Below are 144,179 nucleotides of genomic sequence, written 5' to 3' on the forward strand. Positions count from 1 at the left end.
AGGACATCCAGACCGGCAGAAGTCTTCATCCAAGCAGCATCTTCTATCTTCTTCCATCCGGAGCGGAGCGGGTCCATCTTGAAGACATCCGACGCAAAGCATCCTCTTCCATCCGACGGTGACTGAAGAATGAAAGTTCCTTTAAGTGACGTCATCCAAGATGGCGTCCCTTCAATTCCGATTGGCTGATAGAATCAAATCAGTCAATCAGAATTAAGGTAGGAAAAATCCTATTGGCTGATGCAATCAGCCAATAGAATTGAAGTTCAATCCTATTGGCTGATCCAATCAGCCAATAGGATTGAGTTTGCATTCTATTGGCTGTTCCAATCAGCCAATAGAATGCAAGCTCAATTCTATTGGCTGATTGCATCAGCCAATAGGATTTTTCCTACCTTAATTCCGATTGGCTGATAGGATTCTATTAGCCAATCGGAATTGAAGGGACGCCATCTTGGATGACGTCACTTAAAGGAACCTTCATTCTTCAGTCGCCGTCTGATGGAAGAGGATGCTCCGCGTCGGATGCTCTTTAACAGTTTCTCAACATTTTTGTAGCAGGTATCCCTATAGACTTTAGAGATGTGCATTTGTTTTGTCACAAATACACATTCATTTAGTAAGAAGACTTCGTTGGTAGAGGATGCTCAGCGCCGGATATCTTGAAGATGGACCCGCTCCGGGCCGGATGGATAAGGATAGAAGATGCCGTCTGGATGAAGACTTCGCCCGGCTTGGATGAAGACTTCTCCCAGCTTCATTGAGGACTTCGGCCCGGCTTGGATGAAGACTTCTCCCGGTAAGTCGATCTTCAGGGGGTTAGTGTTAGGTTTTTTAAAGGGTGTATTCGGTGGATTTTATTTTTAGGTTAGGGGCTTTGGGCTTGCAAAAGAGCTAACTGCCCTTTTAAGGGCAATGCCCATCCAAATGCCCTTTTTTAGGGCAATGGGGAGCTTAGGTTTTTTTAGTTAGTATTTTATTTGGGGCGTTGGTTGTGTGGGTGGTGGGTTTTACTGTTGTGGGAGTTGTTTGTATTTTTTTTTTCAGGTAAAAGAGCTGATTAATTTGGGGCAATGCCCCGCAAAAGGCCCTTTTAAGGGCTATTGGTAGTTTAGTTTAGATTAGGCTAGGGGTTTTTTTTTATTTTGGGGGGGCTTTTTTAATTTTGATAGGGCTATTAGATTAGGTGTAATTAGTTTAAATGTCTTGTAATTTGTTTATTATTTTCTGTAATTTAGTGGGGGTTTTTTTTTACTTTAGCTAATTTAATTGATTTAAGTGTTGTTAATTTAGTTAATTTATTTAATTATAGTGTAGTGTTAGGTGTTAGTGGAACTTAGGTTAGGTTTTATTTTACAGCTACTTTTGTGAGCTAGGTAGTTATTAAATAGTTAATAACTATTTAATAACTATTGTACCTAGTTAAAATAAATACAAACTTGCCTGTAAAATAAAAATAAACCCTAACCTAGCTACAATGTAACTATTAGTTATATTGTAGCTAGCTTAGGGTTTATTTTATAGTTAAGTATTTAGTTTTAAATAGGAATAATTTAGTTAATGATAGGAATTTTATTTAGACTTATTTAAATTATATTTAAGTTAGGGGCTGTTAGGGTTAGGGTTAGACTTAGATTTAGGGGTTAATAACTTTAATATAGTGGCGGCGACGTTGTGGGCGGCAGATTAGGGGTTAATAAATGTAGGTAGGTGTCGGCGACATTGGGGGCGGCAGATTAGGGGTTAATAAATATAATGTAGGTGTCGGCGATGTTGGGGGCAGCAGATTAGGGGTTCATAAATATAATGTAGGTGGCGGCGGTGTCCGGAGCAGCAGATTAGGGGTTAATAAATATAATGCAGGTGACGGTGATGTCAGGGGTGGCAGATTAGGGTTAATAAGTGTAAGACTAGGGGTGTTTAGACTCAGGGTTCATGTTAGGGTGTTAGGTGTAGACATAACTTTTGTTTCCCCATAGGAATCAATGGGGCTGCGTTACTGAGTTTTAAGCTGCTTTTTTGCAGGTGTTAGACTTTTTCTCAGCCGGCTCTCCCCGTTGATTCCTATGGGAAAATCGTGCACGAGCACGTACGACCAGCTCACCGCTGACTTAAGCAGCGCTGGTATTGGAGTGAGGTAAGGTGCACAATTTTGCTCAATGCTCACTTCTTGCCTTTTAACAACGGGTTTCTGAAAACCAATTAGTAATTTAATAAATATATTAATTGAGAAGACCCATCAGTATCATATATTTTTCTTTCTTAAAGCTTTTGTTACAAATTGTCACAACTGTGCCCTGAAGATTAGCAAAAGCTAATCTTATCTGTTCCTGTGGGCCCTTAAAGGACAGTACAAAAAATACAGTACAATTGCATAATCAATAAGTACATAATAAAAAGACAATGCAATAGCACTTACTCTGACAAATGTATTTCAGTTTGCTTGCCCCCGGTATCATGTGACAGCCATCAGTCAATCACTGACTCATATGTGAACTTTTGCACATGCTCAGAAGGTGCTGGTGTCTCAATAAACTGTATGCTATTTGCAATCTCTGAAGGTACAGTATTGGGTAAATTGGTATAAAATCCTTCCTAAACTATATTGTGTCAGCAGTGTCGCTATTAGTTTTAAGATAAGGGAAATATACTCTACATACTTCTATTAATCTGGGGACTTTCTTTGCAAAAGCAACTGCAGTTAATTGTACACACTTTTATACATATATTATTTCCCTAATATAGTTTAAGTTATTGTTATTTAACATCTTGTTTGAGAATGTTCACTTCATACATATGTGCTGTGCTTTTGTTTCTCTATATACTGACTGCTGGACACATTAGTTTAATTTGTTATCATTTTACTAGATTATAACCTAGTTAATAATATGTTATAGATTCTTATCAGAAATGAGAGTGTCCTATAATGACATATATCATACTGTAGAAAAAATGTATCCCCCAGTTATTTGTTTTTCCAAGTTCCCTTCATGTCACTGTTAATCTATTATCACACTTGAAGCTAGCATCACAATAAGCATATTTATATTATCTTAACACTCTGCAGGGTACTATTTCTTTCATGTAATTAGCAAGAGTCCATGAGCTAGTGACATATGGGATATACATTCCTACCAGGAGGGGCAAAGTTTCCCAAACCTCAAAATGCCTATAAATACACCCCTCACCACACCCACAAATCAGTTTTACAAACTTTGCCTCCCGTGGAGGTGGTGAAGTAAGTTTGTGCTAGATTCTTCGTTGATATGCGCTCCGCAGCAAGTTGGAGCCCGGTTTTCCTCTCAGCGTGCAGTAAATGTCACAGGGATGTGAAGAGAGTATTGCCTGTTTGAATTCAATTATCTCCTTCTACGGGGTCTATTTCATAGGTTCTCTGTTATCGGTCGTAGAGATTCATCTCTTACCTCCCTTTTCAGATCGACGATATACTCTTATATATACCATTACCTCTACTGATTTTCGTTTCAGTACTGGTTTGGCTTTCTACAAACATGTAGATGAGTGTCCTGGGGTAAGTAAGTCTTATTTTCTGTGACACTCTAAAGCTATGGTTGGGCACTTTTTTATAACGTTCTAAATATATGTATTCAAACATTTATTTGCCTTGACTCAGGATGTTCAACATTCCTTTTTTCAGACAGTCAGTTTCATATTTGGGATAATGCATTTGAATCAATCATTTTTTCTTACCTTAAAATTTGACTTTTTCCCTGTGGGCTGTTAGGCTCGCGGGGGCTGAAAATGCTTCATTTTATTGCGTCATTCTTGGCGAGGAATTTTTTGGCGCAAAAAATCTCTTCCGTTTCCGGCATCATATGTGTCGCCGGAAGTTGCGTCATTTTTTGACGTTCTTTTGCGCCAAAAATGTCGGCGTTCCGGATGTGGCATCATTTTTGGCGCCAAAAGCATTTAGGCGCCAAATAATGTGGGCGTCTTATTTGGCGCTAAAAAAATTTGGGCGTCGCTTTTGTCTCCACATTATTTAAGTCTAATTTTTCATTGCTTCTGGTTGCTAGAAGCTTGTTCTTTGGCATTTTTTCCCATTCCTGAAACTGTCATTTAAGGAATTTGATCAATTTTGCTTTATATGATGTTTTTTCTCTTACATATTGCAAGATGTCTCACGTTGCATCTGAGTCAGAAGAAACTTCAGGAAAATCGCTGCCTGGTGCTGGAACTACCAAAGCTAAGTGTATCTGCTGTAAACTTTTGGTAGTTGTTCCTCCAGCTGTTGTTTGTATTAAATGTCATGACAAACTTGTTAATGCAGAAAATATTTCCTTTAGTAAAGTACCATTACCTGTTGCAGTTCCCTCAACATCTAATGTTCAGAGTGTTCCTGATAACATAAGAGATTTTGTTTCTGAATCCATTAAGAAGGCTATGTCTGTTATTCCTCCTTCTAGTAAATATAAAAAATCTTTTAAAACTTCTCTTTATCCAGTTGAATTTTTAAATGAACATCATCATTCTGATTCTAACGATTCTTCTGGTTCAGAGGACTCTGTCTCAGAGGTTGATGCTGATAAATCTTCATATTTATTTAAAATGGAATTTATTCGTTCTTTACTTAAAGAAGTCCTAATTGCATTAGAAATTGAGGATTCTGGTCCTCTTGATACTAAATCTAAACGTTTAGACAAGGTCTTTAAATCTCCTGTAGTTATTCCAGAAGTTTTTCCTGTTCCAGGTGCTATTTCTGAAGTAATTTCCAGAGAATGGAATAATTTGGGTAATTCATTTACTCCTTCTAAACGTTTTAAGCAATTATATCCTGTGCCGTCCGACAGATTAGAGTTTTGGGACAAAATCCCTAAAGTTGATGGGGCTATTTCTACCCTTGCTAAACGTACTACTATTCCTACGGCAGATGGTACTTCCTTTAAGGATCCTCTAGATAGGAAAATTGAATCCTTTCTAAGAAAAGCTTATTTGTGTTCAGGTAATCTTCTTAGATCTGCTATATCTTTGGCGGATGTTGCTGCAGCTTCAACTTTTTGGTTGGAAACTTTAGCGCAACAAGTAACAGATCATGATTCTCATAACATTATTATTCTGCTTCAACATGCTAATAATTTTATCTGTGATGCCATTTTTGATATTATCAGTGTTGATGTCAGGTTTATGTCTCTAGCTATTTTAGCTAGAAGAGCTTTATGGCTTAAAACTTGGAATGCTGATATGTCTTCTAAATCGACTCTACTTTCCCTTTCTTTCCAGGGTAATAAATTATTTGGTTCTCAGTTGGATTCTATTATCTCAACTGTTACTGGTGGGAAAAGAACTTTTTTACCGCAGGATAAAAAATCTAAGGGTAAAAACAGGGCTAATAATCGTTTTCGTTCCTTTCGTTTCAACAAAGAACAAAAGCCTGATCCTTCATCCTCAGGAGCAGTTTCAGTTTGGAAACCATCTCCAGTCTGGAATAAATCCAAGCCTTCTAGAAAAGCAAAGCCAGCTTCTAAGTCCACATGAAGGTGCGGCCCTCATTCCAGCTCAGCTGGTAGGGGGCAGATTACGTTTTTTCAAAGAAATTTGGATCGATTCTGTTCACAATCTTTGGATTCAGAACATTGTTTCAGAAGGGTACAGAATTGGTTTCAAGATAAGACCTCCTGCAAAGAGATTTTTTCTTTCCCGTGTCCCAGTAAACCCAGCGAAAGCTCAAGCATTTCTGAAATGTGTTTCAGATCTAGAGTTGGCTGGAGTAATTATGCCAGTTCCAGTTCTGGAACAGGGGCTGGGGGTTTTATTCGAATCTCTTCATTGTACCAAAGAAGGAGAATTCCTTCAGACCAGTTCTGGATCTAAAAATATTGAATCGTTATGTAAGGATACCAACATTCAAAATGGTAACTATAAGGACTATCCTGCCTTTTGTTCAGCAAGGGCATTATATGTCTACAATAGATTTACAGGATGCATATCTGCATATTCCGATTCATCCAGCTCACTATCAGTTTCTGAGATTCTCTTTCCTGGACAAGCATTACCAGTTTGTGGATCTGCCGTTTGGCCTAGCAACAGCTCCAAGAATTTTTACAAAGGTTCTCGGTGCCCTTCTGTCTGTAATCAGAGAACAGGGTATTGTGGTTTTTCCTTATTTGGACGATATCTTGGTACTTGCTCAGTCTTCACATTTAGCAGAATCTCATACGAATCGACTTGTGTTGTTTCTTCAAGATCATGGTTGGAGGATCAATTCACTAAAAAGTTCATTGATTCCTCAGACAAGGGTAACCTTTTTGGGTTTCCAGATAGATTCAGTGTCCATGACTCTGTCTTTGACAGACAAGAGACGTCTAAAATTGATTTCAGCTTGTCGAAACCTTCAGTCACAATCATTCCCTTCGGTAGCCTTTTGCATGGAAATTTTAGGTCTTATGACTGCTGCATCGGACGCGATCCCCTTTGCTCGTTTTCACATGTGACCTCTTCAGCTCTGTATGCTGAACCAATGGTGCAGGGATTACACAAAGATATCTCAATTAATATCTTTAAAACCGATTGTACGACACTCTCTAACGTGGTGGACAGATCACCATCGTTTAGTTCAGTGGGCTTCTTTTGTTCTTCCGACCTGGACTGTAATTTCAACAGATGCAAGTCTTACAGGTTGGGGAGCTGTGTGGGGGTCTCTGGCGGCACAAGGGGTTTGGGAATCTCAGGAGGTGAGATTACCGATCAATATTTTGGAACAATTTTCAGAGCTCTTCAGTCTTGGCCTCTTCTGAAGAGAGAATCGTTCATTTGTTTTCAGACAGACAATGTCACAACTGTGGCATACATCAATCATCAGGGGGGGACTCACAGTCCTCTGGCTATGAAAGAAGTATCTCGAATTCTGGTTTGGGCGGAATCCAGTTCCTGTCTAATCTCTGCGGTTCATATCCCAGGTATAGACAATTGGGAAGCGGATTATCTCAGTCGCCAAACGTTGCATCCGGGCGAATGATCTCTTCACCCAGAGGTATTTCTTCAGATTGTTCAAATGTGGGAACTTCCAGAAATAGATCTGATGGCTTCTCATCTAAACAAGAAACTTCCCAGGTATCTGTCCAGATCCCGGGATCCTCAGGCGGAGGCAGTGGATGCATTATCACTTCCTTGGAAGTATCATCCTGCCTATATCTTTCCGCCTCTAGTTCTTCTTCCAAGAGTAATCTCCAAGATTCTGAAGGAATGCTCGTTTGTCCTGCTGGTAGCTCCAGCATGGCCTCACAGGTTTTGGTATGCGGATCTTGTCCGGATGGCCTCTTGCCAACCGTGGACTCTTCCGTTAAGACCAGACCTTCTGTCGCAAGGTCCTTTTTTTCCATCAGGATCTCAATTCCTTAAATTTAAAGGTATGGAGATTGAACGCTTGATTCTTGGTCAAAGAGGTTTCTCTGACTCTGTGATTAATACTATGTTACAGGCTCGTAAATCTGTATCTAGAGAGATATATTATAGAGTCTGGAAGACTTATATTTCTTGGTGTCTTTCTCATCATTTTTCCTGGCATTCTTTTAGAATTCCAAGAATTTTACAGTTTCTTCAGGATGGTTTAGATAAAGGTTTGTCCGCAAGTTCCTTGAAAGGACAAATCTCTGCTCTTTCTGTTCTTTTTCACAGAAAGATTGCTAATATTCCTGATATTCATTGTTTTGTACAAGCTTTGGTTCGTATAAAACCTGTCATTAAGTCAATTTCTCCTCCTTGGAGTTTGAATTTGGTTCTAGAGGCTCTTCAAGCTCCTCCTTTTGAACCCATGCATTCATTGGACATTAAATTACTTTCTTGGAAAGTTTTGTTCCTTTTGGCGATCTCTTCTGCCAGAAGAGTCTCTGAATTATCTGCTCTTTCTTGTGAGTCTCCTTTTCTGATTTTTCATCAGGATAAAGCGGTGTTGCGAACTTCTTTTGAATTTTTACCTAAGGTTGTGAATTCCAACAACATTAGTAGAGAAATTGTGGTTCCTTCATTATGTCCTAATCCTAAGAATTCTAAGGAGAAATCGTTGCATTCTTTGGATGTTGTTAGAGCTTTGAAATATTATGTTGAAGCTACTAAGTCTTTCCGAAAGACTTCTAGTCTATTTGTTATCTTTTCCGGTTCTAGAAAAGGCCAGAAAGCTTCTGCAATTTCTTTGGCATCTTGGTTGAAATCTTTAATTCATCATGCCTATGTTGAGTCGGGTAAAACTCCGCCTCAAAGGATTACAGCTCATTCTACTAGGTCAGTTTCTACTTCCTGGGTGTTTAAGAATGAAGCTTCGGTTGATCAGATTTGCAAAGCAGCAACTTGGTCCTCTTTGCATACTTTTACTAAATTCTACCATTTTGATGTGTTTTCTTCTTCTGGGGCAGTTTTTGGTAGAAAAGTACTTCAGGCAGTGGTTTCAGTTTGAATCTTCTGCTTATGTTTTCATTAAACTTTATTTTGGGTGTGGATTATTTTCAGCAGGAATTGGCTGTCTTTATTTTATCCCTCCCTCTCTAGTGACTCTTGCGTGGAAAGATCCACATCTTGGGTAGTCATTATCCCATACGTCACTAGCTCATGGACTCTTGCTAATTACATGAAAGAAAACATAATTTATGTAAGAACTTACCTGATAAATTCATTTCTTTCATATTAGCAAGAGTCCATGAGGCCCACCCTTTTTTGTGGTGGTTATGATTTTTTTGTATAAAGCACAATTATTCCAATTCCTTATTTTATATACTTTCGCACTTTTTTTCTTATCACCCCACTTCTTGGCTATTTGTTAAACTGATTTGTGGGTGTGGTGAGGGGTGTATTTATAGGCATTTTGAGGTTTGGGAAACTTTGCCCCTCCTGGTAGGAATGTATATCCCATACGTCACTAGCTCATGGACTCTTGCTAATATGAAAGAAATGAATTTATCAGGTAAGTTCTTACATAAATTATGTTTTTACTGTGTGCAAATTGTATTATATTCCAGAGTCCAAAAGTAACTTTTAGACCTGCTCCAAGATCTCCATAGCTTTGATTTACTATGGGCTTGATTTATCAATCATTTGGGGAATTCTTATTTCTGTTCTCCTTTCAGTTCTCTGCAGCTCTCCTTTTGAGAGGCGGACAAGGATCTAATTTAACCCTTTTTTTGGAGAACATGTTCTCCAAGGAGAGTGAGAACAGAGTAGGAGAATTTTACAGTCAAACTTGCCCAATTTTAGTTTGAATGATAAATAGGGGCATTATTTCTCAAGAAAACTTTTAGGAGAAAATAAAGGAGAATTTAAATTATAAATTGAGCCCTATATACTATAGGTCCAAGTGTGGCCTCTCATTTTCAGGAGGTAAATTAGCATCTTTTAAGCATTTTTACCCAACTCCTTCCCAAATCTTTTGTTTAATTGTCTACAAGTGACCCTATGTCTTTTAGGAGGACAATATTAATGAACAAAAAGAAAAAAGCGGTCCCAAAAACATATGCTTAATATAAAAAGCATATACTTTATTTCATGATTTAAAACAGCATAGAATTCAAAGATAAAAGTGTAAGAGAAGACTGAAGAAAAAGTTCTAAGTTATGGGCTTAATTTTTGTCCATCTAAAGATTTCGGTCTCTTTCAGATGATCTTGGATATAAACAAATTTGTACGATCTTTGACTCTAAGAAAACACTTTTCTCCAACATTGGTGTGTCCGGTCCATGGCGTCATCCTTACTTGTGGGATATTCTCTTCCCCAACAGGAAATGGCAAAGAGTCCCAGCAAAGCTGGCCATATAGTCCCTCCTAGGCTCCGCCCACCCCAGTCATTCTCTTTGCCGTTGCACAGGCAACATCTCCACGGAGATGGTTAAGAGTTTTTTGGTGTTTTAATGTAGTTTTTATTCTTCTATCAAGTGTTTGTTATTTTAAAATAGTGCTGGTATGTATTATTTACTCTGAAACAGAAAAGTAAGAGGAAGATGATTTTAGCAGACAGTAACTAAAATCGATTGCTGTTTCCACATAGGACTGTTGAGATGAAGTAACTTCAGTTGGGGGAAACAGTTAGCAGAATTTTCTGCTTAAGGTATGAGTATTTTAAGTCCATAACAGGTTAATATTACTAATCTCGCTGTTAGTCTTTCTCTGTGATAAATGTGCCGTATAGTTGCTTTCCAGCCACTTTTCTCATTCTTTTTCACCATTTTTTCACAAACTTTCTTTATACACCTTTACACCCCGCATCCCTTCGATTTCTTCATCATCTAATAACTCTTGCTTTAATATATTTTGGCATACATAGGGTTAACTTCTATGTGCATGCTAGATGTGTTTAAATGGGCGTACATTTTTAATCCTTGTAGTGTTTTAGCCAATCACATCGTTTTTTACCTTTCTTAAAGATCACACAGGTTTAGCACCTTAGGCTATGATTACGGCATTTAGCCGAAACATGTAAGCCATTGGTGCTACGCTCATTTCTCCACACTTTTTTGGCTGATTTTGTGACCGCGTGAGCTGCGTCTCACTTGAACTTAACTTTTAAAGAAATTAATAAAGAATTGGTTTTATTTCATCAACCTGGGACTCCATCCTTTGTTTCTTTAAGGTATGACTAGCCATATTTCTAACAAGACTGAGTAATGCTGGAAGGCTGTCATTTCCCCTCATGGGGACCGGTAAGCCATTTTCTTAGTCAAACATAAAAGAATAAAGGGCTTAAAAAGGGCTAAAAAACTGGTAGACATTTTTATGGGCTAAATCGATTGCTTTATTGGGGCATATTATTCAGATTCTAGCTAACAATTGGCATTTATAATCTTGGGGAACGTTTAAAAAACGGCAGGCACTGTGTTGGACACCTTTTTTAGTCTGGGGGCCTTTCTAGTTATAGACTGAGCCTCATTTTCGCGCCATTACTGCGCAGTTGTTTTTGGAGATCAGGGCATGCAGATGCATGTGTGAGGATCTAAGAATCACTAAAAAAGCTTCTAGAAGGCATCATTTGGTATCGTATTCCCCTCTGGGCTTGGTTGGGTCTCAGCAAAGACTATAGCTGGGACTGTATAGGGGTTAAATTTAAAAACGGCTCCGGTTCCGTTATTTTAAGGGTTAAAGCTCTGAAATTTGGTGTGCAATACTTTTAATGCTTTAAGACACTGTGGTGAAATTTTGGTAATTTTTGAACAATTCCTTCATATTTTTTCACATATTCAGTAATAAAGTGTTTTCAGTTTGAAATTTAAAGAGACAGTAACGGTTTTATTTTAAAACGTTTTTTGTGCTTTGTTGACAAGTTTAAGCCTGTTTAACATGTCTGTACCTTCAGATAAGCTATGTTCTATATGTATGAAAGCCAATGTGTCTCCCCATTTAAATTTATGTGATAATTGTGCCATAGCGTCCAAACAAAGTAAGGACAGTAATGCCACAGATAATGATATTGCCCAAGATGATTCCTCAAATGAGGGGAGTAAACATGATACTACATCATCCCCTACTGTGTCTACACCAGTTTTGCCCATGCAGGAGGCCCCTAGTACATCTAGTGCGCCAATACTTATTACCATGCAACAATTAACGGCTGTAATGGATAACTCCATAGCAAATCTTTTATCCAAAATGCCTACTTATCAGAGAAAGCGCGATTGCTCTGTTTTAAACACTGAAGAGCAAGAGGGCGCTGATGATAATTGTTCTGACATACCCTCACACCAATCTGAAGGGGCCATGAGGGAGGTTTTGTCTGATAGAGAAATCTCAGATTCAGGAAAAATTTCTCATCAAGCTGAACCTGATGTTGTGACATTTAAATTTAAATTAGAACATCTCCGCGCACTGCTTAAGGAGGTGTTATCTACTCTGGATGATTGTGACAACTTGGTCATTCCAGAGAAATTATGTAAGATGGACAAGTTCCTAGAGGTTCCGGTTCCCCCCTACGCTTTTCCTATACCCAAGCGGGTGGCGGACATAGTAAATAAAGAGTGGGAAAAGCCCGGCATACCTTTTGTTCCCCCCCCTATATTTAAGAAATTATTTCCTATAGTCGACCCCAGAAAGGACTTATGGCAGACAGTCCCCAAGGTCGAGGGGGCAGTTTCTACTCTAAACAAACGCACTACTATTCCTATCGAAGATAGTTGTGCTTTCAAAGATCCTATGGATAAAAAATTAGAAGGTTTGCTTAAAAAGATTTTTGTACAGCAGGGTTACCTTCTACAACCAATTTCATGCATTGTTCCTGTCACTACGGCAGCGTGTTTCTGGTTCGAGGAACTAGAAAAGTCGCTCAGTAGAGAAACTCCATATGAGGAGGTTATGGACAGAGTTCACGCACTTAAATTGGCTAACTCTTTTGTTTTAGATGCCGCTTTGCAATTAGCTAGATTAGCGGCGAAAAATTTCAGGGTTTGCTATCGTGGCGCGCAGAGCGCTTTGGCTAAAGTCTTGGTCAGCGGATGTGTCTTCCAAGACAAAATTGCTTAACATCCCTTTCAAAGGTAAAACATTATTTGGACCAGAATTGAAAGAGATTATTTCAGACATCACTGGGGGAAAGGGCCACGCCCTCCCACAGGATAGGTCTTTTAAGGCTAAAAATAAGCCTAATTTTCGTCCCTTTCGCAGAAACGGACCAGCCTCTAATTCTGCATCCTCTAAGCAAGAGGGTAATGCCTCACAACCCAAACCAGCCTGGAAACCAATGCAAGGCTGGAACAAGGGTAAGCAGGCCAAGAAGCCTACCACTGCTACCAAAACAGCATGAAGGGATAGCCCCCGATCCGGGACCGGATCTAGTGGGGGGCAGACTCTCTCTCTTTGCTCAGGCTTGGGCAAGAGATGTTCAGGATCCTTGGGCGTTAGAAATAGTTTCTCAAGGTTATCTCCTGGAATTCAAGGAACTACCCCCAAGGGGAAGGTTCCACAGGTCTCACTTATCCTCAAACCAAATAAAGAGACAGGCTTTCTTACATTGTGTAGAAGACCTGTTAAAGATGGGAGTGATACATCCTGTTCCAATAAGAGAACAAGGAATGGGATTTTATTCCAATCTGTTCGTAGTTCCCAAAAAAGAGGGAACTTTCAGACCAATTTTGGATTTGAAGATCCTAAACAAATTTCTCAGGGTACCATCGTTCAAAATGGAAGCTATTCGAACGATTCTACCCACCATCCAGGAAGGTCAATTTATGACTACCGTGGATTTAAAGGATGCGTACCTACATATTCCTATCCACAAGGAACATCATCAGTTCCTAAGGTTCGCTTTTCTGGACAAGCATTACCAGTTTGTGGCACTTCCATTCGGATTAGCCACTGCTCCAAGGATTTTCACAAAGGTACTAGGGTCCCTTCTAGCGGTTCTAAGACCAAGGGGCATTGCAGTAGTACCTTACTTGGACGACATCCTAATACAAGCGTCGTCCCTGTCAAAAGCAAAGGCTCATACGGACATCGTCCTAGGCTTTCTCAAATCTCACGGATGGAAGGTGAACAAAGAAAAAAGTTCTCTGTCCCCGTCGACAAGAGTTCCCTTCTTTGGGAACAATAATAGATTCCTTAGAAATGAGGATTTTTCTGACAGAGGTCAGGAAATCAAAACTCCTAAGCTCTTGTCAAGTACTTCATTCTGTTCCTCGTCCTTCCATAGCACAGTGCATGGAAGTAATAGGATTGATGGTTGCAACAATGGACATAGTTCCTTTTGCACGAATTCATCTAAGACCATTACAACTGTGCATGCTCAAACAGTGGAATGGGGATTATACAGACTTGTCTCCGATGATTCAAGTAGATCAAAAGACCAGAGATTCACTCCGTTGGTGGCTGACCCTGGACAATCTGTCCCAGGGAATGAGCTTCCGCAGACCAGAGTGGGTCATTGTCACGACCGACGCCAGTCTAGTGGGCTGGGGCGCGGTCTGGGAATCCCTGAAAGCTCAGGGTCTATGGTCTCGGGAAGAGTCTCTTCTCCCGATAAACATTCTGGAACTGAGAGCGATATTCAATGCTCTCAGAGCTTGGCCTCAACTAGCAAAGGCCAAATTCATAAGGTTCCAATCAGACAACATGACGACCGTTGCATATATCAATCATCAGGGGGGAACAAGGAGTTCCCTGGCGATGAAAGAAGTGACCAAAATAATTCAATGGGCGGAGGATCACTCCTGCCACTTGTCTGCGATCCACATCCCAGGAGTGGAAAATTGGGAAGCGGATTTTCTGAGTGGTCAGACATTCCATCCGGGGGAGTGGGAACTCCATCCGGAAATCTTTGCCCAAATAACTCAATTATGGGGCATTCCAGACATGGATCTGATGGCGTCTCGTCAGAACTTCAAGGTTCCTTGCTACGGGTCCAGATCCAGGGATCCCAAGGCAACTCTAGTAGATGCACTAGTAGCACCTTGGACCTTCAACCTAGCTTATGTATTCCCACCGTTTCCTCTCATTCCCAGGCTGGTAGCCAGGATCAATCAGGAGAGGGCCTCGGTGATCTTGATAGCTCCTGCGTGGCCACGCAGGACTTGGTATGCAGACCTGGTGAATATGTCATCGGCTCCACCATGGAAGCTACCTTTGAGACAGGACCTTCTTGTTCAGGGTCCATTCGAACATCCGAATCTGGTCTCCCTCCAACTGACGGCTTGGAGATTGAACGCTTGATTTTATCAAAGCGTGGGTTTTCAGATTCTGTAATAGATACTCTGATTCAGGCTAGAAAGCCTGTAACTAGAAAAATTTACCATAAAATATGGAAAAAATATATCTGTTGGTGTGAATCCAAAGGATTCCCATGGAACAAGATAAAAATTCCTAAGATTCTATCCTTTCTACAAGAAGGTTTGGAGAAAGGATTATCTGCAAGTTCTCTAAAGGGACAGATCTCTGCTTTATCTGTCTTACTGCACAAAAGACTGGCAGCTGTGCCAGATGTTCAAGCATTTGTTCAGGCTCTGGTTAGGATCAAGCCTGTTTACAGACCTTTGACTCCTCCCTGGAGTCTAAATCTAGTTCTTTCAGTTCTTCAAGGGGTTCCGTTTGAACCTTTACATTCCATAGATATTAAGTTACTATCTTGGAAAGTTTTGTTTTTGGTTGCTATTTCTTCTGCTAGAAGAATTTCAGAGTTATCTGCTCTGCAGTGTTCTCCGCCCTATCTGGTGTTCCATGCAGATAAGGTGGTTTTGCGTACTAAGCCTGGTTTTCTTCCGAAAGTTGTTTCTAACAAAAATATTAACCAGGAGATAGTTGTACCTTCTTTGTGTCCGAATCCAGTTTCAAAGAAGGAACGTTTGTTACACAATTTGGACGTTGTCCGTGCTCTAAAGTTCTATTTAGAGGCTACTAAAGATTTCAGACAAACATCTTCCTTGTTTGTTGTTTATTCTGGTAAAAGGAAAGGTCAAAAAGCGACTGCTACCTCTCTTTCCTTTTGGCTTAAAAGAATTATCCGATTGGCTTATGAGACTGCCGGACGGCAGCCTCCTGAAAGAATCACAGCTCACTCCACTAGAGCTGTGGCTTCCACATGGGCATTCAAGAACGAGGCTTCTGTTGACCAGATATGTAAGGCAGTGACTTGGTCTTCACTGCACACTTTTGCCAAATTTTACAAATTTGATACTTTTGCTTCTTCGGAGGCTATTTTTGGGAGAAAGGTTTTGCAAGCTGTGGTGCCTTCCGTTTAGGTAACCTGATTTGCTCCCTCCCTTCATCCGTGTCCTAAAGCTTTGGTATTGGTTCCCACAAGTAAGGATGACGCCGTGGACCGGACACACCAATGTTGGAGAAAACAGAATTTATGCTTACCTGATAAATTACTTTCTCCAACGGTGTGTCCGGTCCACGGCCCGCCCTGGTTTTTTAATCAGGTCTGATGAATTATTTTCTCTAACTACAGTCACCACGGTACCATATGGTTTCTCCTATATATATTTCCTCCTGTCTGTCGGTCGAATGACTGGGGTGGGCGGAGCCTAGGAGGGACTATATGCCATTTCCTGTTGGGGAAGAGAATATCCCACAAGTAAGGATGACGCCGTGGACCGGACACACCGTTGGAGAAAGTAATTTATCAGGTAAGCATAAATTCTGTTTTTTTCAGGAGAATGAGTGTATAGGAACTAATGAGACTCAAATCAACAGTAGAGTTAGTGACACAATTAACAATATGAATTTTCAGGATGTGTGTGCACACAAAGATTTAGAACAGCTATTAACAGAAGGGGAATGTCATATAGAGGATGAGAACCAAATAAACAAGCATGATGGTTATAAATGTAGATCCAGTTTTTACCCCCTGCAATTTAGGGGAAAGCAACTGGAGCTATTCCAGAAGAGAGTGGTCAAGGATCTAACTATACTTAATAAAACCAAGAAAAGTACAACTAATAATCTAACTAAAAAAGAAAGGGATGCCCTTAGAGCTCTACAACTAAATGAGAACATTGTAATCAAGAGAGCCGATAAGGGCAGTAGTGTAGTTGTTTGTGATAAGTCATGGTATATAGGAGAAGCTAAGAGGCAATTGGAAGACACTAATGTCTATAAAAAAGTCTCCTCTAACCCACGCTTTGACTTTTAGAAACAACTACTTAAACTCCCTAATGAAGGTAAAAGATATGGTTTTATTGATAAACCCACTTTTGACTATCTGTATGTAGAGTACCCTAGAACGGCTGTATTTTATCATCTACCCAAGACACATAAAGGATTTAATGACATAAAGGGAAGACCAATTGTATCAGGTAATGGTTCCCTATTGGAACATTTGTCAGAATGGGTGGATGATATCTTACAGCCGTATGTTCTTGGCCTAAGTAGCTATATAAGAGATACTACTCATGTCTTGAATATTTTTCGAGATCAAAGATGGAATGAAAAGTATAGTTGGTTAACTATAGATGCCATCTCATTGTATTCATGAATTCCTCACACTACAGGCCTGCAGGCTGTACAGTACTATATGGATGGTGACACTAAATTGAATGATGATTTCAAACTATATGTGTTGAAAGTAATTGAGTTTCTTCTTCAACATAATAGTTTTATTTTTGAGAATGATCACTATTTTCAACAGCAAGGGACTGCTATGGGGGCGTGCTTTGCGCCCTCATATGCAAACCTTGTAATGGGATGGTTTGAGGAAACATACATTTATAATGACAAGAATCCCTTCAAAAACCATATTATTCAATATAAAAGATTTATTGACAATCTTATATTGGTATGGGAAGGTGATGAAAATAGAGCTGACAAATTTGTAGACTTCCTTAATACCAACAATATGGGTCTGAAATTCACCAAAGAGTGGCATAGAGAACAGATAAACTTCCTGGATATTATATTAAGTGGGGAAATAGTTAACAACTGTGTTAATACTACCTTATATCGCAAACCCATTGCAGGAAATGCTTTATTATATGCCACCAGTAGCCACCCTAAACACGTATTTAAGGGCATCATTAAAGGTCAAATGATGCGTGTAAAAAGAAATTGCTCAAGGGAAGTAGACTATCTAAAGGAAAGTGAGAATCTAGCTGAGCGCCTGATGGAAAGGTGCTACCAGAAAAGTGAAGTTCTAAGAATTAAAAAAGAGGTTGATAACTATAAGACAGAGGATTTGTTACAATCAAAAAAGTAAAAAGTATAGATACTAGACCTTTATTCATCACTAAATATTCAAATCAATATAATGAAATCTGCATTATTGTGAAAAAATATCTCCCTATTTTATATAGGGATGAAATACTGAAAGATATAATAAGTGATGGCTGTAAATTTGTTTATTCTAAAAATAATACATTGGCTAATGTTTTATCACCTAGCATGTTAAGAAGCAAAAGACACAAAGTAGAAATGACAGTTCATGGTTGAAACACAGTGGCAGCTTTAAATGCGTCAGTAGTCGCTGTAAAGCATGCGAGTATCACAATGTAACTAGTACCTTTACATCACATGTAACAGGGGAGACATTTGATATACAGGGGTGTGTTAATTGCAGTTCATGCTTTGTAATTTACCTAGCTGAATGCAAACTTTGCAAAGGTCAATACGTGGGTCTCACGACACGTGATGTGAGAACCCGTATAAGAGAGCATTTGGGTGATATTAGAAATAAAGTCCCCTGCTCAGAGTTAAAGGGACACTGAACCCAAATTTTTTTCTTTTGTGATTCATATAGAGCATGAAATTTTAAGCAACTTTCTAATTTACTTCTATTATCAAATGTTCTTTATTCTCTTGGTATCTTTATTTGAAATGCAAGAATGTAAGTTTAGATGCCGGCCCATTTTTGGTGAACAACCTAGGTTGTCCTTGCTGATTGGTGGATAAATTCATCCACCAAAGACTGCTGTCCAGAGTGCTGAACCAAGAAAAAAAGCTTAGATGCCTTCTTTTTCATATAAAGATAGCAAGAGAACGAAGAAAAATTGATAATAGGAGTAAAGTAGAAAGTTGCTTAAAATTGCATGCTCTATCTGAATCACAAAATATTTTTTTTGGGTTCAGTGTCCCTTTAAGCAGACATTTTATTTATGAGCATAATCAATCGGTTAAATGCTTTAGTTGGAATATAATAGAAGCTGTTAAGACCCCCAACAGAGGTGGAGATAAATCCCAGATTTTAGGTAGACAGGAGGTCTATTGGATATTTAAATTGAGAACACAGGTCCCTATGGGGTATAATTCTGAATATGACCTTGTTAATTTTTGGGAATAACTGAATTGTATTATTTATAGATATCTGCCAGGCTATGTGTACATTGGTGATACTAATAATATTGCTTAAAGGGCCATGATACCCACATTTTTTCTTTCATGATTTAGAAAGAGAATGCATTTTTAAACATCTTTCTAATTTACTTCTATTATCTAATTTGTTTTATTCTCTTGATATTCATTGCTGAAAAGCATATCTAGATATGCTCAGTAGCTGCTGATTGGTTGCTGCACATAGAAGCCTCATGTGATTGGCTCACCCATGTATATTGCTTTTTCTTCAAATAAGGATATCTAAAAAATGAAGCAAAATAAATAATAGAGGTAAATTGTAATGTTGTTTAAATTTGTATGTTCTATCTGAATCATGAAAGAAAGATTTTGGGTTTAGTGGCCCTTTAAGTGTCACTGTATCTACAAGGAGAAGTATGCAAATAATCGTTAATATAGTATATTGTACTAGATATTTTTGTATTTTTACTATTGAAGGAAGTTTTCACAAAGTGTAAAAATCATAAAGCTACCTGAATTATCTGTATCATTTGATGAAATTAGAGATCAAGCTAAATAGTAGCACTATGTTAGTGTTACTTAGATTACGTTTGGGGTTTTCCCTACACTGTATATATGAGATTTGTTTGTATATGTATTTGTGGATAGGAAAGGCTTTTACATACTATGCTGTACATTTGTATATGTTTTTCATCTATTATTTATTTGTATTCATGCAATATGTATTAAGATGGTTTCACATTATGTAGGAGTTAAATAGTCTGTGCATTTGAATCCTATAACTCATAAAGTGAAAAGTAGTTTCAGCTAAGCAAACCTCAGTGTTATTTCTGATGTCAGGAGTTAACAGGTTAAATCTAACAGGTAGAGATAATTAACAGGTTGATTAAAGATCTATATAAAGCAGACAGAGTGGTCATAAGTTATGGTCTATGAATACGGCAACAGCTAGCCAAAATGCGTTAGACCTTTTCTTACACTTTTATCTTTGAATTCTACGCTATTTTAAATTATGAAATAAAGTATATGCTTTTTATATTAAGCATACGTTTTTGGGACCGCTTTTTTCTTTTTGTTCATTACTATTATCGGGGGTTGTGAGAAGCCACTGCTCTTTGGTCCCAGTATGCAAGTTTGAGCATTTTCATTATACTCACCTACATAGCCCGGATCGGATATCCAGGAGAGAGCGGAGCTGTAACGGAGACCAGAGACACCTACATCACTTCCGGAAGTAAGTCCTGCACCCGCTATTGGCAACGCCGGTGAATGGAAAGAGGTTGATGATCTCGCTTGCATCGTGGTCACCATCTCTGCTAAACCGAAGGAAGCCGCCCCAGAAGAGAGAATACGGTGATTCACTGTTGAAATCAGGTAACACTGTGAGGGTGTTTTCTAGCAGTGTGGCAGGTGAAGAGAGAAGTTTGTGCTTGGAGTACACCGATGTCTCTGTCTGCCAATAACTGAAGTGCTGTGTGTCACTCCATCTAACTGCAAGTGTGACTTTGCTTATTAGGAGGACAATATCCCATACTTTTCTTTGCTCCATTTTCCTTTTTTACTTGCATGACAGATGGAAATATACTTGCATGATGGAAATATGCCTTTACGGAGATGCCAAGTTCCAAGATTGTTTCTGCCCCGTTGTGGACTTGAAGCATTATCTGATAAAGAAATTAAGCGCAAATTTTGGCTTAATCGTCGTAGCATACTCAATCTTTATTCTTTGATTAAAAATGACATTGATCCCAGAACTAGAAGAACAAGGGCAATACCAGGACTTTTAAAATTACTGGCAGTTTTGCATTTTTTGGCAACCGGTCCTTTTCAGGCTGTATCTAGTGATGTTGTGGGCATGAGTCAGCCTTCATTTTGCCGCCATTTAAGGATTGCTTTGAAATCTTTTCTCAAGCATCTATCAAAGTTTATTTATGTTCCCAGGAATGTGCATGAATGGCATACAGTAAAGTCATCATTTTACCAAGTAGCTGGTATGCCCAATGTTCTAGGTGCTATAGATTGCACCCATATTGCTCTTAGACCCCCATCCTTAAGGGAGGAGCAATATAGGGACAGGAAAAGCTTTCATTCACTAAATGTACAGGCTGTGTGTGATGCTAACCTTTAGATTTAAATATATTTGGTATTAAAAATCTGGATTTAACAGGGCAAAGGTTAATAGACACAATAATATTTAAATGTAATAAACATTAATTGAATCGAAATAGTCGTAATTCAAAGCTGTTTGAATGATAAATAAGGCGCTTTCTAAAAAATTATGGCGAGATTTATCATTAATCCGCCGCATCTCGCTAATGGAAATCGGCATTAAAATGCTACCGGTTTAATGATAAATATTGGCGCACCTGTGCGCCTCTCCAAGGGCGGGCTGAGGAGAACTGATAGGAGAATTGAAAGTCGTATTTCATAATTATAAATAGAGCCCATTGAGTGTGCATCTTATTTACCTCTGTATTTATTATATCAAGAAACCTTTTGCACATTATACATTTAAAATGAGAGGAAGTAGCATAGATATGCACAGCTTTGTTCTTTTTGACTATTGTTAATATTTCTCTGTCTCTTGTCATTGGAATTCCATGTCACTTGAATAATGTAATTTCTAGCAAATTCTTCTTGCTTGTATGCAATGTGAATCTCATGTTTGTACTTTTGTCTGTTTGACCTCAATAAAAATATAATAAAAAAGCCAAAAATAACTAAAACAAATCTGCAGTCCCTTCAGCCAGTGTTTTTTTCTGTGAGCCACTAGAGGGCTTTTTCCTTCCAGATCTTTCACCCCTTAGAACTGCATGTTTCCTTTATGGTGTCTGGCTGCATACCTGGTTACTCAAGTTTGTTTAATCAGTAATTATCACGAATGTATTTTCTTGCTTATTAAAAAAAACAAACAAGGCCAAATATGCTACCTGATATTCTTGAGAATGGCAGAGAGATTTCAGGCCATGCCTGAAAAAGACAAGAAGCGTTATGTTTGGAAACCAGGATCAGCAGTGGCCGTGGAATATTGAGGTGTTTTTTATCAACAGTTTTTTAAAAAAATGTTACTGCTTATAAGCTGTAGGCATGTGCATTCGGCTATTTCGGGCTGACCCAGTTACCAAAAATGGTGCCCGCAAGCCGCATTCAGCAATTTTCATATCCAGATTTAATGTAATGAAAACGCAACACACTAACATCTAGATTTGTGCAAATCTTAGCATGTTGCACTTTCACAAGTATAAATTCAGCTTCAAAAAATTGCCAAATGCGTCTAGCGGCCGCCATCTTTAACATTTGCATTATCCCAAAATAGCCGAATGTACATGTCTAATAAGCATATATACTTTTGAGCCCTTCCAAGTTACATACCTTGAAACATGTAACATAATTTTGTAATGCTCGTGGGATATTTCCCTATCAGACCAAACTTGGTCAGTAGTCTTCTTATTCCGGCGTCAAGTGGAAAGATAAGGAAATATCCCAGAACAAGAGAACAGGTAAATAAATGAGGAAAGCAGTTGCAACATATCTCAGCCTAATGTCACTATCCCTTTAAGACTTCCTTCTCTGACTGTTGCATTTGGGCAGTATTTACATTCAGCTTGCTTGCCTGCCTGATTAATAATTCATGCACCTGATTACCTCAGCCTCTTTTTAAGCATTCTCAGGTCTAATGTGCTTTGCATTAACTTTGAAGTTGTGATCCTGAACAACTGAGATCTATGACTGTTTCCTGCATGAATTTACCAACTATTCCAAGATACAGCATTTTCTATTACCTATGCTAAATATCATCAAACCGCAAGTATCAAAAATAATCCCATTCTGTTTCCTGGACACAGCTACTTAAGAAACTCTGAACGTTATTATAAATCAAGTATGCTTTTGCTTATCATCACTCTCTAATTACAATAACATCATCTTACTCAAAACTTTATAACTATTTCTCTGCTTCTAGTTGTCATTGCTGAAATAACCTGCAACAAACCTACGGCTAGATTTAGAGTTTGGCGTTAGCCATCAAAACCAGCGTTAGAGGCTCCTAACGCTGGTTTTGGGCTACCGCTGGTATTTAGAGTCAGTCAGGAAAGGGTCTAACGCTCACTTTGCAGCCGCGACTTTTCAATACTGCAGATCCCCCTACGCCATTTGCGTATCCTATATTTTCAATGGGATCTTTCTAACGCCGGTATTTAGAGTCTTGGCTGAAGTGAGCGTTAGAAATCTAAAGACAAAACTCCAGCCGCAGAAAAAAGGCAGGAGTTAAGAGCTTTTTGGGCTAACGCTGGTTCATAAAGCTCTTAACTACTGTGCTCTAAAGTACACTAACACCCATAAACTACCTATGTACCCCTAAACCGAGGCCCCCCCACATCGCCGCCACCCTAATAAAAATGTTTAACCCCTAATCTGCCGACCGCACACCACCGCCAGCTACGTTATCCCTATGTACCCCTAATCTGCTGCCCCTAACACCGCCGACCCCTATATTATATTTATTAACCCCTAATCTGCCGCCCCAACGTCGCCTCCAGCTACCTACAATTATTAACCCCTAATCTGCCGACCGGACCTCACCGCCACTATAATAAATGTATTAACCCCTAATCCGCCTCACTCCTGCCTCAATAACCCTATAATAAATAGTATTAACCCCTAATCTCCCCTCCCTAACATCGCCGACAGCTAACTTCAAGTATTAATCCATAATCTGCCGACCGGACCTCACCGCTACTCTAATAAAATTTTTAACCCCTAAAGCTAAGTCTAACCCTAACACTAACACCCCCCTAAATTAAATATAATTTAAATCTAACTAAATAAATTAACTCTTATTAAATAAATTATTCCTATTTAAAGCTAAAAACTTACCTGTAAAATAAACCCTAATATAGCTACAATATAAATTATAATTATATTGTAGCTATTTTAGGATTAATATTTATTTTACAGGCAACTTTGTAATTATTTTAACCAGGTACAATAGCTATTAAATAGTTAATAACTATTTAATAGCTACCTAGTTAAAATAATTACAAAATTACCTGTAAAATAAATCCTAACCTAAGTTACAATTAAACCTAACACTACACTATTAATACATTAATTAAATAAAATACCTACAATTATCTACAATTAAACCTAACACTACACTATCAATAAATTAATTAAATACAATACCTACAAATAAATACAATTAAATAAACTAACTAAAGTACAAAAAATAAAAAAAGAACTAAGTTACAAAAAACATAATTTATGCTTACCTGATAAATTTATTTCTCTTGTAGTGTATCCAGTCCACGGATCATCCATTACTTATGGGATATTAACTCCTCCCCAACAGGAAGTGCAAGAGGATTCACCCAGCAGAGCTGCTATATAGCTCCTCCCCTAACTGCCATTACCAGTCATTCGACCGAAAACATGCAGAGAAAGGAAAACCATAGGGTACAGTGGTGACTGTAGTTTAATGGAAAAATTACCTGCCTTAAAGTGACAGGGCGGGCCGTGGACTGGATACACTACAAGAGAAATAAATTTATCAGGTAAGCATAAATTATGTTTTCTCTTGTTAAGTGTATCCAGTCCACGAATCATCCATTACTTATGGGATACCAATACCAAAGCTAAAGTACACGGATGACGGGAGGGACAGGCAGGCTCTTTATACGGAAGGAACCACTGCCTGAAGAACCTTTCTCCCAAAAACAGCCTCCGAAGAAGCAAAAGTGTCAAATTTGTAAAATTTGGAAAAAGTATGAAGAGAAGACCAAGTTGCAGCCTTGCAAATCTGTTCAACAGAAGCCTCATTCTTAAAGGCCCAAGTGGAAGCCACAGCTCTAGTAGAATGTGCTGTAATTCTTTCAGGAGGCTGCTGTCCAGCAGTCTCATAGGCTAACCGTATTATGCTACGAAGCCAAAAGGAGAGAGAGGTAGCCGAAGCTTTTTGACCTCTCCTCTGACCAGAATAAACGACAAACAGGGAAGACATTTGTCGAAAATCCTTAGTTGCCTGTAGATAAAATTTCAGGGCACGGACTACATCTAGATTGTGTAGCAGACGTTCCTTTTTCGAAGAAGGATTAGGACACAAAGATGTAACCACAATCTCTTGATTGATATTCCTGTTAGTGACCACCTTAGGTAGGAACCCAGGTTTAGTACGCAGAACTACCTTGTCTGAATGAAAAATCAGATAAGGAGAATCACAATGTAAGGCAGATAACTCAGAGACTCTTCGAGCCGAGGAAAACGCCATTAAAAACAGAACTTTCCAAGATAACAACTTGATATCAATGGAATGAAGGGGTTCAAACGGAACCCCCTGTAAAACATTAAGAACTAAGTTCAAACTCCATGGTGGAGCAACAGTTTTAAACACAGGCTTGATCCTAGCTAAAGCCTGACAAAAAGCTTGAACGTCCGGAACTTCTGACAGACGTTTGTGTAAAAGAATGGACAGAGCTGAAATCTGTCCCTTTAAGGAACTAGCGGATAAACCCTTTTCTAAACCTTCTTGTAGAAAAGACAATATCCTCGGAATCCTAACCTTACTCCATGAGTAACTCTTGGATTCGCACCAATATAAGTATTTGCGCCATATCTTATGGTAAATCTTTCTGGTAACAGGCTTCCTAGCCTGTATTAAGGTATCAATAACTGACTCAGAAAAAACACGTTTTGATAAAATCAAGCATTCAATTTCCAAGCAGTCAGCTTCAGAGAAATTAGATTTTGATGTTTGAAGGGACCCTGGATCAGAAGGTCCTGTTTCAGAGGTAGCGACCAAGGTGGACAGGATGACATGTCCACTAGATCTGCATACCAAGTCCTGCGTGGCCATGCAGGCGTTATTAGAATCACTGATGCTCTCTCCTGTTTGATTCTGGCAATCAATCGAGGAAGCATCGGGAAGGGTGGAAACACATAAGCCATCCCGAAGGTCCAAGGTGCTGTCAAAGCATCTATCAGAACTGCTCCCGGATCCCTGGATCTGGACCCGTAACGAGGAAGCTTGGCGTTCTGTCGAGACGCCATGAGATCTATCTCTGGTTTGCCCCAACGTCGAAGTATTTGGGCAAAGACCTCCGGATGAAGTTCCCACTCCCCCGGATGAAAAGTCTGACGACTTAAGAAATCCGCCTCCCAGTTCTCCACTCCCAGGATGTGGATTGCTGACAGGTGGCAAGAGTGAGACTCTGCCCAGCGAATTATCTTTGATACTTCCATCATTGCTAGGGAGCTTCTTGTCCCTCCCTGATGGTTGATGTAAGCTACAGTCGTGATGTTGTCCGACTGAAACCTGATGAACCCCCGAGTTGTTAACTGGGGCCAAGCCAGAAGGGCATTGAGAACTGCTCTCAATTCCAGAATGTTTATTGGTAGGAGACTCTCCTCCTGATTCCATTGTCCCTGAGCCTTCAGAGAATTCCAGACAGCGCCCCAACCTAGTAGGCTGGCGTCTGTTGTTACAATTGTCCAGTCCGGCCTGCTGAATGGCATCCCCCTGGACAGATGTGGCCGAGAAAGCCACCATAGAAGAGAATTTCTGGTCTCTTGATCCAGATTCAGAGTAGGGGACAAGTCTGAGTAATCCCCATTCCACTGACTTAGCATGCACAATTGCAGCGGTCTGAGATGTAGACGTGCAAAGGGTACTATGTCCATTGCTGCTACCATTAAGCCGATCACCTCCATGCATTGAGCTACTGACGGGTGTTGAATGGAATGAAGGACACGGCATGCATTTTGAAGCTTTGTTAACCTGTCTTCTGTCAGGTAAATCTTCATTTCTACAGAATCTATAAGAGTCCCCAAGAAGGGAACTCTTGTGAGTGGAAAGAGAGAACTCTTCTTTTCGTTCACCTTCCATCCATGCGACCTTAGAAATGCCAGTACTAACTCTGTATGAGACTTGGCAGTTTGAAAGCTTGAAGCTTGTATCAGAATGTCGTCTAGGTACGGAGCTACCGCAATTCCTCGCGGTCTTAGTACCGCCAGAAGAGCACCCAGAACCTTTGTGAAGATTCTCGGAGCCGTAGCCAATCCGAATGGAAGAGCTACAAACTGGTAATGCCTGTCTAGAAAGGCAAACCTTAGATACCGGTAATGATCTTTGTGAATCGGTATGTGAAGGTAAGCATCCTTTAAATCCACTGTGGTCATGTACTGACCCTTTTGGATCATGGGTAAAATTGTCCGAATAGTTTCCATTTTGAACGATGGAACTCTTAGGAATTTGTTTAGGATCTTTAAATCCAAGATTGGCCTGAAAGTTCCCTCTTTTTTAGGAACCACAAACAGATTTGAGTAAAACCCTTGTCCTTGTTCCGACCGCGGAACCGGATGGATCACTCCCATTAATAAAAGATCTTGTACGCAGCGTAGAAACGCCTCTTTCTTTATTTGGTTTGTTGACAACCTTGACAGATGAAATCTCCCTCTTGGGGGAGAGAATTTGAAGTCTAGAAGGTATCCCTGAGATATGATCTCTAAAGCCCAGGGATCCTGGACATCTCTTGCCCAAGCCTGGGCGAAGAGAGAAAGTCTGCCCCCCACTAGATCCGTTCCCGGATCGGGGGCCCTCGATTCATGCTGTCTTAGGGGCAGCAGCAGGTTTCCTGGCCTGCTTGCCCTTGTTCCAGGACTGGTTAGGTCTCCAGCCTTGTCTGTAGCGAGCAACAGCTCCTTCCTGTTTTGGTGCAGAGGAAGTTGATGCTGCTCCTGCTTTGAAATTACGAAAGGAACGAAAATTAGACTGTCTAGCCTTAGGTTTGGCTCTGTCTTGAGGCAGGGCATGGCCTTTACCTCCTGTAATGTCAGCGATAATTTCTTTCAACCCGGGCCCGAATAAGGTCTGCCCTTTGAAAGGTATATTAAGCAATTTAGATTTAGAAGTAAAGTCAGCTGACCAGGATTTTAGCCACAGTGCTCTGCGTGCCTGAATGGCGAATCCGGAATTCTTAGCCGTAAGTTTAGTTAAATGTACTACGGCATCTGAAATAAATGAGTTAGCTAACTTAAGGGCTTTAAGCTTGTGTGTAATCTCATCTAATGGAGCTGATTCAAGTGTCTCTTCCAGAGACTCAAACCAAAATGCTGCTGCAGCCGTGACAGGCGCAATGCATGCAAGAGGTTGCAATATAAAACCTTGTTGAACAAACATTTTCTTAAGGTAACCCTCTAACTTTTTATCCATTGGATCTGAAAAGGCACAGCTATCCTCCACCGGGATAGTGGTACGCTTAGCTAAAGTAGAAACTGCTCCCTCCACCTTAGGGACCGTTTGCCATAAGTCCCGTGTGGTGGCGTCTATTGGAAACATCTTTCTAAATATCGGAGGGGGTGAGAACGGCACACCGGGTCTATCCCACTCCTTAGTAACAATTTCAGTAAGTCTCTTAGGTATAGGAAAAACGTCAGTACTCGCCGGTACCGCAAAATATTTATCCAACCTACACATTTTCTCTGGTATTGCAACTGTGTTACAATCATTCAGAGCCGCTAACACCTCCCCTAGTAATACACTGAGGTTTTCCAGCTTAAATTTAAAATTTGAAATATCTGAATCCAGTTTGTTTGGATCAGAACCGTCACCCGCAGAATGAAGCTCTCCGTCCTCATGTTCTGCAAATTGTGACGCAGTGTCTGACATGGCCCTAATATTATCAGCGCACTCTGTTCTCACCCCAGAGTGATCACGCTTACCTCTTAGTTCTGGTAATTTAGCCAAAACTTCAGTCATAACAGTAGCCATATCCTGTAATGTGATTTGTAATGGCCGCCCAGATGTACTCGGCGCTACAATATCACGCACCTCCCGAGCGGGAGATGCAGGTACTGACACGTGAGGCGAGTTAGTCGGCATAACTCTCCCCTCGTTGTTTGGTGAAATATGTTCAATTTGTACAGATTGACTTTTATTTAAAGTAGCATCAATACAGTTAGTACATAAATTTCTATTGGGCTCCACTTTGGCTTTAGCACATATAGCACAGATATCTTCCTCTGAATCAGACATGTTTAACACACTAGCAAATAAACTAGCAACTTGGAAATACTTTTCAAGTAATTTACTATAATATGAAAACGTACTGTGCCTATAAGAAGCACAGAAAAAGTTATGACAGTTGAAAATTAATAAACTGAAAAGTTATAGCATCAAATCTTTGTAAAAAACACAATTTTAGCAAAGGATTGCTCCCATTAGCAAAGGATAACTAACCCTGATAGCAGAAAAAAAATAAAAATAAAAAAAAAATACAGAAATAAACGTTTTTTTTATCACAGTCAACTACAATCTCACAGCTCTGCTGTGAGTGATTACCTCCCTCAAAACAAGTTTTGAAGACCCCTGAGTTCTGTAGAGATGAACCGGATCATGCAGGGAAGACAATAAACTTCTGACTGAATTTTTTGATGCGTAGCAAAAGCACCAAAAAAGGTCCCTCCCCCTCACACATAACAGTGAGAGAGATCAGTAAACTGTCATAAATTAAATAAAACGACTGCCAAGTGGAAAAAAATAGTGCCCAAAACATTTTTTCACCCAGTACCTCAGAAAATTAAACGATTTTACATGCCAGCAAAAAACGTTTAACATTAATAAATTGAGTGTTATTAAAAAGCCTGTTGCTAGTCCCTGCAAATTAGGCTAAAGTTTTATGCATACAGTATAATAGCAGTGAAGTGCCATTCCCCAGAATACTGAAGTGTAAAATATACATACATGACAGCCTGATACCAGTTGCTGCTACTGCATTTAAGGCTGAGTTTACATTATATCGGTATGGCAGAATTTTCTCATCAATTCCATTGTCAGAAAATAATAAGCTGCTACATACCTCTTTGCAGATTAATCTGCCCGCTGTCCCCTGATCTGAAGTTTACCTCTCCTCAGATGGCCGAGAAACAGCAATATGATCTTAACTACTCCGGCTAAAATCATAGAAAAACTCAGGTAGATTCTTCTTCAAATTCTACCAGAGAAGGAATAACACACTCCGGTGCTATTATAAAATAACAAACTTTTGATTGAAGGTATGAAACTAAGTATAATCACCACAGTCCTCTCACACATCCTATCTATTCGTTGGGTGCAAGAGAATGACTGGTAATGGCAGTTAGGGGAGGAGCTATATAGCAGCTCTGCTGGGTGAATCCTCTTGCACTTCCTGTTGGGGAGGAGTTAATATCCCATAAGTAATGGATGATCCGTGGACTGGATACACTTAACAAGAGAAAATAAAAAAGAACAAAAAATAAACAAAAAATCAGCCAATCAGATTCAAGTTCAATCCGAACAGCCAATAGAATGCGAGCTCAATCTGATTGGATCAGCCAATCGGATTGAACTTGAATCTGATTGGCTGATTCCATCAGCCAATCAGAATCTTCCTACCTTAATTCCGATTGGCTGATAGAATCCTATCAGCCAATCGGAATTCGAGGGACGCCATCTTGGATGACGTCCCTTAAAGGAGCCTTCATTCGTCGGTAGTCCGTCGGGCCAGCAGGATGTTTCGCGTCGGAGGTCTGCAAGATGGATCCTGAAGAAAGAAGATTGAAGACCCCGCTTGGAAGATGACATCGCCGGGATGGAAGACTTCTTCAGCGCTGCTTGGAGGATCACTTCATCGGATGGAAGACTTCTTCAGCGCCCCTTGGAGGATCACTTCTGCCGCTCCGGATGTCCTCTTCAGTTCCATCGGTGGCTCGGCTGAGTGAAGACGACTCAAGGTAGGATGATCTTCAGGGGGGTAGTGTTAGGTTTTTTTTAAGGGGGTTTGGGTTAGATTAGGGGTATGTGGGTGGTGGGTTTTAATGTTGGGGAGGGGTTGTATTTTTCGTTTACAGGCAAAAGAGCAGTTTTCTTTGGGGCATACCCCGCAAAAGGCCCTTTTGAGGGCTGGTAAGGTAAAAGAGCTTTGAACTTTTTTAATTTAGAATAGGGTAGGGCATTTTTTTATTTTGGGGGTCTTTGTTATTTTATTAGGGGGCTTAGAGTAGGTGTAATTAGTTTAAAATTGTTGTAATATTTTTCTAATGTTTGTAAATATTTTTTTATTTTTTGTAACAGTTCTTTTTTATTTTTTGTAGTTTAGTTAGTTTATTTAATTGTATTTTATTGTAGGTATTGTATTTAATTAATTTATTGATAGTGTAGTGTTAGGTTTAATTGTAACTTAGGTTAGGATTTATTTTACAGGTAATTTTGTAATTATTTTAACTAGGTAGCTATTAAATAGTTATTAACTATTTAATAGCTATTGTACCTGGTTAAAATAAATACAAAGTTGCCTGTAAAATAAATATTAATCCTAAAATAGCTACAATATAATTATAATTTATATTGTAGCTATATTAGGGTTTATTTTACAGGTAAGTATTTAGCTTTAAATAGGAATAATTTATTTAATAAGAGTTAATTTATTTCGTTAGATTTAAATTATATTTAACTTGTGGGGGTGTTAGTGTTAGACTTAGCTTTAGGGGTTAATATATTTATTAGAGTAGCGGTGAGGTCCGGTCGGCAGATTAGGGGTTAATAATTGTAGGTAGCTGGCGGCGACGTTAATGGGGGCAGATTAGGGGTTAATAAATATAATATAGGGGTCGGAGGTGTTAGGGGCAGCAGATTAGGGGTACATAGGGATAACGTCGGTTGCGGTGGTGTACGGAGCGGCAGATTAGGGGTTAAAAAAAATATGCAGGTGTCAGGGATAGCGGGTGCGGCAGATTAGGGGTTAATAAGTGTAAGGTTAGGGGTGTTTAGACTCGGGGTTCATGTTAGGGTGTTAGGTGCAGACATAGGAAGTGTTTCCCCATAGGAAACAATGGGGCTGCGTTAGGAGCTGAACGCTGCTTTTTTGCAGGTGTTAGGTTTTTTTTCAGCTCAAACGGCCCCATTGTTTCCTATGGGGGAATCGTGCACGAGCACGTTTTTGAAGCTGGCCGCGTCCGTAAGCACCGCTGGTATTGAGAGTTGCAGTGGCGGTAAATTGAGTGTGCATCTTATTTCCCTCTGTATTTATTATATCAAGAAACCTTTTGCACATTATACATTTAAAATGAGAGGAAGTAGCATAGATATGCACAGCTTTGTTCTTTTTGACAATTGTTAATATTTCTCTGTCTCTTGTCATTGGAATTCCATGTCACTTGAATAATGTAATTTCTAGCAAATTCTTCTTGCTTGTATGCAATGTGAATCTCATGTTTGTACTTTTGTCTGTTTGACCTCAATAAAAATATAATAAAAAAGCCAAAAATAACTAAAACAAACCTGCAGTCCCTTCAGCCAGTGTTTTTTTCTGTGAGCCACTAGAGGGCTTTTTCCTTCCAGATCTTTCACCCCTCAGAACTGCATGTTTCCTTTATGGTGTCTGGCTGCATATCTGGTTACTCAAGTTTGTTTAATCAGTAATTATCACGAATGTATTTTCTTGCTTATTAAAAAAAACAAACAAGGCCAAATATGCTACCTGATATTCGTGAGAATGGCAGAGAGATTTCAGGCCATGCCTGAAAAAGACAAGAAGCGTTATGTTTGGAAACCAGGATCAGCAGTGGCCGTGGAATATTGAGGTGTTTTTTATCAACAGTTTTTAAAAAAAATGTTACTGCTTATAAGCTGTAGGCATGTGCATTCTGCTATTTCAGGCTGACCCAGTTACCAAAAATGGTGCCCGCAAGCCGCATTCAGCAATTTTCATATCCAGATTTAATGTATTGAAAACGCAACACACTAACATCTAGATTTGTGCAAATCTTAGCATGTTGCACTTTCACAAGTATAAATTCAGCTTCAAAAAATTGCCAAATGCGCCTAGCGGCCGCCATCTTTAACATTTGCATTATCCCAAAATAGCCGAATGTACATGTCTAATAAGCATATATACTTTTGAGCCCTTCCAAGTTACATACCTTGAAACATGTAACATCATTTTGTAATGCTCGTGGGATATTTCCCTATCAGACCAAACTTGGTCAGTAGTCTTCTTATCCCGGAGTCAAGTGGAAAGATAAGGAAATATCCCAGAACAAGAGAACAGGTAAATAAATGAGGAAAGCAGTTGTAACATATCTCAGCCTAATGTCACTATCCCTTTAAGACTTCCTTCTCTGACTGTTGCATTTGGGCAGTATTTACATTCAGCTTGCTTGCCTGCCTGATTAATAATTCATGCACCTGATTACCTCAGCCTCTTTTTAAGCATTCTCAGGTCTAATGTGCTTTGCATTAACTTTGAAGTTGTGATCCTGAACAAATGAGATCTGTGACTGTTTCCTGCATGAATTTACCAACTATTCCAAGATACAGCATTTTCTATTACCTATGCTAAATATCATCAAACCGCAAGTATCAAAAATAATCCCATTCTGTTTCCTGGACACAGCTACTTAAGAAACTCTCAACTTTATTATAAATCAAGTATGCTTTTGCTTATCATCACTCTCTAATTACAATAACATCATCTTACTCAAAACTTTATAACTATTTCTCTGCTTCTAGTTGTCATTGCTGAAATAACCTGCAACAAACCTACGGCTAGATTTAGAGTTTGGCGTTAGCCGTCAAAACCAGCGTTAGAGGCTCCTAACGCTGGTTTTGGGCTACCGCTGGTATTTAGAGTCAGTCAAGAAAGGGTCTAACGCTCACTTTGCAGCCGCGACTTTTCAATACCGCAGATCCCCCTACGCCATTTGCGTATCCTATCTTTTCAATGGGATCTTTCTAACGCCGGTATTTAGAGTCTTGGCTGAAGTGAGCGTTAGAAATCTAAAGACAAAACTCCAGCCGCAGAAAAAAGTCAGGAGTTAAGAGCTTTTTGGGCTAACGCTGGTTCATAAAGCTCTTAACTACTGTGCTCTAAAGTACACTAACACCCATAAACTACCTATGTACCCCTAAACCGAGGCCCCCCCACATCGCCGCCACCCTAATAAAATTTTTTAACCCCTAATCTGCCGACCGCACACCGCCGCCAGCTACTTTATCCCTATGTACCCCTAATCTGCTGCCCCTAACACCGCCGACCCCTATATTATATTTATTAACCCCTAATCTGCCGCCCCAACGTCGCCTCCACCTACCTACAATTATTAACCCCTAATCTGCCGACCGGACCTCACCGCCACTATAATAAATGTATTAACCCCTAATCCGCCTCACTCCCGCCTCAATAACCCTATAATAAATAGTATTAACCCCTAATCTGCCCTCCGTAACATCGCCGACAGCTAACTTCAAGTATTAACCCATAATCTGCCGACCGGACCTCACCGCTACTCTAATAAAAATTTTAACCCCTAAAGCTAAGTCTAACCCTAACACTAACACCCCCCTAAATTAAATATAATTTAAATCTAACAAAATAAATTAACTCTTATTAAATAAATTATTCCTATTTAAAGCTAAAAACTTACCTGTAAAATAAACCCTAATATAGCTACAATATAAATTATAATTATATTGTAGCTATTTTAGGATTAATATTTATTTTACAGGCAACTTTGTAATTATTTTAACCAGGTACAATAGCTATTACATAGTTAATAGGATGATCTTCGGAGGGGTAGTGTTAGTTTTTTTTAAGGGGGTTTGGGTTAGATTAAGGGTATGTGGGTGGTGGGTTTTAATGTTGGGGAGGGGTTGTATTTTTCTTTTACAGGCAAAAGAGCAGTTTTCTTTGGGGCATACCCCGCAAAAGGCCCTTTTGAGGGCTGGTAAGGTAAAAGAGCTTTGAACTTTTTTAATTTAGAATAGGGTAGGGCATTTTTTTATTTTGGGGGGCTTTGTTATTTTATTAGGGGGCTTAGAGTAGGTGTAATTAGTTTAAAATTGTTGTAATATTTTTCTAATGTTTGTAAATATTTTTTTATTTTTTGTAACAGTTCTTTTTTATTTTTTGTACTTTAGTTAGTTTATTTAATTGTATTTAATTGTAGGTATTGTATTTAATTAATTTATTGATAGTGTAGTATTAGGTTTAATTGTAACTTAGGTTAGGATTTATTTTACAGGTAATTTTGTAATTATTTTAACTAGGTAGCTATTAAATAGTTATTAACTATTTAATAGCTATTGTACCTGGTTAAAATAAATACAAAGTTGCCTGTAAAATAAATATTAATCCTAAAATAGCTACAATATAATTATAATTTATATTGTAGCTATATTAGGGTTTATTTTACAGGTAAGTATTTAGCTTTAAATAGGAATAATTTATTTAATAAGAGTTAATTTATTTCGTTAGATTTAAATTATATTTAACTTATGGGGGTGTTAGTGTTAGACTTAGCTTTAGGGGTTAATACATTTATTAGAGTAGCGGTGAGGTCCGGTCGGCAGATTAGGGGTTAATAATTGTAGGTAGCTGGCGGCGACGTTGTGGGGGGCAGATTAGGGGTTAATAAATATAATATAGGGGTCGGAGGTGTTAGGGGCAGCAGATTAGGGGTACATAGGGATAACGTCGGTTGCGGCGGTGTACGGAGCGGCAGATTAGGGGTTAAAAAAAATATGCAGGTGTCAGCGATAGCGGGTGCGGCAGATTAGGGGTTAATAAGTGTAAGGTTAGGTGTGTTTAGACTTGGGGTTCATGTTAGGGTGTTAGGTGCAGACATAGGAAGTGTTTCCCCATAGGAAACAATGGGGCTGCGTTAGGAGCTGAACGCTGCTTTTTTGCAGGTGTTAGGTTTTTTTTCAGCTCAAACGGCCCCATTGTTTCCTATGGGGGAATCGTGCACGAGCACGTTTTTGAAGCTGGCCGCGTCCGTAAGCACCGCTGGTATTGAGAGTTGCAGTGGCGGTAAATTATGCTCTACGCTCCATTTTTGGAGCCTAACGCAGCCATTCTGTGAACTCTAAATACCAGAGGTACAGGGGAAAAAAAGCCAGCGTTAGCTACGCGGGTCGTTACCGACAAAACTTTAAATCTTGGCGCTAGTTTGCATATATATGCTCAAACAGTAATTAATTCCTGAGACTTGTAACTTGTCTATCACTTGTGCTACTCTGATTATACTGATATACAGCTCTACATAATATTATGAACTGTGAACCTGCAACAAACCTTGGTTTGCACATATATGCACAAAACAGTAATTAATGCATAAGACTTGCAACTTGTTTATCACTTGTGCTGCTGTGCTTAACTCTGACATACAACCTTATATAATATTATATACTGTGAACCTGCAACAAACCTTAGTTCGCATCTAAGTGTCAAACTTCTACCTGTTTACTCTGAAGCCTGTACATTCCACATTGCTATATATTTCTCTCATTGAATCCTGCAGCTACTCCTGTTAACTAATTATAACTTACAGTGAAGCCAGAATATATTGTATACAAATATTGCACTCTCCATTAATTCTTCAATAACTTCTATCAATTATGAATCACAGAATATCATCTATCCACGTCCAGAATACTCCCCCCCCGGGTCAGGGGTCGGTGTCTTCAAATCCCTACCACTGCCCCGAGGGTCTGTTTCCTGAGCGCATGTACACCGGATCATGACAGAAAGTTAATGCCCAAAAAAGGGATTCGCAGTGGTAGTGGATGCACCGACCCTCAAAGGAAAATAAAAAATTACAACATAACTCAGACCCAAGCAATCCCCAAAGGAAAAACAGAAGATTTTCAAACTTTTAAAAATTTAAAGACACAGTACTCCAATTCTAGACAATCCTCTACGCATGTTCGTGATTACCATGTTGGTGACACAGATTCTGAGTCTGACTATGTAACTGAAGAGGATGCATTCATAGATTCAGCAGAAAAAATTCAGACCTTTAAAGATTTAAAGAGACAGGACTACTGTTCCGGATTACCATCTAATCCTCCTGTTTGTGATTCCTATCCTGGTGATACTGATTCTGAATATGTCAATAGGGAGGATGACTTCACGGATCCAGCTGAACTAGCATTAGACTGGTATGAGCGCAAGTGTAATTTGCCACAAACTCAGACAAAACCTCAATCTATTGTTTATAATGACATGCTTGGTTGTTATATTTATGAAACAGACAGCTATACTGATCTTCCTATTTCTGATACTCCCATGGATTCGTTAGATTGGACAGATTCAGAGCCGGAAGAAAAGACATCTGGTTTACAGACTGCTGTTTGGAGAAAAGGTCCCCTCAACTACTATGCTGATTTATTACATCAGAATTATGCATCCAGTGATGAAGATGAGTTCTGTTCTCAACCTTACTACAAGCCACAATGGCAGCAACCTAAGAAGCCTCATATTGGGAAGAAATATCAGTTATCTAAGCTCTCTAAGAAAAAAAAGAAGAAAGTATTTCTGCCTACAGAAAATCAGAAGTGCAAAGAGGAAACTCAGCCTGAATCTCCTGTCTCAGTTTCTGTTGTGCCTGACCCTCTCTTGCCTCATGACACTGTCAACACTAAGCTGGATGTTGTCTCTAGTCACCTTCAGTCTGTTCTTAAAGCATCTAATGGTATCTCTTCTCAGACTCTACAACAACTACAAAAACTGTTTCCAACTATTGATTTCTTGCATCCCACTCATGCTGTCTCAATGTCTATAAATCCTGTGCTAGAAACAAAAGATAATTTTGTTCCAGATATACAATCTAACAGTTTACCAGAGATAGTCCCTGGAGAATTTAGCTCTGATATTCAAACTCAAATAAGTATGCCTGCTGAACCCCAGACAACTTCTCAGTCAGAATCTTGTGTCACAATTCCTCCGCATCTACCTGAGTGTGGCATATTTCAGTACACTTCACCTTCTCAAAATTCTTCTGTTACTGCATCTAAGAAATTGTTTCTCTTGGGAGATACTTTGCACCAACCTTCATTTTCTACTACATCAGTTTCCTGTACAGGAATTCTTGATACTGAATCCTGTGAGGACAACATTGAGCCAAGTTCGCAAGTGGACATTCTTGACCCTGAAACTTGTACAAAAGTTCTTCAAGAAGATTCCCCAGTGGCCAATCCTGTCCCTGTTTTCCATGATTATACTACTAAACCTGACATCAAGGTGGACTCTCCTGGTTTTGACCCTGGTATGAGTATTCCTTTGTTTAACCCAGAAATGGGTGTAATAATACTTGATCCTGAAGATAGCCATGCCCTCTACTCAGAAGCGAGTATGGTTTTTGGCTCTAAAGTGGGTCTTGTTTAATCTCTCATTTATGAACCCTGAAGAAAGCCTTGCCCTCTGCTCAGAAGAGAGTATGGTTCCTGGCTCTAAAGTGGGTTCTTTTTCTTTCTCTATAGTTGAACCTTGCCCTGGCATGGGCATTCCTTCACTCGATCCTACTGAGGATATTCCTGAACCTTGGTGTGAATGGAGTAAGTAGAGCGCTGGAAACAGTGATTCCAAACACCTCACAGTAAAAAAGTCCTTCAGACTAATTTTGTGTTATACGAAAAAAAGGGGGGCGGGGCGTGAGGGCGCTAGTGAAAGCTTAAGAAATCCAATGTGTGAATATTTAACACAATGTGTGTATGTATAATTAAATTTTCCTTGGTTGATTATTCTGAATTATAAAACCAAAATTTCTATCAGTGTTAATTTATATGAATATTGTGTTGCAATTTGTGTTATATAACATTTAAGATACAGTATGACCATATATCATGATTTATTAAAATGTGAATAAAGTGCACTTTGTGATAGATCTTGTACACCCAAAGTTCCTTGATTATTAGTATTCAATACTATATAGAATCAATGCTTTTACTGAAAATTTCAATGCGTTTTAGGTTTTGTATTAAATATGTGTTAACTTACAAATTCTAAATATAACGATGTTTCAAAGTATCTAAATGCAAATACTGTATAGGTATATCTATTTCATACAAATATATTCCAAAAAACACTAAAGAGGAGAATAAATCTTAATAAAAGTTATTTATTATAGCAATATAAAATCAGATTTGATAATATAGAATAAAGGGACGTCTCCCCAATAAAAATGTGTAGAAAATAAAAACTAAGACTTAATAACAATGGAATCTGAATCCCTAATAATTTCCCGCAACTCTGTATAACAAGGGAGTCTCTGCAATCAAATTTCTAAGAATTTCCAATTGCCGTATTTTCTTGACAGAAATATTTCCTGTTATGGCAAATGCAGTCCCAAAACTTGGCGGTTCAAAGTGAGAACAGATGAGTGTTATGATACTTAGCGTATGAGTAACTTCTCCCTTATAGCCGGTTCAGTCACTGCTTCTTTCTTTGATGCGACTGCAAACTCAGACCCGCCGCGTGTAGTCGGCGTCTGACGTCACTGCCTGGTCTTTGATCTTCTGAATCCGTTACAAAGTAACAATTCGGCTCTTTAACTTTTCAGAACCTCTGTGTTCCAACAAGATCCTGCACTTAGTGTTGTACACGCAGGAAAGGAATACTTGAAAGATGTGATGGTAGTGGAAATAACCCGGGTTATACTGTCATAACAGTTTTCCAATTGCTTGAAATAAAAACTTTTGAAGAGTCACTTAGTACCACTGAGGGTCACAGGAATCACTGGAAGCCACCAAGGGTCACAAGAGTCGACGCGTTTCGCTCTTATACAGAGCTTTATCAAGATACTTGTGAGTCCTAAGTGTAGATATTTATAGCTGATGCCAGACTTTGATTGGTTAGTTTTTCAATGGATTAAAGGTGGAATTTTTAACTCACATTCTGTTAAGGTAGAATTTTTGGAAAACTCATACTTGTATCATAATAAATAATCAATCTCCCTTGTTATTTGTGCTTTATGTGTCCTATTGTCGTACTATTCTTGCTGGTAATGCACGAATTATAAAATAAATATAAAATAAACATATATTATAAGATAAAAATGAAAATTAAACCTCTAATACATCGATATTTCCTCAATTAGAAAATTAAAAGATCAACCAACTTATCCAGTTAATATAATTCTAAAACCTAGGTGAACTATTGCACATTTCATATTTTAAAAACATTGCTGAGCCTAACGATTAAGTGATAGATTAAATTAGTGATGTAAAATCCATAATTCATTGTAAGAATATGATAGTGGATATATTAGATATTTTATATGGTGTCTACTTATTAATGTAAATTGATTAAAACATTGTTGGGGGATGATTTATGGTATTATTCAAATAGAAAGGGGGAAAGATCTAGTTCAGAATTCAGGCCTCTAGGATATAGTGTGTCATATTTATATATTAATTCTGCTTCCTTGATCAATAATTTCTTTTCAAGATTTCCTCCTCTCCAATGTTTGTGTACTTTTTTTATACCCCAGTATGACAGGTCTTTATTATTCCCTTTATGGAGTGTTTTAAAATGTCGGTAAAGATGTGCATCATCGATCCCATTTTTTATGTTATTTAAGTGCTCTCTGATTCTATCCTTTACCATTCTTTTTGTTTCACCTAGATAGAAGAGGTTGCAAGAACATTTTAGGATGTATATTACATTTTTCGTTGTGCACCTTATTATATCTTTAATTAGGAACGGTTTCTCTATTTTATTAATTTTAATATTGTTTAGCTTTTTGCTGTGTTTGCAAGCTTTACATGAATAACATGGAAAAAAGCCTGCAATTGCTTTTCCATTCAGATCTTTTTGTTTAGAATATGTTTTTTTAGGTGGTTTAAACTCACTGGGAGCTAGTATATTCTTCAGATTGGTTGCTTTTCGAAATATAAAATTTGGTGTTTCAGAGATCTTATCTCCCAAGATGTCATCTTCCTTAATAAGGTGCCAGTGTTTTTTTACTATTCTTTTTATTATATTATGATCATCATGATAATCAGAAATAAATGGTGTTTTAATTTTATCTTTAGGATCATTTTGTTTTTCTTTGTACATTAATAAATTATCCCTTTCTGTATTCCTAGCTCTCTCCTCGGCTATGTTAGTAGTTTCTCTATTATATCCTCTAGATAGAAATCTATCTGTTAATAATTTAGATTCATTCTCAAAATCTACGGTTCTAGAACAATTTTTCTTTATTCTTAAGTATTGGCCTGTTGGAATACTTTTTTTCCAAGTTTCTAGATGACAACTTTTGGAGTGTATGTAGTTATTTGAATCAGTTTTTTTAAAATGTGTTCTAGTTTCTATTAGTTCATCTATAACCATAGTTTCCAAATCTAAAAATGTTATCGAACTTTTACTCCAATTAGACGTGAATTTTAGGCCTAAATTATTGGTATTCATATTGTTAAACATTTTAGTTAAATCCTGTTCTGTTCCTTCCCAAATTATAAGTAGGTCGTCTATATATCTCTTGTAGAGCACAAGGTTTGTGCCATAGCTACCATCTCTGAAGAAGTCATTTTCCCAAGAACCCATGAAGAGGTTGGCATAGCTAGGCGCAAACCTTGTGCCCATAGCCGTACCTTCTGTTTGTAAAAAATATTTTTTGGATAAAGGAAAAATAATTATTTTCTAAAATATATCTAATGCTTTTTAGAATAAAGGTTCTTTGTTGGTCTGTCATATTGGAATCTGATTTCAAGAAGGAATCAACTGCTTGTATGCCTTTGGAGTGATTAATAACCGTATACAACGAAGTAACATCGAAAGTGGCTAGAATCATATTATTTTTCCATTTAATAGTTTTTAATAAATTAAGGACCTGAGTTGAGTCTTTGAGATAAGACTTTAGCTCTTTTACGTGTTTTTGCAAAAAGGTGTCTACATATTTTGATAAATTTGCTGATGGGGAGTCGATACCGGAGATAATTGGTCTGCCGGGGGGGTTAACTAAACATTTGTGAATTTTCGGCAGAAAATAAAATATTGGGATCCTAGGGAATTTTGGTGTTAAAAATTCTAGTTCTTTGTTGTTAAGTATACCTGATTTTTTACCTTCTGATAACAATTTATTAAGATTTTTGTTAAATTTTTCTGTTGGGTCTAGTTCTAATATTTTATAGGTTTTGTTCTCGTTAAGGAGCCTATGTGCTTCTTTTAAATATTGTATTGTGTCCATCAGGACAATCCCACCACCCTTATCCGCGGATTTTATTGTAATCTCTGTATTATTTTGTAGATTCTCCATTACTTTTTTCTCTTTTATACTCATATTATATTTTTTTATTTTTGGTAAATTACATTTTTGGATGTCTTTACAAACTAGTCTTTCAAAGGTTTCCAAATAATTACCTTTTTCATGAATGGGGTTAAATTTTGATTTTATTTTAAGATTAGTGTGTTGAATACCGTCTTGTTTCAAATCTAATTGCCTTTCTATGGGGTTTTTTAGGAAGAATCTTTTAATGGTTAGATTTCTAACGATTTTTTTTGCATGGATATGGGAATTAAATTTATTCATCCGTGTTGTTGGGGCGAAAGATAAGCCCAAACTTAGGACCCTTTCTTCCTCTTTATTCAAAATTTTACTACTTAAGTTAAAAATACCCTGATGTTTATTTATTTCAGCCTTTTTGCCTCGTTTTGACCTTCCTCTTCCTCTCTTTCCTCTAGGCTTCTTTTCTTTCTTGCATTTTGTTCTTTCTCTCGTCTGATTAACTCCCTTGAGGTGCCCTCCTTTAGAGGGCTCCTCTCTAAAAAAACTGGTTCGTCATTAATTTGATTATCTTTTATTGATTTATGATTCCCAAGGGATTCATAACGATTATATGTTGGTGTTTCCCAGTATTGTTCTTGTTTAGAACTATTCCTTTTATTTGTGTTTCTGGGATATTCCCAATTATTATGTCTATTTTGATATTCCCTATGTGGATGTTGCCTAAAGGTGTTATGTTGAAATTCAGAATAGAAGTGTTCTCTATTTTGGTATCTTGGAAATCTTGGTCTGTCAGCTTGCCAATTTCTCTGATACGATCTATCTTGTTCATAGTTATTGTTATACGAATAATAGTTTCTTCTATTTTCTTGATCACTTCTTCTATTGTTATATGAATGAAATGTTCTGATAGGTTTAGTTTGTTTATAGTCATATTTATAATCATTTCTTTGTTCTTTATTGTGTATGTGTTCTGGTTCAGTTTTATTGGTATTTTCATTGGTTATTGGGTTATTATCATTAATATCCCTTTCCATCTTATTCCATTTAGTTCTGAGAAGATCTTTATTGAGATTGGATAATTTTTCAATTATTACTTTTTGTTTTTCTTTATATTCATTACTGCTTTTTTTATCTTTTAATTTTTCTTTGATTTCTAAAATGTTTTGTTCAATCTCTACCAGTGTTTCTTTTCTTTATCTTTTTAGAATATCAATAAGGGTATTAGAAGCTTTCTTTAATGTGTCTGTCCACTCAGCTTACCAGCAAGAATAGTACGACAATAGGACACATAAAGCACAAATAACAAGGGAGATTGATTATTTATTATGATACAAGTATGAGTTTTCCAAAAATTCTACCTTAACAGAATGTGAGTTAAAAATTCCACCTTTAATCCATTGAAAAACTAACCAATCAAAGTCTGGCATCAGCTATAAATATCTGCACTTAGGACTCACAAGTATCTTGATAAAGCTCTGTATAAGAGCGAAACGCGTCGACTCTTGTGACCCTTGGTGGCTTCCAGTGATTCCTGTGACCCTCAGTGGTACTAAGTGACTCTTCAAAAGTTTTTATTTCAAGCAATTGGAAAACTGTTATGACAGTATAACCCGGGTTATTTCCACTACCATCACATCTTTCAAGTATTCCGTTCCTGCGTGTACAACACTAAGTGCAGGATCTTGTTGGAACACAGAGGTTCTGAAAAGTTAAAGAGCCGAATTGTTACTTTGTAACGGATTCAGAAGATCAAAGACCAGGCAGTGACGTCAGACGCCGACTACACGCGGCGGGTCTGAGTTTGCAGTCGCATCGAAGAAAGAAGCAGTGACTGAACCGGCTATAAGGGAGAAGGTAACTCATACGCTAAGTATCATAACACTCATCTGTTCTCACTTTGAACCGCCAAGTTTTGGGACTGCATTTGCCATAACAGGAAATATTTCTGTCAAGAAAATACGGCAATTGGAAATTCTTAGAAATTTGATTGCAGAGACTCCCTTGTTATACAGAGTTGCGGGAAATTATTAGGGATTCAGATTCCATTGTTATTAAGTCTTAGTTTTTATTTTCTACACATTTTTATTGGGGAGACGTCCCTTTATTCTATATTATCAAATCTGATTTTATATTGCTATAATAAATAACTTTTATTAAGATTTATTCTCCTCTTTAGTGTTTTTTGGAATATATTTGTATGAAATAGATATACCTATATAGTATTTGCATTTAGATACTTTGAAACATCGTTATATTTAGAATTTGTAAGTTAACACATATTTAATACAAAACCTAAAACGCATTGAAATTTTCAGTAAAAACATTGATTCTATATAGTATTGAATACTAATAATCAAGGAACTTTGGGTGTACAAGATCTATCACAAAGTGCACTTTATTCACATTTTAATAAATCATGATATATGGTCATACTGTATCTTAAATGTTATATAACACAAATTGCAACACAATATTCATATAAATTAACACTGATAGAAATTTTGGTTTTATAATTCAGAATAATCAACCAAGGAAAATTTAATTATACATACACACATTGTGTTAAATATTCACACATTGGATTTCTTAAGCTTTCACTAGCGCCCTCACGCCCCGCCCCCCTTTTTTCGTATTCCTGAACCTTGCCCTGGTGAGGGCATTCCTACACTTGATCCTATTGAGGATATTCCTGAACCTTGCCCAGATGTGGGTACTTCTGAACCTTGCCCTGGCATGGGCATTCCTTCACCTGATCCTACTGAGGATATTACTGAACCTTGCCCAGATGTGGGTATTCCTGAACCTTGCCCTGGTGTGGGCATTCATATACCTGTTCTTAGTGAGGACACTTTTGATTCTGAGTCCAGTAAGGAGACATTTCATATTGAATTAGAAGATGGCAAGAACTGGACAAATCTTCCACTCTACACTCCTATCTCCTACTTTGAAGAAAGCCCTGCTATTGCGTTAGAAGTGGCTATAGCTTTTTTTTTCGGAGTATATCTAATCCTCGGCCAAGAGGTTAATTCTGAGGATACTCAAATCTCTGACCCAAAGGTGGTTAATCTGGTTATCAATCCAGAATGCTGCATCTCTATTTCTGAAGCTGAGGAAAGCCTATTCATATCTCTAGGACTGGCTGCCTTTTCATTGGCTATGTACATGGTCATCTATCATGAAGAACATCCGCCTATCTACCCTCAGGATGATTCTGTGGTAGGAAGCTCATTGTATGTTACGTTCATGCATTCTCACGATGGCTACAAAAAAGTTGACTTCAAGTTTTGCTCTCATCATTGTCAAGATCTTTTGATACCTGAATTACATGGCCTTTACTTCATCATTCAACTTTTTCAAGAGATCTCCAACCCTCCTTTCTTGATTTCCGATTGGACTCACTACCTCCATACACCTACTACCGGTTCTCCATATCATTTTTGTTCTCTCTCCTTTTGGATTGTGTGGGGCGCCCGGAGGTCGCCTTTGAGGAGGGGGATCTGTAACATATTTCAGCCTAATGTCACTATCCCTTTAAGACTTCCTTCTCTGACTGCTGCATTTGGGCAGTATTTACATTCAGCTTGCTTGCCTGGCTGATTAATCATTCATGCACCTGATTACCTCAGCCTCTTTTTAAGCCTTCTCAGGTCTAATGTGCTTTGCATTAACTTTGAAGTTGTGATCCTGAACAACTGAGATATGTGACTGTTTCCTGCATGAATTTACCAACTATTCCAAGATACAGCATTTTCTATTACCTATGCTAAATATAATCAAACCGCAAGTATCAAAAATAATCCCATTCTGTTTCCTGGACACAGCTACTTAACAAACTATGAACTTTATTAAAATCAAGTATGCTTTTGCTTATCATCACTTTCTAATTACAATAACATCATCTTACTCATAACTTTATAACTATTTCTCTGCTTCTAGTTGTCATTGCTTAAATAACCTGCAACAAACATAGTTTGCATATATATGCTCAAACAGTAATTAATTCCTGAGACTTGTAACTTGTCTATCACTTGTGCTACTCTGATTATACTGATATACAGCTCTACATAATATTATGAACTGTGAACCTGCAACAAACCTTGGTTTGCACATATATGCACAAAACAGTAATTAATGCCTAAGTCTTGCAACTTGTTTATCACTTGTGCTGCTGTGCTTAACTCTGACATACAACCTTATATAATATTATATACTGTGAACCTGCAACAAACCTTAGTTCGCATCTAAGTGTCAAACTTCTACCTGTTTACTCTGAAGCCTGTACATTCCACATTGCTATATATTTCTCTCATTGAATCCTGCAGCTACTCCTGTTAACTAATTATAACTTACAGTGAAGCCAGAATATATTGTATACAAATATTGCACTCTCCATTAATTCTTCAATAACTTCTATCAATTATGAATCACAGAATATCATCTATCCACGTCCAGGATACTCCCCCCCGGGTCAGGGGTCGGTGTCTTCAAATCCCTACCACTGCCCCGAGGGTCTGTTTCCTGAGCGCATGTACATCGGATCATGACAGCAGTACTCACAGTAGAGAGGACAATCCTTCAAGGCACTACAGAGGATAACTGGAGAGTAGTCAGGAAAGCAGAGTTCGGCAACAATAAGGCAATCCAGAATACCAGCAGTACAGGGGTTAAGTATACACAAAAAATCTTGCCTGTCCAGATGTCAGGGTGCCAGGAATCAGACTGAGATGAGAAGTGCAAAAATAATCACCTTTATTAATAGCAAAAAATAATAAAAAGTCCACAAGTCAAATAACAAGCCAGGAGTCAAAACCAGAGCTGGTAGTCAGACGAGCCGAGTCAGGAGCCAAAGCGAATAGTAAGACGAGCCGGAATCAGCAACAAGGAAAACAGCAGAGTCAGGAACAAGCCAGGGATCAGGAAACAGGAAGGACGTCAGGCAGCCAGGTAATACACAGGAACTCTCACAAACAGGTCTGAGACAATGCAAAAGCAAAGCATACTGAACAGAGGCCCTTTAAATAATAAGTGATGACATCACAATTCTGAGACTGCATCCTGTCTCACACGGATGATGCACACCAGTCTGGCCATAAAAGGAAGTGCAGGATATGAGCAGCATCCCCCACAATGCACCATAGTCACGAAGAGAGGTGAGTAAAATGGTTGCCAGCAGCACATGGCAAACAAAACAGGGAAAAACCCTGACAGTACCCTCCCCTTAACGACCCCTCCCCCGCGGGAGGACAAAAGGCTTATTGGGGAAACGGGCATGGAAGGCACGGAGGAGGGTGGGAGCATGAACATCAGAGGAGGGAACCCAAGAACGCTCCTCCGGACCGTAGCCCCTCCAGTGAACCAAATACTGTACACGGCCCCTGGACATACGAGAGTCAATAATGCTGCTGACCTCATACTCCTCATGGTTGTCAACAAAGATAGGACGGGACGAGGCAACACAGTGGTAAATTGATTACAAACCAATGGTTTCAAGAGGGAGACATGAAAAACATTGTAGATGCGCATAGCAGGAGGAAGGTCAAGAGCGTAGGCCACAGGATTAACCCGTCCGAGTATTCGAAAAGGACAAACATAACGGGGAGCCAATTTATTGGAAGGCACACAAAGGTTCAAGTTGCGGGAGGACAGCCAAACTCTCTCACCAACCTGGTAGGAAGACGCGGGCAGACGCCTACGATCAGCCTGGAACTTTTGGCATTGCATAGAACGATGAAGGCAATCCTGAATCTGCACCCACATGGAACGGAGTTGCCGGAGATGCTCCTGCAAAGCCGGAATACCCTGAGACATGAATGAATCGGGCAATAAGGATGGTTGAAACCCATAATTCGCCATGAACGGGGATAACTTGGAGGAAGCATTAATAGCACTATTATGAGCAAACTCTGCCCAAGGTAACAGTTCAGACCAATTATTGTGGTGATCTGAGACATAGCAATGGAGGAACTGTTCCAGAGTTTGATTAGACCGTTCCGCAGCCCCATTGGATTGAGGGTGATATGCCGAGGAGAAGGAAAGCTGGATACCCATTTGAGCACAAAAGGAACACCAAAATCTGGAGACAAACTGGCTACCCCGGTCCGACACTATCTCCTTGGGTAACCCATGTAAACGGAAGACCTCCCGGGCAAAAATTGAAGCAAGCTCCTGAGCGGTAGGCAGCTTCATCAAGGGAATGCAATGTGACATTTTAGAAAAACGGTCAACCACCATAAGGATAACAGTATTGCCATTGGAAACAGGGAGCTCGACAATGAAGTACATGGAAAGATGTGTCCAAGGACGCTCACCATTAGCAATAGGTTGAAGAAGACCCACAGGAAGACGTTGAGGAATCATTTGGTTCTTGCCTGGGTGACCTGCGGCTTTAGGATAGTGGTAAGTGTGCAAAAGTTTAGTTTGAATTCTCAGGAACAAAACACTTACCCCTAGGTTTCTCAGGAGGTGCATTGGTTTGTGCAGCCAGGATCTCCTTCCCCAAGGGGGAAGTCAAATTAGGATGTATAGTAGCCAAAATATGGTCAGGAATTCCCTGTCGCCAATTTCATAATTGCACTCCGCTGGAGACAATTTCTTAGAGAAGAAACCACACGGATGCAAGGAGCCGTCAGGCGTAGGATGTTGAGACAAGAGGGCACCTACTCCAGTCTCAGACGCATTGACCTCAAGAACGAAAGGCAGGACAGGGTTAGGATGAGCCAGAACTGGAGCGGCAGCAAAGGCAGTCTTAAGACTATCAAAGGCCTTAATGGCAGTATGTGACCAATGGAGTGGATCATTCTCTTTACGGGTCATGTCTGTGATAGGTTTGACCAAGGAAGAAAAGTTTTTAATAAACTTTCTATAGTAATTGGCGAACCCCAAAAAATGTTGAATAGACCGAAGACCAACTGGGCGAGGCCACTGCAGAACTGCAGATAACTTGTCAGGATACATGGAGAACCCTGCAACGGAGATAACATAACCTAGGAAGGTTACTTGAGTCTGATGGAACTCATATTTCTCGAGTTTACAAAACAGGCTGTTCTCACGTAGTCTCTGAAGAACCCGTGTAACATCAGAACGATGAGCCTCAAGTGTGGGTAAGTGTATGAGGATGTCGTCTAAGTACACCACAACACACTGTTGCAACATATCTCATAGGACATCATTAAAAAATTCCTGAAAAACAGCAGGAGCATTACATAGGCCAAAGGGCATTACAAGATACTCATAATGGCTGCTCCTGGTGTTAAATGCTGTTTTCCATTCGTGGCCCTCCCTAATCCTAACAAGATTGTACGCTCCTCTCAAATCAAGTTTAGTAAAGACCGTAGCTCCCTTGAGGCGGTCAAAGAATTCCGTAATGAGCAGAATATGGTAAGCATTCTTAATGGTAAGACGATTAAGACAACTATAATCGATGCATGGTCTTAACTCCCCACCCTTTTTCTTCACAAAGAAGAAGCCAGCCCCTGCAGGAGAGCAGGATTTGCGTAAGCTCCGGGTTGCAGGTCTATGGCAAAATCGTAAGACCGGTGAGGAGGCAACGTACCGGCATGCACCTTGTCAATAATGTCTAGGAACTCTCGGTACTCCTCTGGCAATTGAGATACCGAAGAAGTGCACAAGACTTTAACTGGTTTCCGAAGACAAGTGGAAATACATTGCAGGGACCACGACAACATTTCAGACCTGCGCCAGTCGAGAATGGGATTGTGCTTTTGGAGCCAGGGATAACCCAGAACAACCGGAAAATGTGGAGGGTTTCAAAATGGAGAGCCCCAGCAGCCATGGGCAATGGAGCAGTTTCGTGAGTAATGAGTGCGGGCTGAAGGGGCCTGCCATCAATGGCCTCAATAGCAAGCATAACGGCCTGAGGCAAAACAGGAATGGAGTGCTTTGATACAAAAGCGCTGTCAATGAAATAGCCCACAGCACCGGAGTCAACAAGAGCCTGAGTGACTATGGAGGAGTCCACCCAGGAAAGGACAACCGTGACCAAAGGTTACTCAGCAGTTCCGGGGACGAGGATAAACCACCCAAGGTCTGTCCCCGACAGGACCATAGGTGTGTGATGAATAATTTTATTCATATAAAAATAAAGCTTATTATCACCATGATTCTGAGTGTTAGTTTTCATTTTCTCCCTTATATCATAACTAGGTAAAAGGGAACCTGTATGAAAACAATTTTATTGTAGGATAAGTGTTATTTTATTAATCTCTGAACTGAAAATCTGACAGTCAGAGAGACTCAAACAAATTATGAATAAAACAATAAAATGACTGAATATTAATAGTTAAGTTCAAATGGTAAACTCAAATCTGTCCTAATGTTATAAAACAGAAGATAAGTCACTAAGATGATAATTATAAGGTGAGCCTGATGTGAAATTTTTGTATAGCTGACATATTAGAGTTTGTGTATGAACAATCGAAATGACCGGTTATAGTTGTTTTACAGTCTCTTATGTTACGAGGTGGAGAGGTTGGCATTTATGAATAACGTTGGAGATCTCATTATTGGCTTGTTTTACATTTAGTGATATGTACATACCTTATTTCCTTAGGGTTTAGTTTTTAGTCGCAAGGTGCAATTGAATATGCGTGTGACTCTGAGCTGAATGAATAGCGTGTGAGAGGAAGGAGACGCGCCGACAGCACAGCTTGTGCAGTGGCGTGTGACGTCACAGGACATACACGCTTGAGGCGAAGTCCCGCCTCAATGTTGTCTGGTAACAGCTAGCTGAAAAGAAAGACAGAGTCTTAAAAGATATAATTGATTAAAATCCAATTGTTAAGAATATGAGAGTAGAACAACAAATGTTTTTGTATCCAGAGACAAGAAATGATATTTAGTAAGTTCGTAGGTAATTCAGAGACTTAGCTTGTTGAGTTTAAGGAGAGATGATTCAAACGTTCCTCAGACTGCAATAATCAAGCAATGCATTGAGGAAAAGGAGTGTCTTAAATAGGGTTAGAAAACTAGGGAGGAGATCCTGAATTAAAGGCACAGTCTAGACAGGATCATGACAGATCCCCCCCGTCAAGAACCCCCCCCACGAGATTGGGGTCCAGGCTTCAGAGGATAAGATGAGTGAAAATCCGCCAAGAGATCTGGTGCAGACAGATCCCGAACCGGAACCCAAGAATTTTCACTATCATCATAACCCTTCCAGTGAACTAGGTATTCCAATGCTCCTCTACGACGTCTGGAGTCCAGTATCCTATCCACCTCATAGTCTAGAGGATCTGGTATAGCTGGCCTGTAGACAAAAGATTGCGGAGTCCCAGTCCCCCTGTAGGGTTTCAGAAGTGAAACATGAAAGGAGGGATGGATACGTAAATCCGTTGGAAGTTTCAAGGTAACTGCATTGTCATTAATGATTTTGACAACAGGAAAGGGACCAATAAATTGAGCAGCCAATTTCTTGGAGGGTACTGGAAGTTTAATGTTTTTAGTGGACAACCAAACAAGATCATGAAGGTGATACTTAGGTGCTGGTGTCCTCTTCTTATCATAGTAAGCTTTCTGAGACCTTTTTGCCTCATTCAGATGATTTTGTAGCGTAGCCAAGACATCTTTTAAGTTTTCCGTGTAAGATGAGACAGAGGGTGAATGATCAGAAGATAAAGTGTTGGGGTATGATCTAGGATGAAAACCGTATGTGGCAAAAAATGGAGTTACCTTAGTTGAGGAATTAACAGAGTTGTTATAAGCAAACTCAGCGGTTGGCAACAGAGTGTACCAATCTGTCTGCTGTGTAGATATGAAACATCTGAGATATTGCTCCAGAGTCTGGTTCAAACGCTCAGTGAGTCCGTTCGATTGCGGGTGAAAAGCTGTAGTGAACCTCAGGGTGATATGTAATGTTTGACATAAATATCTCCAAAATTTGGAGGTAAATTGACTACCTCGATCTGACACAATTGATGCTGGCAAGCCATGAAGTTTGACTATGTGGTCATTAAATACTGTTGCTGTTGTCATGGCAGTTGGCACCTTTTTCAAGGGAATAAAATGAGCTAACCTTGTTAGATGATCCACGACTACCATTATAGTGTTATGAGCTTGTGATAATGGTAAATCCACAATGAAATCCATGGATATAACATCCCAAGGTCTTTGTGGTACTGGTAGTGGACATAGTAATCCGTATGGTTTGTGATGCTCTTTCTTTTTGGTTGCACATATTTGGCAATTAAGTATATAATCTTGTACTGCCAATTTCATTTGTGGCCACCAATAGGTCCTTTTGAGTAACTCATTTGTCTTTTCGATTCCTGGATGTCCTGCCAATGGGGTATTATGGTGTTGATGGATAATCTGTTTTCTCAAGCATCTAGGTACATAAATTTTTTCTTTATACAAATATAGTCCAGACTCAGAGTCAGGAGAACATATAGGAGGTATTTCTGAATCAGAAATTTGTGCTTGGTATAAGTCTGATGTCACCAAGTTGGTGGCACCAATTATTTTTGTGAGAGGAATTATCTGAGTCATATTTTCAGATTCTTCAGTTAACTCAAATGACCTGGAAATGGCATCAGCTTTGATATTCTTAGTTCCGGGTATATGTGTAAGGGTAAAATTGAATCGATCCAGGAAAAGAGCCCATCTAACTTGTCGTGAGGATAATGTTTTATTCTTCTTGAGATATTGGAGATTCTTGTGGTCAGTAAAAACCTGAAATGGTTGTGTGGTTCCTTCGAGTAGGTGTCTCCAATGTTCCATAGCCGACTTCATAGCCAGTAACTCCTTATCTCCAACCGTATAATTTCTTTCTGCAGGTGTTAGACGACGAGAGAAAAATGCTACTGGATGAAGAAATGGTTCTGTAGGTCCTGATTGTGATAATATTGCTCCAATTCCTACATTTGATGCATCAACCTCCAATGTGTAAGGTAGTTCAGGATCTGGTAACCTCAAAACCGGTGCAGTAGTAAATTCTTTCTTTAATTGTTGGAATGCTTCATCTGTATTTGAATCCCATATATATTTCTGTTTCCCAGTTAATTGAGTCAAAGGTTGAACGATAGAAGAGAAGTTTTTAATAAACTTTCTATAAAAATTTGTAAATCCCAAAAACCTCTGTAATGATTTCATAGAGGTAGGTTTTGGCCAGTTAGCTATAGCTGTTAATTTTTCAGGATCCATTTGTATACCTTTGGGTGATATGATATACCCCAAAAATGTGATGGTATCTTTGTGAAATTGACATTTCTCCATCTTTGCGTACAAATGGTGATCTCTTAGGGTTGATAAAACCCATCTGACATGTTTTTTGTGATCTGATAAGTTTTTTGAATATATAAGAATATCGTCCAGATACACAATGACACATACATCCATCAATTCTTTAAATATTTCATTGATAAAGAATTGGAATGTTGCTGGCGCATTCGTTAGGCCAAATGGCATTACATTATATTGGAATAAACCGTATCTTGTTTTAAACGCTGTCTTCCACTCATCACCAGCCTTCATACGAATCAAATTGTATGCGCCTTTTAGATCTAACTTCGTGAAGATGGTGGCTCCGTGAAGGCGTTCAATTATTTCTGGGATGAGTGGTAATGGATAACGATTCTTAATGGTGACAGCATTTAGTGCTCGATAATCTATGATCGGTCTTAGTGATCCATCTTTGTTTGTCACAAAGAATATTGCTGAGGCAATTGGAGAAGATGAGGGAGAAATAAAACCTTTTTTAAGATTTTCATCCAAGTATTCCCTCAGATGTTTTAGTTCTTTCTGTGAAAGAGGGAAAATTCTTCCTGAAGGTATTTCTATGCCTGGTTTGGTGTCTATCGGGCAATCGAAATGCCTGTGTGGTGGAAGTGTTTCTGCATGTTTTAAATTGAATACATCACTAAACTCTATGTAATCTTTTGGTAGAATTGAAGTCAAATGTCCTATTGTCAAGTAAGGAAAACAGGTGTCCAAACAATATTGTGATGTAAATGTGATGTGATTATGTGACCAGTCGATTGAAGGGTTATGTTTCTGTAACCAAGGGTATCCTAGAATTATTGGATGAATGGATCTAGGAATAATGTCATAAGTAAGGAATTCCTTATGTCCGTCAGATGTGACTGTCAAGAGTGGTATTGTCTGGTGAGTAATTGGGCCCTTTAATATTTGTGTGCCATCTATAACCCTTACAAATACAGGAGATTTTTTCTGCATGATAGGTATTTTATTTAGTTGTACAATTGATTCATCTATGAATAAACCATCAGCTCCTGAATCAACGATTGCCTCGATCTGCACTTGTTGAAGATCCCACTGTAATGACAAGTTTAATTCAAGGAGACATGGTTTAAGTTGAACTTCAGAAAGATAATCTTTATTTAACTTACCCTTCTTTTGTCGTAGAAGGAGAGGGCAATTGATGACTTCATGCTCTTTGCTAGCACAATATAGACACAAATTGGCTAGCCTTCTTCTTTGTTTCTCATCCTGAGTTAAAGGTCCACGTATAGCTCCTATGTCCATTGGAACAGGACTGGATACGGCTTTCTCAGAATAGGAATGATATGGTTTTTTATGTGTGCCTTCTAGTTGATATCTTTCACTCTTTCTTTCTCGGTATCTCCTATCTATGGAAATACTCAGTTTAATAAGGGCTTCTAATGTTTCTGGAAAGTCTACCCTTGAGAGTTCATCTTTCAGATGTTCTGATAGGCCTATTCGAAATTGATTTTTTAAACTAATTGAGTTCCACTGTGAGTCAGTGGCCCATAGCTGAAAATCAGCAATATAATCCTCTACTGCCCTTTTCCCTTGTTTCAGGGATCTTAACTTCTGTTCTGCAGTCTGCTGTTTATTAACATCATCATACAGAACTGCCATTGTAAGGAAAAAGTTTTCAAGAGAGTTTAGTAGAGGATCTTCGCTTTCTATGAACCTATCCGCCCATGCACGAGGTTCGCCTGAGAGATATGATATAGCTGTGTATACTTTTATTTTTTCGGTACGGTATGTTCTTGGCTTTAATGTAAAAAGCAACATGCAAGCATTTTTATATTCGCGAAATTTTGTGCGATCACCACTAAATGGTATGGGGGGATTAACGTGTGGTTCAGGTATTTCATTGGTTTTTTGGGAAATAAATTCATTGAGAATCCTTTTCAAAGTACTGTTCTCATTCTTTATTTCAGTTAATCCTTGGGCTAATATATCCACCTTTTGATTCAGTGAAGATATTTGATTGGACATTTCTAGAAGATCCATGATTAACCTGGAATTAAGTGTAATTTTTATTCTTTTTATAGGCTTGATTATTCTGTGATGAATAATTTTATTCATATAAAAATAAAGCTTATTATCACCATGATTCTGAGTGTTAGTTTTCATTTTCTCCCTTATATCATAACTAGGTAAAAGGGAACCTGTATGAAAACAATTTTATTGTAGGATAAGTGTTATTTTATTAATCTCTGAACTGAAAATCTGACAGTCAGAGAGACTCAAACAAATTATGAATAAAACAATAAAATGACTGAATATTAATAGTTAAGTTCAAATGGTAAACTCAAATCTGTCCTAATGTTATAAAACAGAAGATAAGTCACTAAGATGATAATTATAAGGTGAGCCTGATGTGAAATTTTTGTATAGCTGACATATTAGAGTTTGTGTATGAACAATCGAAATGACCGGTTATAGTTGTTTTACAGTCTCTTATGTTACGAGGTGGAGAGGTTGGCATTTATGAATAACGTTGGAGATCTCATTATTGGCTTGTTTTACATTTAGTGATATGTACATACCTTATTTCCTTAGGGTTTAGTTTTTAGTCGCAAGGTGCAATTGAATATGCGTGTGACTCTGAGCTGAATGAATAGCGTGTGAGAGGAAGGAGACGCGCCGACAGCACAGCTTGTGCAGTGGCGTGTGACGTCACAGGACATACACGCTTGAGGCGAAGTCCCGCCTCAATGTTGTCTGGTAACAGCTAGCTGAAAAGAAAGACAGAGTCTTAAAAGATATAATTGATTAAAATCCAATTGTTAAGAATATGAGAGTAGAACAACAAATGTTTTTGTATCCAGAGACAAGAAATGATATTTAGTAAGTTCGTAGGTAATTCAGAGACTTAGCTTGTTGAGTTTAAGGAGAGATGATTCAAACGTTCCTCAGACTGCAATAATCAAGCAATGCATTGAGGAAAAGGAGTGTCTTAAATAGGGTTAGAAAACTAGGGAGGAGATCCTGAATTAAAGGCACAGTCTAGACAGGATCATGACAGGTGTGAGCGTTTCCTGGCCGTGTAGGACAAGACTTCAAAAGGTGGCCCTGTAACCCACAATAGAGGCAGAGCCCCTCCCTCCTCCTAAAGGCCCTCTCCACCGCGGAGAGACTCCTGAATCCCAACTGCATCGGCTCAGCAGTACCTGGTGACTCGGAACCAGGAGGCATGGGAGGAAAGGGAGGCATGGGTGTGAACGAACACATAGGAGACAACGGTACAGGAGGCTTCTGCAAGCGCTGCTTGAAAGAGGGCCTCTCTCTGAGTCTGATGTTAATTAGGATAAAAAAAGACACCAATGCCTCGAGATCCTCTGGTAAATCTCTGGCAGCAACTTTGTCTTTAATCGCATCAGAGAGCCCATGAAAGAAGGCAGCAACAAGTGCTTCATTGTTCCAGCCTACCTCTGCGTCAAGCGCACGGAACTCAATAGCATACTGAGCAACAGATCTTGTACCTTGCTGAATGGACATGAGTCGTTTAGCACCAGAGGAGGAGCGAGACAGAACATCAAATACCCTTCGAAAGGAGGCCACAAATTCAGGGTAATTTGAAATCACAGGTTTATTTGTCTCCCACAAGGGATTAGCCCAGGCAAGAGCTGTGTCAGAGAGTAACGAGATGAGAAATCCCACCTTAGCTCTGTCAGAGGGAAACGCCTGAGGTAACATCTCAAAGTAAATGCCCACCTGGTTCAAAAACCCTCTCCACTGAATAGGATCGCCTCCATATCGCTGAGGTAGAGGTGCAGAACCGGACAGACTCCTGGTAGGCATAGGTGCAGCAGCGGAAACAGGTGCAGAACCGGACATGCTCCTGGTAGGCATAGGTGCAGCAGCGGAAACAGGATCAGCCATAACTTGCGGGACACTTTGGTCCAAATGTGCAGTGCAAGTCAGCAGGGTTTGCAGGGCTAGTGCAAATTGATCCAAGCAGTGATCCTGTACATCCATCCTGGAAATGATGGCAGGTAAAGGTGGATTATTAACACAATCAGGATTCATGGCCTTTGCGTAATGTCAGGGTGCCAGGAATCAGACTGAGACGAGAAGTGCAAAAATAATCACACCTTTTCTTGAGACAGGCATAGTTCAGCAACAATAAGGCAATTAGCAGTTCAGGGTTAATCAGAAAAATAAGCACCCAGGAGCACAAACAGTAACGGAAACAGCCGCCTGCGTCTGTGGTAATGGCCAAAAGGAACGGAGTGGAACAAAGCGGTGTGACAGAGCCCCCTTCTCAAAGGGTACCGCCGGGACCCTAAATAGGTTTGGTGGGGTTAGCAGTATGAAACGTGGAGACCAGAGAAGGAGCATGCACATGATGGGCAGGGACCCAGGAACGATCCGCCACAGAATAACCCTTCCAGTGCACAAGGTATTGCATTTGCCTGCGTCTGTACCTGGAGTCCAGGATCTTGGCAATCTCATACTCCAGCTCGCCATAAACCAAGAGTGGTGGAGGAGGAGGTCTGAGTCGGGTGAATCTGTTTGTGATGTAGGGTTCAATCAGAGAGATGTGGAAGACCGGATGCATATGCAGGGTTCTGGGTAAGGCCACTTTGTAGGCCACAGGCGAAAGTCTTTTGAGGACAGGCGATATAGCTAGGACCCAATTTGAAACGGGGCTGATGTAAGCGAATGTGTTGAGTAGAAACCCAGACTCGCTCACCTACTGCAAAGGCACAAATAGTAGCTTGATGATGGTCGGCATGCTTCTTGTATGTGGAGACAGGTGAATATAACTGAGAGCGTATACACGGCCAATGAGTAGAAAGGTCAGTGCAACGACGATCAGCAGCAGGAACCCCTGTATACTGAGCTGAAAGGTGGAAGACACGGGGTTGGTAACCTGCTTCATCTTGAAATGGAGAGCATCGTAAAGATGAATGCCAATTATTGTTCCTTGCCAGTTGAGCTAAGGGCAACAGTCCAGACCAATTGGTATACTGGGAATCGACATAAGCTCTAAGATCGGTTTCAAGATCTTGATCATTCTCTCCGTTAGACCATTGGTTTGGGGATGATGACCGGAAGACAAGGAAACCGTGTTTCCATTCATTTTGCAAAAAACTCTCCAGAAGGTGGAAATTAATTGAGGTCCTCTGTCAGAGACAATATTTATGGGAATACCATGAAGACGTACTATATGAAGAAGAAACAGAGTTAACAACTCTTGGGCAGTAGGTCACTTGTCCAAGGACACAAAATGAGCAAGCCTGGAAAATCAATCCACCACAACCTAAATAACCGTATGACAGTCAGAAGGAGGGAGGTCCACAATAAAATCCATGGTTATGTGTGTCCAGGGTTGTTTGGGTAGGGTCAAAGGTTGAAGTAAGCCATGAGGTAAAGATCGGAGAGTTTTATTGGCAGCACAAGTCTGACAAGCCTTAACATAATCTTGAGAGTCGGAATTCATGGTAGGCCACCAAACATACCAAGAAAAAAGTTTAAAGGGACAGTTTGCTCAAAAAATGTCTCCCTTTAATTTGTTCCCAATGATCCACTTTAACTGCTGGAGTGTATTAAATTGTTTACAAGTATTTCCATTACCCTTATATTGGCATTTGAAATTGTTTTTTTAGCCTGTGGTTTCCCCACCCATCCTGAAAGTTTTTGGCCTTGAGGCCATGCTGTGTTAACACAGCCAGTAAAAGAAATTACACTCCCAGTGGGTTATAGAAGAGATAAGGTAATAAAATGTTAATTTCCCATTGTTCTCTCCAAATATTGGTGATTGGTTTATGGAAAGATATAAGATAAAGAAGCAGTTATATGAACACAATGTGATAAAGTAATAAGATCTGTTTATACCTACAAGCTCAACCCTTTTTATTAGGTTGTGGCTTCAAAACACAAAACCAGCTAATTCATATACATACATAAGCCTTAAAAAAGCAAATCTCATACATTTTATACTCTGCAGCTGGTGAAAAAAGTAATTGGAAACACATTAAGGGAAAAACAATTTATAGTATACTGTCTTTTTAAAGGTTCTTGTCAAACTAGGATGACCTGCTAGTTTGCTACCATGGGCCCAGGATAGCACATGAGTGCGTAGGTTAGGAGGTACAAAAAGGATCTCAGGAGTCATATGGGCTTCGTGAGGTTTCCTTGACTGAGCATGTTGTAATCTCTTCAGTAGAGAGGTGTTAAGTTGAGCAATCACAGAGGAGGAAGGAATGATGTGTTCGAAAGGGGCTTCAGAAGAGTCATTAGAGTGGGGAAACTGACGGGAAAGAGTGCCAGCCTTCTTGTTCTTGGTCCCAGGAAGATAAGAGACTTTAAATTTAAAGCGAGAAAAGAATAAGGCCCGCTTGGCCTGTCGGGATTGAGTTGTTGAGCTGTTTCCAAGTATGTCAGGTTCTTATGTTCGGTAAGACTCTGAATGGGGTTGGTAGTTCCCTCTAGCCAATGTCGCCACTCAGTAAGAGCCATTTTAATGGCTAGGAGTTCACGATTCCCCACATCGTAGTTCCTCTCTGCAGGGGAGAAACGTTTGGAAAAAATGCTACAGGATGGGATTTGGAGGTTGAAGGATCCCTTTGAGTCAAGACAGCACCTGCTCCTATCTACGATGCATCAACCTCTAAGGTGAAGTGCAGATCTGGTTCAGGATGGCGTAATACAGGAGCAGTACAAAAGGCCTTTTTCAAGAGAGAGAAAGCATTCATAGCTGCTGGACGCAAATTCTAGCAGTCCCTGTTTCGTTTAGTGAGATCAGCGAAAGAAGCAACAATCTTGGAGAAGTTCTTTATGAACTTGCGGTAATAATTAGAGAACCCCAAGAATCTCTGTAGTTCCTTCAAAGTGGTGGGTTGAGGCCATTACAGAACTGCTGTTAGCTTCGTAGGATCCATGGCAAAACCCTCCTTTGAAATGACATGTCCGAGGAACTGGATCCGGACTTGGTTGAATTCACATTTCTCCAGCTTGGCTACTAGAGACTTGCTTTTTAGACGAAGAAGCACATGTTTTACGTGCTCATGATGCTCCTCTAAGGATGTCATCCAAACAAACAATGACAGTATGGTTAAGGAGGTCACAGAAGACATCATTGACGAAGGCTTGAAAGACAGCAGGGGAATTGCACAACCCAAAAGGCATCACTAAGTATTCATAATGATCTGATCTTGTGTTGAAGGCCATCTTCCACTCGTGTCCTGGGAAGATACGAATGAGGTTGTATGCCCCATGAAGGTCAAGTTTAGTAAAGTAACAAGCAATTTGAAGTGAGTCATAAAGTTCAGTGATCAAGGGGATAGGATAACGGTTCTAAACCCTTTCAGTGCTAACGACGGCTCTGAGCCATCGCAGAGTTTCCCACTCAGGTGCTAACGACGGCTCAGAGCCATGACTAGCACTCTCCCACCTTGAAGGAGATCTGGGGGCTCCCACCCACTCCTACCCCAGCGATCGGGCCTGTATAGTGACAGGCATCAGCAGGGCTTCACGTTATGCGTGGTGACATCATGTGCAATGATGGTATGACTTCACTACGCAACTTGATTTAAAATTGACAATGTTAAGTATAGGAATAGGGGGCATGCTGCTTAGAAGCCTATATCTCAGGCATCTAAGCAGCTACAGACCCCCAAAACCTACCGTTGGAAAGGTAATCGCCTAACTTTTCTGGAAAAAAAAAAAGGTAAAAAAAAATATTTAAAAAAATATAAAATAAAAAAAACCTTAAAACAGCTTAGCACCCAGGTGGGAAAGTGCCTATCACTCAAAGGGTTAATCGTGATGTAGTCAATGCATGGTCTCAAAACAACATTTTTTGCAACTTTTTGCTAATAAAAAAGAATCCTGCTCCTGCAGGAGAGGAGGAAAGGCAAATAAAGCCTTTAGCTAGATTCCCTTGGATGTAGTCCTCCATGGCTTTATTTTCAGACTTGGACAGCAGATAGGTCCTTCCCTTAGGGGTTAATAAGTTTATTAGAATGGTGGTGGGCTCCGGGAGCAGAGGAATAGGGGTTAATAAGTTTATTAGAGTGGCGGTGGGTACCTGGAGCGGCAGGATAGGGGTTAATAACTTTATTTAGTTGTGGTGGGGTCCGGGAGCAGTGGGATAGGGGTAAACAGTGTTGTATAGTGTGGGTGTTTAGTGACAGTATACAAATAAAGCTGGGAAAAAGCCGAATAGCAGCAAGATCGATGACTGTCAGTTAACAACAGTCCGCTGCTCATCGCCCCATACTTGGTGCACGGCTTTTTGACAGCTTTTTTGTTAACTATGGAGAGCGTATTCAGGTCAGCGGCAGCGATGTTAGGCAATGTCAGGCGACCGTATTGGTGCCGGCCAGGGCCGTCTTTAATACTGACTGGACCCTGGGCAAACATTTTCTTGGGCCCCCCCATCCAATTTCGCTCACCACCCCAACATCCCAAAAAACAACTAAATCAATTTATTTTATATATTTTTTTAAATTATTAGCCCAGCAGTGGATCATCCACTGCTGGGCTAATCATTAAAAAAAATTGCAATATGTGAAACTGGACCTAAGCAGTACTAATAAGTAAATACATATATAAATTCCTCCACTCTGGATTAATTTAATATGCTTTTGAATGTGATTCTGGTGTGAGGTTAGCTGGTTAAAGAGATTTAGGGCAGCCAACAGGAGCAAAGCAAGGTAAAGACTGAGGAGGAAGCATAGAGGTGCAGACAGATATAAGTTTACTGACTGGAACAGTAGAACTACTATGGGAAGCTGTAAAATCTGAAACAGAGAGAAATAAAAACTATAAAAATAAACCTTACCTTAATGTATGAAGTATCAGCATGACACTATACATCAGCCACAGCAGCACATGTAACTACTTTGCTAGGAACAAGTTCCCTCTCATCCTGCACTAGACAATGCTGCATTGGGAGGGTCATGTGTACACTCACTTATTATTCCCACTGACACCTTTCTACAAAGGACTGTTTTCCTAACAAACTTCAGTTAGTTTATCTTAGAGCCACAGCAGAAAGAGCAGGGCTAAGGGGACCAGCAGACTGGATGCTGTCTGCCCAAGGCTGCATGGATACAGACGAGTCACACAGCCTCAAGACTGAAGAGAGCGGTGTGTGCAGCTGCACAGATGCTCAAATCCTCACGTGCCTGCCACTTCTGCTTTCTGCTGCATGCGCCTATAGTGAGCACTACCCTGAAACAATCCCCACCACCAGAGCAGCTACCTGGTAACAGTGGTAACCCCAGCAGAACCTTTTCTGATGCAGTTGGATTGACTGGATGGCTAGTTAGGGCTTAGCATCCAGTGCTGCACAGTGCACATCTAAAACAGCACATGGCACTAGCTTGGAATGTCACATGACATTGGCACGGTCTGGCACAGTTTCTCACAAATAAATATAAGCATAGAACTTTTAACTGTGACAATATTAGGACTGACTGTGTGTGTGTGTGTGTCCCATGTCACATGACATCAGCAGTCTGGCATGAACTAAAAAAAAAAAAATTTTTTTTTTTTTTTTAGGACTCTTGGGCCCCTCATCAAAGACTGGGCCCAGGGCAACTGCCCCTTTTGCCCTGTGCTAAAGACGGTCCTGGTGCCGGCGAATGCAGCATAGTTGACGGCTTGATAAGTTGGTCTCATAGTCTCAACCTCCTTCTTCTCTGTCTTTCGGATTCAAAGGACTTTAGGGAAGAGAGATCTATGGGTTTCTCCTCAGAGGCAACTGGAGGCACAGAAGAAGTAAAGGGTAGTCTAGTGCCGAGACGGGTAAGAGGACAGGAAGGCAGGACTCTGCAAGTTCTCTCTCTCTCTCTCTCTCTCTCTCTCTCTCAGCTTGTTGCTCCTGAAAGCGAGAATCCAGACTGTGACACAGCTCAATTAATTCATCCAGGGTAGAAGGAACATCCTTGATGCATTCATGTAGACCTCTCTGAAAGGCCACCTTGAGAGCACTGTAATCCCAGCTGGTCTCATGTGCCAAGGTGCAAAATTTGATAGCTTATTGTGCCACAGATCTATTACCATAACGGAGATCCAAGAGAGAGCATTCAGTGGCAGAAGTGCGACCAAAGATCCCAAACACGGAAGAGAATGCAGAAACGAAGGTATCAGCATCATTCAGGAGTTGAGCACCTTGTTCCAATATGGAAGAAACCCAAGCTAGGGCCTTATCCTTCAATAAAGAAACAATAAAGGTGACCTTTGACTGATGGGACTGGAAAGTATGAGGGTCATTGCAGAAATGCAGTCTGCACTGGTTGAGAAATCCCCTACAGTCAGTAGAGGGTTATCATACTTGTCAGGCAAAGGTATCCGGGGTATGCTTCCAGAAGCAGGGAAGGAGGCTGCGGTACTAGCAGACGTGGCAGCAGGAGTAGTGTTTTTCTCAGCGACAATTGAGGAGAGCATAGCGGTTATAGTCTCTAGTTTAGAATCCAAACTCTGCAAATGTATGGCATGGGTTCCCAGGGTCTGTCCCTTTATAGAGACTGCTCTTGCTACCTCATTTGGGTCCATGGCCCAAGTATAATGTAATGCTCGTGGGATATTTCCCTATTAGACCAAACTTGGCCAGTAGTCTTCTTATCCCGACGTCAAGTGGAAGGATAAGGAAATATTCCAGAACAAGAGAAAAGGTAAGTAAATGAGGTAAGCAGTACTCGCAGTAGAGAGGGCAATTCTTCACGGCACTACAGAGGATAACTGGAGGGTAGTAAGGCAAGCAGAGTTCGGCAACAATAAGGCAATCCAGAATACCAGCAGTACAGGGGTTAGACAGTAGAGAGGTCTGGGAAAGGCAGAGTTTAGCAACAATAAGGCAGTCAGCAGTTCAGGGGTTAATCAGTAGAGTGGTCTTGAGAAAGGCAGAGTTCAGCAACAATAAGGCAATCAGCAGTTCAGGAGTTAATCAGTAGAGTGGTCTTGAGGCAGGCAGAGTTCAGCAACAACAAGGCAATCAGCAGTTCAGGGGTTAATCAGAAAAATAACCACCCAGGAGCACAAACAGTAACACCTATACTTGGGCGATGTAAGTAAGGAACAGAGGTACTTACATAGCCCCAGGTTCGCGCCAAGGAACAGTTCCAGGAGGCTCAGAGTAGATAACGTTGTGGCAAGTGTGCCCAGAGCACCACCGCATCCATGGTAACCGGAAACTGCCGCCTGCATCCGTGGCAACGGCCACAAGGAACGGAGCGACACATTTTTAATCAATATTAATATTTTTTATTGTGTTTTAAATAGAAATACTTCAAATTCTTTTTTTCTTCACTTTTATTTTTAAATATATATTTCTATATAGAGTACTGTGCAAAAGTCTTAGGCCACCATTAGATTTGTTGCTTTATAAAAGTTTTAATCACCATTCATATTTAATTTTCAGTCTCTTTATTAAGATACAAACAGAAAATACAGGAATTATGTGCACAAAATATAAAACCCTCCACAATTTTCAAACAAAATGGCTTCTTCAGGCAACAGTCAGTATTTAGTGTGACCTCCCTTGGCACTAAGCACATCTTGAACTCTTTTGGGGAGACTGTCCTGAAGTTTTCTGAAGTAATCTTCAGGTATATTATACCAGGCTTCTTTCAACACTACCCAGAGTTCTTCTTTATATATAGGTTGTCTTTTATTTATTTCTCTGTCCAGGTGATCCCATACTGCCTCTATAATATTCAGGTCTGGACTCTGTAGAGGCCACTCCATGACTGGCAGTGTTTTATCAGCTGTTTTTCTCTCTAAATATGATTTCACTGCAGCGGCCTTATTTGAGACCTCAGCACCCCCCCCTGGTAGAATTTGTAACTAATGATTCTACTAAACATGGCTGTGCAAGTGGAAGACGTTTTTGCTATTTGCTAAGAGACTTTGAAAACCAGATGCTCAACAGATTTGATCGGCTATTGTCTCTTAAACAATACACAAAAGTGAATCTTATTGAATCTAAGATGCCATACACCACAATTCCGCTAAACCAGCAGAAAGAACCCCACCTATGTTCTGAGCAGCTTACTTTGGAAAAGGACTCTGCTTCCTCGAGGTATGGGGAAACATTTGCGTGTTTGCCTCTTACCCCCATGGGGAGGGATGCGGCCGGCCCTCTCGGTGGATGCTACTTTATCATTGCCATTAGAGGAGGTTTCCTACAGCCAGGCAGAGGTGGGTCCTAGTGAAACCTTTACAGGACCCCTAGAACAGACCTAGGACCCTATCTACTTCTCTTATTGCCTGGCAGGACTTGCCGATGTGGGCATATAACTCAGCACTGGATAAACGGATGTCATCTGTTTGTACTTGTCAGCATTCATGATCCCATCAATTCGGACGATATCACCAACACCACTGGAAAAAATGCAGCCCAAGGGCGTGTGTGGGCACCAGCCGGATTCGGATGCAAAATCAGAGGCTCCTGGTAGGATAAAGCTAATCCACCTATTATCGCTAAACCACAACATCATCCGGGGATATGTTTGTCATATATAGTTGCTTTTTACACTGCTGAACAAACTGATGCCAAATTCTGTGTGTTTATGAATACGGGACTCTGAGCTAGGCATCTAGTCCAGAGCATGTGAAGAATCCAACGTCAGTACATTGGACCTGATCCCTGGTACCAGGATACAGATGCAGCTGAGCACGTGAGACTTTTTGATGTATGTGGCGTGGGGTAAGAATAATGCCCTTGGGACAAGCCCAAGATGGCCTTAGTTTGCTAACGTACTGTTTGGTGATTAGCTTTAGCACGGTATTAGAAAAATCATGTCTGTTTCATATACCTGTATACTTTTGTCTTTAAGGACATAATACTTTGTGTGCATTCATGTTAATTTGTTCTGCCTTTATTCTCAGCACTAATCTTAATGAAGATGTAGTGTAAGTTTCTGATATGCTTAGTGCTGCTCAATATAGTCCTAATATATGTGTTCTTATATGTTTCTCTTAACACTCCTTGTCTGTCCCCACTGTAGAAGGGGTTAACTATCTGATTCCATAGAAGGTTCAGTACCTACCCCTATCTAACATATTTTAGATTATCCCCCTTAAATTCTGTACCGACAGAAAGATATATATATATATATATATATATATATATATATATATATATATATATATATATATATTTATATATATATATTGTGGGGGCAGAGCCGCCATCAGGGGGTGACAGGGGTGACTCCTGTCAGGGGCCCAATGGGCCAGGGGGGCCCCATGAGGCAAGAACTAAAAAGAATTTTTTTATTTTTTATTTTTTTTTACATTTTGGCAGCCACCAGTGGGTACTACAGCATAGTGCTAATTGAGCATGTGAAATGTTATTACAAGGAGTAAAGTATTAGCATTTGAGAGGATTTCTGAGTGTGCACTAAACCACTATGCACAGGGTAAGACAGACTTGGCACTTTGTTTGTACAGTGTGTGCTTGAGTCAGACGGCAGATCACTTTCATTTGCAGAGGAGGTAGTACTTACTTAGCAAGTGTTTTTTATTTCTTTGTGCAATTTTTGATTAACTTCAGTGTGGTAGTAGTTGTATGGTGGGGCCAGGGGTCCATAACATTTTTTTTTTAGCAGCAGTGTATTTATGATTATTTGACAATGCAGTGCAAATTCTATGTTTAAAACCATGCAGAAATGTTTCCTCTTCAATAAACAAATGGTAGGTGCCCTTTTGGCAGATATGCATTTTATATATATATATATAAGCAAAAAAGAGTGATTGTGTGTCTCAAATGTAACAATATAAGCATGTTGTAGCGTCTGTGCGTGTGTGGCGTACCACGTGTCGAGGGTCATCCAATGAGGTTAAGCGGATTCCTTAGCTGGGGTATGATGGTCTGTAGTGATCCAATAGGAAGTCTAGCTGTCCACGCTAGTTTAGGGGTATCATACGGAGCATACAAAAACCACTGAGCACCAATGCTTAATCCTGATAGAATATTGAAATGTCAAAAAATGAAGTTAAAGCAATTGGTGCAAAAAGCGGTTAAAAAGTAAATTTATTTGTGTAGTCACACAATTAAAACATGGGGGTAATGAAAAAAGCAAACAATTTTAGGCAACAAAAATGAGCACAAAGTAGGTTGCTGACATGTTTCGGCACAAAGCCGTAATCATAGCTAAAGAGTACACCTGTTACCAAGTTTAACTACCCTACCTCTGATTCTAATAGGTTAAAAACAAACATGCTCAAATTAACTCATTAGAGTAACATATTAATGTATCCAGCCTTGGGATTACAAGAAAAACCTTATTTGGTAATATAAGTGCCTATTGTTCAAAATTGAACTATTCTAACACTAAGCCAATTGCCTATACCAGCTTTTTATAATATTATGACCAATATATAAAACAGAGTAGTTAGCTTTAAATTTTAAACTGTATTTACCTAACTTGGTTTTTAATTAAATGAAAAATTATTTTACACAGATAACTAACTATATGTGGTATAAGGCAATAACTGATAGTAGGGATTTGGAAATAATTAGAATGAACTTATAATAGGAATATTAGATATGAAAACATGATAATAATTAGTTGGTTGTTAAACATTATAAAAGGTCTAACTCTCCTTATTTCCAGCTATAGATAGAATGAGATTTTACTGATCTATAGATAGGTGCTCTTATATTATTTAGAAAGAACACAATTTAATCTTAAATTGACTGAGAGAAGACATTATTTTTATTATTATTATTTACTTCCAATAATTAATTAAATCATATTCAGAGTTCATTCCTTGGGGAACCCTTGTCCCAAGTTTAAATATCCAAAACATCTCCCTCTTGCCCAGCAATTTGTCTCTATCACCTCCCCTTGGAGGTGTATTCACCTTCTCTATTGCTTGCCAGCGAAAGGTAGATAGGGATTTATTATGCTTATTAGCAAAATGCTGGACAAGAGGGGTAGTAGCTGTACCTGAGCTAATTGTAGATAGATGGTTTCTCATCCTTGTGTTTACATCATTTGAGGTGAGACCTACGTATTGTATGGAACATTCAATGCATGTGATAACATAAATCACATAGGGAGTAGTGCAGTTCAGGCAGGATTCTATCTGGAATCTCTCACCTGTACTCGTGGATTGAAAGCTGTCAGAAAAGAGAGCAAATTCGCACGGTCTGCAGGATCTCTTTCCACACCTAAACATGCCTTTGTGTTGTAACCATGTACTTTTTGGTGTGTTTTTAGAAATATATGAGGGCGACAGAATATTGTCCAAAGTCTTACACTTCCTATAAGAACATTTCAGGCCTAATTCTACACTCTCTGTGAGATGATCATCAGCAGCCAGTAATTTGAAGTGTTTCTTTACAATTCTACATATGTCACCATATTGAGCGCTGTATTCGGTGACAAAATATGACCCATTAGCCTTAGCTGTTTTAGTATGGTTCTGTTGTGTATTGTTACTCAAAAGCTTTTTCCTGTCCAGTCTCGCTACTTGATATTCTGCTCTATCAAGGACTTTATCTGAGTAAACTCTCTCTTTTAAACGTTGTCTCAGTTCAGTACTTTGCCTGACAAAAGCTGCCTCCTCCGTGCAGTTTCTCTTAAGTCTAACGAACTGTCCCTTTGCAACTGCAAAAGGAACATGCGGTGGATGGCAGCTTTTGGCGTGCAACAGTGTGTTCCGTGTGATCGGTTTACGATATGTGTCACATGTTATTGAACCATCATCATTTCCTTTAATGTTGAGGTCCAAAAAGGAAATGTTTTCACTGTTATGTTCAAAGGTGAATTTTAAACCCAGTTTATTGTCATTAATCTTAGTAATAAAGCTCTCAAGTTCTCTTGTAGTGCCTTTCCAGATTAGAAGAAGGTCATCTATGTATCTCCTGTAAAACACAATATTAGCCTTAAATGTGTTTTGATCTCCAAAGATGTGGGACAGCTCCCACCATCCCATATAGAGACTGGCGAATGATGGCGCAAATTTTGTGCCCATTGCTGTCCCACATCTCTGGAGATAGAACCTATCTTCAAATTTGAAGTAGTTATGTGTCAGGAGATACATAGTGACCCTCTCAACAAATTCAATAAGTTCTTTAGAAAAATCAGTGTAATTGTTCAAAAAATACAGGATGGCCTCCACGCCCTTATCATGTGGGATTGAAGAGTAAAGAGATGCTACATCTATTGTAACCCATCTATAAATCTCTTTCTCCCATCTTTCACTTTCAAGTAAGTTGATGGTGTGTTTAGTGTCTTTCAAATAGCTATGCAATTGGACAACCAAAGGGTTCAAAATCGCATCTAGTCACTCTGAAAGGTGCTCAGATATAGAGCCAATCCCACTAATGATAGGACGACCTTTAACGTCCTCCAGACTCTTATGTACTTTTGGTAGATGGTGGAAGATGGGCACAACTGGGTATTTAACAAATAGAAAATCACCTGTAGATTCATCTATGTGCCCATCCTCCAACCCATCATCCAAAATTTGCTTAAGAACTCTCTGATACATATGAGTTGGATCTCCTTGTAGAGGGACATAGTTGTTTAAGTCTTGTAGCTGGCGTAAGGCCTCTTTGATATAATCAGTCCTATCCATTATTACTATAGAACCCCCCTTGTCAGCTTTACGAATAGTAATATCATGCATTCGTTTTAGCTCATTCAGAGCCCTTCTTTCCTTTTTAGACAAATTATTGGATGAAGTGGTATTTTCACTTAAAGCTATAAGATCTTTCTCAACTCTTTTAAAGAATGTTTCCAATATAGTACCTCTATATTGTATGGGGTAAAACTCAGAAGGGGGTTTAAAACCACTGAATTCATTTCTGTGTTTAGGGCTGGAATCTATGTGACTCTCAGAGGCTAGGATATTAAGGGTATTAGCATCACAAGCTTCTTTAAACCCAATGTCCTGGGTCTCCAGAACACTAAGGCATTCTGATTGTCCACTGTCCCTTTCATCTACCTGATTTTTAGTAAAGAATTTCCTTAGGGTTAGATTTCTAATCAATTTATTTAAGTCTAACATGGTTTCAAAGACATTAAATGTATTTGTTGGAGAAAAATTCAAACCCAAACTCAAAACTTTGATATGCTCTTTAGTGAGTGCTCTTGAAGACAAATTTATTACATTATTCATATGTATTTCGCATTTGTTTTGTTTTTCCTCTGAGGATATCTGGCTTGCTCGTGACCTATACCTGTTTTTTCTGGAGCCACATAAAAAACCTTCTCAAACTCTGTTTTATCTTAATTGACTTGACTTGTTTGTGGGGTCATAACATATTTAGATCCTTTATTAGTTGGTTTAACCTGGGAGTTACTTTCTTGAAATCTAATTCCCTGTTCATCATTACAAGCTATGGCCTGTTTGTTAGATTCCTGAAAATTCACATTACGATTGCTTTTCAGTATGCCAGTAGGAATAGTCTGGTCTTGATTATAATCATTTAACTGTCTCCCTTCTGTTGTATTAGTACTATTTGGTTTAGATGTAGATGCTGATTGATTGCTACTTGGTGACCTATTGTTCCTGCTATTTCTGTTCCTACTCCTAGACCTGCCCCTGTTTTGTAGTCTCCTAGTATTTGTTCTTTCTGCTCTATTCCACACATAAACATTTTTATCATCATAATCAGTTTTATCTCTAACAAATTTGGTATGCTTTAGGTTCAAAAGTTTTGATTTCAGTAAGTGTAGATTTCAATATATTGTCAAATTTTAAGAATTCAAGTTCATCTTTCCTTAAATTCATTTCTGTTTGCAATACTCCAATTTCTACTCTCACAGTTGCTAGCAATTTCATTTTATATGAGACCAAAAGTAGCATCAGTCTAGTGGAACACTCTGACAAGATTTCATTCCATGATTCAATAAATTTCTCGTCCTGCACCTCAAATGTTGGAAATTTGCTGAGTCTTAACCCTCTAGGTATCAAATTTCATTTTAGATATCTCTCAAATGTCCATACATCATATTGTAATTTCATTTCTTTAATCAGTAGTTTCTCCATTTCTTCAAACAGCTCAAGTTGTAATCCGTAATGTTAGTTGAAAAAATCTTATCCAAATCCATACATTCTCTATCTGCCAGTGGCATAAGTGAATAAAAGTTCATAGTACCCTCCATGTTAGTATGCTCCATATGTAAAGTGTTAGATTGAGACAACAGAAACTGTGTATATCAGGACTTGCACAGTAAATAAACAAGCAAAAAAGAGTGATTGTGTGTCTCAAATGTAACAATATAAGCATTCAAGTGATAGTCTTATTATATAAGAACCCCTAGTTGCGATCGCCCAAGCACTTCCAAAAAAGTCCACAAATACAAGTGTATGAATGGATAAACAGTCCCAAACAGGTATATCAGGCGTTCACAGATCGTCTCCTATTTATCAGGTAAACTCTGAATAGCAGTTATGGGTCTTATGGATCTCACAAACTTAATGCTTCCATAGCCATCTGTGTAATTTATACCGCTATGCGGTTGTGCCCACTTACCACTGCTACAAGGGAACGCCAGACACCCCGTATCCGTTCAAGTCCTCACCGATTCAAGGCCCGCTCTCATTCCGGTTCTCTACCCGGCAAACTTGCTCCTGCAATCTCCGTCTACAGACAGTGCTGTGAAGGACGCTGTTGTAGCGTCTGTGCGTGTGTGGCGTACCACGTGTCGAGGGTCATCCAATGAGGTTAAGCGGATTCCTTAGCTGGGGTATGATGGTCTGTAGTGATCCAATAGGAAGTCTAGCTGTCCACGCTAGTTTAGGGGTATCATACGGAGCATACAAAAACCACTGAGCACCAATGCTTAATCCTGATAGAATATTGAAATGTCAAAAAATGAAGTTAAAGCAATTGGTGCAAAAAGCGGTTAAAAAGTAAATTTATTCGTGTAGTCACACAATTAAAACATGGGGGTAATGAAAAAAGCAAACAATTTTAGGCAACAAAAATGAGCACAAAGTAGGTTGCTGACATGTTTCGGCACAAAGCCGTAATCATAGCTAAAGAGTACACCTGTTACCAAGTTTAAGTACCCTACCTCTGATTCTAATAGGTTAAAAACAAACATGCTCAAATTAACTCATTAGAGTAACATATTAATGTATCCAGCCTTGGGATTACAAGAAAAACCTTATTTGGTAATATAAGTGCCTATTGTTCAAAATTTAACTATTCTAACACTAAGCCAATTGCCTATACCAGCTTTTTTTTTTTTTTTTTTTTTTTTTTTTTTTTCAAAAATAATTTTTATTTTAAGGTAAACTTGTGAATAACAACAACATGTTATACAGTTTCTTGCATATACATAGGTATTTCTGAAATCACAGTGAGAATGTCATCATAAGCGAACACAGGTCATATCATACACCCACAAGGGTTTTTCAGTTTACATAAACATAGAAAAAAGGACATTACATTTTGACCGACCTTAATTATGATGATTGGCAGGATATAATAATCATAGGTATTAACTCAGCATTATGGTAATTACAGCAAGTCAGTCTAGGGAAAATCATTATCCTGCTTCTCTCAGTGATCCGACAGATCAATTTCAGCGTGCACCTCCAGGCGGGGCAAATCGCCCCACAAGAAGTAGGGACAGCAGAAAATAGGGGCTGGGGTAGGGGAAGTAGGTTGCACAGTGCAGGGAGAGAGGGTGGGGGTTAGGGGAATGGAAGAAGGAGGTGTGAAAGCATAGGTCAGTGATTGCAGATGGAAGAGAGTAGGCGGGGGGGTCTGTGACAAGAGTCAAGGTCCACCCACCTATCTATAGTTTTCTTGGTAATAAAACCAAGGTTCCCAGATCTGCCAGTAGAGATCTTCTTTATCTATATTGGAGTAGAAACTCTGTTCCATCTTGGCATATGTCTGTATTATGGAGATAATAGCTGCAATGTCCGGAGGTTGTGTCTGTTTCCAAGCTCTCGCTATCGCCAACTTAGTGGCAGCAAGAACAAAAATTAACAATTTAGACAGGGGAGCCTGAATGTGTCTCGGGAATATATGCAGCAAAGCCATATCAGGAGTAAGTGATCTATTTAGCCCAAGGGTAGAACAGAGGGAGGACACTTGCGTCCACAGGTGTTTTAATTTAGGACATTCCCACCATATATGAATATCGGACCCTCTTGATTCGCAGTCTCTCCAACAGAGAGGGGATGTTGTAGGAAACATCTGTGAAAGTCTAGAGGGGGTATAGTACCATTTCAGAAACAATTTCATATATGATTCTAGAGTGTTCGCACAATGTACTGTCTTCTTGGTTAGTGTCATAGCCATGTGTAGATCTTTGTCAGTGATTGGTCTGGACAAATCTCCCTCCCATGCTCTAAGTTGCCAAGGCCTATACCAGCTTTTTATAATATTATGACCAATATATAAAACAGAGTAGTTAGCTTTAAATTTTAAACTGTATTTACCTAACTTGGTTTTTAATTAAATGAAAAATTCTTTTACACAGATAACTATATGTGGTATAAGGCAATAACTGATAGTAGGGATTTGGAAATAATTAGAATGAACTTATAATAGGAATATTAGATATGAAAACATGATAATAATTAGTTGGTTGTTAAACATTATAAAAGGTCTAACTCTCCTTATTTCCAGCTATAGATAGAATGAGATTTTACTGATCTATAGATAGGTGCTCTTATATTATTTAGAAAGAACACAATTTAATCTTAAATTGACTGAGAGAAGACATTATTTTTATTATTATTATTTACTTCCAATAATTAATTAAATCATATTCAGCTACTACCCCTCTTGTCCAGCATTTTGCTAATAAGCATAATAAATCCCTATCTACCTTTCGCTGGCAAGCCATAGAAAAGGTGAATACACCTCCAAGGGGAGGTGATAGAGACAAATTGCTGGGCAAGAGGGAGATGTTTTGGATATTTAAACTTGGGACAAGGGTTCCCCAAGGAATGAACTCTGAATATGATTTAATTAATTATTGGAAGTAAATAATAATAATAAAAATAATGTCTTCTCTCAGTCAATTTAAGATTAAATTGTGTTCTTTCTAAATAATATAAGAGCACCTATCTATAGATCAGTAAAATCTCATTCTATCTATAGCTGGAAATAAGGAGAGTTAGACCTTTTATAATGTTTAACAACCAACTAATTATTATCATGTTTTCATATCTAATATTCCTATTATAAGTTCATTCTAATTATTTCCAAATCCCTACTATCAGTTATTGCCTTATACCACATATAGTTATCTGTGTAAAAGAATTTTTCATTTAATTAAAAACCAAGGCCTAGATTTGGAGTTTGGCGGTAGATGGGCTGTTAACGCTACGCAGGCTTTTTTCTGGCCGCACCATAAAATTAACTCTGGTATCGAGAGTCCAAAAAAATGCTGCGTTAGGCTCCAAAAAAGGAGCGTAGAGCATTTTTACCGCAAATGCAACTCTCGATACCAGAGTTGCTTACGGACGCGGCCAGCCTCAAAAACGTGCTCGTGCACGATTCTCCCATAGGAAACAATGGGGCTGTTTGAGCTGAAAAAAAACCTAACACCTGCAAAAAAGCCGCGTTCAGCTCCTAACGCAGCCCCATTGTTTCCTATGGGGAAACACTTCCTACGTCTGCACCTAACACTCTAACATGTACCCCAAGTCTAAACACCCCTAACCTTACACTTATTAACCCCTAATCTGCCGCCCCCGCTATCGCTGACCCCTGCATTATATTATTAACCCCTAATCTTCCGCTCCGTAAACCGCCGCTACTTACATTATCCCTATGTACCCCTAATCTGCTGCCCCTAACACCGCCGACCCTTATATTATATTTATTAACCCCTAATCTGCCCCCCACAACGTCGCCGCCAGCTACTTACAATAATTAACCCCTAATCTGCCGACCGCAAAGCGCCGCCACCTACGTTATCCTTATGTACCCCTAATCTGCTGCCCCTAACACCGCCGACCCCTATATTATATTTATTAACCCCTAATCTGCCCCCCTCAACGTCGCCGACACCTGCCTACACTTATTAACCCCTAATCTGCCGAGCGGACCTGAGCGCTACTATAATAAAGTTATTAACCCCTAATCCGCCTCACTAACCCTATCATAAATAGTATTAACCCCTAATCTGCCCTCCCTAACATCGCCGACACCTAACTTCAATTATTAACCCCTAATCTGACGACCGGAGCTCATCGCTACTATAATAAATGGATTAACCCCTAAAGCTAAGTCTAACCCTAACACTAACACCCCCCTAAGTTAAATATAATTTTAATCTAACGAAATTAATTAACTCTTATTAAATAAATTATTCCTATTTAAAGCTAAATACTTACCTGTAAAATAAATCCTAATATAGCTACAATATAAATTATAATTACATTATAGCTATTTTAGGATTAATATTTATTTTACAGGCAACTTTGTAATTATTTTAACCAGGTACAATAGCTATTAAATAGTTAAGAACTATTTAATAGTTACCTAGTTAAAATAATAACAAAATTACCTGTAAAATAAGTCCTAACCTAAGTTATAATTAAACCTAACACTACCCTATCAATAAATTAATTAAATAAAATACCTACAATTACCTACAATAAAACCTAACACTACACTATCAATAAATAAATTAAATACAATTTCTACAAATAACTACAATTACATAAACTAACTAAAGTACAAAAAATAAAAAAGAACTAAGTTACAAAAAATAAAAAAATATTTACAAACATATGAAAAATATTACAACAATTTTAAACTAATTATACCTACTCTAAGCCCCCTAATAAAATAACAAAGCCCCCCAAAATAAAAAAAATGCCCTACCCTATTCTAAATTAATAAATTTAAAAGCTCTTTTACCTTATCAGCCAATCAGATAGAGCTCGCATTCTATTGGCTGATCGGAACAGCCAATAGAATGCGAGCTCAATCTGATTGGCTGATTGGATCAGCCAACCGGATTGAACTTGATTCTGATTGGCTGATTCCATCAGCCAATCAGAATATTCCTACCTTAATTCCGATTGGCTGATAGAATCCTATCAGCCAATCGGAATTCGAGGGACGCCATCTTGGGTGACGTCATTTAAAGGAACCGTCATTCGTCGTTCAGTCGTCGGCCAGGATGGATGTTCCGCGGTGGAGGTCTTCAGGATGCTGCCGCTTCGCTCCGGATGGATGCCGCTTGGATGAAGACTTCAATCGGATGGAAGACCTCTTCTGCCCTGCTTGGATGAAGACTTCAGCCGGATCATGGACCTCTTCAGCCCCCCGCTTGGGCTTGGATCAGGACATCGGAGGAGCTCTTCTGGACCGATCGGTGAACCTGGTATGGTGAAGACAAGGTAGGATGATCTTCAGGGGCTTAGTGTTAGGTTTATTTAAGGGGGGTTTGGGTTAGATTAGGGGTATGTGGGTGGTGGGTTGTAATGTTGGGGGGGGGGGGGTATTGTATGTTTTTTTTTACAGGCAAAAGAGCTGAATTTCTTGGGGCATGCCCCGCAAAGGGCCCTGTTCAGGGCTGGTAAGGTAAAAGAGCTTTTAAATTTATTAATTTAGAATAGGGTAGGGCATTTTTTTATTTTGGGGGTCTTTGTTATTTTATTAGGGGGCTTAGAGTAGGTGTAATTAGTTTAAAATTGTTGTAATATTTTTCTTATGTTTGTAAATATTTTTTTATTTTTTGTAACTTAGTTCTTTTTTATTTTTTGTACTTTAGCTAGTTTATGTAATTGTAGTTATTTGTAGAAATTGTATTTAATTTATTTATTGATAGTGTAGTGTTAGGTTTTATTGTAGGTAATTGTAGGTATTTTATTTAATTAATTTATTGATAGGGTAGTGTTAGGTTTAATTATAACTTAGGTTAGGACTTATTTTACAGGTAATTTTGTTATTATTTTAACTAGGTAACTATTAAATAGTTCTTAACTATTTAATAGCTATTGTACCTGGTTAAAATAATTACAAAGTTGCCTGTAAAATAAATATAAATCCTAAAATAGCTATAATGTAATTATAATTTATATTGTAGCTATATTAGGATTTATTTTACAGGTAAGTATTTAGCTTTAAATAGGAATAATTTATTTAATAAGAGTTAATTAATTTCGTTAGATTAAAATTATATTTAATTTAGGGGGGTGTTAGTGTTAGGGTTAGACTTAGCTTTAGGGGTTAATCCATTTATTATAGTAGCGATGAGCTCCGGTCGTCAGATTAGGGGTTAATAATTGAAGTTAGGTGTCGGCGATGTTAAGGAGGGCAGATTAGGGGTTAATACTATTTATGATAGGGTTAGTGAGGCGGATTAGGGGTTAATAACTTTATTATAGTAGCGCTCAGGTCCGCTCGGCAGATTAGGGGTTAATAAGTGTAGGCAGGTGTCGGCGACGTTGAGGGGGGCAGATTAGGGGTTAATAAATATAATATAGGGGTCGGCGGTGTTAGGGGCAGCAGATTAGGGGTACATAAGGATAACGTAGGTGGCGGCGCTTTGCGGTCGGCAGATTAGGGGTTAATTATTGTGAGTAGCTTGCGGCGACGTTGTGGGGGGCAGGTTAGGGGTTAATAAATATAATACAGGGGTCGGTGGGGTTAGGGGCAGCAGATTAGGGGTACATAAGTATAACGTAGGTGGCGGTCGGCAGATTAGGGGTTAAAAAAATTTAATCGAGTTGTGGCGATGTGGGGGGACCTCGGTTTAGGGGTACATAGGTAGTTTATGGGTGTTAGTGTACTTTAGAGTACAGTAGTTAAGAGCTTTATGAACCGGCGTTAGCCCAGAAAGCTCTTAACTCCTGCTTTTTTCCTGCGGCTGGAGTTTTGTCGTTAGAGCTCTAACGCTCACTTCAGAAACGACTCTAAATACCGGCGTTAGGAAGATCCCATTGAAAAGATAGGATACGCAATTGACGTAAGGGGATCTGCGGTATGGAAAAGTCGCGGCTGAAAAGTGAGCGTTAGACCCTATTTTGAGTGACTCCAAATACCGGCGGTAGCCTAAAACCAGCGTTAGGAGCCTCTAACGCTGGTTTTCACGGCTACTGCCGAACTCTAAATCTAGGCCCAAGTTAGGTAAATACAGTTTAAAATTTAAAGCTAACTACTCTGTTTTATATATTGGTCATAATATTATAAAAAGCTGGTATAGGCAATTGGCTTAGTGTTAGAATAGTTCAATTTTGAACAATAGGCACTTATATTACCAAATAAGGTTTTTCTTGTAATCCCAAGGCTGGATACATTAATATGTTACTCTAATGAGTTAATTTGAGCATTTTTGTTTTTAACCTATTAGAATCAGAGGTAGGGTACTTAAACTTGGTAACAGGTGTACTCTTTAGCTATGATTACGGCTTTGTGCCGAAACATGTCAGCAACCTACTTTGTGCTTATTTTTGTTGCCTAAAATTGTTTGCTTTTTTCATTACGCCCATGTTTTAATTGTGTGACTACACGAATAAATTTACTTTTTAACCGCTTTTTGCACCAATTGCTTTAACTTCATTTTTTGACATATATATATATATATATATATATATATATATTACATTCCAGTTTACTGCCCCTTTATGTAAGGACTTTCCAGATGCAAGGAAGCATTTTATCTAAGATTTTTACATCTGCATAAAATGTTATACTCTCAGACTAAGATTGCTCAGTGTTTGAAATGAGACAGGTTAACTTAAAACTGTTCAGTTTACACTACAGCTGACTTAATTTTGAAATACATACCAACAAGCCTAAATCCTGCATTTAACCAGATCTAATGGTATGAGTACCACAGATTATGGGTTCACCAAGACCATATAGAGTACAGCATTTTCAAAATCCATAAGTACAGCTGACAGATGGGAACATTTGTACACTATATTTGAAGTGGTGCTCTTGGTTGGGGAAAATGGGGGAAAAACAAACAACCATATGTCAACCTTTTAAAAGTACTTTTCTTCATCTAGCCATCTACCCAGATCATTGATGTACAATTTTGAATTCACGGAATTATTTTTGTTTACACATTTGCAAATATGATTCTTTAAAAAGAAATCTCTTAATTTCTGCAGTTGTCTGTTCCTTTGTAGGAGGTTTTGACCTTACTACTGATTGTTCACATCTTTCTACAGACTTTGAGACTAATGAGACCTTAACGGAAGTCACCAATCCACCATTTAACCTTTAAATTATTGTTTAGGCAGTTCAGGGCCCTTCCTTTCAGCCACTGCATGCTGTTGTCATCATCTAGTTGTCATCTTCCTTTACAGAAAGATAATCAGTACTCCATATTTTGTTTTTAACTCTCCTTTTTTTTTTTTTTTTTACAAAACTGTAGTCTACCTCATTACTTCTCAGGTCAATGAAATCAAGTGCTGAGTGTCTGTGTCTGAGTGTGTTTGTGTGTTCCTTTGCATGTCTGCTAGAGTGTCTATATGTGAATCCTTGTGTGTGTGTGTGTGTGTTTCAGTGTATGAGTGTGTCTGTGTGTGTGTTACTACCTTTACAATATTTCTAAGTTTAAATAGACACTCAAGAATAAAGTGCATATACGTTTTAGTCACTTGGTCAAAAATTACACATGTCAAAGCTGGGGGGGGCCCTGATCAATGGTTAATTCAGGGGCCCCAAAATTTCTAGTGGCGGCCCTGTGTGGGGGTTCCCTAGGGGTACCATTGCTGCTTATCTAGATCCATATCTGATGGCTTATTATAATTGCCAGGTGTATTTCAGCAAATGCCATAAATCTCTAACTTAATTACAGCAATATAGAGGACCTTATGTGAAACTGAGGAGAGTAATGTATAGTCTCTCCCCTATACCATATTTATTGTTGACAGAGATCTGAGACTGGGCAACTATTTACAGAATGTCCTTTTTAAATATATGCCATCTCTATTTGATATACATGTTTGAGCCTGCTGAAATGAAGATTATAGTCTCATTAAGAGGCAGTTTATAGCTCTTGACACAAGCCATTGCTAATGTAGTTGTTTATATGTGTATTTCTTAGTTGCTTCCTGTTTTTGCAGGGATCTACCTAATTTTACTTATATACAGCATTTATGGCAATCTGCAATTTATGCTTAGAATATGTGTTGGTTTTGATGTATACAAGGGCTCAAACATATCTTCCGGCTGACATATACCACCAACATACATATCCTGTCCTCTAGGTCAGTGGTTCTCAACTAAAGTGACCTCAAGGCCCGGTAAATTTTAGCTGGACATGTCCAGTGCCCGGTAGTTTTATATATATAGTGCACAGCAGGGGCAGACTGTTCAGCCAGGCAAATAGGACCTGGACCCAGGGACCAGCAAGTAGGGGCATCCACAAATGGCATCTCCATGGCTCCTGGTGTGTTGCTTTAGCTGGGGTTTTCAGCTGCCCTATCAGTAACTAAGCAGTTAAGTGTGGGTTTTGTGGGGTCCTTGTGCCTGGATGTGGGGTTTGTTACTCGGGGGACCCTAGAGTGTGGGGGGTCCTGTCGGGGGCCTGTCACTGTGAGGGCCATGGAGTTGGGGGTCCTGTCTTTGGCCCTTGACATTTGGGATCCTGGCTCTGGAAGTTGGGGGGCCTGGTGGTGGCAGAGCAGAGATGCTACCATGTTAATTTACATAAATGTGGTCAGTGTGAGACAGTGGGGGGCCCTTCCCTAAATTTAGCTTGGAGCCCTGATTGGTCTCAGTCTGCCCTTGGTGCACAGTGGGGGCATGAGTGGGGCCAGAGTGTGCAGTTGGGGCATGACAGGTCGCAGCCCACCAGCAGGGCTGTCACGGCCTGGCTGTTGAGAAACCAGGCTCTAGGTGCTATACACTCAGGTGGAGTGCATCATGTATTTAAACTTTTTTTGATTGGTATATACATTATTCGCCACTGCTATGTTTCTTTTTTTAAAATATATATGTTATTCATTCTATGCAAAAGTGGACTTCCTTCTCATACATATATTTAGTTTTATAGTTGTTGTCAAATATAGAAAAGTTTTAATTATTTGAGTTGATTAGAAATGTAAGTCAAGAGTCCAAGAGTGGCCCTATCACCATTTAAACAAACCTCTATGTCTTATTCTGCTGGTTTTAAAGGCCAAAAGAGGCCTTTATTAGCCCAGGATGTAGTGTCTATGTGCTCCTTAGATTTCTATATATTTACAGATGTTGTTAGGAAATGGGGAGCAGGTATTCTGGTAACTTGAAATCTCTGGTTGTATTTTATTTTTACTGTACAGTTGTAAGAATTTGTAAATGACTTATGTGTATTTTGCAATGTTTACTTGTACCTGTCACCCTTGCAAATTGTCTCTCAATAAAAAAAAAAGAAAAAAAGAAATGCAGCCTCAAATCAGGACAGACCCTCCACCATTTTTCATTGAAGGCCGCAAGAACTCATTCTTCCATCTCTCTCCAACCCTTCTTCTCACATATTGTTGACGATTGGACCCAAAAATGTTAAACTTGGACTCCCTAACACTCTTTTCCACTGATCTTCATTCCAATCTTTGTGAGCTTTAGCATACCCTAGCCTTTTCACCCTGTTCCCCTTCCAAAAAAGTGGATTCTTGGCTGCTACCCTTCCACAAAGACCATTCCAGATTAAGCTTCTTCGGTCTGTAGAGAAGGGTCAACTTGGCATCCCGATGAAGCTGCCAGATGCTGAGCCAGGTCCTTGCTGGACTTCTTCTGGTCTCTCAAAGAAGAAACTCTGAGAAACTACTCATCAGATTTTGAAAGTTTTATTGTCCTTCTAGTCCTTTTTTTGTCCTTGACCACTCCTGATTCTTCAAATTTCTTTATAACAGCTTGAATACCACATCTTGAGTATCCAGTTTGTTTGCTGATTTCCCTTTGAGAGTGGCCTTGCTGATGCAAAAGTATGATTTTATGTCTGTCACATTCTGTGATCTTTGGCATTTTGAAAGGAATGATGTAATTGAAAGTTGGTCTTATTAGCAAGCTTCCAATGCATTAATCTCATACCACATGTGTATGTAATGCTCAAGCATATCTTGCACAAACCTAGTGTAATATACCTTTTTCACAGCAGTCATTTTGACATGAAATAGTAGGACAAATACAGGCGCTAGAAATTACATTAATCAGGGTTCCATTCCATTTAGGTTTACGAGAGCCAGGTTCCTGTATTGTTCAAGTGTAAGGGGAGGTCACACTAAATACTTGCCACTTTAGCCTATAGAAGCATTTTTTCTGATTTTTAATACTGCATACAGATATCTTGAATTTTCTGGTTATATTCTAATAAAGAGACTGAGAAATAATTATATATGGTCATTATACCATTGCTAAAACAACAAATCTAATGGTGGCTTAAAGGGACACTGAACCCAATTTTTTTTCTTTTGTGATTCAGATAGAGCATGCAATTTTAAGCAACTTTCTAATTTACTTCTATTATCAAATGTTCTTCATTCTTTTGGTATCTTTATTTGAAATGCAAAATGTAAGTTTAGATGCCGGCCCATTTTTTGAAAACAATCTGGGTTATTCTTGCTGATTGGTGGATAAATGTATCCACCAATAAAAAAGTGCTGTCCAGGGTCTGAACCAAAAAAAGTGTAGATGCCTTCTTTTTCAAATAAAGATAGCAAGAGAACGAAGAAAAATTAATAATACGAGTAAATTAGAAAGTTGCTGAAAATTGCATGCTCTATCTGAATCAAAAATTTGATTCAGTGTCCCTTTAAGACTTTTGCACAATACTGTATAAACAATAGATATCTATATCTGTATATATTCATATAGATATATAAGTATAGATATATATTATACAAATATATATATATGTGAGGGGAGAAAAACTGGCTATAAGCTTAGCGCTTGGAATAGTTGCCACCCAGAAAATATAATGAGTAAGGAGAATTGCGTATATCAACAGTATACACAGTAGCAACGGACCATATAAATGAATACAAAGTAGAAAATGCAACAAAAAAATGCAGCAGTAAAAATGAACAGAAATCAGAAATAGGTCATTTCAAGTCCAATGCAAAGACCACATGTAAACATAAAAGTCCAAATGATGGTAATACAATACGTTACACCAAACACTGGTTATAGAAAGTGTGGAGATGATCCAATTATGAAAGTGCAGAGGTATGGAATACGAAGCTCCTATAAGGGATCTACTTACAAGAAGAACCCTTAATCATATGAGGTAAGGCAACTTAAAAAAAAAAGGATCAAGCTGTGGAGCTCTAAGCGAATCCCTGTTCTCATCAGATCTGTATAATGGAAAGCGGGCCGGTGGATACACTGTCAACCTCAGATCTTGTGTGGGTCAAACCTCAGTCGGTCAGGGGTTAAATGCCCATAAGGTGTATGTAAGAAACAGAACATACAAAAAATAATAGCGCAACACCATTTAATATATATGGTATTTAAAGAAAGATTAAACACACTTACAAAGAGGAACCTCAATGTAATGAGGTAACAATTCAGTTTGTCACGTACAAATGTAAGTAAGACAGTCAGTCCCGGGTAATCTCCAGTGGATAGCGGAGTTATTGCTGACAATGACATTTTTCCAGAAAGCGGGTACTCCAAACAGGAGAGCAGGATAGGGCAAACGAGATTGTACTAAGTGTACAATAATACCTTACGCGTTTCGAAGGAATTTGATTTATTTGCACCTTCTTCATCAGAGGTAATTACCTCTGATGAAGAAGGTGCAAATAAATACAATTTTAAATTTTAGCCCCTGACCGACTGAGGTTTGACCCACACAAGATCTGAGGTTGACAGTGTATCCACCGGCCCACTTTCCATTATACAGATCTGATGAGAACAGGGATTCGCCTAGAGCTCCACAGCTTGATCCTTTGCAGTTGCCTTACCTCATATGATTGAGGTTTCTTCTTGTAAGTCGATCCCTTATAGGGGCTTTGTATTCCATACCTCTGCTCTTTCATAATTGGATCATCTCAATGCTTTCTATCACTGGTGTTTGGTGTAACTTATTGTATTACCATAATTTGGACTTTTATGTTTACATGTGGTCTTTGTATTGGACTTGAAATTACATATTACTGATTTCTGTTCATTTTTAATGCTGCACATTTTTTTTTGCTGCATTTTCTACTTTGTATTCATTTATATGTGGTCCGTTGTTACTGTGTATACTGTTAATATATGCAATTCTCCTTACTCATTATATGTTCTGGGTGGCAACTATTCCAAGCGCTAAGCTTATAGCCATTTTTTCTCCCCTTACATAAACTTCATAGAATATCTGGGAAAAGGATATTCAACTTTATTAGCATATAACTTTATAGCAGCAAGTTTTGATCGCCACCTTACCATCCCAGAGATATTTAAGACTTTCCAGCAACGTATCTACACCAATATTACATTGTTGTATTATTATATATCAATATATTGTATGTGTCCTTGCGCTCCTAAAATCAAAAGCTTATATCCCCACCTGGTGGAGATATATTCTATTTCACTCACACACACACACACATATATATATATATATATATATATATATATATATATATATATATATATATATATATATATACAGTATCTCACAAAAGTGAGTACACCCCTCACAGTTTTTGTAAATATTTTATTATATCTTTTCATGTGACAACAATGAAGAAATGTCACTTTGCTACAATGTAAGTAGTGTTCAGCCTGTATACCAGTGTAAATTTGCTGTCCCCTCAAAATAACTCAACACACAGCCATTAATGTCTAAACCGTTGGCAACAAAAGTGAGTACACCCCTAAGTGGAAATGTCCAAATTGGGCCCAAAGTGTCAATATTTTGTGTGGCCACCATTATTTTCCAGCACTGCCTTAAAGGGACACTGAACCCAAATTTTTTCTTTCATGATTCAGATAGAGCATGCAATTTTAAGCAACTTTCTAATTTACTCCTATTATCACATTTTATATATTCTCTTGGTGTGTTTATTTGAAAAGCAAGAATGTAAGTTTAGATGCCGGCCCATTTTTGGTGAACAACCTGGATTGGACAGCACTAATAAACAAGTGCTCTCCATGGTTCTGAACCAAAAATTGGCTGGCTCCTTAGCTTAGATGCCTTCTTTTTCAAATAAAGATAGCAAGAGAACGAAGAAAAAATGATAATAAAAATGAATTAGAAAGTTGCTTAAAATTGCATGCTCTATCTGAATCATGAAAGAAAAAAATTAGGTTCAGTGTCCCTTTAACCCTCTTGGGCATGGAGTTAACCAGAGCTTCACAGGTTGCCACTGGAGTCCTCTTCCCCTCCTCCATGATGACATCACGGAGCTGGTGAATGTTAGAGACCTTGCGCTCCCCTACCTTCCGTTTGAGGATGCCCGACAGATCCTCAATAGGGTTTAGGTCTGGAGACATGCTTGGCCAGTCCATCACCTTTACCCTTAGCTTCTTTAGCAAGACAGTGGTCGTCTTGGAAGTGTGTTTGGGGTCATTATCATGTTGGAATACTGCCCTCAGGGCCGAGTCTCCGAAAGGAGGTGATCATGCTATGCTTCAGTATGTCACAGTACATGTTGGCATTCATGGTTCCCTCAATGAACTGTAGCTCCCCATTGCCAGCAGCACTCATGCAGGCCCAGACCATGACACTTTCACCACCATGCTTGACTGTAGACAAGACACACTTGTCTTTGTACTCCTCACCTGGTTGCCACCACACACTTTTGACACCATCTGAACCAAATAAGTTTATGTTGGTGTCATCGGACCATACTCCAGTAATCCATGTCCTTAGTCTGCTTGTCTTCAGCAAACTGTTTGCGGGCTTTCTTGTGCATCATCTTTAGAAGAGGCTTCCTTCTCGGACGACAGCCATGCAGGCCAATTTGATGCAGTTTGCGGTGTATGGTCTGAGCACTGACAGGCTGACCCCCACCCCTTCAACCTCTGCAGCAATGCTGGCAGAGCTCATACGTCTATTTCCCAAAGACAGCCTCTGGATATGACACTGAGCACGTGCACTCAACTTCTTTGGTCGACCATGGCGAGGCCTGTTCTGAGTGGAACCTGTCCTGTGAAACCGCTGTATGGTCTTGCCAACTGTGCTGCAGCTCAGTTTCAGGGTCTTGGCAATCTTATAGCCTATGCCATCTTTATGTATAGCAACACTTCTTTTTTATCAGATCCTCAGAGAGTTCTTTGCCATGAGGTGCCATGTTGAACTTACAGTGACCAGTATGAGAGAGTGTAAGAGCGATAACACCAAATTTGACACACCTGCTCCCCATTCACACCTGAGACCTTGTAACACTAATGAGTCACATGACACCGGGGAGGGAAAATGGCTAATTGTGTCCAATTTGGACATTTCCACTTAGGGGTGTACTTACTTTTGTTGCCAACGGTTTAGACATTAATGGCTGTGTGTTGAGTTATTTTGAGGGGACAGCAAATTTACACTGTTATACAGGCTGTATATATATATATATATATATATATATATATATATAGCCCCCCCTCTTTTGACCACCCTTAAGTGAATTTTGGAGAAATGGTAAAACACTTGTATCTTTGTTTTTCAAGGAGAATCTAAATACCAATTATAACATCTGTAACATCGTCAGTTTTTGAGATATTGGTATCCTAATAAATCAGTTTCCCCCTCTTTTGACCCCTACTTAATTGGATTTTGGAGGAATGGTAAAACAAGTGTTTCTTTTTTTTCAAGGAGAATCTAAATACTAATTTTCACGTCTGTAACATCGTCATTTTTTTTTAGATATAGGAATCCTCATAAATCAGCCCCCCCCCTCTTTTGACCTTCCCTTAAGTGGATTCTGAGGAAATGGTAAAACAGTTGTTTCTTTATTTTTCAACGAGAATCTAAATACCAATTTTCACATCTGTAACATTGATGTTTTTTGAAATATAGGTTTCCTTATAAATCAGCTCCCCCTCCCCCAAAGTGGATTCTGGGGAAATGGTAAAACAAATGTGTTTCTTTATTTTCCAAAGCGAATCTAAATACTAATTTTCACGTCTGTAACATTATCGTTTTTTGAGATATAGGTATCCTATTAAATCAGCCCCCCTCTTTTGACCCCCTTAAGTGGATTTTGGGGAAATGGTAAAACACATGTTTCTGTATTTTTCAAGGAGGATATAAATATCAATTTGCACGTCTGTAACAATGTTGTTTTTTGAGATATAGATATCCTCATAAAACAGCCCCCCATCTTTTGACCCCCCCTTAAGTGGATTTTGGAGAAATGGTAAAACATGTGTTTCTTTGTTTTTAAGGAGAATCTAAATACTAATTTTCACGTCTGTAACATTGTCGGTTTTTGAGATATAGGTATCTTCATAAATCAGCCCCCCCCCTCTTTTGACCCCCTTAAGTGGATTTTGGGGAAATAATAAAAACATGTAACTGTATTTTTCAAGGAGAATATAAATACCAATCTTCACGTCTGTAACATTGTCAGGTTTTGAGTTATAGGTATCCTCATAAATCAGCCCCCCTCTTTTGACCCCCCAAGTGGATGTTCGGGAAATGGTAAAACATGTGCTTCTTTATTTTTCAAGGAGAATCTAAATACCAATTTTCGCATCTGTAACATTGACTGTTTTTGAGATATAGGTATCCTCATAAATCAGCCCCCACCCTCTTTTCACCCCCCCCCCCTTAAGGATATTTGAGGGAAATGGTAAAACACGTTTCATTATTTTTCAAGGAAAATCTAAATACCAATTTTCACATCTGTAACATCCTCGGTTTTTGAGATATAGGTATCCTCATAAATTAGCCCCCCATCTATTGACCCCCCTTAAGGTGATTTTGGGGAAATGGTAAACAGATGTTTCTTTTATTTTTCAAGGAGAATCTAAATACCAATTTTCACGTCTGTAACATCGTCGGTTTTTGAGATATAGGTATCCTCATAAAGTAGCCCCCCTTCTTTTACCTCCTTAAGTGGAATTTGGGGAAATGGTAAAACACATATTCCTTTATTTTTTAAGGAGAATCTAAATACCAATTTTCACATCTGTAACATTGTCGGTTTTTGATATATAGGTATCTTTATAAATCACCCCCCCTCTTTTGACCCCTCCTAAAATGGATTTTGGAGAAATGGTAAAACAAGTGTTTCTTTATTTTTCAAGGAGAATCGAAATAACAATTTTCAAGTCTGTAACATCGTCAGTTTTTGAGATATAGGTATCCTCATAAATCAGCCCCCCCTCTTTTGATTCCCCTTAAGTGGATTTTGGAAAAATGGTAAAACACTTGTTTCTTTATTTTTCAAGGAGAATCTAAATACCAATTTTCACATCAATAATATCGATGTTTTTTGAGAAATAGGTTTTACGCATAAATCAGCCCCCCCTTTGGACCCCCCCCCCCCTTAAGTGGTTTCTGGGGAAATGGTAAAACTCGTGTTTCTTTATTTTTCAAGGAGAATCTAAATACCAATTTTTACGTCTGTAACATCGTCGGTTTTTGAGATATAGGTATCCTCATAAATCAGCCCCCCCTCTTTTGACCTTCCCTTAAGTGGATTCTGAGGAAATGGTAAAACAGTTGTTTCTTTATTTTTCAAGGAGAATCTAAATATCAATTTTCACATCTGTAACATTTATGTTTTTTGAAATATAGGTTGCCTTATAAATCAGCCCCCCCTCCCCCAAAGTGGATTCTTGGGAAATGGTAAAACAAATGTGTTTCTTTATTTTCCAAAGCGAATCTAAATACTAATTTTCACGTCTGTAACATTATCGTTTTTTGAGATATAGGTATCCTATTAAATCAGCCCCCCTCTTTTGACCCCCTTAAGTGGATTTTGGGGAAATGGTAAAACACATGTTTCTGTATTTTTCAAGGAGAATATAAATACCAATTTGCACGTCTCTAACAATGTCGTTTTTTGAGATATAGATATCCTCATAAAACAGCCCCCCATCTTTTGACCCCCCCTTAAGTGGATTTTGGAGAAATGGAAAAACATGTGTTTCTTTGTTTTTCAAGGAGAATCTAAATACTAATTTTCACGTCTGTAACATTGTCGGTTTTTGAGATATAGGTATCCTCATAAAGTAGCCCCCCTTCTTTTACCTCCTTAAGTGGAATTTGGGGAAATGGTAAAACACATATTCCTTTATTTTTTAAGGAGAATCTAAATACCAATTTTCACATCTGTAAAATTGTCGGTTTTTGATATATAGGTATCTTTATAAATCCTTTTGACCCCTCCTTAAATGGATTTTGGAGAAATGGTAAAACAAGTGTTTCTTTATTTTTCAAGGAGAATCTAAATAACAATTTTCAAGTCTGTAACATCGTCAGTTTTTGAGATATAGGTATCCTCATAAATCAGCCCCCCCCCCCCTCTTTTGATTCCCCTTAAGTGGATTTTGGAAAAATGGTAAAACACTTGTTTCTTTATTTTTCAAGGAGAATCTAAATACCAATTTTCACATCTATAATATTGATGGTTTTTGAGATATAGGTTTACGCATAAATCAGCCCCCCTTTGGACCCCCCCCCCCTTAAGTGGATTCTGGGGAAATGGTAAAACTCGTGTTTCTTTATTTTTCAAGGAGAATCTAAATACCAATTTTTATGTCTGTAACATCGTCGGTTTTTGAGATATAGGTATCCTCATAAATCAGCCCCCCCCTCTTTTGACCCCTCATTAAGTGGATTTTGGAGAAATGGTAAAACATGTGTTTCTTTATTTTTCAAGGAGAATCTAAATAACAATTTTCACGTCTGTAACATCGTCGGTTTTTGAGATATAGGTATCATCATAAATCAGCCCCCCTCTTTTGACCCCCCCTTAAGTAGATTTTGGGGAAATGGTAAAACACTTGTTTCTTTATTTTTTCAAGGAGAATCTAAATTCCAATTTTCACATCTATAACATCGATGGTTTTTGAGATATAGGTTTCCTCATAAATCAGCCCCCCTTTTGACCCCCCCTTAAGTGGATTCTGGGGAAATGGTAAAACTCGTGCTTCTTTATTTTTCAAGGAGAATCTAAATAACAATTTTCACGTTTGTAACATCGTCGGTTTTTGAGATATAGGTATCCCCATAAATCAGCCCCCACTCTTTTGACCCCCCCTTAAGTGCATTTTGGAGAAATGGTCAAACAGGTTTTTCTTTATTTTTCAAGTTGAATCTAAATACCAATTTTCACGTCTGTGACATCTTTGGTGTTTGAGATAAAGTTATCCTCATCAATCAGTCCCCACTTTTGACCCCCTTAAGTGGATTTCAGGAAATGGTAAAACACATGTTCCTTTAATTCTAAAGGAGAATCTAAATACGAATTTTCACATCTGTAACATTGTCGGGTTTTGAGATATATGTATTCTCATAAATCAGCCCCCCTTCTTTTGACCCCCCTCCTTAAGTGGATTTTGGAGAAATGGTAAAACAAGTGTTTATTTTTCAAGGAGAATCTAAATACCAATTTTCACGTCTGTAACATTGTCGGTTTTTGAGATATAGGTATCCTCATAAATCAGACCCCCACTCTTTTTACCCCCCCTAAGTGGATTTCGGGCAAATGGTAAAACACTTGTTTCTTTATTTTTCAATGAGAATACCAATTTTCACGTCTGTAACATGATTGTTTTTGAGATATAGGTATTTTCATTAAATAGTTCACCATCTTTTTCACCCGCTTAGGTAAGTAATTTCCAAAAATCCGTCCTTAGCAGGGGGCCTACGTCATAAAAACAACGTACCTTCCAAATTTTATGTTCCTAGGTTAAACGGTTTGAGCTGTGCGTTGATGAGTCAATCAGTCAGTCAGTCAGGACTTCTTTTATATATATAGATAATAATCCTGACAATAACAATAGGTTGTCATGCAACTTCATAGCTTTGTCACCTAATAATAATAATAATCCTAATAACAATAGGTTGTCCAGCAACTTCGTAGCTTTATCACCTAATAATAATCCTTACAATAACAATAAATTATCCAGCAACTTTATAGCTTTGTCACCTGATAATAATAATCCTGACAGTAACAATAGGTTGTTCAGCAACTTTATAGCTTTGCCACTTTATAATAATAATAATAATGCTGTCAATAACAATAGGTTGTCCAGCAACTTCGTAACTTTATCACCTAATAATAATAATAATAATCCTTACAATAACAATAAATTATCCAGCAACTTCATAGCTTTGTCACCTAATAATAATAATCCTGACAGTAACAATAGGTTGTTCAGCAACTTCATAGCTTTGTCACCTAATAATAATAATGCTGTCAATAACAATAGGTTGTCCAGAAACTTCGTAGCTTTGTCACCTAATAATAAAAATAATAATAATAATAATCCTGACAATAAATAATAATAAGTATATTTCTTAGCCACCTAAAAAAAGAAAAACATCTGGGATTAGCTGTAAAAATTATTTGTTCAGATGAGCTTGCATCCTGGGTGGGCACCATCACATAGGGTGGGCTATTAAGCATTTCATTGAGGGCTTGGCCCCTCAGCTGAGCCATAGCTCCAGAAGGTTAGTAAAGGATTTCTGGGTGGCTCCCCTGAAAGCTCAGTGCCCTCTGCAAGGGCTGGAGCATCAGGTTTCCTTCCCATATGCTGCCTTCACCCAGGACAAGTTTATGCCCACTGACTTCCAGTACTTGAGAGTGAGGGATGGTGCATGGCCCCTGGGGCTGAGCCAGAGTTCCACAAGCCAAGCATACTTAGCAATCAACTCCCTGAGAAGGGGGGGCCCCAGCCCCCTTCAAGACATCCTTGAGGCACCCTTGAGGAGATTTTCAGCGACAGGGATTTCAGAAATGTAGAGCATACTCTGATGGCTGTGAGAAACTTCCATGTCGAGTCAGTGTGCCTCCCCAGTCTCCCCTCTGTATTGAAGGGTTATTATTCTTGGGTTCTCCTGGTTCCCTTCGTTGGTAAATAAGTCCATTACCATTGCAACGTCAGAAGGGTTCCCTCCTGAGGTTCAGCAAAAGTTTTGTCTTCTTTGTATGCTCCCTCGTCTCTGTGACTATCCTCCCTTCAATGCAAATGACTGTCCTCCAGATTGCAGGGCACTGGGACCACCCTAACCTCTCCTGGTGAGAAGCAGGTGGAGTGGAGGCCCTCCTGGGGGAGGTGGTGCGGTCCACTGCTGCCTTCCCTGTGGCCCTCTGCTAACCACGGGGGGGGCTACCCTGTTGATCCTTCCAGTAGCATATGCTTGTCTCAAAGATTAAGCCATACATGTGTAAGTATGCATGGCCGTTCCCAGTTCAGCACTTCTCTTTGAATTTCAGTCTCTCTAAGGGTAATGGGGTAAGCATATGTGGAGCCCTTGTTCACTGTACCTAGAAGAATATAACTGCACCTCCATTAACGATGCCTAAATAGGCGGAAACGTATGTCTGGGGTTTGCTGTACAAATCCTTTGTTCAGATGAGAATTGCCTGGTATTTTGGGCTGGACTTTCCATTGGAATAAGTTAGACTGATTTACCTTAGGAAAGATCTCTTCTGTTAAAAGCACAGATTAGGCAGAAAGAGGATTACACACTGGGTGGGTACCATCCCAAAGGGTGGGCTATAAAGCTTCATCCATTCCCAACTAAGCATTTATCTTGTATGTTAGTTTCCCCTAAGGGCAATAAGTCCAACCAGGCATGGACCTCTTGCTCACTGTGCTTAGTATATGGCTGCACCTCCACTGATGAGGCCCACATAGGCCGAAACGTACGTTTGGGGTTTGCTGTACAAATCCTTTGTTCAGATTAAAATTTCTTGGTTTTCTGAGGTTGGACTGTCTTTTTAGATGGATTTAGATTGATATACTACAAGAAAGTTCTCTTTTGTAAAGAGCACCGAACGGGCAGAAAGAGATAACACCCCGGGTGGGTATCCATCCCCAGTTCAGCACTTTTTTTTAATTTCAATTTCTTTAAGGGTAATAGGATAAGCATATGTGGACCGCTGGCTGACTGTGCCTAGAAGAATATAGCTGCACCTCCATTAATGAGGCACATATAAGAGGAGGAAACGTACGTCTGGGGTTTGCTGTACAAATCCTTTGTTGAGATGAGAATTGCCTGGTATTTTGGGCTGAACTGTCCCTTGGGATGGGTCAGACTGATTTACAATAGGAAATATCTCTTCTGTTAAAAGCACAGATTAGGCAGAAAGAGGATACACAATGGCTGGGTACCATCCCAAAGGTTGGGCTATAAAGCTTCATCCATTCCCAGTTGATCATGTATATTTGTATTTTAGTTTCCCCTAAGGGTAATGAGTCCAACCAGATGTGGTCCTCTTGCTCACTGTGCATAGTATATGGCTGCACCTCCACTGATGAGGCCCACATAGGCCGAAACGTACGTTTGGGGTTTGCTGTACAAATCCTTTGTTCAGATGAAAATTTCTTGGTATTCTTAGGCTGGACTGTCTTTTTGGATGGGATCAGACTGATATACTACAGGAAAGTTCTCTTCTGTGAATAGCACAGAATGCACCGATGGGGTAAGCATATGTGGACCCCTTGATCACTGTGCCTAGAAGAATATAGCTGCACCTCAATTAACGAGGCCCAAATAGGCGGAAACGTACGTCTGGGGTTTGCTGTACAAATCCTTTGTTGAGATGAGAATTGCCTGGTATTTTGGGCTGAACTGTCCTTTGGGATCGGTCAGACTGATTTACCATAGGAAAGATCTCTTCTGTTAAAAGCACAGATTAGGCAGAAAGAGGATACACACTGGGTGGGTACCATCCCAAAGGGTGGGATATAAAGCTTCATCCATTCCCAGTTGAGCATTTATATTTGTATTTTAGTCTCCCCTAAGGGTAATGAGGCCTACAAGACATGGACCTCTTGCTTACTGTGCTTAGTATATGGCTGCACCTCCACTGATGAGGTCCACATAGGCCGAAACGTACGTTTGGGGTTTGCTGTACAAATCCTTTGTTCAGATGAAAATTTCTTGGTATTCTTAGGCTGGACTGTCTTTTTGGATGGGATCAGACTGATATACTACAGGAAAGTTCTCTTCTGTGAATAGCACAGAATGCACCGATGGGGTAAGCATATATGGACCCCTTGCTCACTGTGACTAGAAGAATATAGCTGCACCTCAATTAACGAGGCCCAAATAGGCGGAAACGTACGTCTGGGGTTTGCTGTACAAATCCTTTGTTGAGATGAGAATTGCCTGGTATTTTGGGCTGAACTGTCCTTTGGGATGGGTCAGACTGATTTACCATAGGAAAGATCTCTTCTGTTAAAATCACAGATTAGGCAGAAAGAGGATACACAATTGGTGGATACCATCCCAAAGGTTGGGCTATAAAGCTTCATCCATTCCCAGTTGAGCATTTATATTTGTATTTTAGTTTCCCCTAAGCGTAATGAGTCCAACCAGATGTGGTCCTCTTGCTCACTGTGCTTAGTATATGGCTGCACCTCCACTGATGAGGCCCACATAGGCCGAAACGTACGCTTGGGGTTTGCTGTACAAATCCTTTGTTCAGATGAAAATTTCTTGGTATTCTTAGGCTGGACTGTCTTTTTGGATGGGATCAGACTGATATACTACAGGAAAGTTCTCTTCTGTGAATAGCACAGAATGCACCGATGGGGTAAGCATATATGGACCCCTTGCTCACTGTGACTAGAAGAATATAGCTGCACCTCAATTAACGAGGCCCAAATAGGCGGAAACGTACGTCTGGGGTTTGCTGTACAAATCCTTTGTTGAGATGAGAATTGCCTGGTATTTTGGGCTGAACTGTCCTTTGGGATGGGTCAGACTGATTTACCATAGGAAAGATCTCTTCTGTTAAAATCACAGATTAGGCAGAAAGAGGATACACAATTGGTGGATACCATCCCAAAGGTTGGGCTATAAAGCTTCATCCATTCCCAGTTGAGCATTTATATTTGTATTTTAGTTTCCCCTAAGCGTAATGAGTCCAACCAGATGTGGTCCTCTTGCTCACTGTGCTTAGTATATGGCTGCACCTCCACTGATGAGGCCCACATAGGCCGAAACGTACGTTTGGGGTTTGCTGTACAAATCCTTTGTTCAGATGAAAATTTCTTGGTATTCTTAGGCTGGACTGTCTTTTTGGATGGGATCAGACTGATATACTACAGGAAAGTTCTCTTCTGTGAATAGCACAGAATGCACCGATGGGGTAAGCATATATGGACCCCTTGCTCACTGTGACTAGAAGAATATAGCTGCACCTCAATTAACGAGGCCCAAATAGGCGGAAACGTACGTCTGGGGTTTGCTGTACAAATCCTTTGTTGAGATGAGAATTGCCTGGTATTTTGGGCTGAACTGTCCTTTGGGATGGGTCAGACTGATTTACCATAGGAAAGATCTCTTCTGTTAAAAGCACAGATAAGGCAGAAAGAGGATACACACTGGGTGGGTACCATCCCAAAGGGTGGGATATAAAGCTTCATCCATTCCCAGTTGAGCATTTATATTTGTATTTTAGTCTCCCCTAAGGGTAATGAGGCCTACAAGACATGGACCTCTTGCTTACTGTGCTTAGTATATGGCTGCACCTCCACTGATGAGGCCCACATAGGCCGAAACGTACGTTTGGGGTTGAAATCCTTTGTTCAGATTAAAATTTCTTGGTATTCTGAGATTGGACTGTCTTTTTAGATGGGTTCAGACTGATATACTACAAGAAAGTTCTCTTTTGTAAAGAGCATCGAATGGGCAGAAAGAGATAACAACCCGGGTGAGTAACCATCCCCAGTAAAGCACTTTTTTTTTAATTTCAGTCTTTCTAAGGGTAATGGGGTAAGCATATGTGGACCCCTGGCTCACTGTGCATAGAAGAATATAGCTGCACCTCCATTAATGAGGCCAAAATAGAAAGAAACGTACGTCTGGGGTTTGCTGTACAAATCCTTTGTTGAGATGAGAATTGCCTGGTATTTTTGTCTGTACTGTCCTTTGGGATGGGTCAGACTGATTTACAATAGGAAAGATTTCTTCTGTTAAAAGCACAGATTAGGCAAAAAAAGGATACACTGGGTGGGTACCATACCAAAGGGTGGACTATAAAGCTTCATCCATACCCAGTTGAGCATTTATCTTTGTATTTTAGTCTCCCCTATAATGAGGCCTACAACACATGGACCTCTTGCTCACTGTGCTTAGTATATGGCTGCACCTCCACTGATGAGGCCCACATAGGCCGAAACGTACGTTTGGGGTTTGCTGTACAAATCCTTTGTTCAGATTAAAATTTCTTAATAGTCTGAGGTTGGACTGTCTTTTTAGATGGGTTCAAACTGATATACTACAAGAAAGCTCTCTTTTGTAAAGAGCACCGAATGGGCAGAAAGAGATAACACCCTGGGTGGGTAACCATCCCAGTTCAGCACTTTTTTTTAATTTCAGTCTCTCTAAGGGTAATGGGGTAAGCATATGTGGACCCCTGGCTCACTGTGCCTAGAAAAATATAGCTGCACCTCCATTAACAAGGCCCAAATAGGAATAAACATACGTCTGGGGTTTGCTGTACAAATCCTTTGTTAAGATGAGAATTGCCTAGTATTTTGGGCTGAACTGTCCTTTGGGATGGGTCAGACTAATTTACCATAGTAAAGATCTCTTCTGTTAAAAGCACAGATTAGGCAGAAAGAGGATTCACAATGGGTGGGTACCATCCCAAAGGATGGGCTATAACGCTTCATCCATTCCCAGTTGAGCATTTATATTTGTATTTTAGTTTCCCCTAAGGGTAATGAGTCCAACCAGATGTGGTCCTCTTGCTCACTGTGCTTAGTATATGGCTGCACCTCCACTGATGAGGCCCACATAGGCCGAAACGTACGTTTGGGGTTTGCTGTACAAATCCTTTGTTCAGATGAAAATTTCTTGGTATTCTTAGGCTGGACTGTCTTTTTGGATGGGATCAGACTGATATACTACAGGAAAGTTCTCTTCTGTGAATAGCACAGAATGCACCGATGGGGTAAGCATATGTGGACCCCTTGCTCACTGTGCCTAGAAGAATATAGCTGCATCTCAATTAACGAGGCCCAAATAGGCGGAAACGTCCGTCTGGGGTTTGCTGAACAAATCCTTTGTTCAGATGAGATTTGCTGGTATTTTGGGCTGAACTGTCCTTTGGGATGAGTCATACTGATTTACTATAGGAAAGATCTCTTCTGTTAAAAGCACAGATTAGGCAGAAGGAGGATACACACTGGGTGGGTACCATCCGAAAGGGTGGGATATAAAGCTTCATCCATTCTTAGTTGAGCATTTATCTATGTATTTTAGTCTCCCCTAAGGGTAATGAGGCCAAGCAGACGTGGACCTCTTGCTCACTGTGCTTAGTATATGGCTGCACCTCCACTGATGAGGCCCACATAGGCCGAAACGTACGTTTGGGGTTTGCTGTACAAATCCTTTTTTCAGATGAAAATTTCTTGGTATTCTGAGGTTGGACTGTCTTTTTAGATAGGTTCAGAATGATATACTACACAGCAAGTTTCACATTTGTTTTAATACAGCAAGTTTCACATCTGTATTAACACAGAAAGTTTCACATCTGTATTAGCACACCAAGTTTCACATCTGTAATGTAAGTGTCAGGTCTGTCCCTTTAATCAGACTCCTCCTACACAGTCTTTAAATGCCCTATGCACCTGTAACCAGGTGCTTAGTATTTTGTTTGCAACTACAGAGATAAGTTGTACTATATCTCAGCTCCAAGTCTTACAGAGCAATTACAACTAGCCATTATTTGAACTACTTTGATTACAACCTATATTTCATAGAGTGAACCGGATTCCTGCACACTTTTCAGGCTGTCACTGTTCACAGAACTATCTAACAGAGACACATATCTTCCCCGGACACTCCTGGTTCTTACAGACGCTGAGCTCTAATCTGGTTTTACACTACAGATCAAATCAGGACTTACTAAGTACTCCTCCACAAGGCATTGTAACAAATAATCAACGGGTTTCCTAAAACCAAACAATTTGATCGCCAGGTATGGAGACCGGAACGAAGCCACTCCCCCCTCCGTGACGTGACGGACCTCTGTTCATACTATTCGGCAACTCTCACACTACTTCTATGCAGCTAAGTAAAACACGCACCGCTGATTATCCGGCTTGATATAGCAGGAAGGTAACATTTTCAGTCTAATCTAAGAGCTTAAAGGCAGACCTCCAGAGCACTACAGAGACACTCAATCATGCTGTGCAGCAGTGCTTAAAGATAAAAACTGCAAGAACATATTTCCTTTGTTTATTATCCTGAGATTGTAGTGAAGCTTATAACCAACAAACACTATATTTAATTGCAGTGATGAACTACAGTATTGCCTATAGCTGTGCTGAAAGATACAAACTTGCAAGTTCTACTCTAGCAATTCAAAGAGTTATCATTACTCCATACTGGTAAATAACATCTCTGTGATACAAACTACAATTTATCTTCTAGTGAATACAATCTGTTCACATAGTTCTGCAATTGAGATCCCTCATTAGCAAATCTCAATAGAGGTTAAAAGGTAAACATATATACCATTACAGTAACGAAGACAAGTTTAACATAACAGTAAGCGGCTCCAAAGAAGATTTTCAAACGTTTGTCAAAATTAGTCACAAAAAGGAATATGGTGACCAGGGCATGTGACCTATGAGTTCAATGTTACATGAGCAGTAGAATAGGCATAATATTTTAGTTTGTATGATCCGTGGAAGGTTATATTTTTCTCTTGATATGAAGAGGTTGAGAATATTTGGGGTATATGGAATACAGAGGTGTAAATCATTTTGTATATAGTTAGTTTTTTTGTGATTTGGGGATTGTTCAGTGTTAAGCACTTTTTGATTTTACTAAGCATTAAATTTTTCAAGCTAGGGTGGAGAGGGGCTTACATATGCACCCCTGTCCATTCCAGTTCGCCTCTGGCAGGCAGAAATTTCCTGCCGGAATTCAGCATTGCACAATAGCGCTATTTTGCGCTCTTGTGTGCTCTTGTGCAACACCACCCCCTGCCTGTGCACAGCCAATCACAACAAGACCAGGGAGATTGAAATTCTCCACCTAAGAAGTGGAGAAGAGGTGGAGAAGAGGCTAGGAAGCAGTGAGAACCTGCAGTCGTATGTGGGCGAATGGCTTAATAATTCGAGCCCTAAATGTGTTTTTTAATAAAGGGTATGTAAGGGTTCATAGGGATAGCTAAAGGGACGATATTTAGGTTTTTGGTAAGTGTTATGGTTGTGAGCTCGTTGAAGGTTAGTGTTAGGTTAATTTTGAGGGACAGTATGAAAGGATAGTAATAGGGTTTTCTTTAGTCTCTAAGTGTCATGGATTTTTTCTCTGAAGGAAGTTATTTTTTTTTTTTTATAATATTTTTATTGAGGTGTTAAAGCGAAAACAGAAAGAATACAAAAACATGGTACAGGTAAATAAAGACTTGGTTTCAAAAGCATAGGGTAATCACTACACGATATGCCTATTAAATTTCACAATGTTCAAACAGATAATCACTCAAATATACCAATATAAGATAACCTCAGGTTTTTAATTTAAGGAGAGTCCCCTTGAAATATAGTATACAATCGTAAACAATGGCTTCCCTCTATGATAAATAGAGGCCTCTCTTGGACCTCCTGTAAATAGTTAAAAACTTAATAGGGAACAGTTAGGGGGTACAAAGAAAATAACTGAATGGGCCACTTTTGGACCCCAATTGCAAGCAGTTGGTTTGGGGAATAGTAAACTTTAAGCACATTTAATGACTATGGAAATGCGATCAATTAATCTCATAAGAAGGAAACAACTATACTAATAACTATAGGTATACAAAATATATGGGCATGGATAATATAAGTAAAATAACAAAATAAGTGTAGGGGTGCATGGGTTAGGGAGATGTCCTGAATATTCCAATCAAAGAGTTAATTTGGTTAACGGCATAAGGAGTCATTTGCTATAATGGGTAAGGGATTCTTAAGGGTACATAGCTGTGGTATAATATGCAGCAGGTGCTGCTGTTACGGAGGCGTTCAGGAGAAAGATTATAACTTAAACATTAGAGAGCTCACAGTAAGGGTTTCTAATTAGTCCCGCAGCAAGTTATTATAATAGGGGGGCATATGGCTCAGTACCGCGGCTAAGCAGAGACGTGGCATATAATCTGTGAGTGCATTAACCCTGCAATTGCCCATCATCACTCCCAGAGAGCATGCACGCCCCGTAGGAGAACTGACCCGCAAGAGCATTGCTGAGGCTGGGTGTAAAACCTTAACTCCCTTTTAAGCGGCTATCCCACAATGACCGAAATTGATATCTGCACAAACACAGTACTGAACTAACAAGCTTTGTCAGTAAACTTGAAGGGGGTTATGCGGACAGGTTTAGAAGGATATTTGTCATATGAAGTCAATATAAGATGTCAAAGTAGGAGTTCCTGTGGGGAAATCATAAGCAGACTGACTACGGTAGTGTCTACGGCTCCCACCTTTGTAAAAGTAAAGTATCTAGCCGATTCCGGATCGACCTCTCATGCCCAAAAGACCCCGGTATTGTGTATAGTTTAACAGGCATGGACCTCCAGGGTCCCAGTTAGGTAGCACTGAGTTCAACAGCAGATCTTGTCGTGTAACAAGCAAGGATAATATTTCCCCAGCTCTTGTCATAGGGCGATCCTGACAAAAAAGCCCTCCAAATACTGTAGGCATATTGTAGTGCATTGCGGACTTCATATCTGTATATCGTGACCGCTCTGTGTATGCAGGAGCACTGTACTTCTTCGTCGGCATTAGTGCCGCAGCCGACCTCCTCCAGGACAGACTCCCCTCTGTAGATAGATCCCAAAATGTTGGGAATGAGCCAGACTAATCCATTTTTGTTTGGACGGTCGATGGCGAAGGTGCATAGGAGACCGGTGATTGTAGGGGGTAGACAGAAAGATCTGTAGGTCCCGCTGTAACAACGGGGGTGCTCAGGGAGACTTTGCAGTTGCTCTGAATCAGCTGGAGCGGTCTGGAGTTCCCCACTGTGCTAGGTGGACTCGGGGAACGCTGAGGCATATGTCTCTCCAGCTCCGAGATATCCCCAGCTGGTTCTGTAGCCCTTTCTACAATGCATGAAGCTGTTGATTCCTCCGGGGGCATAAGTCCTCCTGACTCCAAGATCTGGCATAGCTGCCTCTCCAGGTCCTCAAAATGGTGCCGTAACATATTCTGCATCTCCTGTTCCCATCTATCCACCGCTGCCATAGCCATCTGGGTAGTAATCATCAGTATTCCCTTGTCTGCTATGGAAACTTGTACAGTTCTTGCAATTGCAAAGATTGTTATCCAAATACTGGATATCGTAACCCCGGAGTACGGGGGGGGTCAATGTGCGGCAGCCCCAGACCCACACTTCACATCCACACAGGGTTCATGTTTCTTATTTAGCACTGCGTAGCTGTATAATGGCTTCTAGGCCTGTGTGAAAGTCTGCAGCGTGGCTGACTCAAAGAGCATAGGCAAAACACAGTCCAATCTTCTGCTCTTAGAGTCTAACCAACCCCAAGAACTTAATCCTGTTCGTGATTTTAGGATAGCATCAGTTTGCTGTAGGTAATTTGCCATATATTTGTAAAAACTCACAGAGCTTCATGAAGACGCGTCCAGCCGCTTTGAGTGTAGGCTCCGCCCCTGAAGGAAGTTATTTTTGTCTTGTGAAATGTTATGCTTTGTTTTTTGTTTTGCCTTTATTGTGGTGATATTTTACTTTTTTTATTGTAAATATTATAGTTTTTCTTAATTAAAAAAAAAAGATTTGCACAAGCAGTTCAAGTGTTATGTTCACTGTCACACAGATCACTGTGACACTACATAAAAATCACTGTCACATTATACATAGATGACATACAATATACAGATAGCCATCACACAATATACAGATAACTGTGATACAAAATAATGATCACATTTACATTATATACAGATCACTGTGACACTACATAAAAATCACTGTCAAAATATTCCAAGCTCCTGACGTAACTGCATCACAGAGAGGTGTTTACTATGCATGCCCTATTGGCAATATTTACTAAAAGGATCCTTTGCAATAGAACACTAACATCACGATAAACCCCCCCCCCACTAAGATTACAAAAAAAATAAAAAATGAAATTATCAAAAATAAAAGCAATTACACCTAATCTAATAGCCCTATAAAAATAAAAAAGCCCCCCCAAAATAAAAACACCCCCTAGCCTACAATAAACTACCCATAGCCATTAAAAGTGCCTTTTGTGGGGCATTACCTTAAAGAAATCAGCTCTTTTACCTGTAAAAAAAATACAAAGTCCCCCCAACAGTCCCCCCAACAAACCCCCCAAAATAAAAAACCTAACTCTAAAAAAAACCTAAGCTACCCATTAAAAGGGCATTTATCTATTTTAATTTGCCCTTTGAAGGGCATTCAGCTCTTTTAAAAAAGCCCAAACCCTAATCTAAAAAAAATCCCATCCCAAAATTTTTTAAAAAAACCTAACACTAACCCCAGAAGATCTACTCATGGTTTATTGAAATCCGGACATCCAGGTGGCGAGAAGTCTTCATCCAGGCGGCAAGTTCTTCATCCAGACAGGGAGGTCTTCATCCATCCTGGGGGCATCTTCTATCTTCATACCGGTGGCACGGAGCGGAGCTATCCTGGATCCCATCCTACGTGGAGCATCCTCTTCATACAGTCACCGCTGTACACTGAAGTTGAATGCAAGGTAGCCATTTCAAAATGGTGTCCCTTGCATTCCTATTGACTGATTTGATTCTTCAAATTCAACTCAGTCAATAGGATGAGAGCTTCTAAAAAATTCTATTGGCTGTTCCAAACAGCCAATAGGATTTCAGTAGCTCTCATCCTAATGGCTGATTTGAATTTGTAGAATCAAATCAGCCAATAGGAATGCTTGGGATGGCTTTTTGAAACGGCTACCTAGCATTCAACTTCAGTGTACAGCGGCGACTGTATGAAGAGGACGCTCCATGCAAGATGGTATCCAAGATAGCTCCGCTCTGCACCGCCGGGATGAAGATAGAAGACATTCCCAGGGATGGATGAAGACCTCGCCGCCTGGATGTCCGGACTTCAGAAACCGTGAGTAGATCTTCTGGGGTTAGTGTTTGTTTTTTCGATTAGGGTTTGGGCTTTTTTAAAAGAGCTGAATGCCCTTTTAAGGGCAATGCCCATACAAATGCCCCTTTAGGTATTTTTTTAGTTAGAGTTAGGTTTTTTATTTTGGGGATTGGTTGGGTGGTGGGTTTTACTGTTGGGGGGGGGGACTTTGTATTTTTTTAAAGGTAAAAGAGCTGATTTCTTTAGGGCAATGCCCTACAGAAGCCCCATTTAAGGGCTATTGGTAGTTTATTGTAGGCTAGGGGTGGTTTTATTTTGTTAGATTAGGGTTTTTTTTATTTTGGGGGCTTTTATATTTTTATAGGGCTATTAGATTAGGTTATTTGTTTTTATTTTTGATAATTTTGTTTATTTTATTTTTTTAATCTTAGCTTTTTTTTATTTTTTGTGATTTTAGTGTTTGTTATTTTTGTTAAACTTAGATAATTTCAATTTTTCGTAATATCAGTTTTTTAAAAAAATTTTTTGTAGTGTTCGTTTTTTAAAAAAATGTACAGTAGTTTAGATATTTTAATTGGTAGTTTTTTTTAATTTTATTAGATTAGTTATGTTAGGTTTATTTATAGTTTAATGTCAGGTTTATTTTTATTCCACAGGTACATTTTTAAGTATTTAAATAGAGTTATATTATAAATTAATTTAAAGTTAGGGGGTGTTAGGTTTAGGGGTTAACAACTTTATTTAGTGGCTGCAATGTTGCGGAGCAGCGGAAAAGCAGTTAATAACTTTATAATAGTGGCGGCAGTTTTGGGAAGAGGCGAAATAGGAGTCAATAAATTAAAATAGTGTTGGCAATGTGGGTGGGCAGCAGATTAGTGGTTTATAGGTTTATTTAATAGCCACAATGTGGGAGGGCAGCAGATTAGGGCTTAATAAGTTTATTATAATGTTTGCAATGCAGGAGTGCAGCAGATTAAAGGGTTAATATGTAGTTTATGGGTGTTAGTGTACTTTGTAACACTTTAGTTATGAGTTTTGTGAAACATTTTTGTTACACAAAATCCATAACTACTGCTCTCAGATGGTGGTATGGATTGTTTCAGTGTAGGCTGTAATGCAAGCATTTTAGCTGGACCGCACAACCTGTAATACCAGCGCTATGGAAATCCCACGCAAAAACTTAATTTTTTTGAGTGCGGAATTGACGTTGCATTACAGGCTACAATGCTTGCGGTATAGCTATACCGACATGACTCCCATTATTTCAGCGTTAAAAGCCGCAACGCAAAACTCATAATCTAGTAGTCTGTTATTTGTGTTGTGAGAGGTTTGGTGGTTTATAGGTTAATTAGGTTGATTGCAATGTGGGTGTTTGGCGGTTTAGGGGTTGATAGGTTAATTAGGTTTATTGCGATGTGGGGGGTTGGCGGTTTAAGAGTTAATAGGTTAAATAGGTTTATTGTGATGTGGGGGTTTTGCGGTTTAGGGGTTAATAGGTTCATTAGGTTTTTTGTAATGTGGGTGGTTAATGGTTAAGGGGATAATATTTTAATTGTTATATGCGGATTAGGGGTTAATTACTTTATTGTTTTGCAATGTGGGGGTTAACGGTTTAGGTGTTTGTTAATACTTCGTACGGGAGGTAAGGTGTTTTTTTTATACATTGTGTGGGCAGTTACGTGTTTTTATTTTTATTTCTTGCGGGCGGTTACGTGTTTTTTAGTTATTTCATGCAGGCGGTTGCGTGTTTTTTTTTTAAGGCTTCGGGTTTGCCTATGCTGCATACAGGTGGATTTCCGAAAATGGCAGGGTGGTAAAAGAATCCACATTCTTTTGGCTGCCTCACGCAGCCAACATTCCTTTGAGGCTGCATGTTCAACTGGCGATGGATGCGTTACAAACATGATTATGGTATAGACTAGTTGATAAGCCTGCCCAAAGGGCAGTCTACATGTGAATGTAACCCCCAAGCTACAAAAAAATAAAAAAGTAAAAATACAGAAAAAAATAAACACTATCCAAAATATAAAAAGTAAACCTAATCCCTATGAAAATAAAAAAGTCCCCCCAAAATAAAAACACCCTCTAATCTAAGAATAAACTATCAATAGCCCTGAAAAGGGCATTTTGTAGGGCATTGCCCTAAAGAAATCCGCTCTTTTACATTAAAAATAAACAGTCCCCCCTAACAGAAAAAAACCCCCACCCACCAAACCCCCCAACATAAAAAAACCTAACACTAATAAACCTAAACTACCTATTGCCCCTAAAGGGGCATTTGTATGGACATTGCCCTTTAAAGGGCATTCAGCTCTTTTGCAAATTGCCCAATAAACCCTAATCTAAAAAAACAAACATATTTTTTTTTAATAAAAAAAACATAACACTAAAGCCCCAAATAGGTACTCATGGTTTCAGAAGTCCGGCGGAGAAGGTCTTCTTCCAGGTGGGTCCATCATCTTCATCCACAGCAAATGCAGCACGGAGTGGAGGTCCGGAGTGGTCTTCCTAGATGTGGCGATCCTCATCGGTGGTCATCTATGGCGGCCTCAGTGGTCCTCAATGTCGGCAGTCCTCGCGGTGGTCCTCGGTTGCAGTCCTCGGTGGCATGGAGGCTCGTCTTCATCTGATGTCCGTCGTATACTAAATATTGAATGCAAGGTACCGCAATCAATTTGGGGTACCTTGCATTCCTATTGGCTGAATTTTTCAAAACAGACAATAGGATTAGAGCTACTGAAATCCTATTGGCTGTTCAAATCAGCCAATAAGATTTCAGTAATTTTTATCCTATTGGCTGATTTGGAAAATTTTAGCCAATAGGAATGCAAGGTACCCTAATAAATATGGGGTACCTTGAATTAAAAAACCAAAAAGAGTATATAATGATCGCAGGGTGGGGCCACCAAACTCCTGAGACACCTAGGAGTCCATATCATAGGTTAAACAGTAAATACAAATCTTAATGAACAGAGCGCTGCAGCTAAAGGTGGATGAAGCAATAAAAAGTCCTATACATTTATGTGAAACAGTGTGTAAATAAACACAAATGTGTCTAGAAATATCCAAACAATAAAATAGAGGCAATCGAGTCACACACCGCCTTGGGGTAAGCCTGCCGTTTGTGCTCGCAAACTAATTACTTATTCAGATTTACTATTTACATTGCTTGAAGGAAAAGACATTCTTTGACTGTTTTTTACCCCTCCTCTTTTCCTCAAATGTGGTGGCAACCTTTTTTCTTACTAAACGTAGACGTCTGTTTTTAGCTAATGCTAGATATTTATAGAAATTGATTGTAGTATTTGTTTTTATATGTTTTTTATTAAACCTTGGCATAGCCATTATTTATTTACATACACGATTGGACATTAATTGTCTTTGTTTTTATTACTTTTATTATCACTGCTTAGAACTTTTTTTGCACTTTAGTATATCTCGACACTGCCATATTTTATTTTATTGTTTGGATATTTCTAGACACATTTGTGTTTATTTACACACTGTTTCACATAAATTTATAGGACTTTTTATTGCTTTATCCACCTTTAGCTGTAGCACTCCTGTTCATTAAGATTTGTATTTACCTTGAATTCAATCTTCAGTGTGCGGCGGACGATCGCATGAAGAGGAACCTCCACGCCTTCGCCGAGGACCACCGCCGCCGATGATCTCCACATCTGGGAAGACCGCTCCAGACCTCCGCTCTGCGCAGCCTTCACTTAGCGCACATCCGGGAAGACCGCTGTGGATGAAGATGATGGACCCACCTGGAAGAAAACCTTCTCCGCCGGACTTCTAAAACCGTGAGTACCTATTTAAGGCTTTAGTGTAAGGTTTTTTTTTTTTTAGATTAGGGTTTATTTGGCAATTTGAAAAAGAGCTAAATGCCCATACAAATGCCCCTTTAGGGGCAATGGGTAGTTTAGGTTTATTAGTGTTAGCTTTTTTTTGGGGGGGGGGGCTTGGTGGGTGGGGGTTTTTACTGTTAGGGGGGACTTTGTTTATTTTTAATTTAAAAGAGATGGGCTATTGGTAGTTTATTCTTAGATTAGGGGGTGTTTTTATTTTGGGGAGCCTTTTTTATTTTCATAGGTATTAGGTTTAATTATTTTATTTTGGATAGTGTTATTTATTATTTTTTGTAATGTTAGCCTTTTTTTCTTCTCTTTTAGATTAATGTAATTTTTTTTATTTTATTTTAATTGTAATGTATTTTTTAAATTTAATTAAGGGGTTCATTTAGGGGGTGTTAGGTTAGGGGGCTTAGTCATTAAAATAGCTTTTTGCGCTGTAGGGGCTGGCGGTTTAGAAGTTAATAGGTCATTTAGGTTAAATGCGTTGTGGGAGGTTGGTGGATTAGGGGTTAATAGATGTATTAGGTAGTTTACGATGTTGTGATTGGCGGATTTAGGGGTTAATTATTTTATTGGATATATTTTTTTCTTCTTAATACTTCATAAGGGCTATTAGTTTATTTTTTTCTTAATAGTTCGTACGGGCGGTTGTTTTTTTTTTTTACTTATTGCGGACGGTTAGTTTTTTTAAAAAAAAATACTTATTACGCTGCACTCAGGTGAATTCTTTTGGCTGCGTGCGCAGCCAATATTCTGTTGGCTGCCTCGCGCTGTCAACATTCCTTTGAGGATGCGTGCACAACTGCCGACGGTGCATTTCTTGAGTATGGTAAAACTGTTGATATAGTGTGCCATGGTGTAACATCTATGGGGTGTAGGAGACCATTGGTTTTTACTCTCATCTGTACTTTTAACAGCTGATATATAGTTCTTCTGGCTCCTGATTCTAGATAGTCTGGCTAGAAATTTTGCTTACTTCCCATAGTGACCACTAAAAATAACTTTTTGTTTTTGATCTTCAACCACTGCCTTTTGTTTAAAAAATAAATTTCTTTCTAGTCTGGCGGAAGTATATTTTTCCCACAGTACTTGGGTCGGGTTACCAATATAGCTCCTATAACTATTTCTTACATGGTTAGACAGCTGCTTCCAAAATAGTTTCCGGTTTGTCTACATATGTGGAATTATGGACATAAAACTCTACCATTTTTCTTGTAACCAGTTCTTAAATTTGAGGTTAGAAATTAAATATTTTGGAAAAAATAAACAAAACCTATTTTTACACTGGAGTCTATTGATCTACAAATAAATAATGGTCTAAAAAAACAAGCAGAAACAGATGCGCCACATGGCCCAACATTGTTTGTTCCAAAGATAGATATTTATATGTAAAGGAGATACACTCACATATATTGGAGCACCTCAAGTGGTGCTATAGAAGCAGTCTGCGATCTATAACAGTCACCCAGTCTACTGTTATAGATGCCAGACTGCTTCTATAGCACCACTTGAGGTGCTCCAATATATGTGAGTGTATCTCCTTTACATATCAATATCTATCTTTGGAACAAACAATATTGGGCCATGTGGTGAATATGTTTCTGCTTGTTTTTTTAGACTTCTGTATCTGGATCCTGGCCTGGACCACCACAGATTGCTGCCTCCACAAAAAAACCCTACCATCATCAGAGACTTTATAGTAATTATATCAAATAACATACTCTATAGATATTACAACCACTAGAGACCTATTTGTTAGATAGATACTATTAATTGTTTACCACTCTGACAACATTGATCTTATTACTGTTGATATCAGCTTAGATTACTGCACATGTGAGTGCAGCTTTATATCAATTTTGCTTTCTAATATATTTCCACTTAATATATGCACAATGAATTGTAATTGTGATAGTCTTTTAGTATTATTATCTTAGTGTAGTTATCAGGATTTATCTCAACAGCTGATGTTTTCAATTTATGTGAATAATCTTAATAGCTGATGTTTTGAATTTAGGTCTCATATGCTTTTTTTGGTACTATAAGTAGATAGATACACTATTTATCTTATACTGCATCAGCAATTGAACATTGTTACTATAAGAAATTGATCTCAAGGGCGCCCCCTATTAATATTGTCAGATAAATAGTGGCATGATCCAAAATGACACCATCACCTATATCTGCCTTAATCTCTAACCCCAACATAATATTTGAGATTAGGAAATAATTGATTATTGAAAAGGATTTAAAATTTTAGATTCACATGTATTCTCCTTAATATCTGCTTGTTGTAAACGCTAAATATCTTTTAAGGAGAGTTTATGGTAAGTTTTATGCAATACTTTATATTATCTAGTATTTCTGGGGAGCTGGTGCAAGTTTGTTCTATCTAACTAAGGGGAGAATGTCATATTGAGATCTCCTGTGAGAATCACATTTTTCCAATAAATTGAAATAACTTTAAACTCAGATTATCCCAAAATTCTCTATATAAAGTATTTGGACCATAGCCGTTACAATTGGCAGTTGTTAATCAAAAGTTCCACTATTTGAAACCTCCCTTCGGTATCAATTTCTTACACTGAGATCTGGTAAGTAAGCTGTTTGTTAAATTCAATAGCGACACCTCTTTTCCTTTTATCAAATGCAGTAGCTACAATTTCACCTACCCACTTAGATTTTAATGTGGGGATTTCCTGGGGTCTAAGGTGGGTCTCCTGAAAAAGTGCAATATCGGGTCTATGTTTCCCAAGCTTTGGGAATGAGTTTCCTTTTGATTGGGGATGAAATATCCCCAAAATTCCGAGAGACCAAAAAAAAACCTAAAAGAGAAGAGAGAACCCCCTCCGCCATCCTAGTGGAGAATTGTCTGACCTTGTTAGTGAGGCTTGCAATATCTTGTTTAAGTAATTCAAATTAGGACATAATCAACTCAGAGAGTTGTTGTAAGAATAGAGTGGAATCATGATTGACTAAGGGAGAGTCACTAATGACCTCTGAACTAATATCAATCTATTTGTTTTTCTTGTCCTTGTGTTTAGGCGGAATTACTGGAGAATTGGTTTTAGAATGTGAAATAAATGTTTCCATGAGTAGAAGGAAAACTCACATAAAGTGAGAAAGTGTAGAAAGTGTCAAAATAAACAAAAATGTAAAGCAAAAGAAAGTGAACAACACGCTGTGACTCCCTCAGTGTCTGTAGTGAAAGAGCGTGGAAAAGACAGCGAAAGGAAAAAAATCAGAAGAGAAAAAAAGGGAGGAGCAGAGTGGGGAGAAAAGGTGGACGTGTATAGAACTGTTATGTTTCCAGAGTTTCAGTGACTCTCTAGTAGGCAATCAAAACTTCCTCCTTCCTGTCCCCTTGATCAGTTGGCACTAAAAGACAAAAGAGGAAGAAGGAGAAACCCCCTATAATCCAAGACTCCTATATTGAGAAGAGAATTAAGCAGTTGTTCTATAGGAGCACAGGCGCATGTGAACATCATAAAAAAAAGAAAAAGAAAACAAACAACTTTTTAGCTGAATAAATATACATTTTCCAATAGCCCCCTATTTTTACGTGCGATAAAGAGAAGTATAGGCTTCAAGCCCTTTGCACTTATTTCTAAGCACCTGCAGCACCTTCCCCCCCCACAACCCAGCCCCATACCTTGTTAAGCACACAGCTTTAGCTGTGCAAATGAGCCGTCACCGTCTTAGAAATATGAGTCATAATTTATGACACTGACCCTGGTGCACTGCTGACAGCCTTTGTGCGTGCAGAGAGAAACACTAACAGAGAATATGCCAATCAAGGTGCCAGTGAGTAAAGTTTATGACTTAGTTAGCCAGTGGTGGCTTGTGGGTTCTTAAAATGGGGGGGTCACAATATATGAATATATAAATAAATATATATATCTAAATCCAGCAAGAAGCGCACTCCAAAGATCTTGTTTTGGCAAAATGTCACTTTAATGTGAATAGTGTACAGTTGCACTTACCACCACCAAAGCTTTAACCGTGTCTGAGCAGAACATCAAGTTCTCCCTAGTAGACACGCCCCCAAGTGGGCATCATCATCTGTGGCTGAGTGAGTCTGCAGCGTGAGTCTGCACATAATAAACAAATAGCAATAGAAATAACAAGAGTGTGGCAAATGCAGACAGTGGAACAGCATAATGAAATGACAAACCACTAGAAACGAATAAACAAGCCAGTGTCAATCTGCGTGATCAGACGATACACGTCCAGTATCAGAGCGGTTACCTAGGCAACTAACAACAACGTAACCCGAAAAGGAAGCGGGTAGTTTTGATCACCTAGGCGGACATCGAACTGGCTCAACCCTTAAGTAAACATAAAAATAAAAGCAAAACGGATCAATTGTGTTTAGTGAGGAAATCCGTGATCGCGCCGTAAGCTCAACAACAAAAGGTTACTATGGTAACAGGACAGCTTCCACATACATATAGGACAGCTGATATGATCTAAGACGGCAAGATCATACGGTCAATCTCAAACACATAATGGAACACAGTACTGGGAAAGAGGAAACATGTATATAAGGCTAGAGGTCTAATGGACAATGCCTCTCATGTAAATCTCCTTATAGGAAAACCTTCCAGTCTAAATGGGTATTCAGAGCCTTTGGCATAATGGTTTCAAGTTGGAAAGTCCATTTGACCTCCCTCTGGAGCAATATTCTATTACGATCACCCCCTCTATTCATAGGGGGGAAGTGATAAATAATAGTGTACTTCAGATCAGCGACTTTATTCTGGCATTCCAGGAAATGTCTGGCCACCGGTTGTTCCCGAAGAATCTTTCTTCAGGGCTGTACGGATGGCCGAACGGTGGTTCGCCATCCTTATTCGTAGATCATCTGAGGTCTTGCCCACATAGTAAAGACCACAAATACAGTGTAATAAATACACAATGTAGGTCATAGTACATGTGAGGCGGTACCTATGCTTAAAGACTTTACATCTATAAGGATGGGTGAAGGATGGTCCCATAATGAGCCCTCCACAGGTTATGCATCCTAGGCATCGAAAGACACCCGGTTTCTTAGTATCCAACCAAGTAGACTGTTTATAACATTGGATCAGGTCCGTTTTGATCTGAAAGTCTCTTAGAGATCTTACCCTTCGGTAGCCAATCCGTGGCGGTGTCATCTGGGTAAGTGGAAGGGTCTTATCCGTTTTAATGATGTCCCAGTGTTTGTTGATCACATCCGTGAGGGTTTTCTTGTCACTAGTATACGTTGTGACGAACGTAATTTGTTTCTCTTCAGAGCTTTTTCTGCCTCCTTGTTCTTCAAGGAGTTTAAAGCTCTGGGTGTCCAGCAGTTTTTTGGGATAGTCCCGCGTGTGAATCCTTTGGATCATCTCCCCAAGTTGTTCTTCTCTACTACTCTCAATAACTGAGATTTTGGCAGTGCTATTTTCAACGCTGGGGGATGGCAGCTTGTAAAATGTAGTAGTGAGTTCCTATCAGTATCTTTGCGGAACAGAGTGGAATGTAGTTTACCTTGATATTTACACCTAGGAAGTCTATTTGTTCCCTGTCATATTGCATCTTAAATTTTAATGCAGGATTCACAAGGATGAGATTATGGAGCCATCTTTCCAACGTCTCTAAGGAACCTGTCCATAACAGGAACAAATCATCTATATACCTTTTGAAAAAGGTGAATTCATCCACTTTCAATAATCCAGTTTCGAACTCTTTATAAGTTGGCGTACGATGGGGCCACATTGGACCCCATTGCCGTTCCTGTAAGTTAGAGGTAAAACTGCTGTTCAAATCTAAAATAATTTGTGGTTAGACAGATCTCCAGGAGATAGAGGAGGACCTCTGACGGTGGGCCTATATACGGGAATCTAGAGAGTTGAAAAGCAATCGCTTGTAAACCCTCAGAATGGGGGATCACCGTATACAGGCTTGTTACGTCCAAAGTGACAAGAAGCACATCCTCGCCTATTGTTTCCATCTCTGCTAGTAAACCCAGTAGGGTGGCTGAATCCCTCAAAAATAAGGGCATGTGTTGGACCAGTGGTTGCAGGAATGAATCCAAAAAAGGTGGCTATGGGTTGTTGCAAAGACCCAATGGCTGAAACTATGGGTCTGCCCGGGGGGTGTTGCAGTTGGTTATGGATTTTTGGTAAGGTATAAAATACCGGAATCGAGGATGAGTAGTTGTCAGGAACAAACATGTATATTTATCAATAAACCCTTGTTCATGCATCAGTAGGATGTACTGGTCAATCTGTTGTTTATACAACACAGTTGTATCATGTTGCAGCAGTCTATAGGTCCTGACATCAGAAAGTTGGGACTGTATCTCATCCCTGTAATCGTTATTTATGCAAAACAATTGCTCCTCCTTTGTCAGCTTCACGGATAACAATGGTTCTATTGTTAGCAAGTATTTTCATTGCATTCCATTCCACTGTGGAAAAGTTGTTGAAGGTATCATTGTCATGTTGTTTGACAGACTTGTTCATATCATCAAGCATAGGCCTGGAAAATGCTGGCATTGAAGGATTGGGGGGTATAGGTAGACATTTTTACGAAACTGTTTCTGTTCGGATTCTATGTCATTAATTTTTTCTTTAAGACACAACTGACGCTAAAATTTATTCACGTCAATAAGTAAGTCAAAAGGATCAGTCCTGCATGTAGGTATAAAAGTTAAGCCCTTATTTAATATTTTAATTTCAAGATCACTTAAAACGTAGTCTCTCAAGTTGACCACAATGTTTTCTTGTCTCATTTCGATGGCATGGGGTGGTGGTTGTTTCTTTATACCCCCCTCGCCTCATCCTTATTCTTTTCCTATGGAGTTTTTTGACCATGTGGTCACTCCTGTTGTTTGTTGGAGGGCCTGTGTTTGGTCCCCTGAGGCTTCTCCTGATCCTGATCCAGAGCTCTCAAGCGTGTTCAGGTCCATGAGTTTTTGATACCGTGGGTGTCTCTTGCGATAGTAATGTTGCCTCTGTCGTTCCTGGGATGAGAGTTGCAATAAGTAAACCCGTTTTTCTCTATAGTCCCCAATCACTGCTTCCAATTTTTTATTTTTAAAGTCGATTAAATCGGACTCATATTTGTCTATTTTATCCTGTAATTTCTTTAACCAGTCCTCGCTGGTATCAGCCTGTAGTCTTGGTAAATTTGGCAGTTCATAAATGGATATCTCCGTTTTAATCAGAGCCAATAAGCCTGCGACCTCCTGGATAACTATGAGCACAAGATCTAGTGAGCATTTGTTTTCTATGCTACACCAGCGCTCACAAAAAGCAAGATTATTTCTGCCTATGGTCGGTATATTTCTTCTACGGAAACCTCGTGGGATATACCCCTTCCGATGGTACTCAGATAAATAGGTGCCGTGTAGGGTGAGATCTTCCTCCTTTTGTTTTAATTTTAAAAGGTGTGTGTAAACAAATAAATGTTTATCTGTATTGTGTCGTGTAATAAGCTTGTCAAACCGGATCAGGTCGGCATCAGCTTCTGTAAATTAAAAGACACTTGCTCCAGGGATGGTCTCACCTCTCTCTGATCCTATAATGGGTGTCTGTTCCTCCGTCGTCGTCATACCGCAAAAGGGCTGTATAGGTCTTGGTGATGTTTTCAACCAGAATTCTTATAAAGTAATCGGGTGCAAGCAAAACATGTAGTATATATATCGACAATGTGCACTCCTGAACTCCCACTCAATAGCCTTGGATGCAGCAAAGAAATAATTATAAATCCAGCAAGAAGCGCACTCCAAAGGTCTGATCTGAAGTACACTATTATTGATCACATCCCCCTATGAATAGAGGGGGTGATCATAATAGAATATTGCTCCAGAGGGAGGCCAAATTGGCTTTCCAACTTGAATCCATTATGCCAAAGGGTCTGAATACCCATTTAGACTGGCATGTTTTCCTATAAGGAAATTTACATGAGAGCCATTGTCCATTAGACCTCTAGCCTAATATACACATTAGAGCTAACTCTTTGATATGTTTATGCACCCTATTGAATGTTTTTTGTTTTTAGTACCCTGCCTTTTTTGTACAAATCCTTTTTTTCCCCTTTATTTGCTAAAGCCTATTATGGATGATATATCTTTTAGCAGTTTTTGTGCCCACTGAGCGCGCTGTTCTGGCTCTTATTACCCTTTTAAGATGGTATTGGTCCAGACGTTTGTTACCAAGGTAACCGCTTGTTGACAGCCTACGGCATGCTCATATGGCCCATGACTAAACAGGCTGGTTAGAATATTTGCTTAGGCATGTTTCCTCTTTCCCAGTACTGTGTTACATTATGTGTTTGAGATTTACCGTATGATCTTGCTGTCTTAGCTCATATCAGCTGTCCTACATGTACGTGGGAGCTGTGCTGCTACCATAGTAACCTTTTGTTGTTGAGCTTACGGCGCGATCACGGATTTCCTCACTACACAAAATTTATCTGTTTTGCTTTTATTTTTATCTGTTTACTTAAGGGTTGAGCCAGTCCGATGTCCGCCTGGGTGATCAAAACTACCTGCTTCCTTTGTTCCGTTGTTGTTAATTACCTAGGTAACCGCTCTGATACCGGACGTGTATCGTCTGATCACGCAGATTGACACCGACGCACTCATTCGTTTCTAGTGGTTTGTCATTTCATTATGCTAATCCACTGTCTTCATTTGCGGCACTCTTGTTATTTCTATTGCTATTTGTTTTAGTATTATTATATTCACATATTGGGTGTTATCTGCAGACTTACGCTGCCACAGATAATGATGCCCACTTGAGGGCGTGTCTACTGGGGAGAACATGACGTTCTGCTCAGACACGGTTAAAGCTTTGGTGGTGGTAAGTGCAACTGTACACTGTTTGTCTGAGGACAAGTCTTTTAGACTCAAAAACGTTCACATTAAAGTGACATTTTGCCAAAACAAGACCTTTGGAGTGCGCTTCTTGCTGGATTTATAATTATTTCTTTGCTGCACCCAAGGCTATTGAGTGGGAGTTCAGGAGTGCACATTGTCGATGATATATATATAATTCAATTAAAGAAAAAAAAAGGAGAGAAAAGAAAACAATAAGAAAACATTTTGCCCTATGCCAGCACTATCTATATTAAATCTATAAAAAAAAAAGCAATCAGACACTAAGGCCCCTATTTAACAAAGGTCTTGCGGACCTGATCCGAAAGTGCGGATCAGGTCCACAAGACCTCGCTGAAAGCGGAGAGCAATACGCTCTCCGCATTCAGTATTGCACTAGCAGCTCACAAGAGCTGCTGGTGCAACGCCGCCCCCTGCGTATTGCTCTCCGCTTTCAGCGAGGTCTTGCGGACCTGATCCGCACTTTCGGATCAGGTCCGCAAGACCTCGCTGAAAGCGGAGAGCAATACGCTCTCCGCATTCAGTATTGCACTAGCAGCTCACAAGAGCTGCTGGTGCAACGCCGCCCCCTGCAGACTCGCGGCCAATCGGCCGCCAGCAGGGAGGTGTCAATCAACCCGATCGTACTCGATCGGGTTGAATTGTGTGGGAGCTCAGAGCAGGCGGACAGGGTTATAGAGCAGCGGTCTTTGTGACCACTGCTTCATAACTGCTGTTTCTGGCGAATCTGAAGACTGGCCAGAAACACGGGCCATCCATTCGGAGCTTGATAGATAGGCCCCTTGGTGTTGAGGCTTCCAGTATGATGGAAACAAGTCCCTCTCCCACAAACATAAAGATGCTTCTAAATCAGGATAGAAAAATACATATTTATTAAACAATTCATTAATGTAAAAACAGTGCAATAATGAAAAAAAGTGCCTAACCAATGGCCATTGGGATAACATTAAAGTCCGATTCAGGTTTATAGAGCTCATAAGATGAACAACAATGGAGGGTTAATTGCTTCCAGTGTCCTAAAGCCCATATAAGGCTAATGAGGAGGGCTTATATAGCAATTCAATATTCCCCAGGGGGCGGAGCCGGCCAAGGATGATCATGGCCGCATTTCTGTAAAGCTCCGGAGCTACTTGTCTTGGCGGGTGGTCTGTCGGGGAATACCTCATTTGTCCAACCTCACAAAGGCATGAATAAGTGCTGCAAACACAGGGAGAGGTATCAGTAGCATAATATTTTCAAAAGGGAGCAGTGAACGGAGCTAACAAGGCAGCAGTTGCGGCCTACGAAAAATATGACACGCATCCTTCCCAAAGATGGCGCAGCTCTGAGTACAGCAGCATTGGCGGGACTCTGCTTCTGTACAACTTCGGAACCTCTCACAGAGCACAGCAGACTTGGCAAAAGGTATGACAGCAAACTAGTATAACATTATTGCCCTCTAAACACACAAACGCCTAGATTACGAGTTTTGCGTTAGGGTCAAAAAGCAGCGTTGGCCGGTCCTAACGCTGCTTTTTAACGCCCGTCGGTATTACGAGTTTCCGTAACGCCACAAAAATATCAGTCTCCGCTGAATTCATTAACGTCAACCCAGACTCAGTAGTTAACATATACCGCGAACAAAAACATCCACGAATCACAAAAAAAAATTACACAAACTACACTTACACTCATTCAAACACTACACTATATTTATTTTTTAGATTTCATATTTTATGGTCAAAATAGAACGGATCAAAGTTACGAGATCTCGGGTGTTTGAAAAAAAAAGCCATAGAAAAACATTTTCCATTGACTTACATAGACAGACGGGAACAGACACTCATATAGCTACATCTAACTACTAATATTATCACATACATACACTAATCGATACATACAAACAATATACAGCACATTACATACACAAGAACCTGACGTCACTCACTTTACACTCAAAACAAGTCGGATTTTATTTCTACACACTTTTTTCTCCTCCATTGACTTCTATGGAGAAGACGTGCTCGTGCACACGACAGCCAGATTTACCTAACCCATGGAAAAAGCGTAGACAAGAAAACTCGTAATACCAGCGTTAAAATTGTGAAACTAACTCATTCTTTCTTGCATTAGTCCCGCTATGACAAATAGATCAAGAAATTACTATTTTCCTATGGAGTTATGGCTTTTTCTTCTTTGAAATTCACTACAACATCAAATTGTTATAGAAATGTACATTACATCAACTACAAATCACCAGTACGATATCGGTTAGAAAAATTACATCAGATTTAAACGGACTGAAAAATCATTTTAACATTTCATTATTCACAAACAGTAGACAATTGGAAACACGTCTCATTTACCTCTATTATAGCATTTCATTTATTCAACTCATATGCTTGCATGAACAGCATATCTACATAGGCTTAACACATGGTCATTAATGGATGCACATACATGACTTTTCTCATTCACTCATACATGTGCATTGATATTATGGCCAAAAAAACACTCTCTATGAATCATGAAACATAAATTACGGATTTTACTGTCCCTTTAACATCACGATTCACTCAGAATATACCATTAGGAATTACGTACAATAAGAACATCATTAGAACAGATTACAGCTGTCACTTTTTGGGAAGTAACAACAATGCTATACTGCTTTATATAAGTCAGCATATGTGGGAGAGAATCACAATACATACTTATCTATGTACATAGCACGCATCACGCAACCACAAAGCACACATTTATATTTTAATCAGCACACAATAACAATGTAGTAAAATACAACAACAGAATGAGGATTTGATAACTAGACAGGCAGGTTGCTAATATGATGACGTCATTAGAAGCTTCAACCATACACATTACAGCTTTAGGACTGTACCGCCCCTTTGAGAAGTTTCTCAATCAATACTACATATAGGTAAACGAGAGTTTGGAACCTCATTATTATTGCGATTTTAAAGGGACACGTACAATATTGACATCTCGCAAATCACTTATATATACAATATTAGAGATGTCAGCCGGAAGATCTTCATTATTATTGCGATTTTAATGGGACGCGTACAATATTGACATCTCGCAAATCACTTATATATACAATATTATAGATGTCAGCTGTTACTTTATCGTTTACAAACAATATTGCAGCAACATTGATCGATCAGATTCTATACCATTATACACAACTAAGCACTTTCATGTTAGCGTGGACGTGTGCTTTTTACTATATATTATAGTATAATATAACATCGCGTTATATTTATTACGCAGATTAACAAACATTACGAAGATGCACTGTATATGTTATATTTTACACTTTCACATTGTGATTCATTGGGGGAAAACAAAGTTTCATCAAACAACTAAAAAAACGCCCACTTTGAAAGCATTCGCGCCGCTCACATACAAACAAGTGTATACAATCAGCAATCATTACAAACTCACTACCATTGGACTAATTGCACTATAAAACCCCCAAACAACATGGCCAAAGCGTCCCTTGTGATCGACATTGTATGAAATCGCTTTTGTGTTTTTGGATACCACGTTACTCCTTGTGTGTTTGCTCTGCTGTTTGGCTCTGTGCTGCTTAGCTTGGCAAATATGGATAATGCTCAGTTAGATGCTGCTGGTGCTGTTGCACGAGTAGTGGTCAATAGAATCAGGCGGGCTTGGCGTCTCCAAGAGAGACAAAGGGCTCGTTTGGTTAGAGGTTCTCGTGTTGAAAGGGTGAGACCCACCTTGGATAACATGAGTGACTTCGAGGTTTTTGGCAAGTATAGGCTCAATCGCGAAATGCTCATTGGCCTTTGCGATGTTCTTAAACCTCATATGGAGCCACGTAGACATATGCGAATGGCAATCCCTGGTATGACCAAGATGCTTAGTTGCATACACGTCCTGGCCTCCGGGAGTTTTCAATCTGGAGAGGGGTACCTGCATGGGCTTGACATCTTTCTGGACGCCATGGTACGAGTCAGTAAGCATTACATAGGATTCCCTCAAAATGATGGTGATTGGAGGCACCTGAAGAGGGAATTCTTTGAAATAGCTCTATTGCCCAATGTCTTGGGAGCAATAGATTGCACCCACATTGTGCTGCGTGCTCCAGAACATGACCAGCCCTTCCGAAATCACAAACATTTCCATAGTCTCAACGTGCAGTATGTTTGTGACGCACGGATGCGGATTATGCACATGTGTGCGAATTTCAGCGGGGCTTGTCATGATGCCCGCATCCTCAGACAGTCGTCCCTGTGGCGGCAGTTTGAGGGCAGAGAGTTTCCACCTGGGTGGCTCGTTGGTGAGTACTTGTGTACAACATGGTTAATTAGACAATTGCCACTATAGTCTTAAAAAACAGTTGCGTTTGTGTAATGTGCAAAATGTGCAGCTCTAGGATGCGCTTTAACCATTTAATTGTCTTTCAGCAAATGTCTAGTTTTAGCTACAAACAGATATGTAGCATGTCTTAGCTTAAATGGGCAGCTCTAGGATGCAATTTAACCATTTCTTTCTCTTTTAGCAAAAGTCTGGTTTATGCAAAATACGCATATGTAGCATGCGTATTTTGCATAAACCAGACTTTTGCTAAAAGAGAAAGAAATGGTTAAATTGCATCCTAGAGCTGCCCATTTTTGTCTAGTCTTAGCTCCAAACAGATATGTAGCATGTCTTAGCTTAAATGGTAAGATAGAGAATGTGCTTTAACCATGTCATTGTCTCTTTCCGCAAAAGTCTAGTTTTAGCTCCAAACAGATATGTAGCATGTCTTAGCTTAAGTGAGCAGATCTAGGATGCAATTTAACCATTTCTTTCTCTTTTAGCAAAAGTCTGGTTTATGCGAAATACGCATATGTAGCATATCTTAGCTTAAATGGTCAGATAGAGAATGCGCTTTAACCATGTCATTGTCTCTTTCCGCAAATGTCTAGTTTTAGCTCCAAACAGATATGTAGGATGTCTTAGCTTAAATGGTTAGATAGAGAATGCGCTTTAACCATGTCATTGTCTCTTTCCGCAAATGTCTAGTTTTAGCTCCAAACAGATATGTAGCATGTCTTAGCTTAAATGGGCAGCTCTAGGATGCAATTTAACCATTTCTTTCTCTTTTAGCAAAAGTCTGGTTTATGCGAAATACACATATGTAGCATGTCTTAGCTTAAATGGTCAGATAGAGAATGCGCTTTAACCATGTAATTGTCTCTTTCCGCAAATGTCTAGTTTTAGCTCCAAACAGATATGTAGCATGTCTTAGCTTAAATGGTCAGATAGAGAATGCGCTTTAACCATGTCAATGGGGGGTAGTTATCAACGCGTCTACTTTTCCTGCCTTCGCCGGCCCAATACGCCCGCCTAAGCTCGCCTTACATCGCCGCCGCGGACCTGCAAAAATTTGCCTAAGTTATCAAAAAAGCTGTCAAAAAGCCACGCACCAAGTACAGGGGGATGAGCAAATAAACCCTAAGATAGCTACAATGTAATTAATAATTTACATTGTAGCTATCTTAGGCCTAGATTTGGAGTTTGGCGTTAGCCATGAAAACCAGCGTTAGAGGCCCCTAACGCTGGTTTCTTACGGACTCCGGTATTTAGAGTTCATTTACCGACACTCAAAAATCAGCCAACGCTCAAATTTCTACCGACAGCTCAGACCCAGTAGTTAACATATACCGACAAAATAAACATTCACGAATCACAAAACAAATATTACACAAAGTACACTTACACTCATACAAACACTACACTATATTTATTTTTCAGATTTAATAATTTTTCAGCAAAATACAAAGGATCAAAGTTGCGAGATCTTGGGTGTTAGAAAAAAAACAACACAAATCCATTTTCCCATTGACTTACATTGACACACGGGAAAAGACCCTCATATACCTACATCTAACTAATAAGCTTATCACAAATATACACTCATCGATGCATACAAACAATATACACCACATGACATACAAAAAAAAGTTATTTATTACAAAAACAACACGATTTAGTTACTTTTTCACACAAGCTCATGACGTCACTCACTTTACGAGGAAAACCAGTCTTTGAAAAAAAAAATTACCAAATTTTAGAGCCTCCATTGACTTCTATGGGGAAGACGTGCTCGTGCACGCGAAACACACATTTCCCTAATGCACGCAAACAGTGTAGACCGAAAAACTCCAAATACCAGCGCTAGAAAATACATGCTTTTATGCGTTAGACCCAGCTATGATAAATAGATCAAGAAATGACTATTTCCATATGGTGGACTTATGGATTGTACTTATTGAATATTCACAACACCATTAAATTGTTTCAGACTTTTATATTACATCAACTACAAATCAACATCACTAGTAACAAACATTTTTGTTCAAAATATTACATTTAAACGGACACAAAAATAAATTAAACTTTTCAGGATTCACAAACAGTACACAATGGGAAACACTTCTCATTTACCTTTATTATTGCATTTCATTTATTCAACTCATATGCTTGCAGCAACTGCATATCTACATAGGCTTAACACATGATCAGTCATGGATGCACATACATTACTTTTACCATTCACTCAGACATGTGCATTCAAATGATGGGGGAAAAACACATTACATTCTCTATAGGAATCACAAAACAGAACATATGGATTTTAATGTACTTTTAACATCATGATTCCATCACAATAAACCATTAGGAATTACGTACAACAAGAACATCATTACACAAGATTACAGATGTCACTTTATGGGAAGGAACAACAATGCCAGACCGCTATATAGAAGTCAGCATATGTGGGACACAATCACAATATATACGTATATGTACATAACACGCATCACCCATCACGCAACCACAAAGCACACATTTATATTTTATTCAGCACACAATAACAATGTAGCACAATACAACAACACAATGAGGATTTCTGAACTACATAGGCAGGTTAATAATATCATGACGTCATTAGAAGATTCAACCATACACATCACAGATTCACGACTGTACCGCCCCTTTCGGAACTTTAACACTCAATACTACAATACAACATATACGTAAATAACAGTTTGGAACAGCATTATTAAGGAGATTTGAATGGGACAATTAATAAATATTGTCAGATCGCAAATCACTTATATATATAATACTACAGATGACAGCCGGAAGTTATTCAGTATTAGTGCGATTTGAATGGGACAATTAATAAATATTGTCAGATCGCAAATCACTTATATATATAATACTACAGATGACAGCCGGAAGTTCTTCAGTATTAGTGCCATTTGAATGGGACGCATACAATATTGACAGCTCGGCAATCACTTATATATATAATACTACAGATGACAGCCGGAAGTTATTCAGTATTAGTGCCATTTTAAATGGACGAGTACAATATTGACAGCTCGGCAATCACTTATATATACAATACTACAGATGACAGCCGGAAGTTCTTCAGTATTAGTGCGATTTTAATGGGACGCATACAATATTGACATCTCGGCAATCACTTATATATACAATACTACAGATGGCAGACGGGAAGTTCGGAATTATTATTGCGATTTGAAAGGGACGCATACAATATTGACAGCTCGGCAATCACTTATATATACAATAATACAGATGGCAGACGGGAAGTTCTGAATTATTATTGCGATTTTAAAGGGACGCGTACAATATTGACAGCTCGCTAATCACGTATATATACAATACTACAGATGGCAGACGGGAAGTTCTGAATTATTATTGCGATTTTAAAGGGACGCGTACAATATTGACATCTCGACAATCACTTATATATACAATACTACAGATGGCAGACGGGAAGTTCTGAATTATTATTGCGATTTTAAAGGGACGCGTACAATATTGACAGCTCGGCAATCACTTATATATACAATACTACAGATGACAGATGTTACTTTATCGTTTACAAACAATGTTGCAGCAACATTGATCGATCACATTCGATGCACATTATACACAACTATGCACTTTCATTCATGTTAGCCTGGACGTGTGCTTGTTACTATAAGATCGCGTTTAAGAAATATTTATTACGCATATGATCAAACATTACAAACATGCACTGTATGTGTGATATTTGACACTTTCACATTGAGATTCATTGGGGGAAAACAACATTTCAGCAAACAACAAAAAAACGCCCACTGTGAAAGCATTCGCGCCGCTCACATACAAACAAGTGAATACAATCAGCAATCATTACAAACTCACTACCATTGGACTAATTGTACTATAAATCCACCAAACAACATGGCCAAAGCATCACTTGTGATCCACATCAGATCAAGTGCATACCTTGTTACGCTGTTTTGAAAGATGGATGACAATGACATGGTAGACGCTGCTGGTGCTGCTATTGGCGAACTAGCTGTTGATCGAATCAGGCAGCCTCGGCGGCTCAGACTGAGACGAAGGGGTCATCTGATTCGAGGTCCTCCTGTCTACAGGGTGAGACCCACCTTGGAAAACATGAGCGACTTTGAGGTTTATGATAAGTATCGGCTCAATCGCGAACAGCTCATTGGACTTTACGATCTTCTTAAACCTCATTTGGAGCCACGTATAAGAATAAGGACTGCTGTTCCCGCCATGAGTAAGATGCTAAGCTGTCTATACGTCCTGGCCTCCGGGAGTTTTCAATCCGGAGAACTGTACATGCATGGCCTGGCTCAAGGTACATTCTCTGTGGTGTTTGATAACTTTCTGGACGCCATGGTACGTATCAGTAAGCAATACATAGGATTCCCACAGAATGATGGTGATTGGAGGCGCCTGAAGCGGGAATTCTTTGATATTGCTCAATTGCCCAATGTCTTGGGAGCCATAGATTGTACCCACATTGCGCTGCGTGCTCCAATTGATGACTTGCCCTTCAGAAATCGCAAACATTTTCATAGCCTCAACGTGCAGTATGTTTGTGACACACAGATGAGGATTATGCATGTGTGTGCGAATTTTGGAGGGGCTAGTCATGATGCCCGCATCCTCTCTCTGTCTTCCCTGTGGAGACAGTTTGAGGAAAGACAAATGCCCCCTGGTTATCTCGTTGGTGAGTATTTGTGCACAACATGGTTAATTAGTTTGACAATTGCCACTGTATTTTTAAAATGTTAGCGTAATGTTCAGCTATAGGATGCAATGTAACCATTAATTTTATTTTCCCGCTAATGTCTACTTTTAGTTCAATGCAGATATGTAGCATGTCTTACCTTAAATGCTCAGATAGAGAATGCAATGTAACCATTTAGTTTGCATTTTACACAAGGTTTGTTTTAGGAGAAATACGCATATGTAGCATGTCTTAGCTGAAATGGCAAGATATTAGCTAATGCAATTTAACCATGTCATTGTCTCTTTCCGCTAATGTCTACTTTTAGTTCAATGTAGATATGTAGCATGTCTTACCTTAAATGCTCAGATAGAGAATGCAATGTAACCATTTAGTTTGCATTTTACACAAGGTTTGTTTTAGGAGAAATACACATATGTAGCATGTCTTAGCTGAAATGGCAAGATATTAGCTAATGCAATTTAACCATGTCATTGTCTCTTTCCGCTAATGTCTACTTTTAGTTCAATGCAGATATGTAGCATGTCTTACCTTAAATGCTCAGATAGAGAATGCAATGTAACCATTTAGTTTGCATTTTACACAAGGTTTGTTTTAGGAGAAATACGCATATGCAGCATGTCTTAGCTGAAATGGCAAGATATTAGCTAATGCAATTTAACCATGTCATTGTCTCTTTCCGCTAATGTCTACTTTTAGTTCAGTGCAGATATGTAGCATGTCTTACCTTAAATGCTCAGATAGAGAATGCAATGTAACCATTTAGTTTGCATTTTACACAAGGTCTGGTTTAGGAGAAATACGCATATGTAGCATGTCTTAGCTGAAATGGGAAGATAGAGAATAAGATTGAACTAGATTATTCTTTTCAAAAATAAACATTTGTTAGTGGATTATTGTGTACAAAAACTTTTATTGCAATCAAATTAATATTTTGAGGATTCAGTTTGAATTATGTTCTGTTCATAATTTATAGGTGATTCTGGGTACATGAGCCGGCCTTGGCTTATTACCCCCTTGCGTAGCCCGACTGATGTGTCTGAGGAGCGCTACAATAGGGCTCATAAGAGAACCAGGGCGGTGGTTGAACGAATGTTCGGGCTCCTGAAGATGAGGTTCAGGTGCCTTGACCGGTCGGGAGGAGCCCTCCAGTACAACCCAAAGAAGGTGGCTAAGATCGTTGTAGCCTGTAGTGTCCTGCATAATATTGCACAGCAGGCTGGGATGCTGCAGGGCGTCCAGGCGCACCGAAACCTCCTCAGAGATGAGGAGGATGATCCTGTTCTAGAGGGGCCATTCCGGGACGAGGGGCTCAATGTCAGAGCAGACATCATCAACCGCCACTTTAGACGGTAAATAATAGAAGTTAGACTGGAGTATTGTCAATAGATGTGAACTCTAGGGAAATGACAAGTAGAGAATTGTGCAAACAGGTTAGGATTGTTCATCAAATGCTAAAAATTTGTTTCATTTATTAATATAGGTGATGCTCTGGGCATTGGGTCCTGTAGCGAGTCTTTGCCACCTGGTTTTTAAAGAGGACAGCAGCTGGTAAGTATAAATGTATGGACTATTGCTGGCATGAATTGTACACAAATACATCATATGGCATACATTTTCAAAACTAGTATTTAGTTTACACATTACTTAAAATGTACATACTCAGAAAGGGATCCTCTAGCATTACTATCCTCTAGCATGACTATGGTTCAATGTCACACATTAGAGGTTCGTTCTGCTCAATATGACTCATCTTCACACTTGATAGAACATAACACAAGATGCTACACACGCTTAGTAAGCTAGTGACAGAAATGTATTCTGAAATGGGGGGTGGTAGAGGGGTACAGAACTGATTCACACACTTGTAGTAATTTTTATTAAACTTTTTCTGCCATTAGGGAGCTGACTTAATCTAAAGACTGAAAGGGAAGAATTAGAAGCCTGACAGTGAAGATTGCCCAGACTGACAGTGGAAAAAGCCAAGATTGAAATTGAAGTATACCAATGGGATCATGTCTGGCATTATCTTTCCAATCTGCTGACTTTGAAAACCATACAAAGACATGTTCACATGGTAAGTGCCAACTATAATGTTGAACAAAGTTAGAGCATGGACACAAGATGATTGTAAATGTATTTTATGAATATTTGACAACGTGTGTATTAACTTTGTTAAAAAAAATTTTTTATTTAAGATTGTCATCTGATGACTTCCAGGAATATTTTTTTTTTTTGTTTCAGAAACTTTTGATTTTTTAAATGGTAATAATAATTATTTTATTATTAAATACACTCTTTTGAACAGATTATAATAAATATCCATATAATCTGTCAATAAAAAACAATTTGACTCCCATGACTGGTAGTTGTCTATTTGACAAGCACATGCATAAGATCAAATAATGCATTAATTTTAGAAAATCCACTGATTCAGAGAATATTACATTAAACTATCTTTTTAAAATTAATTGGGGAGTGAGATCCATCAATGCTTTTCTTTTGAAATTCTTAGATGTTAAAATAATTTCGGATATGTAGTCAAAATTTGACATAAATTATTTTGTTTCACTTTTAAGAAGGGGAAGTGGTTCAATTACATTAAAGTGACAGTGTTGTTGAATGTAAAATTAATTTTATAAGATCTTGTATCTTCCTTAGGTATCTCAAAACATTATTTTCTAAACTTTTTAAATTTTTACATTTATAAATGGTAGGTCATTTAACTTCATATTTTTCACAAGCTAGTTATTGGATGCCAGGTTAATAGATTTAATTTTCTAGTGGAGTCATTTAACTATAGTTATTAATATTATGTAGTTTTTAAAATCTTACCTCTTGGGTTAGACATCACATATCTATATATAATTTTCATTCCCCTTTAGTTTATTTTGACAATGTTAAATCAACATTCCAAATGTTTTGGTCCTTAAAGGGACATTCCCAAAGTATATTGTGTATTGATTTTTTTAAAAATTCATAAAAGAATTTAAACATATTTAGAAAGTACTATAGAATTACATTCAGTCTTTAAATATACTTCGAAAAAGATACATCAATGCACATATCTTAGTCAATTACATAAGGCATCTATGTGCAACCAACAATCAGCATCAAAATAGCCTATGTAGATATGTATTTAATCCAAGAATATATATAATTACAATCTAATGATTGAATACCAAAACATATTAAGTTGTTCAAATATTATAATCTTATCCAAAATGCATAAATAACATATAGCTTAATGTCCCTCTAAGCTGAAGACTCCGAAATACATCCTTTACAATATATATTTCAGTCAGTGTGTAAAACAATCCAGAAGTTAATATAAATATGCTTTACTCATGTTATACTAATTTAGCAAAAGGAAGGTGCCTAGGTTTCTGATATTTCAAGCATTATTGTGAAATGTCTCTTTAAAGGGACATGAACTCAAAATATACTTAAAGGGAGACAGTTAAAAAAATTAATGATTTATACATTCTGAATGAGTATTCTATTTTAAGCAACTTTAAAAATTGTCTCATATTATGAATGTTCCTTGTGATGTTGCTATCATTACTTTAAACATAAGGCATTAAATAGATAATTTATTTGCTTCAGTACTCTGGACAGAACTTGGTTTTTTTGGTTGGATTAATTTATTCAACAATCATCAAGGACAACCCAGGTTTTTTGCAACAATTGTCCGTAATCTAAAATATCATTATTGATTTGCAAAGAAAGATAACAAGATAATTCTTAACATTTGAGAATCGGATTAAATTATAAAGTTGCTTAACATTTCATGCTCAATCTGAATCACGAACGCTAAATTTGTTTGGACAGTGTCCCTTTAAGAGATTTAAAGAGTGTATTTACTTCTCTTCTTATCTTGACATACTTTGCTTGAAAAGCATATCGAGATAGGCTCAGTAGATGAAGATTGGTGGATGCACAGAGATGCCTTATGTGATTGGCTCAACCATGTGCATTTAAATTTCTTCTGTCGAGGATATCTAAATACAAAGATAAATTGATTTACATTTTAAAGTCTAAACAATTTTCTATCTCTACAGATCATTTGATACAATTGTTTGTTTGTAATGTCTATTTAAAAATAAAGACGCCATTGCACAATAACATATATGAGCACTTCAGACAAATACAAGCTCGAGGTTTATTTACTAATGACAAACAAACCTGTAGTTTAACATTTATAAACAGATTTTACAAGTTACGGACATTATAACCTGAATTTGAACATTCAGAAAGATTGCGTGAGAAACGGATCTTGAAACACCAGATTAGCATCTTTAAACATTAGAGTCTAATGTCACGCAATAGCACACAATCAATGTGCATTATGAAATACATTTAATAGAGCAATATCAATACTTCACAATAAGTAAATAAATGGATTTTATGAACAATAAAGACATACAATATTAAATGTGTATTTGTATTAAATAAACAGACCGTTATTAAACCGAAAAATGTATACAACATTTAATAATGTGACAGTATTAGATTTTAAATAGAATTTTATCATTAATATTTAACGGATCACGGATATTAAATCTGCGTCACACATATCCGCATGACAGGCCCATGAGTTACAAATAAGTCTACATGAAAAATGAAGTAACAGCACCACCAGGAGGTATGTGTAAGGAAGTTACTAAGATATGAAACATTAAGGAACGGCCAATCAGAGTTCATCACACAAACACAACTTGAGTCAGGATGGTCTCACAGACATTCTAACAATATTTCAAACTTTTATCCAATCAGATATACAGATAACTTGTCCCATGGTGCATCTCATGTTTACTTCACCATATAAAAGTCCATTACACGTTGACATCTTTGTCAGTTCTCTAATGCCTGCAGGCAATATATATTATTATTATTATTATTATTATTATACAACCCAGAAGGCATGAAACCTCCCAGGTTCACCAAGCAGGAGATCGCTGCACTGGTCCACGCCGTCAAGGACTTTTATCCCCAGCTGTTTGGGAACAAGAGGAGGTCGACAGATGCGCCTGTTAAGAAGGCCCTCTGGGAGTCTATCACCAATGTGGTTAAATTGGTGTGTGACGTCCAGAGGAGCCAGGATCAAATCATGAGGAGATTCGGAGATATGAGGTTGCGCTTAACAAAAAAAGTCAACCTCATAAGGGACTGGGTACAAGCCCGTAAAAGAGGGGGCCAAAGAAAGGCCCCGCGGAAACTATACCTACTCCCTTATGAGGTGACTTTATGCGAGCTCCTCAATCTCCGGGTCCCCAAAAGATTTAGATCCTCGCCATCCTCGGCCTCCTCTTCTTCCCTCCCAGCTGCGGGATCTGAAAGTCCTGACGCGGGGGCCAGGGCAGCTGCTTCTCCGTCCGGTGGCCTGGGAGGAGATTATGGAGAATCTGAACCAGGTAACTATCCAACTTCATATAATATCTTAATATTTGAATTTTTTAAAAAAAATGTGTATATAGTCAGATACTAAACCTATACAGATCTCACAACATACACTACATATGATGTTTAGATTTCTGATTTTAGATTAGTGACACATGAAATAGGCATGATGTTTCTTGCACTCTACAGAATATGCGTCACAGAGCGAAAATGGAATTCGGCATACACGTTAACATGGGTTTGCTGTAAGTGGCATTGCTTTATACATGTTGGTCAAATGACGGATGCGTAATTCCGCTTGGAATCATTGCGCACTGATCGCGAAAATGGAATTGCGCATACACGTTAACATGGGTTTGCTGTAAGTGGCATTGCTTTATACATGTTGGTCAAATGACGGATGCGTAATTCCGCTTGGAATCATTGCGCAATGATCGCGAAAATGGAATTGCGCATACACGTTAACATGGGTTTGCTGTAAGTGGCATTGCTTTATACATGTTGGTCAAATGACGGATGCGTAATTCCGCTTGGAATCATTGCGCAATGATCGGGAAAATGGAATTGCGCATACATGTTAACATGGGTTTGCTGTAAGTGGCATTGCTTTATACATGTTGGTCAAATGACGGATGCGTAATTCCACTTTGAATCATTGCGCAATGATCGCGAAAATGGAATTGCGCATACACGTTAACATGGGTTTGCTGTAAGTGGCATTGCTTTACACATGTTGGTCAAAATGAAATGTGAATTATTATATATGTGAAGAATACAGTATTCTTATTTTCAATATAATACATAATAAAAAAAGAAAAAAGCAGAATCCAAAAAAATTATAACATATGCCCATCAATTGATGAGAATGAAATAACACAAAAAAATAATTTAAGCTACAGTAAATAACACAACTGATTGAAAATAAGAGTACAGGATATATTTATCATGAATTTAATTGAGGAAACTACCAAAGGATTAATAGTTTTTAATTGATTTGCTAATAATGTAAAGATTTTAAACATGGCATGATTTGTATTAATGATATCCAATCCTCATTTAATATATTACAGATCTGGATGTTGGTGCTGGATCCTCAAGGCAGGGCTTGTCACAGTATGGTATGTCTCATTTTAATTGACATTTGTCTTAGAAACATGGACAGAACATTACATACTAAATCCACATTGTTCAATATTTATATGTATCTGCAAAATGGATTTTAAAACTTTTTGCAAATAAGAATAAATAAAACCAAAAAATAGGATTACATTGTAAGACTACTCTGATTTTGTTTGGAATTTAAGATATCCCATCTATTCTGGATGTCTTAATTTTAATGTAAGATTCTTTGAATGTCCAATTTATATTCTTCCCTTGTGTATTGCTTAATCTTATTTGTATACATTTTTAAAAAAGACACACACTTTTGCATATGTTTAGATTCATTTTTGAAATTGATCACGTCATTTAAGGGACATGCCAACTAAATTTTACATAGAATGATTTTTAAACATGATTTTATTGTTTTGTTTAAACATTTTATGAGCTACATTGGTTCATTCTATTGTTTTAGTTCTTAAAAAAAAAGATGGATTTTGGTTTATGTTAAACTATGCATTACTGGTATTATCCGGCTGTTTTTTTTATGCATAAATTGGCATTTTTACAAAAGTTAAAATCATGTGTTGAGATAACAGTAGTACATAGTTTCAAAAAGTATACAATTACACATTTAGAGCTTCATGTCCCTTTAATAGATGAAAATTAAATAATTCTTAGGATATCCTTAAATAACATATTAGATTGGAATTGCATGCTCAATCCCATTCATTACATCAACATATGGAGTAGAGAATTCATTAACACCAACATTGTCAAATCAATATATTTTTATATTAAAGGGACACTGAGCTAAAATTATTAATGTTGTCATTCAGATAGAGCATGCAATATTAATCAACATTTAAATATAATACTATAATCATATGTGAAATATTCTATTGCTAAATGTATTTTAAAATCAAGAATGTACGTTTATCTGCAGCTCAATTTTGGTTGACCAACCTGGGTTTTGATTGATGATTGGTGGATACCTTCAACAAACAATATTTATTGAATCCAATATTGCTTATCTGCCTTTAAGATTAAAATGTAGCAACATTCCAATTATAATAGGAGTCAATGTAAAATCATTTGGAACAGTTTGAACGGTGAAATCAATGATTGAAATAAATCATGTCAGTGTCCCTTTAATAAACAATAGATTCATTCATCTTTACATTCTTTGGATAATACAATATTGATATATAATTCACAACATACATCCAGACAACAATCAGGCTCGGAAGAGGATGCCTCAGACACGAGCAGTCTTAATGATGCTCGCATCAGAACAACTTTATCCCAGGCCACGAGCCGTTTACAGCACCAAGAGGCAGATACAGATAACAACTTAATGGACTCTATTAGGTCGCTCCTGGCCTCGCACCATGATTCTCTTTCCAAGAAGTTTGATAAGGGACATGCTGATCTAAAAAGGGACATCGCCCTTATAGGTGAAAGAACCGATGCGTTGGAACGCAAACAGGAAGATCTCAGGGTAGACCACGGCAACCTCTTAGATTACTCACAGAGTTTGGCAGAGCAGATCACTGATCTCGAGCTTAAACTTGCGGATCTTGAGGACAGGACTCGCCGCAACAATATCAGGGTGAAAGGTATCCCAGAAACTGTCCCCCCGCAGGAACTTGGAAAATTCCTCCACGACTTTTTTGTTGCAGTCCTTGGTGAGGAGAACGAGCAAGAGATGCTACTTGATAGAGCCCATAGAGCCCTGAGGCCGAGGACAGCTGAAGGTGATAAACCAAGAGATGTTGTCGCCCGCCTGCATTATTACACGTTTCGAGAGAAACTTCTGAGGGCCCTGGCGGGGGACAAATCACTCCCAGAGCAATATGCTGACATTCAGGTATTCCAGGATCTCTCTCCACACACTCTCCAGATCAGAAGACACTACCAACCCTACACTAAAATCTTGAGAGACAAGGGCATTAAATACAGATGGGGTTTCCCTGTTAAGCTCTACATCAACAAAGATGGACAGCAATATGCAGCATCCTCGCCTCAACAGGCAAGGGAATTACTCCAAAGCTGGGGCCTACTGCCACAAGATCCTCCAATACCACCCCAAGCAGTTGTACCTGGTAGAGGCCTGAGAGCATCAGCCCCTGAGTGGGGCTCCCTTCCACAGAGACCCAGTAGTGACCAGAGAAATACTACAATATCTAAGACTAGAGACGCTCCCTCGTGAGATACTCCATTCTGGTCACTGCTCTGAGGTGCATATGACTATCTCCCCAATTGGGGCCTTACAATTGAGAGACTTTCTACTTCTACAGAGACTGACTCGTGTGTACCGAGGGTACACGAAGATTGGTGAGACCGCTAGGACATAATGGATGTCCTCTATCTTTACATTGTTGTTACGTTGCTCTTTGGTTGTCTCTCCTCCTCGTCTCCCCTCCCCCCCCTTTTCGTTTCTCCTTCTCCCTCTTTACTATACCACCCTTCTCCTCTTCCTCCTTTTTCCTCCCCTCTCTTAACCTACTCCCTTGTACTTGTAACTATTTGTAAATTGTACTTAACTATTTTGTTCAGGTCAGTCAAGGTGTGTGTTCCCTAGAACTTATTATGTTTTAGCATCCTACTCAGAAGAGTATCGCTTACTGAGGCACATGCCCTAATCACATTGAAGGGATATCCCTCGGCAGCAGAGCACATTAACAACAACAGCTCTATATCCCCACCCCAGTCTGCCCACCTTCACTAGATTAGTTAATGCAGTGCAAGGGAACTAACCCCCCACCCTATTATTACCCCAATGCTTTGATGCGTATCGTATAGAGGTGCGCTTGCCCTAGCCTTTTTGTTTAGTAGAATAACTAACCCGTAGCATGTGTAGCGCATAACCTTGCACCCCCGCCCTAGGTAACATACTCCCTAGAATTAAAATAGAATACACCTGTTTGAAGACCCTTGCCCCTCTAAACCATATTTGCTGGAGTAGCTGTTTTTTCCTCTTAAAAGGAAAGGCAGGAGTTGAATCAAGGGAACACCCATATGGTATTCACCATCCGTTTCATAGCAGCCTAAGTCCCAGGACCTATTTAATCCCAAAATTGGCCCTTATGGTCTGATGGTCATCATTATGTGATGTTATGTGATGTTCTTTGTACCTAGGTTGTTAATGTTTACCCTGTTCTTGTTTTTACTGTTAGTTATGTATGTACCTCAAGTTATATCAGAAGTACAAAAACCATTATCTGTCTAGAGTCCTCAACCTGGTGACCATTAGGTCCCCACGTTGATGCCGTTACAACTGATTTATATATATATATCCCTCAGGGGTTTGATGGCTATCGTCAGGAGTCGCATATTTCCTAATTCCCATCTATGACCAATAACTCTAAGGTTGAGTACATTATTTATAGATACTCATAAGCCTCCCCAGTATTTGCCCCATCGATTGTGTAGAGCTCATGCCGCTTAAAATAACAGTCCCCCCCCTTAGGTACCTGATCCCCCAGGAATTAGATTAGCTCCCAAATTGGGGATTGTCAGACTCACATGTTCAACTAGCCCTATAGTATAAGATTGACACCCCTCCAAAGCTAAGCCCATGCGTACTGACGATGGCCATCTTCTATTGACTGTTTACATAAGATGTTGATGCTGTTTATTGTTGCTTTTCCTCTTCTGCACTTAGCTCTTTATTCTACCTCCTATATACATAATAGTAGACTATTTGGGGCCAGCGACACCCTCTCCTATATGGGTACCCCGTATGCACTTAACCCCTCCTGAGGAGACGCTATAGATGGAGAAACTTACACAAAGTCTAACGCACGAGTCTCCCGTTCTACTCTCTCCCTCAAACCTCATTTTTACAGAACTGAGATTAGACTCCCCGCACCTCAGTCTCTCTCTTAGCCTTATACCAGAGATAGTGACATTCACTTATTACAGTAACATAGTACAAGACCCTCGCTTATAGCGAGAAAATTGCAATAGTGACTAGGGGCGTGGGCGAGGGGGGAGGGGAGCTTTACCCTGGCTCCCTCTCTCTCGCTCTCCCTATTCTTGCACGCTTTAAACTGACCGACTGGGGCTTGGCTATCTTTGCCGGCCTCTCCCCCCCCCCATACCTATAGTTGTGCTCTCCAACTCTTAGTTGCGAGATCACTCATTGTGATAGTGTTTATATACACATCAATATTCGCTAGTAGCGTTTGACCATCAAGACGTCCTGTTCGTGGCCTGGAGTGCCCCAACCCCTGGCCCCCTCCTTTTTCCTACCCACACCCTCTTGTCCCCACTTATTTGCGACACCCGTATTAAACCCTTCCCCCGTACCCGAGATTGAGGTCCTCATCGACTACGCAGGTGGCGCCCGCCCATACAATGGCTCCCGTTTTGGCTGCCACCCTGAACGCCCAGGGCCTTAACTCGCCTACCAAAAGGAGCCTTCTGTTTAATTACCTGTCTGCCCACAGAATACATTTAATGTTTTTGCAGGAGACTCACTGGGAAAGGGGATCTAGGCAGCCCAGGAGTTCCCCTTTATACCCGATCTGTGAAATCGCCTCCTATACGGAAAAAAAGAGAGGAGTTGCCATACTGATCCACCGGGATGTTACTTGTACGATTGACCACATAGAACGAGACCCCGAGGGTAGGTTTCTTATCATGGTCTGTCTCCTGAATGGAGCCCTTTACACGCTGGCATCCATTTACGTCCCGAACACGGGACAGATCCCCTTTCTCCGAAAATTCCTACACAAGCTAGACTCAATCAAGAGAGGACATCTCTTGATGGGGGGCGATCTGAACCTAGTCTGGAACCCGGTGCTAGACAAGAAAAGGAACACAAGCCACCCAACAGACCGTAACCTAATTTCTCTATCAATGGCCTTCCGACGACTCATGTATCAATTTGGACTGTTTGATGTATGGAGATGCCTAGCTCCGACTGAACTGGACTACACACACCATTCGGTGCCCCACAATTCATATTCTCGGCTGGATTATCTGCTCTGTGACTCTTGGACACTCGATAACTTCGCCGCATCAAAGATCAGGCCCTGTCCATGGTCGGATCATGATATGGTCAGTGCCCAACTCTTGGCCTTACAGTCCCTTGACTGTAGGCCGTCTTGGAAACTCCCAGACCAGTGTCTCGCAGAAACAGAGGTACCACTCCTACATGAAATCATTCTAGATTTCTTAACACACAATGATACTGGAGATATGAGTCTTGATATATAATTCACATATTCACTGTTGGAGTTACTTTATAGATATCAGCATACTCTAACAGCACCATGATTACATATTTGTACTAATCAATTTGGTTTTGTATTGTGATAAATATGTGTTGTGTCCTAAACAAGATTACTGTACATTGCACAAATGGCTTGATGTGCCACATGTCTTTGTTTATATTTGTCAACAGCTATTATTCAAAATGTGGTTTGTGTGTATTCTTTTAAGAACATTGATCAATGGGTATATTTAGACATGCAATAGCATCGTATGAGATGAGTTTGATGTCTAATATAGTCAGAAATTAAACATATGTTCAATACATCATTTTTAACAGAATCCCCTTGATTCAATCAAGCATTTTTTAGGATAATGACTGCTCTATTCTTCACATTTTCAAGTTGATTATTCTTAAAAATCGCTACAGATGTGATTTAGTGCTATCCCAAATGTGTTCACTAATATATATCTATATCATTCATAGACAGAGTTGGTGTGGGGAGCCCCGAGGAATCCAGCACTGACACAGAGCCGCATTTGCGGTCTTCTGGTAAGTCCATTGACTCATTTATATGTCATTGAAAGTGTATTGGTAATCAATATTATGAGCATGATTCTCATGTAGCATAACATTTGAAACAAACATATAATTTACTCCTCTGATTATATATTAATTTTCTTGGAATATTGAAAGATTAATAATTAAAACTTTCTTAGTCTACACCTTTGTTATTCAGAAGATGTATAGCATATGTTTGTTTCCATGTTCATTTTTGACAACAGTCATCAAGTGATACACACATGAGAAATCTTAAATGTTCTATGTACTATGCTTTTATGATTTTAAAATTAATACAAACAATACATTGAAAATCTGAATCATTGAGAATAACAAATCTAATGTCATTTGTATGCTCCATCAAAATTATGTAAATCATAACTTTGGGTGTGTATATCTTTAATGCAACATTGATGTGTGTCTTTGAGCAACAGTAACATATGTTATAATATCTGATCTTAACGTGTACACAACATGTTATGTTTTACAGAGATTGATTTAACATGAGGAGGAAGAGGCTGCCTTGAAGTCTGATGGTATGTGAAATATATCTATCATGTTTACAACATGTTGCTTTATTGGAAATCATTTTATTGAAGACATTCAAAGTCTACAGCTTTTGCACTTTAAAAAGGAATATTATTTGTCTGTTCAAATACACTTCTGCCCCCTTTCTATATCAGGCAGCATGAAAATATGCTTGGATGTTTTTTTATTTTATTTTATTTATAATTCATGTCATCATTATGTCACATGCATATTCCAGGCCAAACCACAATAATAATGTTATAATTGTACAGACAGTCATTGATATTCATCTGAGTGCCTATATGCATACCATATCCTCATTTCATAATTGTTTAGAAATTCAAACACACTTCTAAGTATATTGAAAACATAATCAATTTTAAATGCGTTGATTTGATTTCATGATGTATGAGATGTTAATATATTTGTATTATTTTTTTCAGATGGATCCTCCACCTCTGGTCATCTGTTTTCCGCCCCTGCCCAGTCCCCTGGCCAGTCACAGACCCCTGCTCAGGCCCAGACCCCTGCCCAGGCCCAGACCCCTGCCCAGGCCCAGACCCCTGCCCAGGCCCAGACCCCTGCCCAGGCCCAGACTCCTTCCCAGGCCCAGACTCCTGCCCAGGCCCAGACCCCTGCCCAGGCCCAGACCCCTGCCGGCCCTTCCCATTTTTCCTTTCCTGTCCCTCCCAAAAACGGCCCTTCGTCCCCCTTCGCCGCTCTCCCCGTATTATGGGCCGTACAGCTACCCCAGCTGCCCAGACCCCAACTCACCACTCCCCAGCTGTACGGCCTACCCCGGAGCAGCAGCTCATCCCTCCCCAACCCCATCCCTCCCCCCTGTCTCAACCTTCATTGTCCTGGGTGTCGGATTGTCCTTCCCAGTTACAGCTGTAAGTATCATTCAAAATCCACATTATAAGATACTTAAAGGTACACTGAAGGCACATTTTTTCTATTGTGATTCAAATAGAGCATGCAATGTTAATCAAATTTATAATTTACTACTCTTATGAATTATTCTTCATTCTCTTGCTATCTTTATTGAAACAAAGAAATGCCTAGAATTAATTTTAAATAGAAAATAATTGTGGACATCATTTCTTTATTGTTGGATGAATGTATCCATCAACCAGCAGGGACAACCAAAGTTGATAAACAAATATGGCCTGCCCTATAAACCTACATTCTTGCATTCAAAATCTAGCTAGAGAATTCTAACATTTAAAGAATATGTGTAATATTTTAATATTTGTAATGTCATGCTCTATCTGAATCAGTCAATTAAATATTTAGGTTCAGTGTCCCTTTAATTTGATATCACTACATATACCAATCACCACTACTTGGATCCAACAATTTATGTACACATGTTGATACATTATATCTTGTCTAACCCAGTGGGAATGTAATTTCTTCAGGTTGCTATATTTACACAGCTTGTCCTCAACGCCAAAATGTTTAAGGATAGGTGTGCCTACCACAGTATAATTAAAATATTTAAATAGCTAATGTAAGTACAATGTAAATCCTTTAACAAGATTTTATACACTCAAGCTGTATAAGTGGATCATCGAAAACCAATTAAAGGGGACAACATGTTTGAGTAAACTGTCCCTTTAATGATTTCGGTCTGTCTGAATAACATATTTAATGTGTAAAGAATCAATTTCAACAAATTGATGTAAAGAATGATTTGTCTTTATGATGACAATGTATCTTTGCTTATTTTTTCTTCTGTTGTGTAATTATCCTTAATATTTGATTTATTCTTTATTTTAAGCTGTGACTCAGCATGGCTCATGCTAGAAGGTATAGCACGAGTAGAGCAGGCCGTGTTGAGGAACGCAGCTGTCCTGAGAGGGTTGAACGACACCATGCAGGCCCAGCTCCGGGTTCAGGATTTGACTCTGCGTCAAATCATGCTATTACATTCAAGGCCTTAATCTGGAGCTGGACATGCACAGGACGATGAAGAGGATGACCAGTAAGTGGAGGATTTGGAGATGCTCCAAGGGCGCAGATAAGAATCCTCCGTCCACATGTTGATGTTTTTGTTATTGTTGCCATTTGGCCTTTTTTTCAGTTTATTGTTGTGCCTGTTGCACTCTTTTACCTTGTCATATGGCTCCAATGGGGCTATGATGGCCCTTGGCAACTCTCTTCATGGACTGTGATGCACTTTGTTACCTTGTCATATATCTACAATGGGGCTATGGTGGCCCTTGGCAACTCTCTTCATGGACTGTGATGCACTCTGTTACCTTGTCATATATCTACAATGGGGCTATGCTGGCCCTTGGCAACTCTCTTCATGGACTGTGATGCACTCTGTTACCTTGTCATATATCTACAATGGGGCTATGGTGGCCCTTGGCAACTCTCTTCATGGACTGTGATGCACTCTGTTACCTTGTCATATGGCTCCAATGGGGCTATGCTGGCCCTTGGCAACTCTCTTCATGGACTGTGATGCACTCTGTTACCTTGTCATATATCTACAATGGGGCTATGCTGGCCCTTGGCAACTCTCTTCATGGACTGTGATGCACTCTGTTACCTTGTCATATGGCTCCAATGGGGCTATGCTGGCCCTTGGCAACTCTCTTCATGGATTGTGATGCACTCTGTTACCTTGTCATATATCTACAATGGGGCTATGGTGGCCCTTGGCAATTCTCTTCATGGACTGTGATGCACTCTGTTACCTTGTCATATATCTACAATGGGGCTATGCTGGCCCTTGGCAACTCTCTTCATGGACTGTGATGCACTCTGTTACCTTGTCATATATCTACAATGGGGCTATGGTGGCCCTTGGCAACTCTCTTCATGGACTGTGATGCACTCTGTTACCTTGTCATATATCTACAATGGGGCTATGCTGGCCCTTGGCAACTCTCTTCATGGACTGTGATGCACTCTGTTACCTTGTCATATGGCTCCAATTTTCATGATCTTTACCATATTATTTATAAACGTTGTTGTTTTCTGACATACTAATAAAAGACATGTCATTGCACGATTCTTTGTCCTCCTTATTCATGTCATTGATTTAAATCTCTATTTTATCTGGTTGATCCTTAAAGGGACCTACCCAAAATAATGTTGTTTCCTGAATCATATATGTAATACAATTGTAAATGACTTTAAGATTAACATCTCCAATGTAATTTTTATTTTTGTCTTTATATTTTTTTCTAAAAGCTTTATCATTGCATGATTATGATTAGCATAGTAATTGTTTTATATATGTTGTTAGGGGTAATATGAACCTGACGGCAGCCATCTTGTTCCCCGCAGCCATCTTGTGATGATTAGCATCCATTTTGTAATGATTAGACTTTTATTATAGTGGTTTATTATGTAGTAAGAAATATGCTGATGTTAGGGAGACTTGCATAGATATAATAGCCCTGAGAATGACCCTGTCAATGTGCATTGCTATCTTTACAAGATGTCAAACGGCTGTGATTTGTGCTGGGCTAGGAGGCCCAGTTACTGTGTATTCCTGTAGAAATGACTCCCTAACACTCCTTTTATTCCAATTATATTTTCTATGAGTTTCTTTGTTCTTATAGAAATACCATGTGAAATGATGTAATTATGAATACGTCACTTGTTAAACCTATATGCTGTAACTCTTATTGTAAGAATATTATAATATCTAGGGAGCATATATATATACATTGTATCATTTTTATATGTTATGTTTAATTGTAATGTATCTTAATGTATCTTTTCTGTATCCCTTTAATATTCAATTGTAGCTAGACGCATAGTGACCTTTATACACACATTTTCCATGTACTTTTTAAACCCTTGAGCTATGTGTGAGAAAACACTGCTGATGTAAGGAATTTTAGTTAAGTCAAAGGTAGCTATACATCAGATTGAAATATTTTGAGATCCTACATTACTCCTTTTTCCTGTCAGTCATAAATTTACTTAATATCTTCAAGGATATCTGACAAATGTGATGTACAACTTACAGGATGCCAGATGTTTTTCCTCATCTTAGAAATGAGCTAATGACTACAGATTTCAATGTATTCTGAAATGTATATAAGCTCGCTATCCTGACCAATAAAATTAGAGCTGTTCTGCAAACATATCCTTGTGTAATCTGTGGAACAGCCCTCCAAGTACTTGTAACAATTTTGCAGTGCAGATACCAGAGTCCTGAAGCAAAGGAAAACAAGAGGGTCATGGTCCTAGAGGAGTCTCCTAACATATGTATATATAGATTGTTATATATGTATATTTCAAATTTCACATCCATGTGTGTATTTATAAACTCTGCATGAATTGATGCACCTTTAACAAATGATCTGAGGATTGATACAATGATATAATCCCTGTAAAGTGTTCATTTAATTGAAATAGTATTGTCTCTGTGTATCCTCTTTTTATAAATAAAAATCATGTCCCTTTAAGTGATGGTGAGCACAATTGTTAATGAATGTATTTCCATTTCTAAAGTGTTTTTGTCCTTTTTACATGAACAAGGACATATAATCTTAATAATAAACAATCTTATTGTAATGTTGACAGCACATGTATTTCATTTTCTATTCTATCTTATTGTAAAAGTGTAACCAAATCAATCTCTGTGTGTAATGCGCATATTTTAGATGAGGAATATGTTTTTCTAAATATTGTTAAAAAATACTTTTCATCCCATATATGGCTATAGGTAGTCTGACCATATTTCAAATTGAATAAATGACACGTTTGATCAATACATGTGTCATTATTGTTATTCCAAAACAATCTAAACATATCTTAAAACATCAATGGCATATGTATTTCTCATGTGTATCTTTTAAATGTTAAAGATATACACCATAGCTATAGTTAAAGGGACAGTCAAGTCCGAAAAGATGATTCATGATTTCGTGACATTCCTATATAGCAATCTAGACACATACTAGTTACAAAAATATAAATACGTTTCTTAGTGATATGCCAAGCTGTCAACTGAGTCCTTGTATTGGCTGCGGTTTTTCTGCGATCGCGGATGCGCCATGTTGCTTAAGTAGTCACCTGCCAGGCTGTCCAATGATTCCTTGTATTGACTGGCGTTTTTACGCGATCAAGGATGCACCTTTTATTGGATGGCGTTTTTACGCGATCAAGGATGCGCCTTTTTTTTTGTTTGCGTTCTTACGTGATCAAGAATGTGCCTTTTATTGGATTGCGTTCTTACGTGATCAAGGAAGCGCCATGTTAATTAAGACGTCACATGCAAAGGTAAAAAAACATCTGATTGTATTACATAGTCCCGCAATATTTGTTTGTGCACGTTAAACACGTTTGTGAATGAAGCCAAGTTTAAAAACATTGCGAATATGGATTGTTTGCATCATGTTACATTGTTGACCCATAGCTGATAAAGACCACCACATTCTCTTTTGATGGATGTCTGGTTGAATAAACGAACGAAAGCAAAATGTTTTCATGCATATGATATTTCGAGGCAAGTGCAAATCTCTATAGTCCATGTTGTTTAATATGTTTGTCAACAATATGTTCCTTTTTCTTAATAATGACTGTTGTGTTTAATGTTAAAGATATCTAATTCATAAATATGCGCTATTGTGTTAGAATAAAGTAATCAATATGAATTTATCTTTATCATATGCTAAATATATGATGCCGACTTCTTCTAAATGTCATTTCGTCATATATTTTATTAAAGGTTCATTAGACACTCACATTATAAATCAAAATATTTTATTTGGTCTCTAGTTAGATAGTCCATTGTTTACCAAATACACGTTTCATTTTGCTTCTGTTCAAATAAAATGTAAGTAATTTTCAGACTCCTCGCCAAGCCTCTAAGTTTCATGTGAGTACCATCTCCAGCTTTCTCCTGTTTGTGTAAAGGGTCTTTTCATATGTTAATGATGGGGTATTGTCTTGTTTTACGGTTGTAATGGGGGTTCATCTATATTTTCAATCGAGATAACCCGATTTTCTTTCAAAGTGTTTAAAGCTTTGTAATATTGATATCAGTATATGTTAATCTTGTTGTTTCTAGTAGTGTCTATTACATACAGTTCTGTTAAAAAGATAGTATACTGTCCCTTTAATGCAAATGTTTATTTTTGTATCATGTATGAGTTCCACATTGGTTAATCTCCAAATATATTATTGTTAGCATATTTTCACCCCCCACTCCTAAAAGGACTTTAAACCATATTCATTGTTAAAACAAATGTCTTTCTAAAAATAAATTAACACAATAATGTCTCTTTAAGAAAATAGACTTTATTTAACACGTCAATATAAATCTGTTTTCAATATTTATTGTTTGAACAAGTACATGTAGATATACCAACAATCTGCAAATATATGTTAGCATATGTATTTTTGTTAAAGGGACAGTTTAGAAAACAAATCATGTTTTGCATTATTATAAAAGTAAATTTTGTAATATCAATGATATCAAAGGTTTCTCACCAATTAATCATTTGTCTGTGTTTATTTTAATTTGCTAGCTAAACCTATGAGGTTCGTGTGCTCATTTCTTAGAGCTTGAAGAGTGCATGTAATCATTATGCAATTTGACCACTAG

The sequence above is a fragment of the Bombina bombina genome, chromosome 3 (assembly GCF_027579735.1).
Source record: "Bombina bombina isolate aBomBom1 chromosome 3, aBomBom1.pri, whole genome shotgun sequence".
NCBI lineage: Eukaryota > Metazoa > Chordata > Amphibia > Anura > Bombinatoridae > Bombina > Bombina bombina.